The 136283-nt window shown below is 33.4% G+C and overlaps 23 protein-coding genes, 1 long non-coding RNA gene and 1 other non-coding gene across 48 annotated transcripts; 15 read left to right on the plus strand and 10 right to left on the minus strand.

The window, feature by feature from the left end:
- The first annotated feature begins 9028 nt into the window (after window positions 1-9028).
- LOC8260334 (class I heat shock protein) lies at window positions 9029-9706 on the plus strand. Its single transcript, XM_002526904.4, has one exon. The coding sequence runs from the start codon at window positions 9241-9243 to the stop codon at window positions 9643-9645; it is 405 nt and encodes a 134-aa protein (XP_002526950.1). The 5' UTR covers window positions 9029-9240; the 3' UTR covers window positions 9646-9706.
- Window positions 9707-12384: 2678 nt separating this feature from the next.
- LOC8260333 (BAG family molecular chaperone regulator 2) lies at window positions 12385-13758 on the minus strand. Its single transcript, XM_002526903.4, has 2 exons — window positions 13280-13758; window positions 12385-12906 (listed from the first exon to the last, which is right to left on the minus strand). The coding sequence occupies exons 1-2, from the start codon at window positions 13542-13544 to the stop codon at window positions 12680-12682; spliced, it is 492 nt and encodes a 163-aa protein (XP_002526949.1). The 5' UTR covers window positions 13545-13758; the 3' UTR covers window positions 12385-12679.
- Window positions 13759-19532: 5774 nt separating this feature from the next.
- LOC125370143 lies at window positions 19533-22934 on the plus strand. Its single transcript, XR_007216034.1, has 2 exons — window positions 19533-19861; window positions 22612-22934. It is a non-coding gene; the product is annotated as an uncharacterized LOC125370143 (long non-coding RNA).
- Window positions 19823-22526, plus strand: LOC8260332 (protein LOW PHOTOSYNTHETIC EFFICIENCY 1, chloroplastic). The gene has a single exon (XM_002526902.4). The coding sequence runs from the start codon at window positions 20055-20057 to the stop codon at window positions 22356-22358; it is 2304 nt and encodes a 767-aa protein (XP_002526948.3). The 5' UTR covers window positions 19823-20054; the 3' UTR covers window positions 22359-22526.
- A 1294-nt stretch (window positions 22935-24228) lies between the features above and the next one.
- On the plus strand, window positions 24229-30003 carry LOC8260331 (uncharacterized membrane protein At3g27390). Of its 5 annotated transcripts, none has more exons than XM_002526901.4 (12): window positions 24229-24557; window positions 24775-24833; window positions 24974-25135; window positions 25681-25789; window positions 25895-26087; window positions 26199-26335; window positions 27618-27906; window positions 28444-28550; window positions 28636-28762; window positions 28936-29131; window positions 29259-29502; window positions 29622-30003. In XM_002526901.4, the coding sequence occupies exons 3-12, from the start codon at window positions 25042-25044 to the stop codon at window positions 29872-29874; spliced, it is 1749 nt and encodes a 582-aa protein (XP_002526947.2). In that variant the 5' UTR covers window positions 24229-24557; window positions 24775-24833; window positions 24974-25041; the 3' UTR covers window positions 29875-30003. The 5 variants fall into 5 exon arrangements, with proteins under 5 accessions (XP_002526947.2, XP_015579530.2, XP_015579529.2 ...); XM_015724044.3 differs by having other exon boundaries at window positions 24780-24833; XM_015724043.3 differs by lacking the exon at window positions 24229-24557 and adding an exon at window positions 24567-24667.
- A 98-nt stretch (window positions 30004-30101) lies between these two features.
- Window positions 30102-31313, plus strand: LOC8260330 (early nodulin-like protein 1). Its single transcript, XM_002526900.4, has 2 exons — window positions 30102-30723; window positions 30815-31313. The coding sequence occupies exons 1-2, from the start codon at window positions 30540-30542 to the stop codon at window positions 31159-31161; spliced, it is 531 nt and encodes a 176-aa protein (XP_002526946.2). The 5' UTR covers window positions 30102-30539; the 3' UTR covers window positions 31162-31313.
- Window positions 31314-31629: 316 nt separating this feature from the next.
- LOC8260329 (protein NOI4) lies at window positions 31630-33062 on the minus strand. Of its 2 annotated transcripts, none has more exons than XM_025158728.2 (3): window positions 32780-33062; window positions 32200-32391; window positions 31630-32013 (listed from the first exon to the last, which is right to left on the minus strand). In XM_025158728.2, the coding sequence occupies exons 1-3, from the start codon at window positions 32786-32788 to the stop codon at window positions 31990-31992; spliced, it is 225 nt and encodes a 74-aa protein (XP_025014496.1). In that variant the 5' UTR covers window positions 32789-33062; the 3' UTR covers window positions 31630-31989. The 2 variants fall into 2 exon arrangements, with proteins under 2 accessions (XP_025014496.1, XP_002526945.1); XM_002526899.4 differs by having other exon boundaries at window positions 32200-32394; window positions 32780-33049.
- Window positions 33063-33841: 779 nt separating this feature from the next.
- Window positions 33842-36528, plus strand: LOC8260328 (succinate dehydrogenase [ubiquinone] iron-sulfur subunit 2, mitochondrial). Its single transcript, XM_002526898.4, has 2 exons — window positions 33842-34698; window positions 35995-36528. Exons 1-2 carry the CDS (start codon window positions 34022-34024, stop codon window positions 36170-36172), a joined length of 855 nt encoding a protein of 284 aa, XP_002526944.1. The 5' UTR covers window positions 33842-34021; the 3' UTR covers window positions 36173-36528.
- A 1915-nt stretch (window positions 36529-38443) lies between these two features.
- On the minus strand, window positions 38444-44038 carry LOC8260326 (ATP synthase mitochondrial F1 complex assembly factor 2). 2 transcript variants are annotated; one of them, XM_025158726.2, is made up of 5 exons: window positions 43842-44038; window positions 40509-41833; window positions 40054-40228; window positions 38928-39205; window positions 38444-38758 (listed from the first exon to the last, which is right to left on the minus strand). In XM_025158726.2, the coding sequence occupies exons 2-5, from the start codon at window positions 40944-40946 to the stop codon at window positions 38654-38656; spliced, it is 996 nt and encodes a 331-aa protein (XP_025014494.2). In that variant the 5' UTR covers window positions 40947-41833; window positions 43842-44038; the 3' UTR covers window positions 38444-38653. The 2 variants fall into 2 exon arrangements, with proteins under 2 accessions (XP_025014494.2, XP_048229744.1); XM_048373787.1 differs by lacking the exon at window positions 43842-44038 and adding an exon at window positions 42301-42568 and having other exon boundaries at window positions 40509-42136.
- Window positions 41877-43844, minus strand: LOC8260324. Its single transcript, XR_007215761.1, has one exon. It is a non-coding gene; the product is annotated as an uncharacterized LOC8260324 (transcript).
- A 633-nt stretch (window positions 44039-44671) lies between the features above and the next one.
- On the plus strand, window positions 44672-46927 carry LOC8260323 (cystinosin homolog). Of its 2 annotated transcripts, none has more exons than XM_048373788.1 (8): window positions 44672-45325; window positions 45504-45549; window positions 45712-45801; window positions 45903-46027; window positions 46113-46155; window positions 46255-46372; window positions 46466-46515; window positions 46590-46927. In XM_048373788.1, exons 1-8 carry the CDS (start codon window positions 45204-45206, stop codon window positions 46728-46730), a joined length of 735 nt encoding a protein of 244 aa, XP_048229745.1. In that variant the 5' UTR covers window positions 44672-45203; the 3' UTR covers window positions 46731-46927. The 2 variants fall into 2 exon arrangements, with proteins under 2 accessions (XP_048229745.1, XP_015579519.2); XM_015724033.3 differs by having other exon boundaries at window positions 44679-45325; window positions 45417-45549.
- Window positions 46928-47959: 1032 nt separating this feature from the next.
- LOC107261864 (cystinosin homolog) lies at window positions 47960-52508 on the plus strand. The gene is made up of 8 exons (XM_015724015.3): window positions 47960-48385; window positions 48487-48619; window positions 49476-49565; window positions 49656-49780; window positions 51106-51148; window positions 51673-51790; window positions 51879-51928; window positions 52163-52508. Exons 1-8 carry the CDS (start codon window positions 48123-48125, stop codon window positions 52307-52309), a joined length of 969 nt encoding a protein of 322 aa, XP_015579501.2. The 5' UTR covers window positions 47960-48122; the 3' UTR covers window positions 52310-52508.
- Window positions 52509-52956: 448 nt separating this feature from the next.
- On the plus strand, window positions 52957-53796 carry LOC8260322. The gene has a single exon (XM_002526892.4). It carries the CDS (start codon window positions 53052-53054, stop codon window positions 53592-53594), a length of 543 nt encoding a protein of 180 aa, XP_002526938.1. The 5' UTR covers window positions 52957-53051; the 3' UTR covers window positions 53595-53796.
- Window positions 53797-54177: 381 nt separating this feature from the next.
- On the plus strand, window positions 54178-57206 carry LOC8260321 (protein FAR1-RELATED SEQUENCE 7). 2 transcript variants are annotated; one of them, XM_048374208.1, is made up of 2 exons: window positions 54178-54539; window positions 54719-57206. In XM_048374208.1, exon 2 carries the CDS (start codon window positions 54723-54725, stop codon window positions 55824-55826), a length of 1104 nt encoding a protein of 367 aa, XP_048230165.1. In that variant the 5' UTR covers window positions 54178-54539; window positions 54719-54722; the 3' UTR covers window positions 55827-57206. The 2 variants fall into 2 exon arrangements, with proteins under 2 accessions (XP_048230165.1, XP_015579506.2); XM_015724020.3 differs by having other exon boundaries at window positions 54179-54599.
- Window positions 57207-57526: 320 nt separating this feature from the next.
- Window positions 57527-61214, minus strand: LOC8260320 (protein WVD2-like 7). Of its 2 annotated transcripts, none has more exons than XM_025158727.2 (9): window positions 60886-61214; window positions 60022-60564; window positions 59581-59940; window positions 59424-59482; window positions 59261-59335; window positions 58626-58701; window positions 58452-58514; window positions 58087-58197; window positions 57527-57993 (listed from the first exon to the last, which is right to left on the minus strand). In XM_025158727.2, exons 1-9 carry the CDS (start codon window positions 60958-60960, stop codon window positions 57793-57795), a joined length of 1563 nt encoding a protein of 520 aa, XP_025014495.1. In that variant the 5' UTR covers window positions 60961-61214; the 3' UTR covers window positions 57527-57792. The 2 variants fall into 2 exon arrangements, with proteins under 2 accessions (XP_025014495.1, XP_015579522.1); XM_015724036.3 differs by having other exon boundaries at window positions 57529-57993; window positions 58626-58728; window positions 60886-61211.
- A 2225-nt stretch (window positions 61215-63439) lies between these two features.
- On the plus strand, window positions 63440-68088 carry LOC8260319 (DEAD-box ATP-dependent RNA helicase 17). Of its 2 annotated transcripts, XM_002526889.3 has the most exons (10): window positions 63440-63716; window positions 63808-63880; window positions 64120-64229; window positions 64385-64528; window positions 65103-65211; window positions 65306-65664; window positions 65738-65811; window positions 66388-66692; window positions 66836-67082; window positions 67511-68088. In XM_002526889.3, the coding sequence occupies exons 1-10, from the start codon at window positions 63575-63577 to the stop codon at window positions 67757-67759; spliced, it is 1812 nt and encodes a 603-aa protein (XP_002526935.1). In that variant the 5' UTR covers window positions 63440-63574; the 3' UTR covers window positions 67760-68088. The 2 variants fall into 2 exon arrangements, with proteins under 2 accessions (XP_002526935.1, XP_015579521.1); XM_015724035.1 differs by lacking the exon at window positions 63440-63716 and having other exon boundaries at window positions 64423-64528.
- A 164-nt stretch (window positions 68089-68252) lies between these two features.
- On the minus strand, window positions 68253-74852 carry LOC8260318 (peptidyl serine alpha-galactosyltransferase). The gene is made up of 8 exons (XM_002526888.4): window positions 74266-74852; window positions 73019-73189; window positions 72374-72617; window positions 72070-72270; window positions 71286-71758; window positions 70580-70744; window positions 70134-70377; window positions 68253-69375 (listed from the first exon to the last, which is right to left on the minus strand). The coding sequence occupies exons 1-8, from the start codon at window positions 74547-74549 to the stop codon at window positions 68704-68706; spliced, it is 2454 nt and encodes an 817-aa protein (XP_002526934.1). The 5' UTR covers window positions 74550-74852; the 3' UTR covers window positions 68253-68703.
- Window positions 74853-79106: 4254 nt separating this feature from the next.
- Window positions 79107-82451, plus strand: LOC8260317. Of its 4 annotated transcripts, none has more exons than XR_001535777.3 (9): window positions 79107-79332; window positions 79472-79497; window positions 79687-79771; window positions 79859-80068; window positions 81018-81140; window positions 81242-81274; window positions 81398-81471; window positions 81915-82003; window positions 82084-82451. XR_001535777.3 is itself a non-coding variant. In XM_015724013.3 (9 exons), exons 1-9 carry the CDS (start codon window positions 79237-79239, stop codon window positions 82151-82153), a joined length of 831 nt encoding a protein of 276 aa, XP_015579499.1. In that variant the 5' UTR covers window positions 79110-79236; the 3' UTR covers window positions 82154-82451. The 4 variants fall into 4 exon arrangements, 2 of the variants coding, with proteins under 2 accessions (XP_048230367.1, XP_015579499.1); XR_007215956.1 differs by having other exon boundaries at window positions 79108-79332; window positions 81217-81274; window positions 81398-81532; window positions 82084-82213; XM_015724013.3 differs by having other exon boundaries at window positions 79110-79332; window positions 81217-81274.
- Window positions 82452-84129: 1678 nt separating this feature from the next.
- Window positions 84130-86065, minus strand: LOC8270507. Of its 2 annotated transcripts, none has more exons than XM_015724018.3 (4): window positions 85877-86065; window positions 85089-85196; window positions 84701-84765; window positions 84130-84597 (listed from the first exon to the last, which is right to left on the minus strand). In XM_015724018.3, exons 1-4 carry the CDS (start codon window positions 85967-85969, stop codon window positions 84450-84452), a joined length of 414 nt encoding a protein of 137 aa, XP_015579504.1. In that variant the 5' UTR covers window positions 85970-86065; the 3' UTR covers window positions 84130-84449. The 2 variants fall into 2 exon arrangements, with proteins under 2 accessions (XP_015579504.1, XP_048230368.1); XM_048374411.1 differs by lacking the exon at window positions 85877-86065 and adding an exon at window positions 85721-85865.
- Window positions 86066-89335: 3270 nt separating this feature from the next.
- On the minus strand, window positions 89336-91237 carry LOC8270506 (myb-related protein 315). The gene is made up of 3 exons (XM_015724022.3): window positions 90553-91237; window positions 90278-90407; window positions 89336-90194 (listed from the first exon to the last, which is right to left on the minus strand). The coding sequence occupies exons 1-3, from the start codon at window positions 90683-90685 to the stop codon at window positions 89648-89650; spliced, it is 810 nt and encodes a 269-aa protein (XP_015579508.1). The 5' UTR covers window positions 90686-91237; the 3' UTR covers window positions 89336-89647.
- A 9560-nt stretch (window positions 91238-100797) lies between these two features.
- Window positions 100798-101706, plus strand: LOC125370007 (uncharacterized mitochondrial protein AtMg00810-like). The gene is made up of 2 exons (XM_048373567.1): window positions 100798-101197; window positions 101555-101706. Exons 1-2 carry the CDS (start codon window positions 100798-100800, stop codon window positions 101704-101706), a joined length of 552 nt encoding a protein of 183 aa, XP_048229524.1.
- A 4192-nt stretch (window positions 101707-105898) lies between these two features.
- On the plus strand, window positions 105899-108304 carry LOC125370074 (glycosyltransferase family 92 protein RCOM_0530710). Its single transcript, XM_048373759.1, has 2 exons — window positions 105899-106356; window positions 106454-108304. Exons 1-2 carry the CDS (start codon window positions 106251-106253, stop codon window positions 108004-108006), a joined length of 1659 nt encoding a protein of 552 aa, XP_048229716.1. The 5' UTR covers window positions 105899-106250; the 3' UTR covers window positions 108007-108304.
- A 3091-nt stretch (window positions 108305-111395) lies between these two features.
- On the plus strand, window positions 111396-113542 carry LOC8270504 (putative E3 ubiquitin-protein ligase RING1a). The gene is made up of 6 exons (XM_015724047.3): window positions 111396-111747; window positions 111924-112009; window positions 112105-112241; window positions 112352-112401; window positions 112521-112595; window positions 112696-113542. The coding sequence occupies exons 1-6, from the start codon at window positions 111500-111502 to the stop codon at window positions 113309-113311; spliced, it is 1212 nt and encodes a 403-aa protein (XP_015579533.2). The 5' UTR covers window positions 111396-111499; the 3' UTR covers window positions 113312-113542.
- Window positions 113543-115221: 1679 nt separating this feature from the next.
- LOC8270501 lies at window positions 115222-128273 on the minus strand. Of its 10 annotated transcripts, none has more exons than XM_015724040.3 (19): window positions 128097-128273; window positions 127432-127789; window positions 126064-126312; window positions 125198-125388; window positions 124943-125114; window positions 124606-124743; window positions 124340-124529; window positions 122911-123056; window positions 122302-122478; window positions 121927-122037; window positions 121200-121319; window positions 120535-120691; window positions 119850-120013; window positions 119660-119746; window positions 118420-118748; window positions 117207-117288; window positions 116798-116937; window positions 116422-116668; window positions 115222-115875 (listed from the first exon to the last, which is right to left on the minus strand). In XM_015724040.3, exons 2-19 carry the CDS (start codon window positions 127714-127716, stop codon window positions 115552-115554), a joined length of 3309 nt encoding a protein of 1102 aa, XP_015579526.2. In that variant the 5' UTR covers window positions 127717-127789; window positions 128097-128273; the 3' UTR covers window positions 115222-115551. The 10 variants fall into 10 exon arrangements, with proteins under 10 accessions (XP_015579526.2, XP_015579523.2, XP_048229713.1 ...); XM_015724037.3 differs by having other exon boundaries at window positions 116422-116692; XM_048373756.1 differs by having other exon boundaries at window positions 116798-116940.
- A 1934-nt stretch (window positions 128274-130207) lies between these two features.
- LOC8270499 (probable carboxylesterase 11) lies at window positions 130208-134802 on the minus strand. Its single transcript, XM_002526879.4, has 2 exons — window positions 133592-134802; window positions 130208-131108 (listed from the first exon to the last, which is right to left on the minus strand). Exons 1-2 carry the CDS (start codon window positions 134470-134472, stop codon window positions 130571-130573), a joined length of 1419 nt encoding a protein of 472 aa, XP_002526925.2. The 5' UTR covers window positions 134473-134802; the 3' UTR covers window positions 130208-130570.
- Between the last annotated feature and the right edge of the window lie 1481 nt (window positions 134803-136283).

A 136283-nucleotide genomic window follows, 5' to 3' on the forward strand; every position in this document is an offset into this window, starting at 1 on the left:
ATTTTTTTTAAAATACCGAGTCGGGGTGTTCTCCTACCCGTATCGAATAGAACATGGTGAGCCAAATCTTCTTCATATAAAACCTGCTTTATTTAGATCGGGAAAATCATACGCTTTTATGAAACCAATATATAGAATATCTATCTTGATATTAGGGCTGCTACCTCACTAATGGAAATGAAGCTTTAGGCGGCGTACTTTTTCGTCTCAGAAGATCAACGAATCGTTGCTAATAGTTAAAGGGGACGAAAAAATATTAACCTCTGCTACAGTCTTCGCAATTAGAGCTATGAAAGCAATAGAAACATTCGGTAACCTTATTAGCAACATATTTTAATAGCCACGAAAAGATTTATAAAAACACTCCAAAATTACAAAATATCGATCATAATTAAAACTATTATATCATTATAAAATAATCATGACAGAAAGAAAAACATCATCACTTATATCCTTTGGAGATTGATCGGAGAATCACTTTTAATTTTTTATTTAGAATATTTGTTAGCGTTATCTGAAATCTGTCTGAAATCAATTAACATTATCTATATAATAGTTTTTTTAGCGAAAAATATAATAGTAAATTCATTTTAAAATTATCATAATAATTAAATTTTAAAAACTAAATACAATTTTGGCTAAATTAGAAGTTTTTGGTCAAAATATAGTGCTATTAAAAGGCTATTAACCTGACTTTTCTACCAGATGATAAATTAACCTTATCTTTTTAAAAAAAAAAAAATTAATTCATTTTTCTCTCTTCAATTATTTCCTATCAACATTCAATTTCTATCTCTCTCTCCTTCTTTGTTTCTTCTTCTTAGTCTTTTTATTGCAAACAACTTGTTACTTTTGGTTTGAACAAAAGTCTCAATCTTTATAGAGACTTTGGTGTTTTCTACTTGTGGTTATGATCAATAGAGTTTTAATTTATGTGTTGGAATAAGGATAATGGATATGTGGATTCCCTTTAAATTTTGATGAGAGTTTATTTGAATTTTAATAAGAGGAAGAAGAGAAAAAAATTTAACTTTCTCTGTGTGAATGACAATTTTTATATTAATTTAATTATATATCAAAGATAAAAGATATTATTCTAAAGCTAAAATGAGCTCCATAGTTTTAAAGTAAATGTCTTATCAATGTAATTTTACTTAATATTGACCAAATTTGAATTTGGATAAAATTATATTTAATTTTTAAAATTTAATTTATTCTGACAATTTTAAAGAGATTTATTAAAGTCGTGCCAATATCCAAAAGTTTATAGCCTTTTTAACCATTGGATCTTAAAAATTATATAACTAGTTAACCAATTTTAACTATTTTTTTTTATATTTCGTTTGCATATTTAGAGACTTTTTATTTATTTAATTATCTATTTTATTTTGTTTTTTAATTTCATACATACCAAACTAAGATTAACTTTACTGTATGAGACAGAAAAACTAATAATTTAGAAAATACTCAAATATATGTAAAAAAAATCTGTACAAATAAACCATTACTGGAAGCATATCATATATTTTTAAAATGACTGGAAGCACAAGTCATTGATATGTAAAAAGTGTTAAAATCTAACTACAAAAAGTCTAAAAGGTATTCGAATAATTAGATACAAATACATAAAGCTCGTACCATTGTTGATCTTCTAAACATTGAACTTGTCGAAAAGTTTCACTTCCTACATTAATGTTTCCGGTGATCTCTCTGAGCTATTGTCTTTAATTATTAGAATTTCATGTGTTTTGCCAACATGGGATCTACTCTTATTGCCTTCTTGTTCTCATTAGCTTCGACAATGTTGCTCCTTCAGCTGAGCATTTTCCCCTTAAAGCTAATATATTGAAGCAACGGGCTAGTATCTGTATATGCAGTTAGCATTTTGAGAATTACCCTCTTTAATGCACTTGGCCAACATCTCCTGCACTGCATTCTAAAATTAAATTTCCAATAGATACAAGTACCACTAATAATAAATCCATAGACAAAGAGCTTATATTACTCGTGTAGGATATTACTATTTTTCTAAAAATTAAAAATCATTAAATATTATATAATTAAAACATTAATTTACTAGTTAAACTAATTTTATCAATTAATATAATATTAAGAACATAATACAATGCTATTTTTTTAATTTAAAAAAGTTACAGATTAATTCTCTCGGTTTGCCATCATATTTACAAGATTTATTAATTGAACTCGTGTTTTTACTTTTACTAATCTTTCTAGTTATTACTTAGGTTGCTTTAACTTTATTTAATTGGTGGTGGGTTAATTTAGTCAAATACTCAACTATCTATTAAAAAAAGTGAGTTAATTTATTGAATATTTTGAGTTTATTACCTAATTAATTAAATATTTTTGGGCTAAATATTAAAAAAATAACTTGTTTTATGTATTAAAATTGGACAATCAATTTAATAAGTTGACAATATCATCTAATGGTGAGGATTAAAAATAAGCAATCATAAACCTCTAAATTTATCTATAAATCAGATTCGTGATGAAAGGATTTTAAAATCTTATATCCCTCAATTCTTTTAATCCCAGACGTGAGAAATCTTTAGAGCTTTTCAACATCATCCTTTTTCCCCTTGTTTGTGTTTTCTTTCTCCATTCTCTAATAATTTGTGCATATCCACATTGAAACATCTCCTAATAAAAGAAAAACACATGTCTCAATTCATGGAAGAATTTCTTTAACACACGGCTTTCAATTCTCATGTATGGGCACCGGCTTATTAAGTTAGGCCTTTGCAAAATATGCACCCAAGTAAGCTGGATGGTGGGCTCAATAACATTTTCTTTTTAAACTTTTTCACAATATCTTAAAATCAATAAAAAAAAAATAAATTATTATATGATATTTTTTAAAAGTGATATTTTCTTAAAATTATGGTGTAATTATTTTTAGTTATTTTTTAATTTTAATTATTTTTTCTTGTTTTATAAAAAAAAACTAAAAAAAAAACAAATGCCTTATTTTTCTAAAAAAGTTAAAGAACTGTGTTTTTAATATTTTTTCACAATAGAAATAAAAAAAAATTCATGCCGTATTTTCTATAAAAGATAAGAAACAAGGGTATTTTTGTTTTTGAAATTCCTTCGCAAATATTCTAAAAAAGTTAAATATATTATTTTTTACTGTTAAATTTTTTTCTTTTAAAAATATTAAATCCACTTTTTTAATAAAATAATATATGCTATTAGCAATTTGGTATATATTTTTAGAATTTTTATAGTGTTTATTTTTTTTATGTATATTTAATATATATTTAATATTCATTTGATAATATTAATTTGATATGTTTAGTATCCATCTTATATAATTAATATATATTTGTATATATATATAGATATATATTTCGTATATAAATAATATATGAAACTATTTTTGGTATACATTTCAAATATTTGAATATATATTTAGTTTATATTAAATTGCATTATGTATATAACTAGTATCTGAAATTAATTTTATAAAATAATATTTAATTTCTATTTTAATTTTAATATCAATCTCACATATATTAATGTTTATTTAATATATATTTAACAGTATATAATTAATATATGAAACTAATAATATATTTATATGTGTTCAAATTAATTAATTTTATTTGTTTGTGTGTTATTATATTCTTATAAACCTAAATAATTATGTTTATTTTATATTATCTTAATATAATTCAGTAAGTTATTTTATTTTCATGACAACATAATGGAGAAATATGAATATTCCAAATTATATATTGTAAGAACATGCACTTGCAATCAAAAGCAATATCTATATATTTTTTCAATAAAGTGGACCTCATTCCAAGAAAATAAAATCACAATGTGGACCAGCATAGTAGATTGGATGCAATCAGGACCATTCGATAGCCAAGATAAGTTTTGAAAATAGAGTGTCCAAAGTTAGGTAGGGTGGGCAACTAAATTACTCGCTTTAGAAGAAAAATTAAGTCTTAATGTGGTTTATAAGTAGTTTATGTATAGTAATTTAATATATATCAACTGTATTATAATGTGTTTGAAGCACCAAAATCAGATAATAGCTGCAAAGCTCAATAGGCAAAGACTGGCAGTAAGAACCAATAGTCTTTGACTGCTCAGATAATCAGAACATCACAGGCCTAATTAGGAAAAAGGAGCAACACCTCTTCCCTAAAGGAAAAGGCTGCTTCTACCTCTCCCTAAACAGAAATTTAACGTTGGAATATAACATCATCAGCAATAGGACCGTTATACTCAAATTGTATATAACAAAATGCTTATCACTCTTGTAATCTCAGAATTGCAAAAATACAATATACACTCATCATTGATCAATAAAGTCTCAATCTTTCCACATTCAATTTTTCTACATGGTATCAGAGCAGGATTAATCCTGTCATCACCTACCCAGTAAGATCAGAAAATTCTTTCTTCAACATGTCTCACAGTGACCTCACTAAACTCACAAACATTGTATTAAGGGGCAATCAGAACTACTTTGAATGGTCAAGGGCCGTCTACATCGGCTTCAGTGTTGGAAGAAGCTAGGGTTCATAACAGGAACCCTGAACAGGCCAGAATTAAAGAACCCTAACCAACCAACGAAGGAAGAGCTCGAGGCCATCGAAGAATGGCAGGCTATTGACCATTTAGTCATGTCCTTGCTAACCAACACGATGGAGCCTCATATTGCCAGATTGTGTATGCTTCTGGCATCATCACAAGCAATATGGAAAAAAATGAGAAATCTATATGGTCAGGAATAAAATTTCGCCCACATTTTTAATCTGAAACAAGAATTAGCCTATATCAAACAAGGAACCAGGTCTAGCACAAGCTACGCGACCGAGGTGCTGACTCGGTGGGAGGAACTCCAAAGTTACCTCCCACTTACAGTCGACCTAGAAGAAGCAGGGAAGAGGGCAGAGCAAGACTTAGTGTACACATACCTGTGTGGTCTCAACTCCACCTACGAAGCTCTTCGGTCCCAAATCTTACTGTCACATGACCTTCCCCGGCTCGACGCTGTCATCGCCCTCATATAACAAGAGGAGACGAGACGCATCACCATGGGAACAACTCAGAACCAGGACACAGAAGGGAAAGCCTTCGTCTCGCACTCGCGCGAAATGGCTCGAGGAAGGGGGATGCCTACCAGAGTCGAGCGGTGTGACCACTGCAAAAAGCAGGGTCACGCGCACGAACACTGCTGGCATCTCTATCCTCACCTCAGGCCGACGCACAACAGAGGCGAGCGAGAGAGAAATGGAAGCTAGCGCGAAAGAGAGGAGAGAAGAGGAGAAATTCAGTTTGGCGGCATAGGAGTAAACATGTCAAACCCTAAAAATGTCGACATGTTTACGATTCTTTTAGTTCAACTAAGGGCCAACCCTGCTAACTCCTGGGCCAACCCGGATCCGACCCGGCCTAATTTGCCAATTTGACCTAAAATCAGTCAAACAGAAAACTCCTAAATTTTGCAAATAATTTCACGATCTTTTGGCGATTCCGGTCTGGTATCTCAACACGCCACAGATTCTTTAAATAAATACTCTACCTGGATTATTGATTATGGTGCAACAGATCACATGACTTGGGATGCAACAAAATTACACAATTTTGTCCCGCAAATTCCCAACATGTGATCGTTGCTAATGGGAATCGAGCTGAAATCTCTGGTTTTGGCTCATCTAATTTGCTTAATAAAACAATACCAAATATTCTTCTATTGCCTACTTTTAAATCTAACTTACTATCCGTTGGTAAAATAACCAAGACTTTAAATTGTAATGTTATTTTCTCACCATCTACTGTGATTTTTCAGGATCGAATCACTGGAAAGACGATTGGTGAAGGATACCCTCAAAATGGCCTATACTGCCTCACCACTCCTAGTCAGTGTCTAACCACGACCCACTCCCCCAAGGCCTGTTGATGCATAGACAGTTTGGGCATCCGTCTGACAGAATTTTGAATCAACTTTTTTGTCTTAAAATAGACTCAAGTTGTTGTGATGTTTGCAAATTTTTAAAGCATAGATTGCCTTTTCCATCGTCTACTAAATCAGAAAAATTATTTGATTTAATCCACTTTGATGTTTGGGGACCTGCCCCGTCACCTCATACAATCACTTCCGCTATTTTGTCACCTTTATCGACGATTACTCACGAGTTACTTGAGTTTATTTGCTAAAAGGAAAAAAATGATGTTTTTACCTATTTTCACAACTTTTTTCACTTTATTCAAAATCAGTATAACGCCAAAATTAAAATCTTCCGTTCAGATAATGGTACTGAATATGTCAATAAAAACTTTTTTGAATTATTTTTCCAAGAAGGTATTTTGCACCAAACTACCTGCATTTATACCCCTGAACAGAATGGAGTTTCATAAAGAAAAAATAGGCATCTTCTTGAGGTTACCCGTACTCTCCTTTTTCAAAACAATGTTCCTCACATTTTTTGGTTGGATGCCCTCCTAACTGCAGCCTATCTCATCAATCGGCTCCCCAGTTCCGTTCTTAACAATCTCAACCCTCTGGAACTTCTCAAATAAAGAAAAATTGAATTAGGTCATATTCGAGTATTTGGTTGCATAGCCTTTGTCCACATCAAACGTCATCATAAGCTGGACAAAAGTTGTGTCAAAATCATCTTCCTTGGGTACTCATCTGAAAAAAAGGGCTACAAGTGTTATGACCCTACCACTTATAAATCCTATATTTCCCGAGATGTGACCTTTGACGAAACTACCCCTTACTTTCCTAATGATCCCATTCTTCCCTCAGCACCCTCAGCAGACTTATTTCCCACTAACTCTTTCTTTTTTGACAGCATTCTTCCAGATTCTCTCTCTGCACAAGAGCGACTCCCCGTGCCTATCTCTGGCTCTAGCCCTTCAGGGGGAAAGACTTCAATCCCTGCGGCAACTTCTTCAAGGGGAGATCATGAGTCACCAACAGAAGAAATTGCCTTGCGGAGATCTACTAGACCAACCAGACCTCCTGCTCGGTTAAAGGACTATGTGTCCAACTCGGTATCGTATCCCATTCATCACTTTATCAGTTATAGTTCCGTATCATCTTCATACAGGGCTTATTTAAACACTCTCACATCTCACACTGTGAAAGAAGAGCTCCAGGCTCTGGAGAAAAATGAAACATGGGATCTTGTTACCTTGCCACCAAATAAAAAACCGGTTGGCTGTAAATGGGTGTATAAAGTCAAATACAAACATGATGGTACCATTGAAAGATACAAAGCCAGGTTGGTAGCAAAGGGCTTAACCCAAACTTATGGTGTAGATTACTAGGAAACCTTTGCTCCGGTGGCTAAAATGAGCACAGTCCGTATTTTATTGTCTGTTGCTACTAACTCAGGGTGGAGCTTATTTCAGATGGATGTTAAGAATGCATTTCTTCAAGGATCCCTAGCAGAAGAGGTGTACATGACTCTCCCTCCAGGTCACAAATCATCCTCTGATCCTTCCCTAGTATGTAAGTTAAAAAAGGTAATCTATGGATTGAAACAGTCTCCAAGAGCATGGTATGCCAAGCTTAGTCAGTTTCCCTTAAAAATTAATTTCAGCAAATGTACTTCTGACTCCTCTATATTCGTTAAGCACACTCACATCCACACAATAATTATTCTAGTATATGTGGATGATATTATTATAACATGAAACAATAATGAGAAAATTGAGAAAGTAAAACCAACTCTAAAGAAGGAATTTGACATTAAGGACCTCGGTCAGTTAACTTATTTTCTCGGGATAGAAATAGCCAAATCTCATAAAGGGCTATTCCTATCTCAAAGAAAGTATGTTCTTGATCTCCTACAAAAAATAGGAAAAATAGGAGCCAAACCCATAGATACTCCAATGGAAACAAAAACTCGACTCAACCTAGAGGATAGGGATCCCTTAAGTGACATAGGCCACTACCAGCGCTTGGTAGAAAAATTCATCTACTCAACCGTCACTAGGCCTGATATTAGTTATGCCGTGAGTATGATTAGCCAATTTATGCATGCTCCTCGTACTCCTCACTTGGATGCGGTTGACAGGATCCTAAGATATCTTAAGGGTACTCCAGGTCAAGGTATTTGGATGAAGAATAATAATGCTAACACTGTTGTTGGTTTTTCCGATGTAGATTAGGCAGGCAACTGTGACAGAAAGTCAACCTCTGGGTTCTGCGTGTTTGTAGGAGGAAATCTGGTAACGTGGAAAAGCAAAAAACAATTAGTAACTGCAAGATCCAGTACAACCGAGCTCATTTGAATTAAGCAAGTGCTCACTGACATGGGAATAAAATACAAAGGTCCGATAAAGATGCACGAATCTTTCATGAAAGGACTAGACATATTGAAGTTGACTGTCACTTCATAAGAAAAAAAGTCCAATCAGGAGAAATTGCGACTCCATTTGTTAGAAGCCACAATCAGCTGGCAGACGTCTTCACAAAGGCCCTACACAAAGCAAGCCACCAAAGGCTCCTGAGCAAGATGGGTTCTGTCAATTTATTCGAACCCACCTTGAGGGGGAGTGTTGAAGCACCAAAATCAGATAATAGCTGCAAAGCTCAACAGGCAAAGACTGATAGTAAGGACCAACACCTCTCCCCTAAGGGAAAAGGCTGCTTCTACCTCTCCCTAAACAGGAATTTAACGTTGGAATATAACATCATCAGCAATAGGACCGTTGCACTCAAATTATATATAACTTATCCCTCTTGTAATCTCAGAATTGCAAAAAATACAATATACACTCATCAATGATCAATAAAGTCTCAATCTTTCCACATTCAATCTTTCTACAAAATGTAATGTAACTAAAAAAAGCATAATACATACGTATTCTAGACTGTACACGTGTTACAACTTTAGCAAAAAGTCAAATTTTAAAATTAATGGAGAAAAGAACTAATATACACCCATTAATAGTAAATAAACAAAAAGGTAACTCCGCCATAAAAGTAGTGGAAGAATGTGGAAGCCCCATATCTGAAGAAGGTCGTAGAATGATCAATGATCATTACATCAATTCTTTAATTAGTCCATAATATCTTAATCACGAATAATGCAGTAGAAAACAAGAACATCAAAGAAACTTCAAGACCATTTACATCCACCCTCTTCTTATAAATACATTCCATCCCTCCCATCATCTTCATCAAAAACTATTACCCACCAATACTTACTATTCAAGAACTAAAAACCAACAGCTGTCGCTTCCAAAATGTTTAACGATGAGATTATTTACCCTTTCCTTTCAATGCTAAACAAATGTCCAGTGCTTAACACTCCAACAGATTGGAAAGAAACTCCTGAGTCGCATGTATTCGTATCTGATCTTCCTGGTTTGAAGAATGAAGAAGTTAAAGTGGAAATAGTTGATGAAGGAAAAGGGAAGGTTCTTCAAATAAGTGGAGAAAGGGATGCTGAGAAAGATAATGAGATTAGTGAGAAGTGGCATCGTGCTGAACGTTGTCGTGGTAAGTTTCTAAGAAGGTTTAGGTTACCTGAAAATGCCAAGAGTGATGGAGTGAAAGCTTCAATGGAGAATGGGGTTCTTGTTGTTACTGTTCCTAAGCAGGAGATCAAGAAACCTGAAAAGAGAGTGATTGAAGTTGAGGGAAATTAACCAATTCAAAGGCATTAGTTTTAAGTTGATGCAAATAAATGATATGCTGTGTTTAACTGTTTCTGTGTTCTTTTTCTTGTGTGTCTTTGTTTTAATTTTCTCTAATTTAATTATCACTTCTAAATTGTCATATGCTTATGCAAATTTTATAATGTACAAGAAAAGGTTCAAATAAATACAAAATTAGCATAATATGACAAAATATAAGAAAAGCTGAAAAAAGAAGCATGAAAATTTGATTTCATAAAAAGGAAAAGAAATTAAACCTTTATCTCCATTTTAAGAAGTCATATAATGGTTCTCTCTAACCGAGCCTTACTACATAATCCACATATGTCCTTATAATTGAATTTTTCCAATTGGTTTACTCATTACTTTATAACCAAATACTCAGTTGCCTTAGAATCTAATAATGTTTCATTCAATAGGGTCCAAAATAACGATACAAACACGATTCTGCCCAATTGGATTCATTTATCTAATTGAACTTTTCTGAATAACTAAATCTAGCAACATAAAGCTTTACTCCATTCTGATCTCTACCTCAAGTCTAACCCTTAAGTTTCTTGCAAGACATTTATGGGTAAAAGGGTAAGTATAATTACAGTAAAAAGGTAAACAAATAACAAGAGTAAATAGATAAATAGTTAAATATATTACTATAATTATAGATGTAAATATTTAATCAAATAAGTTTAGCTAAATAAATAAACAAATAACTGAATTATCTTAAACTGTCTAAAGCTGTGTACCCATTTACTCATAAAAATTGTATAATTAGAAGTTGCTTATTTTGTTAAAATAGAGTTATGGAATTTATCAAGCATGAACTGAGTTTAGATGTATATATAGATCTTAATATTTTTGTTTTTCTTGGTTTTCTATTGTAAATGAATTTTATGAGTAATAGCATATACCTTGAGATATTCAAGAATTGAATATTTAGTTATTTATTTTAGTATTAATAAAATTTATATTTATTCACCTAAATTTGTTTGATTAAATATTTATTTTTATAATTATAGTAATAAATTTAGCCTATATAATCTATTTACTTTTGTTATTTATTCATTCTCTTATTGAATCTATATTCATTTCTCTATTCGCCGGTGTTTTAAAAATACTCAAGTTGCATTTGGCATTCAAGATACTTTCAATCTCAATTTTTATTTTATATTATGTTTTAAGTTTCAAAACTAGTTTTGCAAAAAGTAGATGATTTGATAATTTTTTAGAAATAGATTTAAAAAATAATTTACAAAAAATTAGTATATTATATTAAAAACATCAAATCTGGTTTTCTTTTTTAATATCCGATAGTAATTCTAAACACACCCATAATAAGTGAATTTGAGATTAATATCAAAATCAGCTAAAGCTTTATTATGTCACTGGACTCTGTCATTCTGTGATTTAGAAAGTGAAAGTAAATTATATGAATAGGACCTGTTGAGTAGGGCTGTTACATGTCAGTTGCAACTTCACAAAGGGTAGAAATAATTTCAAAATGGGATGTAAGATTCAGATCCACACAGGCCAAAATTAACAATGAATCAACTTTATAAAAAAAAAAATAGCATGTTTCTTAAGCAATTGTTCTGGTGAAGAATTAATGTAGGGGATGAGTATCGCCGTCGGCTAAGAGCCGACACTGCCTCTTTGAAGCACACAAGAAAGGTTGATCTTCTTTCACCCATAAATAAAAGGAGGCAAATAATCACAGATATAAACTCAAAGACCAAGATCTAAGAGTAGAGATTAAAATAAAATTATATAAAGATCCTTCATAATGAAGGAATCAAGCCTGAAAAAAGATAAAAAGAAAAATAAAGTAAGCAAGCCAAATTCAAAGCTAACCTAAAGGAAATGACAAAGGGTTAAGCAGTCTTAGAACAAGGTTATCTATATATATTTATCTCGTTTTCTAATCTTTAAGAGAGTATAGAAATTTATGTTATACATGCTTAAAATATAAATGGAAGCCTACCTAACTCCATGTTGGGTTTTCTTTTTTACTATTAAACGAGGATTTAGGAGCTCTGATTAGGCAGGAACCACCATGGAAACAGGAAATTGTCTGAGAGCGAAACTGAAAGATGATATTTCCTACATTTGCGGGTCCGATGAATACAAAGTGTTGCCTTTAATAATTCAAATGAATAAAAATATAATAACCTGGTGCTGGCCACTACAGAGCCAGAAATACACATCGAAGTTGCTTCCGTTTTCATACAGACATACATGCCATGGGATATGGGGACCTTGTCGCCTGCTAAAGCCACTCAGAAACTCAATTCTTGCATTTAACTTGGCATGTTAAATGATCATGGGTATTGAATCATGCTCATTTTTGTAAGAAACTAAAACATTGTATTGTGTTGTGTTGGCACATCATAAAAATCTCTCCCTTCGGGCCTAAGCATTCCAAATTGAAGGAAGCTTGAAAGCAATGGCTTTTGGGACCAGAATATATAAATCATATATGATTCTGAACTTTTCTTTTGCTTCTATGAATTGATGAGTAGAATATTCTTGTCCTGTACTATAGTCAATTTAATTAGCTTAATTAAAGATTTCTTTATGCTGTGTTAAACAATCAATTTAAGTTAGAAGATGTACTAAAAATTACAAATGCCAGCTCTTTGTGACATGTATATTCCTCACTTTTTCTGTATTTACTTTTGCTTTGGCTTATTGACTGCCATCAGAAGTCGGTGTGCACGCATGGATGGATACATATGATGAAAAGAAGTATAAAAAGACACACGGCTCTTTATAATATTACACAGGAATCAACATTTTCTTATAAACATAGTAAACCAAGAAAAATGACTAGGACATGCATCAGCAGACCATCAGCTTATAACACACATTCAATTGGTCAAAACTGCTGCCACAATTATGCAACTTTTAAGTCATTAATCTAACCAAGCTAATTAATTAGGAGAAGAAACCCATCACCATTTCTAGGGTTTTTTTTTGGTGGTTAGTAGTAAAAGGAAAGTGATAAGTTCTTTTAAAGTACTAACTATTATCATACGCTTATAGTACGACAAGGAGTTCCAATGGGTTGGCCACCTGCCATGCTATGAAGTTTCCTCTCTTTGATGGCTGGATCTTCCAGTAAGAACACTTTGTCCTTGTCCCTAACCCCTAGCATATGCAAATACTCACCATCTTCTCTTTCTTTTCCCTTGAACAACAGCCTTTGTTCTCTTGGCTCCAATCCAGTTACCAATGACAATACCATCTTTAGTTCTCCTGAAAATGTCAACAATCATATGCATGTTTAGGTCAACCTCTAGAAGATCAAGTAAATTGGTCATGCAATTTTTTATTGATATCTTTCAATTAGTTACCAAATGAACATTTTGATGATTATTGCTATTAGTGACTAAGTCTCAATACAAAATGCAAACTGGCATAATTATGCAAATGTAAGGAAAATTGCATTGTTTCATTCAGTATGCAACACTTTGATCGAAAAAGTTACATGCACTGAATTTTACCAAAAAAAAGTTCATCATTAGTCGACTATGATATTGCGAGAATGTACATTTCTGACTGGTTTCACTTAATAAAGTTGTTACATAGTTTAGAAGTAAAAGAAATTGATATAGTAAAAAGGGGTTACCAAAGGTTGAAGTAGCTTCAATAGAAATATCATGCCATTGAGAAAGAGTTGAGACTTTGACAGTAATCAACTCTCCAACACTGTCTCCACATTCTCTCTTCTGAACAAGCATGCCACCAGGCCTAAGCTCCCATTTGATTTCACTGTTGTTAATACTTCCACATGACCCTTTCTCACTTCCTTTAACGCTATTATTACTGTTGTTGTTAATCCCACCCAGCTTAAAGCTGCCTCTGCAAAACCTCTTAGACCGCAACTTGATCATGTTTTATAATTTCTGTTATTAACTCTCCTAAAAAAGACAGCTCTCTCTTACTCTTCTTTAAGACCAAGAAAGAACTCAAAAGTGAAGGGGAAGAAAAGATGCTCGAGCATAGCCTAGTTATATAATGACACAGCAGAGAATAAGACAAAAGGAAGGTAATAAAGGCGCCCTTGGTGTTGTGGAAAAAAGAATGAAAAATGCAAGAACTTAATAAATAGGTGAGAATATATGAGATGATGACACATGGGGTAGAGTTTGGGCATATATATAGTTTCTTGTGCTAATCTTATGGAGAGGGGCCAGGGAGAGCACATGGGAGTGGGTGCTATTCTTAACACGCTTGCTTGATTAACGGGCCAGACATAATCAAATCACATGGTCGGTTGGTCTTGTTTATTTTTTTGGTGACTTTCTTTAATTTAGAACTTGCTTTTTTTCTTGATGAGTATATGTGCAAGTCCACAATTGGGTTTGGAAGTAACTGTCAGATTTAGGTTTTGTTTTGAATACTCCAAATGACAGGAACAAGGGTACCTAAAAAGAAGTTGGCAATGAGCCAATGACCGTTCCTTCTGTTTCTTTATTTGCTCGTTATAGTTATTAACTTCTTCTTGTTTTGCTGTAATTGGTCTTTGTTTTTCCTTTTGTGTATACAATATGGTAGGTTTGTGGAGGCATCTTCCTTTTCCATTGGAGTGCTTATGTTATATATAATAGCTAGACATCCTCTCTCTACTAGATAATAAGTGGACTATTCGTGCAAATGCAGCTTTCACTTTTATTTTTATCAGAAAATAGAAAAAGAATAAGCGCACTATATATTTTGCTAAAGATTTAATATATATTTCTATTTATATCCTGAATGGATATATAATTATTAATTTTAAATAATAGAATATGTATCGATCATTTAATATCAAAATATTAAACATTTATAGTATATGTCAATTTCCTATTTATTGTAGTGTATGCACCAAGACTACATAAAAACTTTTCAACAAATAGGTATTCTCTTACTTCTTACTTATTTCGTATATGAAAAATTGTTACAAATTAATTTCTATTCTTTTTGGGATTTTTCATATTATCTTAACAAGTCCTTCACATTATATTAAATCTTTTTTTATAAGATTATATTAATCCTTGTATTATTTTTTGGTTAATTTGCTGTTAAGCTTGAATTGTAATCGCACATATGCCTTCTTTATTAATTATCCCTTATTTTTTCTATTATTTACAAATTATTGTTATAGTCTTCATTTCTGTCTTCACCGCTATCATCCTCATGGTCGAGCAAACAGACCCCAAACCTTATCACTTTTATCCTTGTCATCAATGCCTTCTTCGTCTTACTGTACTATCAACATTATTTTTGTCTCTCTTTTACTCTTAATAAATGTTTTTATTATAAGATAATTTACATCTGAGTATCACTATCTTTAAATATGAAGCTTTCCTTCTTCAAAAAAAATAAAATATATGAAGCTTTCCATATAACACATTCATAAACATATAAATATAAATATAATAAGAGGGAGACAGAGGATAGTAAACTGTATTAACATATGATTTTACAGAGCAACTTACAGTAATGCCATATTTCAATAGAATGGTTAATTGGTAATTCTTTTAAACCTACTCTCTACTTCCTTTATTACCCATCTTCTCTTCTATGCAAAATTAACAGAAAAAGTAACAGAAAAGGATTTGATATAAATTTTTTTTTTAAAAAATAAATGACTTAATATAATTTTAAGAAGTGACAAACTGATTCATATAATATGAAAATCTTAAGAGGGTAAGTGGTAATTGCTCCAATTGTTAAATATTAGAAATATATTTGACCCATTCGCGCTTTCTTAGAGAAATCTTTTATCTAAATTTAATATATATATCATAATTAATAGGACAATGAGATGTATTTTGATATTGAATAAATAATACATTAAAATTTATTCAAAATTAATAAATATATATTAATTATTTATCAGTTTTGTGTATATGACTTCAAAAGCAAACTTCAATATAATTCCAATGAAAGGCCCCCCAAGTATCACTTTCTCCGGCCGAAATAAAAGGGCCTAGATCTTAAATAATGGTTTGGAATATATGTTCCATTATTAGTAAACAGAAGAGTGAAGATTTTTGTCTTCACTTGCTAACATTTGTTATTTAAATGGTTTGGATAATATACATAAGTATAGTATATAGTCTTAGTTAGGTACCTTGTTCGGCTTTTATTTTTCTATTAGTTAGTGGTCTATAAGGTATCAACCCATGTGGGAAAATTAGAAAATAAATCTCCACCTCCTTTCTCATCCACAGCCCTCAACTTTTCAATTCAATTTCTAACCCAAACTTTCTAAACCAAAGTAAGCCTTTTAATGAAATCAAGGGATAAGTAACCCATTTTAGCCACAAGGTTTCATCAACTTTTGATCACTTGTTTCCTCTGTGTGGATTGTGTGTATTAAACTAAGCCTTTTTAAATTGGATGATAAAGAAAAGCTAAAATACGATATTATATTAAAAACCATTTATATATTTATAACTACCATGGTTTTATGTGTTAACTTTTATAATTAGAAAATATAAATATTACAGATTATTTTATGAACACAAAATTAGAACCAGAATTAGTTCGAAATTAATCTATAGAATCAGTTTTGAACCAGAATCTATCTAAAAACAAAATCGAAATCAGTTGAATATTGCCAGGACAGGAAAATTGCATAAAAAAAATTAGCTACTTTATAAACAATGGAATATTCCTTATTTCTTTTTCCAAAAGATATAAAGCCACTTTAGTGCTTAAAGTAAATTGTAAAAGAATTTATAAAGAATGAAGAAAAAAAATAAAAGAAAGAAGTGCAAAAGGTTTGATGACAGCCCCACATGTTGCTAACAAAGTTAGTGGTTAGACATGAGGAAATGTTGATCATGTTATGGAATGGAATGAATGGAGGCTAAAGTTTATGTAGAATGGGCCCTAATTTTGGCACAACAGAACAGATATTTCAGCATGAGTGTCATCCAAGTGTGGGCAAAAAGGTGCATGGTTTCTGTTGAGAGAATTTTTTTTAGTTAGATTTTGAGGACATTGAATCAAGTTTAGTGGCTAAATAATTATTTCATAATGTAGGGCAATAATTTAGGCATTCACATTCTTGTCTTCTCCCTAACTCTAATAATAATAATAATAGTAATGATCAACATTTGCTATATACTTGATAATTTAGGCATTCATATTCTTATAAATACGCGTGGTATTTTTTTTTAACAAATTAGTATATATACTCAATAAATGACTAATCATAGATTAAATCATTACTAGTTTTTAAAAGTATTGTGTGTTTCTTCAGGTCATAGTTTTATAATTTTGTCCTTTATAAGAAAATAACCTTTAAATAGGAAAGATGGTATTGAATATGATAAGACTCAAGTCCTCTTGACTCTTAATCAATATGAGATGTAATGTCGTTGTATCTCCCCCCACTCAAGAAGACTTGACTCAATGCGAGCATTTTCACATAAGATGCCAATGATGATGGACCAATTTATAAATTAAGCTGTGATTTGCTCTTGAGATATTATTTATTTCTTTAATTTATATTGTTACAATTTATTATATATATATATATATATATATATATATATAGAAGCCATCAAATAAGAGAGATGATATTGAAACCTATAAGGCTCAAGCCTTCTAACTCTTAGACGACGGTGCGACGGATGCTTGTGATACTTGGATAGCAAAATTAATTACATTATTTTGACATTGTTAATTTATTACTGCGATGTTTGTATTGCAAACATCAACGCTACATCAGTAAAAAGTATGTTATGGCAATAAATAAATGTTTTACATTAATAAAATATTTATCACGTTATAGTTAAAATTGATGATGTTACGGTAATGTATTTAATTTCTTTTTAATAGAATAAACCACATTAACCGATATCCTAAGAGAAATATTAGATTCTTAAAGTTAAATTATTTCCTTTAATATTCTTTTAAAGTTTAAGTGTAAAATAAACGTATAAAATATTAATTAGAAAATAGAAAATTAGTTTTTTTTCCTAGTGGACAGTTTTGATAATTATTTATATTATATTTATTATTTTATTTTCTCTTTACATTTTTTTTTAAAATTTTAAATTGGCTAGTTACTCCAAATAAGATGCTGATATGAAAAGCTCAATTTAGGGTATAATTTGTCATAAAAGAAAGTTGAATTTTATAAAGGAGCAGATCTAAAAATGGATCTTGAAACCCATAATAATGAAGGGATACCCTATTAAATGTAAAATGTAATCTGATGAAGATTCATGGTTTGGTTAATTAACCCAATGAAAATAGATGTTCACGTGGAGATATATTAAGAAGTGAAGTGGACGAGGGAGCAGCATAAGATGGATAGTATCACATCTCCAAGAAGATTTGCTTCTTCGTTGGCATTGGCTCGAAGATATGCCCTCTGATTTTATGCTTTTCTCAAGTAATTTTCTTTCATTATTTTTCGCATGCATATGCCCTATCATTAATTATTCCCCTCTGCTACTATTTATATTATAGCAATACAATGCTTAATATGTATTTATGTTCATGAGATCTTCTCTTTTTATTTGCATCTTCTGATATATTTCTAGTATGTAGTTTATAGATGGATGTTTATGTAATCTGTCCCTCATTATCATTTTGTCCCTTTCCTAATGATTTCTTTTATTCTTTTTTCTTTTTATATATTTTAATTTCTGATGAAATCTTTGCTAAATCTTGATCATCTATTTTACCATTTATATAATATTATGTTAATAATGAGTGTTAGCTTGTAAACAATTTAAAATGTGTGGTTCGGAGAAGAACTACTATAACGCCACTTTTATTATTCATTCATGAGGATTATTCCTCTTTTTAAATGTATCAAAAAAGCACATTAACTAATAAATATTTTTATCTTTTCTAATTAAAAAATATAAATAATATATACATTAATTATTTATATGTTCGAATCAGTTTAAGAACATATTTCATTCTCTATTTTATATAATTACAATAATATTAAACATATTTCACTCTCGTTTCTATCTAACATTAAAGGAGACACTCGTTGGCATCTCTTTTAGATATTTCTTTTTTTGAATCTAGATTTCTTTTTTTAAAGGATGGCAACCTGGGTTGTTTTTCTGCTTGAATAATATACTCATTTACTTGTTAGTAATGGCAAAATGTTATATTGAGATGATCCTTTTGAAATTAAACATGATATATACTTTTAATATATCATGACCCTCTAAAAGATTGGGGTTGAATTTGAATTTTTTTTTTTTTTTGGATTAGTGATTCTCCTTAGTTTTCTTTGTTGAGGCTGTGCCTCCTTTTTTCTAGTATGGTTCTTAATGACTCTTAGACGGTTTCTTCTTCTTAATATTAGTTTTACTTTTTTTCTCTAAAAACAGATTGTTTCAATTGGATAATAATTTTTTTGTTTATTAAATCTGATCTTCCCATACATTATACACACGCATTATTTATTTTTTATTTATATAAAAAAAGGAATTTCATTAAACTGAAGAAACATCCAAAAAAAAGATTGGCATATCAAAACTCCTGGCCAGACTAAACTATAAGCTAAACCATCACCCACACAGTTCGCTGACCTATCAACAAACTCAAAGTAGCTGACACCAATGACCAAACCACCTTTTATTTTTCTATAGATATTAGGAGTACAACATGGCCCATTAAAGAGCCCATTGGATTCATCACAATCTAAGCCGAACTAGAAAATTTTCTGAATTTTTTTTTTAAAATTTCTTAAAAATAATCAATTTAAAGAAAATACTTTTTTTTTTTCTAAATTTAAGGTGTGATTATGTTTTAGTTATTTTTTTGTTGAATTGTCTTTTAGTATTTTTCGATTGATGTGCCAAAAATAACTAAAGGAAAATAAAGAGCAATCAAAATCATAATTTAAAAAAATTAAAATTTATTTTTTTAATATCTTAATACAGTAACAATAAAAAAATAAAAATTGTTGTAAATAAAAATTACTGTAAAATAAAATAAAAAGATATGTATATTTTTGTTATTTTTCCAAATCTTAACCCACTAGCAATGGCCACAACTGAAAACGACGTAGTTTAATTGCTGATTCTTTCATCTTATATCTCATTCGTGGCTCATTCATGTATGGTCAAGTGTATGGCTATGAGGATATCCAATGATTGACAAAAAAAATAAAAAATCTGAGAAACCGAATTTGCCGAAACCCACCTCATCATTTCACTCAAAATTTGTACAAGCAACTCAGGTATGAACTAATATTTGTTCTTGTGTTGGTAAAGTTTGTGAGAATGCTGAACCAAAGCCACTAGTTGCGCTTTTCTTCCTGTTTTCTTTGTATGCAATTCCAGAAACTACTGTGTTAGAAAAACATGTTCTCTTGTTCTTCAACTGGATTTCTCATTCTAGGTTCTTATTTTTTATTCTGAATTATATAGAAAATGCAAGTTTTAAGTATCTGGCCATCGAAAAGTGGCTTAGGCATAGTGCCCCAGTTGGATGTTGAACTGGGTTCAACTTGCTTTCCTAGCATAAGAAGGAAGAAGAAAAAAAGGTGCAATCTTTTTGATACTGTCGTTCATGGTATAAGTTCCGGTGTTTTAACGGTTTCTAGTAATTCTAGGTGCTGTAGAATTGGAAGTTACATAAACTCACAATTTGATGTGAAAAGTGGGTTTCTTTCTAAGCATTCTATAAAACTGAAATATGTGCTCTTTTGTGAACCAAAGATGGATTCTTTTCGGTCATCTATTGCTTTTGCTTGGGCATTGCAGAAGCAAGATATCAGTAGTGAATTTCATGGAGTGGAACCTAGTTTAGATGACGGTTTGTTGGGGAAGAGTGAGAAGGAAGATGTTAATCCTCATAATTTAGGTAGATTAGAAGATAGTGATGATGATAACAATAACCAAGAAGACAATATAGAGTTAGATTTAAGAAGTAAGGAAGGAGTTGGGGAAGAAAAATGTAGAAGTATTGATGTTCGTTCCCTAGCTCGTAGTTTGCATTCTGCTCAAACAGCAGATGATGTAGAAGAGGTTCTCAAGGATAAGGGTGAATTACCTCTGCAAGTTTACTCATCCATGATTAAGGCTTTTGGCTGGGACAACAAAATGGAGTCTGCATTGGCTCTTGTTGAGTGGCTCAAGAGAAGAAAAGAAATAGGCAGTCCTATTGGTCCAAACCTATTCATTTATAACAGTTTATTGAGTGCAGTGAAAAAGTCCAAACTGTTTGAAGAGGCGGAGAAAATCTTGAATGATATGACTCAGGAGGGAATTGCTCCTAATGTGGTAACTTATAACACTTTGATGGGTATTTATGTAGAGAAAGGACAAGCCACTAAGGCCCTCAATATTCTTGAGCAGATGCATGAAAAGGGTTTTATCCCAACTGCTGCATCCTATTCCACTGCTTTGCTGGCTTATCGCGGAATGGAAGATGGTCATGGAGCTCTTGCATTCTTTGTAGATATAAAAGATAAGTATCTCAAAGGCAAGATTGGAAAGAACTCTGATGAAAATTGGGAAAACGAGTTTGTTAAGCTTGAAACCTTCATAATTCGTATTTGCTACCAAGTAATGCGGAGGTGGCTTGTCAGGCATGATAACTTTAGCACCGATGTGTTGAAACTTCTAACAGATATGGATAAGGCTGGACTTCAGCCTAGTCAAGCAGAGTATGAGCGCCTAGTGTGGGCTTGTACCCGTGAAGATCATTATGCTGTTGGAAAAGAATTGTATATTAGGATCAGAGAAAGACATTCTAAAATAAGCTTGTCAGTCTGCAACCATCTGATTTGGTTGATGGGGAAGGCTAAGAAGTGGTGGGCAGCTTTGGAAATTTATGAGGACTTGTTGGACAAGGGACCAAATCCAAATAACATGTCGTACGAGCTGATTGTTTCTCATTTTAACATCTTACTTACTGCAGCTAGGAAAAGAGGAATTTGGAGATGGGGTGTTAGGTTGTTAAACAAGATGGAAGATAAAGGCCTCAAGCCTGGAAGCAGAGAATGGAATGCAGTTCTTGTTGCATGTTCTAAGGCTTCAGAAACTACCGCCGCTGTGCAGATATTTAGGAGAATGATTGAACAAGGTGAAAAGCCTACAATTGTTTCCTATGGTGCATTGCTTAGCGCCCTCGAAAAAGGCAAACTATATGATGAGGCAGTCCGTGTGTGGGAGCATATGCTTAAGGTTGATGTGAAGCCTAACTTGTATGCTTACACTATTATGGCTTCAGTTTTTGCTGGACAAGGAAAGTTCACATATGTTGACGCCATTATTCAGAAGATGGTTTCATCTGGCATTGAACCTACAATTATTACGTATAATGCAATAATCAGCGGATGTACACATAACAATTTGAGCAGTGCAGCATATGAGTGGTTTCACCGTATGAAAGTCCAGAATATGCCACCAAATAAGATTACATACGAAATGCTGATTGAGGCACTTGCAAAGGATGGTAAACCCAGGCTTGCATATGAATTATATTTGAGGGCTAAATATGAGGGCCTTGACCTGTCTGCAAAGGTTTATGATGCAGTCCTTCGTTCTTCTCAGGTTTATGGAGCTACTATTGACATAAATGTTTTAGGGCCTCGGCCACCGGACAAAAAGAAGAGAGTGAAAATCAGGAAAACTTTAACTGAGTTCTGTGATTTAGCTGATGTTCCTAGGAGAAGCAAACCATTTGAAAGACATGAAATTTATCCCTCGCAAGTAGAAGGAAACAAATAATTAGTTTTGAGTATGAGCTCTGCGTCGTACTATATTCTTTTTATATCTTTGTACAGCAACTACAATGCAGCGCCAGTTCCAGTCCTCGAAACAAAAGAGGCAATTTTTCTCAGATGTAAAATTGTACGAACTTGATTACGGGCTAACATGTTGCTTGGATTTGCACTAGCCAGGATTCTTGACTCTCCAGTTCAATAGTCTTACTTCTCTTTCTATGCTGCATGAGAACTTGATTATGGCTATAATGTTGCAGGGATGTTTGTGCATGGTAAAATGGCGTGCGAAAATATAAATGCAAATGGATTTTGTAATTATAATTATATTGATGATCATGGAGCACATAGTTGGAGAAAAGCCATGGCCCCCCAAAGGGTATCAAATGCTGCAACTTGTCTAAAAGTGGAAGCCGATGAAGAATCTAATTTCATTATTTGAAATACCTAGCCTCCTTCTTGATAGATTCAATTCTTTCAGGTTGTAATTGATCGAGATTGAGTTAAGATATTGTTAGATTCGAATTCATTTTAAATTCTACTCAGTTTCAATCGAGAAATTCTCAAATTTAATTTGATTTAACTTTATTAATAGATTCTCAAATAATCAAACTAATATATGCATTTGCCACCAAACTAAGTTTATTTTGCAAATCTGTCGAATCAAGTTCTATTAACTTTGTTGAAAAAAGTTGTATTAACATTAAATTGGTAAACTTTATCTGAAAGTAGAAGGGGGCCACTAATTCATATGATCACATCTTAGAATTGCACGATTTTGTAGGTTGCAATTGTCATCAAATGAAGAACGAATTAAGAAAAAAGCTATGTTTCTAAACTTTAGTATAACTTCAAATATTGTAAGCTGTATGAAATAATTGAACTTGTACTAACTCTTGCTGTCAGGATAAGAGATTAAAGTTTTAAAGTAAAAATAATCTAGGATCATGGAAGTGACTGGGACAACAGGTGGTGGCTCTTTATCACTTCAACAACTATCATAATTTTCCAATTGAAATCTTAAGTTTCAATTGTCCATCACAAACAATTCATAAAATTTCTCTTTCCTAAATACTTTTAACTTATGAGATTTTCAGACAAAATTAAAAATTAATGACAATAGATTTTTTTTAATTATATTTTCTTTAACGAAAACATCCCTTGAATTATCTTTTCTTTTTTAATAAAAAACACGTAGAGAAATGACTTTTCTTTTAATTTATAAAAGCTTAATGGGCCGTGAATTATATGATGTAATAAACTGAAACTGATAATTATCACAAATAAGAATATCAATTAAATAAATCTCTAATTGTCTTTTACGTATTATTGACATTAAGCTAATTAAAGTTGATTAAATTAGCTACCAAATTAAATTACTTATCGGGGGTTTGCTTGATAATAAAGATAGTATTGCTGCTGCAACTAACATTATGGCAGTTGGGAATTATAGTTGCAACTGTTTGTAATAATTTGTATAAAATAGGCGGAAGATAGTTTGGAGCTTTCATTCTAAAATAATAAGTTGCAGAAAGGATGTCCCTATAAATTATTCCTACATTTAAACATAATATTATCAGTGAAATATGTTTGGTATATACAAACACACATATATAATTTATATATAATTATTAGTTTTAATTTATAAAAAAATGTGTTAATTATTAATAACTAAAATGTAAAATATTTATAAGTAAAAGTTATCAATTGAGTCAATTAAATTGCAAAATATTTTAACATATAGAAATTTGGTTTAATTTAATGTAGCATTAAATTATGTTTTTCTTTATAAAAATAATAATAATGCTAAAATAATCAGGTTAAAAAAAGAAAAGAAAAGAAAAGAAAGAAATTCAATGTCCAAATCAGCTCTTATGAAAAAATGAAACATTGATATTACTTCTGAACTGGATTCTGGCGAACTTTTTAGCTGAAAAGGGACCATGGAATTGTCCAAGTGTTAGAAAAGAAAAAGGAAAAGGAAAATAAGCCACCCAGTAAGGTTGCAGGCCCTTCTCTGCTGTTGCAGAGCCGAACTGTCTAAACCACAGCCAATGTTTTGTCGTTTTAACAATCCCTACCGACACGCGTCTCTAGTGGATTGTGAGTATCAAGAATTTTAACATGTTGCAGTAGTAGTGCTCACTTTGCTTTTCTTTTAGTTTAAGCACAAACAAAGCATACAGGAAAGAAGCTGGATAAACAAGTAAGGATTCTTCTTCTCCTTCTTCTCTCTCTTCTTATCTTGTTTCCAGTCTCTCGATTGCAACTGTTTTGTCAGTGCATAATCTCAACTGTTGTGGCCTGTAATTAACGGTTATTCTCAACCGCTAGCAGTTTAATCTTCTATTCTCATGTGCTATATATTAAAAAAAGTATTTTATTTTTTTACTAATTTAAATTCCAATCTCCCATGTCCATAGGATAGAGTGCAGTCATTTTGATTTTCGGAGAAGGAGATGAGCAAACTCAAGTCTTTTGGGTGAGTTTTGGAAGTGGGTTTTCATTTTTAAGACTTCTGGGATTTTGCTTTCCATTTCTTTTCCTTTTTGTTGACTAGATAAAAGTATTTGCTTTACTACAACTTATGGTGGCTGAAAAATGAAGACTTTGGGTTTGCAGGTGTAGTTAGGCAATAACTAAGATGGATTTGCAGTGAATTTGTGGAGATCTGGATCGTAAAAAGAGATATGGAGCCTCCAAGGGGTTTTTTGGTTACTTTGTGGAATTTTATATGCTTTCTTCCTTTCTTTGCTGGGCTTCTGCTTCTTGGTACTATTAAAGGTTAGTGTTTATTCATTTTGATTCCTTATTTTGGGTTGTTTTCTTCTTTCTTCTCACGGGTAATTGTTCTCTCACTTAATTTGGCTAACATGCTGTTTAAATAGGTATCTTTATTCGAATGCAATTAGTACTTTATTGTATTGCGATGATGCTTTACTTTTAACATGAATGTGAATTTTCTGCGAGGGAGCATTTGTCATTTAATGGTGATATGTATTAGGTTCATGCTTACAAGTTATAATGCGCTTCTTCAGTTGGCTTATTGACTGCTGACTTTTAAGTTCTAACCAACATAGACTTGGGGTTCTTAACTTCCATTTCCTTGTTATTCCATTGCTGTTCTCTTTTTCTTTTAGATCCTTTATGGTTGAACTTCTTCTGAGGATGCATTTCATATTTTTCCATGCTTGATATGTCAAACAATATCAATGCTTTGAAGGGCTTGTATTTTGAGAAAATAGGAAAGCTTAGCTGTTTGGAAATTCAAATCAGCAAAATGCCCATGACTGAATGTGAACTTATTGAGCGCTAAACCTTTTGTGCAGGTATCATTTTCTGCCCATTGGTATGCCTTATCATAGCAGTTGGAAACTCCGCTATAACATTGGGTCTTTGGCCATTACATGTTTTCTGGACATATTATTCGATTATGAGGTGCTTTTATTGACCTTAAATTACCCTTTTATGCTTGACACCCTCTACCCCCAATTATTTGTAATTGTAGTGTTCCCTCATTCTCCTACTTTCTCTAATGGGCAGAGCTAAACAATTAGGGCCAGTTCTGAAGATTGTTCTCTGCATATTGCTAGCAGCCCCTTTGATTCTTTGGCTGGCAGTTGGCATTGTTGGAAGTATCATAGGCGGGATACTATATGGCTTTCTTTCACCAGTGTTTGCCACTTTTGATGCTGTTGGAGAAGGGAAGAGTAATGTGCTTTACCACTGTTTTTACGTATGTAACTATGTACTAATGCCATGCCTAATTTCGTGTTTTTACCTGCCGCTTGCCTCCTTTTCTTTTTCCTCAGATATTATCTCTTTTGCTGGTTCTTTATTTTCACAGGATGGAACTTGGGACACTATTCAAAAGAGTTGCACTATTGTCCGTGATTTTGCAGATTTTTGTTATCATTCTTATTTCTCATATATGGATGACCTACAACAGCAACAGCCTCCAGATAGAAAATATTATGAGATCAGGTTTGCTATTTTTTCTTTAAAAGACCTGTTCTTGGTCAGTTTTTATTGAGTTTATATGTTCCTGTTAGCCAATGAAGCCACTCCCTTACCACAATGTAGTAGTTACGACCACAGTCCTCAAAAGATTTTTCTTAACTGGGAATTTATTCCACTTATTTGATGGTCAAAGTAATCTTACATTGGAAGTTTCAGATCATATCAGATTCTAGTAAGTTCATGTTTTCATTTTAAAACTTCTTAATTTCTTCACTATTTGAGTAATTGGTTACAGTTGCATATTGAAGTCTAGTATTCCTTTTTGTTCTCTTATTATTTGAATTCAATCATTTTTAGAAGTCATATAGAGGTCCAAAATTTTGATGCTCACAGAGAAGATGGAATGGGCTCATGTCCGAAATGTCAATTGACTGCCACATCTGAATGGTCTGAAGACCTTTTAATTATGAAAGCTGGAGAAGACAACAGTCTTCTATGTCCTGTATAATTTTGTTGCATTGGGTATTTGATCACAATGATTGGGTACTGTTTTCAAAGTGTCAATGTAACAAGGTCAGAATTATTGTGAAAGCAATGTTCCTGATGACTGGATGTTCAGAGGGTTCTTTCAGTGAATAGAATGAGATGTCAACTGACATGAGAGCATCATCTAGTTTCCAGAGTGTCTTAAGTAAAATGCACCTTAATAAAGTGTTCTGCACCAACAGCCAAATCTTTAGAATAACATATTGGCATGCCATTACCTTCTTTTAAGTTGCAGTTGTAAATAGCTTCCCAAGCAAGAATAAATTAACCCGAAAGAGGAAAGTATTTCAAATTCCTTTCATCTGCAATTCACCTTTATTCACTAAGGTCATCTTGGCAAGAGCACAATTTTATGACCTGAATGATAAGAAATTACATATCTGTTAACATAGCACTGGATATCTTCTTTTTACAAATATACAACCACACCATTTAAGAAACCATAAGAACTGAGGGAAGTCATCTGCAATTTCCAGTCTTGGGCACTCACAAAATAGTAATCAATATATGACATTGTTAGAGAATGGCACTTGATTGCTTTATAAGTGTTATTATCTTGAGGCAGCAAAGTATATCTGAAGATGTGGATATTGGGATTTATAGCTGGACTATGAAAGCTGAAAAATGGAAAATCAATGTTTAGAGAAGAAAACTTTTCCCCAAAAGATAAGCTCTTGCAGTACATAGTTAAGTATGGTTTTGTTATTTCTGTTGGTGGTGAACAATGGCTTACCTGCAATCTTTAATCAATATTTTTCAGGTTGCTTTATCTTCCTGGTGCTCTTATTGCTGGTTTACTTGGTTTCATTCTCGACTTTCCACTGATCTCATTTATTGCCATCTGCAAAAGCCCATACATGCTCTTTAAGGGATGGCATCGTTTGTTTCATGACCTTATAGGAAGGGAAGGCCCTTTCTTGGAGACAATATGTGTACCATTTGCAGGTCTAGCTATTCTTCTCTGGCCATTGGCTGTTGTTGGAGCAGTTTTGGGCTCTATGATATCAAGCATCTTCCTTGGGGCTTATGCAGGAGTGATTGTTTATCAGGTCAAAATCTTATATTCATAGTGGCTTTAGTGCTTTTGCTGCAATTTGTTTCTATATAGTCTCTAGACATGAGCAAACATGTGGAAACATCCTACATATTGAATTTTCAAATTGTCATTATGTTTATACTTTTCTCAATAAAATGATACATTACTATATATTGTTGTTTTCCTTTACATATTCTGAAAACAGCTTCTTCATTTCTTTCAGAGTAATTTTAGAAATGAGGTTTTATTGTGAATTTGAATTAAAAATAACACATTGAATAATTTCTTTGTCGATTTTAACATCCCTAGAGCAAATGTTGTAATGTGATATTTAAGTGCTTAATTTGTTTACCAGTGTATTAACTTTTTGGCTTGAACATGTGTTTGCCTTGTGAGAACACAAATCTGCAGATGAAGTTAGTTGTATTTGATATCTTTAACCAAGACATCTTTAAAAAAATCAGCTAAGATACAGGGGGATTGCTGTCAAATTCCATTATACACGTATTGCTGGAAACATAACTGTTAATCCTGTGTCTCTTGATTGCAGGAGTCCTCATTTTGGTATGGGCTTTGCTATATTGTTGCATCATGGGCCCTTTACGATGAATACAGCAATGATACTTTGGACATGCCAGAAGGATCTTGTTTTCCGAGGTTTTGTCTAGTTCACGAATATTTTATGGTTGCGATATGGGGCTTATAACCTCTGATGAAATTATGTAAATTTCTGATTCAATAGGCCAAAGTACCGAAAGAATGCTGAATTGTCAAAGAGTACATCTCGTGCGTCCTCTTTTTCGAGGCCTAGTTCGTTTAAATATCGATTAGATCCGCTTCCTCCAATGGTTGATCTGAAACCATTTGAGGTATCAATACTACATTATTCCATTGGCCTATGTTGGATGAGATTCTGCATTTTATTTGTTCATTTATTCTTTTATGATACATCAAATTCAGCCATACAGGTCTGATTTCTGAATGCATGCACATATAGCTAATAATAGTTTAGCTACTGAATAAAAATGTCTTCACCGTTCAGCTGCTTAATGGGTTATTTAAGGAATGTCAGAAGCATGGAGAGAATTTTCTTTCTGAAGGACTAATAACAGCCCAAGATATTGAAGATGCTAAGTCTAATAAAGGTGGTACGGTGGTTAACATTGGCTTACCAGCTTATTGTCTTCTTCAGACACTTCTACGCTCCGCAAAAGCCAATTCTGAGGGCATCTTGTTGAGTAAGTGAATGCTTTTCTCCACAGTGGAGTGTTACCCCTATCCCCGCCATTCGCCCCAAAAGAAATTTGGTTATTGTTATTTCATTCAGCAGTTTTCAAGTTTCTCAAATATGCTTCATTGGTGCAGGTGATAATCATACTGAGATAACAAGCTACAACAGACCGAAAGATGCCTTTTTTGATTGGTTTTTTAACCCGTTCCTTGTCATGAAAGATCAGATTAAAGCGCAAAACCTGTCCGAGGAAGAAGAGAAGTATCTTTGCAAACTAGTACTGTTAAATGATGATTTCATTAAGTTGAAAAGTGCTAGTATTGGTCCAGCACCCGACTCTGAGCGTAAACGAGCTGAACTTGATGCATTAGCTCGAAGGTAAAATGCGAAACACATCAGCATCCTTGAGTTCTACTAGTTTAATTTTTTCTGAATTCTTTATTCTGACATGCTGCTTCATTTCTCTCGCATGGCCTTTTATTTATTTGACAATTCAGGCTTCGAGGACTTACCAAATCGGTATCAAGGTATCCAACATCAAGAAGGCATTTTCAGAATCTTGTCAAGACCCTGTCAGAAGATCTGGCCAAGAAGAATGGAGACAGCAGATCAAACAATGGACGGCCTCGAGCAATTGCGAGATCAAAAAGTGCCTTTGCCCGTTATTTATCTTTTAACAAAAGCAGATCAAGCCACAATGGTTCTGATCAAGCGACTCAACCAGTTGCAAGAGATGTTGAAATTGTATAATGATGGATGTTAGTAGTGGAAATAGCAATCTTATTATTATTATTTTTTTCCTGCATCATTTATCTTCTTTGTTGCTGACACCTTGGGAGAAACATGCGAGTCAATATATGAAGTCAAATTATGCAATGATATTGCTTGCCTCAATAACTATAACAACATATGTGATACTGATGTGATGATAATTTGGCCTGACTGCCTCGTAACTATAATAATTAACCCCCATCTAAGTCTCCTAGTGTCCGCCTCATCCGGTGTTTTATTTATTTATTTATTTTTAACCTAAAGTGTGGATTAATGTTCTTGGAAATGGTTAGGAATCAGGACTTAGCTACAGGGTGAACAGATTTTAATTGGTTCCAACAAGTTTCAATTTTGACCAAAGAATTAGAATAACAGGGCCCCTGAAATACAATTCGAAATTCATAATTTAGTTTTCAACAAGCTGACTAAGTCAAATAATACCTCATATCAAACTGTAAACCTGCCCCAATTCCCCACTATCTCCATTTCCTCTCTTCACTCCAAGTAACTACCTCTTCCCCATTAACCTGCTCGACTAATAAAGCCGCAACTCCCGACTCCGAAACCCCACTTCATAACTTAGCATAGCTTTCTCTTTTTCTCTACTTTCAGAACAAGATCGAAGCTTCTCATATACATGCATAATGGCTACCTTCAAGCTACTACTGCTCCTCTTCACCATCTTCTCTTCTCTTCATTACTTTTCTGTTTCTTCCTTCGAATACCAAGTTGGTGGCAACAAAGGTTGGGTTGTTCCTCCTGCTAATGACACCAGAATCTACAATGACTGGGCTTCTGAGAACCGCTTCCAAGTTGGCGATAGTATCAGTAAGTTCACTTCCAAACAGACATATAAACCCTCTAAAGAATAAGAAAATGTAACTCTTTCCATTGTTTTAATTACTTGTATTATGAGCAGGGTTTAGGTATAAGAAGGATTCTGTAATGGAGGTAACGGAAGAAGAGTACAAGAAGTGCAATTCTAGTCACCCTACTTTCTTCTCCAACACAGGCAATACTGTGTACAAGCTTGACCATTCGGGACCTTTGTACTTCATTAGTGGAGTTTCTGGGCATTGCCAAAAGGGACAGAAGATGGTTGTCAAGGTTATGGCTGCTGAAGAGGATTATTCTTCTCATGGTGGTGGTGGTAATGGCGAAAAATCAGGTGCTTCTCCTTCTGCAATGATGCTTCCTTTTGGAGTGTCCAAAGTTGCCTGTCTCCAACTGGTTCTTGCTTATGTTGCTTCTTGCATCTTCTACTAGTTTATATTTTTCATTTATAATTTCAGTTGTGGTTTCTGTTACAGGCTTTCTTTGCAGAATTATTGCTACGTACTGTAATGTGTTTGTTCAGTTATTTTATAAATCCTTTTCATTATTGACTACCCATATGCTTACATCAATTATTTAAACATTTCATGCTCACTTCAATTACAGTTTAATTACTTTCTGGTATTGAGAGTTATCTTTACATGGTATTTGATGTTTACTTATAAGCAAAATTGCACCTGAAAAATGATCAACACTAAGAGTGGGCTTAATTAATTGCATAGCAATCTTCATTCAGATCCACATGGAAAGAAACACTATCTTTATCAATATTTTTGAACTTGGTTTTTCTTATATAACATTTAGTGCTCAAGTTTCTTTTCATGCTTAAATGGGTATAAAAGCAAAGTAGAAATGCTAATTACCAAGAAGCATAATGTATAGAAAATCTAGCATCATAAATTAGTGAATTAACTCATCTTTCAGAATAAAGTTAGCTGATCAGGTCAAACACAGTTTTTTTTCTCTATAGAATAACATGAACATTAGAAAAGGGGCAATGACAGTTAAGTTTACCAGCAATTTCTTCTTCTTTTTTTCTTAAAGTTATTTTTTTTCTTTTTCCTAGATTACATATATAAGAAAATACTGAGGGGAAAATGAAACATATCATTTTAAACAAGATTGAATGGAGAAATTGGGGAAAGCAAGGATGTAACCGCATTCGTTCCCCGCTGTTAATCTGAAACGAAAGCTTCATACTTTCATTAGCACAATTGTCAAATCACAGTCTTCTTTATAATCTCCAATGCTACCCAAGTTTCAGAAACAGCAGAACCACTTCTTCTGCAACAAAAGAATAAAAAAAAAAAAGAATGTCATGAATTTTGACTCTAGAGTCGTCTCGAAGACTATAATTTCTAAATCTCAAGTTTTTAATCGAAAAGGAAAAAGAAAAGAAAAAAAAAAAGGTAAGAAGCATCAGGGATTTGTATAAAAAAGAGAGGAGGAATAGAATTAATATGAGCATACTGCTGTTGGATCCTGGTAATTGTCATCTGGTTTATGCAGATTATTATTCCTCTGTGAGGCAGCCCCTGCTCCTCCTGCTGCATTGGATTTTTTCTCATCTCTGGCTTTGCTAAATATTACAGTAAATCCTTCAGCAGATGCAGGATTGTTGACATCCCATTCTCCGAATTTCGGCAAAGGCCGACCCTTATCCTGCTGCATCCACAAAAACCGCTACCAACTATCATCACAAATTTCAACTAAATCATTTGAACCCCGTAAGCAATCAATACGAACCCTATGAGAACGCCTTTTATTTATTTTAACATATTAAATGTGCACAAGATCTGTTACCACCGTTATTACAAAACATATACATGCTTTTAGAATATTAATTTTTTTCGTTTAATATAGAAACAACATGATGAATGTTAAAGTTCTCCTTAATTAGAAATAACTACGGAAAGAAACAACAGTTGACAAAAGGAATTATATGGGCAATTATGAAATGAGTTTTACATAACAGAAACACAATACATGTCGATAGAAAAAAAAAAAAAAGGAGAAGGAAAAGAAGAGAAAAGAGAAAGGAGGATGTTACCGTCGACATGAAAGATTTATTGCGGGGGACTCCTGGTGGAATAAAAAATGTGGATGAAGAAAAGGAAAAAAGATAGAGAGGAAGGAGGGAAGAAAGAAAAGAAAGGCAATGCCAAAAAGAATGGAGAGAGCGAGTATTAAGGACAATTCTGATAGATTGACGTTAGGACACTAGCGGATGTTAATAATCTATTACCTTTCTTTCTGTTTTGTTTTTGTTTTAACACCCCAACTATCTATAATAATATAACCTCAATTCCCTCATTTATTTTTTCTATTCTACTCCTCCTTTCTAATTTCATGCATTTAAAACAATTAACTGTTCAGTTTAGACACTCAGTTTTAAAAATTACTTAACCAGATATCCTTTCATTTAGGGCTGTATAAAGAGGACATGCAGCATTGTCAGTCCTCCTAGCTAATTTTGATCATGCATGCACGTTCTATTATTATTTGTTTTTGTATGTAGTTTTATTGGTGCCCTTTGAAGCATAGGGGTGAGACTACCCCATGCATAGAAAGACACGTGTCTATGAATAGTTCTCTTCCACCAAATTCCTTTCGGGCAAGTCTAGAATTGTTCAAATGCTCAAGGGTCAGTGTAACCTATTTCACAAAATGGTCTGAAAGTGAAGTTTGTTCTCAAAGCTCTATCTGCAGAAGGACGGCATTTTGTATTATTACTAAAGCTTTTAGATTGGATGTGGACTCGCATAGGAATTGAGCTTAAGTTCTTTCAATTTTTAATGGGCTGGCCGCTAGGCCTTTCACTCACTGATTAAACAGCACAGGCCACACCAAAATTTGGTTTGGGGCCTTTCCAGTCTCTATTTGCCCACGCCAATACACCAAAAAAGGAAAAAACTATGGTGGCCACACGCCTTAAAATAAATCTAGAAAAAATCATTAAACAACGGAAATGACTGCTGTAGGACCAACCAAAAGCGTCTCAGCGAACGACTCATGACTTGCCACGTCATTCGTAACTTTACAAAACCCCAATTGATCCACGGCGCCTATTAAAACCCATAAACGTAGACAAGGTTTTAGCCCCACAACACAAATACAGTTCCCCCAACCGCCAATTCCCCAAATTACCCTTCTATTTGTCAATTTCGTGACCCAGAAAACCTCGTTCATCTATATTCATCATCAATCAACCAAAAAACAATCATTTATTTCTCTCTCTTAAAAGGAACAAACTTTTTGGGTTCTTGTTTCTCTCTCTACGAACAAACAGACGATGGCAACTGGGCTGCTCAGGAAAGGACTCTCAATCGCTAGGGTTTCCAAAACGGCACCTTTTACCTCAAGACTGATCCCTACAAGGTTTCACGCATCAGAAGCAGAAGCACAAAAGGTTGAACCAAAAGCAAGCTCAACCGCAAGCCTTAAGACTTTCCAAATATACAGATGGAACCCCGATAACCCATCGAAACCCACACTTCAAGATTACAAGATCGACCTAAAAGAATGTGGCCCGATGGTTCTTGATGCTCTAATCAAGATCAAGAACGAGATTGATCCTACCCTAACATTTCGCAGATCTTGCAGAGAAGGAATTTGTGGTTCTTGTGCTATGAATATTGATGGGTGTAATGGATTAGCATGTTTAACAAAAATCTCATCTGGGTCTACTTCGTCAACAATAACTCCTTTGCCGCATATGTTTGTGATTAAAGATTTGGTCGTCGATATGACTAATTTTTATAATCAGTATAAGAGTATTGAGCCTTGGCTTAAAAGAAAGAACCCACCTCCTGTTGATGGGAAAGAGATTCCTCAGAGTAAGAAAGACAGGGCTAAACTAGATGGCATGTATGAGTGTATTCTGTGTGCTTGTTGCAGTACTTCTTGCCCTAGTTATTGGTGGAATCCTGAATCTTACTTGGGTCCTGCTGCTTTGCTCCATGCAAATAGGTAAATTTGTTGCTCTTTTTCTTCCAATTTTCTTTTTCCTGTTTTGGGTTAATTCTTGTTGCAGGTTTGTATTAGGATTAGGATTTGGAGTTTTGGGGGATTAGGGTTCGTGTTGTATTAGAATATTAGGAAATGGAAAAATTCTATAAGCGATAAATGAAACAAGTTTTGGATATCTTGAGGTTTGTTTATGGCCAAAAATGGGTTAGGGGTTTAAATAACGACAAAGAATTTGGAGTGAAATATGAAGACTCTTTGGTACGACACATTATTAATTTGATTGTAGTAGTTGATATTGATACCATAACAATTTTGTAATTTGTGTTAGGTGATTAATGGCCAGTGGTGGTGTTAGGATGCATTCCCTTCCTAACATTAATACATTTAACACTTTGGTAGGGGTAATTGGCAATGAGCTTCCTGTAGTAGTTTTAGCAATGATTGCATAGTAGTGTAGGTGAAATAAAGTTTGCAACCAACAAAACAACTGCTTCCTATGCTAGGTTTATAGAGTTTTATGTATGGAAACTTGAAGCTTTAATTTTGATTCTTTTTTTTTTTTTTTCCATTTGCTGGATATGGTCCCTTGTTTTTGCTTGAAATTCTTAACCTCCAAGAAAATAGTTTCTTTATACCTATGCGAAGCATTCGCGGAAAGTTCTTTGTTTGATCATTCTTTTGATAAGATGATCATTGAAAGCCATTTCATGACTGTGGCCTGCCTGCAATTATTTTTATTTCTATTAAAATTTGATTTGGACAATTGCTAATTGAGAAACTCCAATGGATTGGAAACTCAAATTGAAATTCTAATTTGTAATTATGAATTTAATTCTGGGTCCACACGAAAGATATTCTGTGCATTTTCACCTAGGATCAATGTCAGTGGCAAACTTGAAGTTCGATTTACAAGTCTATACTTGCTGTGATGTTGAGTGGCTTGCTTTTAAGTTAACTTAGGATTATGGTATTATGCCGGGTGAATGTGGACTTGGACTAACTGATAGTTTAGATGATGGAGGAACCAACCAACTATAACCAAGTGGGAATGTGCCCTTGAATGTCCCTGCAAGTTGGTGTTCCTTGTTTTCGTTGTCTAACAGTTTTTAAAATGGGAATGCCTTGAATCAGCTTTCCAGCAGTGCTGGCTCAGCTACCAGGAAGTCTGTTTTATCTACTTTGGAGATATTCTTATTGCTTGTGCAAAATAAGTTGTAAGCTCACTGGGAACACTATTTTAGTTGTTTCCAGACAGTGGGAGGGAACTGACTCTTGTAATTTTGCTGGTGCATGCAGGTGGATCAGCGATAGCCGTGATGAATATACCAATGAGCGGCTGGATGCAATAAACGATGAGTTCAAGCTCTACCGCTGCCATACCATATTGAATTGTGCCCGTGCCTGCCCCAAAGGGTTGAACCCTGGAAAGCAGATCATGCATATCAAGCAGCTCCAGATGGTAGGTGGTGCATAAGTTTTTCAATTGGAGAAGCATGAGGGTGTGCAACTGACAAATTGTTCTGGGGATTTTTGGAGGGCCCTGCAAAGTTTCAATTTATAATAATATGTGCACCAAAGTTTATTGTACATCCCCTTTGTATTCAGGATTAGGATTGAAGTGTGATGCCCTTCTTTCCCAATAAATATTTATAAAAGTTGATTGGGCTAGTGATTTTGAATTCCATTTGCAGTAAGCTCCATCTGGTGGTAGGGTTTTATGGGACGCAAAGAATTGAATTATTTGCAGTATTAACTTGTTGGAGAATTTCTATGTTGTGTATTTTTGGTTGACTGCTATGCAAATAACAGATAGTAACGAAGTTATAGATATTGACTGTCCAAAAAGATTTTCTTGATTGAATGATATTCACTGCTTTACGGTTGCAGTTTTATCAGATTCATTTATATTAGTTCTGCATCCTAGTGTTCCAATTCATCTTTACGGGATGTTTAGCATTTTCGTAGCGTCCCCAAGGCAATATCTCAAAGATGAAAATGCATGAAATCTTTATTAAGGAGATTTATTGAGTTTGAATATTGATGCAGTGGAGAGGAGAAGTTGGAAAAGGAAGTTTTGTAGCTCATCCAATGGATTCAACAAATAATGTCTTCTATCTGTAACTTAATTAGGCGCCTTCTGAGTCTAGTGATTACCATTTGAGGTCCCAACATTTCTGTGAAGTATCGTCCACATTGCGTTGATATGACGATGCCTATGTTAGGTGATAAAAGACTTTTATGTTTATTTATTTAGGTGAAATTCATTTTGGGTTCCTCAATTCTTATCATTGTAATGATTTGTTAATATTACATATATGCCGCATCCTTGCTTCATATGATTGTCGTGATTCATTTTCTACGCTGGGAAAAGGAATAACAATATAACCCACCGTAGAACAAATCTTAGTGCTCAACACAGATTTCGAGTGATCTGTACATAAAGAAATGTTCGATAGGTTTTGAAATATATCATATAATATAATAATGGATTAGGTCTATCATCACCCTGCACTAGAACTTCAACAGGGCTTATATAAACGTTGTTAATGAGAGACAACTTCATCCATCAAGCAGCTACTCTTTTATGATCATATTGATCATCATTACTGTTGCAATGCAATGAAGTTGTCAGGGATTGCTTGGATAACAATTGTTATGATCTTTCTTGGAACAAACACCATTGAAGCAAGCACGCGTAATTCATTTCTCCTAAAACCTCATGAGCTTGAACAGCCACCCCAGTTCCTAACTATAACAGGTAATGCAACTCCAACTACCTACATGTCATCTAGAACTACATGGGATCATGCATCAGACACAGATATCCGATATGGCAATGCTAATGATGAACATATTTTCTGCAGGGTGCAACAATGACTGTGATACAGCTTGCTGTAACTGTGACATTCAGAAACAGCCACCCCTATGTGTGCAATGCTGCAAAGAAGACCCTTGAGTTGCTCGACTTCCCCATCATAAGACATCAAGTATCACCAATAACCTTGCCAATGTTAAAAATACCAAGGAAAGACTGCAACTTTTAGTTCGCACCTATGCACTTTGTGCGATAAACATTTTCATCTTAACGTCTCGTACCAAAACGAAAAAAGGAAAATTCTTGATGATTGTGATTATAAATGAATAGAAACTCTATCTGGAGTTGCTCTATCGTTAATCTTTGAAAAGATTTTGAAGTTATGCAATAATACCAGTATTATCATCCGGACAGAAGGAATAAAAACAGAATTCGAAAAAACAAAAAAAAAAAAAAAAAAAGAAAAGAAAAGAAAAAGAACAAGCTACAATAATGATACCATCACCCAGCTCCTGATCATTTATTCTATTGACTCGTACAAAACTAAGCAATTTTGCTGGTACAGGTAGGTAAGGATTGGCAATATAGAAATCAATAACCTAGCCTTCACAAATGTGCCTCATTTTTTTAACTTCCTAAGTAATAGAAGTTGCTATAGACTATCTGTCCAGGCGAATTGCAATTCCTAATTCTCTATTACATTTAATGTTCTATATAGTGGCAACTTAAATGCAGAGACGCTCGTCTCATTTCCTTCTGCATACAACTATGAAGGCGCTTCAGAGTCTTCCATATCAAATTATACCTCAAACATGAAAAATCATAGCTGCTGCATGGAATTAACACACATTCAAAGATTAAGATTTTAAAGCTAAAGAGCAGTGACTGCCACAGGCCATAGTATTATTCTTCAATCGCCATGGGAAATGCTTTCACTATGAATTCTGTTGATTGTATAAGCAAAAATGCATTTCAAGTTTTGAATTCAATTATTATGACAGTTTTATCTTAGCAATGAACTGACTATTCTCATAAAAACTCAAACATTAGATATATTCTGTGATCTACAATTAAAAATACAAACACTCATAAAAGCAGGATGTTGGGATGAAATCTATGACCATCAATGGTAGACAAAGTTCAAGTCCTTGAAAGACCGAGGAACACAGCAGCAGATGATATTTGTACCCTCAGATCAGCAATATCTATATCATGACCACCTTCAACTAAGCCCCACCTGTCAACCTGCAGAGAAATTAACAAGGGCTTATACATCAGTGTATCAAATAAAAGCCACATAAGATAATACAGAAGGTGCTCAAGTCTGGCTGGAGGTACTGAGGTCACTCACATGCATGCAAGTGTGTGCACACAAGCATGCACATGTGTGTGTGAGAGAGAGAGAAACAAGAACCTGCAAATCTTCTTCAAGTCTAATCAACTGAATGGCTTCCTCAATATCTAATTTTCCACGAACGATTCCAATAGCAATTACTAAAGAATGGGCAGATGCTGCAATTGCATCAATTGCTGCCAATTCACAGTTGTCAGTTTTCTTTAGAAGGTCCTCTATTGCCTTCACCAAACCTTCCTCTTGCTTGCCACCAAAAAAACTTGAGTACACAACTGGCTTAAAGCCAAACTCTGATTTCACCCAATCAAGCAAGGGATCAATTTTCTCCACCTGCCGTTCTGGAAGAAAGAAAAAAAAATACAAGTCAACTCAGAGAATCATGTATAAAGCCACTAACTGTGAGTTGCATCAATGTCAAGCACGCATTAGTCATTATAAGAATGGGATGAGTTAGTGGAGCACCAATTTACAGCTCACGAATGTTTTATAATCACAGATAATAGAGCACCATGCCCAAGAAAACATTGAAAGATATAAAGTACATTTATGAAGAACATATTTAAAGCAATTTTCAAATGTAATTTATCTTCTTACAAGAAGATTCAGAAATCCATATCTTAGTGGCAATAAGAATCTGTTATTGTCTTCATAAACTTTCACGTAGACCCCGCCTATATGCACAGGTAACATAGAAAGGGACTCAGCAAGGAGGCACAGCTTCCAGAAGAGCATGATAGTTAGATTAACTAGTCACGCAAAGAGAGAGTCTAGCCACATATTTACTTAATCATCTCATTGAACAATAAGAGGAAACCAAAAATAACTCTACCAAGTAATATATGTAAGTAAACAAAAGGAACCAAGTTTTGGCTACTCCAAGTATAAATGTGAACTAACTTTCAAATAGACCTAGAACGGTACGTAACACAGGAATTTGTTGAAATCGACTGGAAAGATAAACCAAAGTTTGGGCAACAAAATGTATAATGCAAACCAATTAACAGTACTAACCTCCATGGGATGTCTTCTACCACAATGAAACTATTAGTTTTGTTAGTTACAATTTCAAATTCATAAAAGTGAATATTCAACAAAAGAAATGAAAATAGAATAAAATAAATGAAAAAGTTTGCATGTTGATTAGTAATAGGGAGTACAGATTTACACAAATTATTGATTAGCATACCATAGACACCACTGGTGAGATCATTATCCTCTGGAGCACGACAGAAAACTAAATCTTGATTGAATTTCTTCATCAAGTTTTCAATAATCTTTAGCCGCGTAAGTGGAACTCTCTCCAATGCAGTACAAGCAAGTTTCATAAGAGGCATTGTAAAAGGCCTAATTCCATCTGTTTGCTACAATAAATACAATTTCATTAAATTTTTCCAATAAATCGTAACACGTAAAAACTAAGACTAAATCAAAAGATAGATAATGAACAAAACAAAGCCCAACTGAGAATACAAATAAAAAAGAATCATACTGCAGAAAGATACCCTAAATCAAGCAAATGAAAAGAACCCAATTCAGAAAATAAAAATGGAAGACCAATTAGAAAAGAGTCAATTTATAAATAAAAAAAATGAATCGATAATTGAACAGAAAAGCTAAGAGAAAAGCTAATATAAAACACACCTGACAATCCCATTCAGCAGCAATAGCTTTAGCAAGAGATAAAGTAGGCAACTTTAGAGGCTTTTTAGAAGGTGTTTTAAGTGTCCTATAATCAAGCATCACTGTGTATCCAATCCCATCATCAGCTTCTCTTGTAGTTACTTTCTTATAAAATCTTTTGCCCACAATTGACCCTGTCATAAACGACATTGGCATTGTAACTGATGAAGATGAAAAAGACGTTGCTTCACCTCTCGCATCAGGATTTGGGGTTTTCATGTGTATGCTATTATTGGTGGAAGTGGCGGTGTCGGTGAAGGTGAAGGGGGAAGATGGACCGTCAGATTGGGCGGCGGTGGCAGCGGTGGTGAAGTGGTGGGTGACGGACGATGAGAGTGGAGATAGGAGTCTGGGGTTCTTTATTGAATTTAGGGTTTTGGTAATTAGTGAAGTTGCCATTAAAAGAAGAAGAAGAAGAAGAAGAAGAAGAAGAAATAAGTGGAATTGAAAATGGGGAGTTTAATATTTGATCGACTTGGTTGGGGTTTAGAGAGGGTAGAGAGGAAGGAAGGAGTAAGTGGAGAAGAAGGAGAGAGGCTGAGAATTTGGGCTTCCATGGCCCATTGGGTATTTTCCTGTGCTGTATGTTGTAGCTTTACAGAACACGAGCAATTCCCAGACATGGTGTGCTTTCTTTAGTAACTTGAAGAGGAATGTGTCTTTTGATGGCCACTAATGTGATCCTGGAAAAGGATACCAAGTGCTCATTCAAGGTGCCTGCCTAGCTCAACAAGTAGAGCACCATCATGTCTCCATGCTTCCTTTTCCATTAGTGCAAAACTGAAGCAAGGGCATCTTATCTTAATTTTTCATCTACAACATCTGAGCAACTTGCTGCATACTTATTTTTTTTTTTACAATACTACCATATCTTTTTCTGACCTTGTAAAAACAGGATAATTATTTTTGTTCTAATATTGTTTCCAAATAATAGTAATTAAGATATGATTATGCTGTCAACGAATTTGTCATATATTAGTCTGTAAGAAAATCCTGGAAACGGAAGAGTATTCACAAAAAAGAAGCAGAGACAACGCCTTTGAGGCCAAATGTTTACCACCCATAAAACAGTCGCACTGAATTGAGTCTGGGAGAAATGGAGGAGTTATCAAGTAAAGCGCGCAACAGACCCTGTGCATCGGTTAGGATCACTTGTGATAAAGAAAAGGTAAACTCATGCAAGTAACAACAAATTTGCAACCATTGTTTTATGGTAACTGGCTAAAGAACGCTCAACAAAAACCGTATCTATCCATTGCACTACAGTCTGGTGATCTGACAAAGTCCTACAATCAAGGGAACTTCAGCAATAAGATAGAGATCTTACAATGAAGAAAACGACATAAAATAAAGGAAGCAAATTTCTGTCCACCAATATTCACACCCTCTTTAAGTCCTCCTGTAACATTTACAAGCAAAAAGGGAAAATGTAATTGCTATTCAGCAGAACATTGTTGGTAACATGCGGGTAAAAGCACCACAGTACTATAACCATGCTTTTCTTCCCTGTCTATTGAGATAATCCAGCATCACATCATATCGTAGAACAGCAAGTCGTTGTTATACACACCAAAATACAAAAACTTCAACTATAGAGAAGTCAGGAAAATTTGATCAGGCATATAGAACATAGATGGGAGCTCAATGTAGAAAATGCTTAATATAAACATAAAAAAAGAAGAAGAAGAAGAAGAAGAAGAAGAAGAAATTAAAGCACCATAAAAGTTTGTTCAAAAATATGTTTATGCCTGACCTGACCATCAAGAGAAAAAAAGCTGGCCTAAGCTTTCTGCATATTGTATCAGCAACGACCACTCTGTTTGCTACAGGGGAAGAGAAGGGAGCAAGCTTGACATGGTCAACCAATGTTATCTCAGTAATTAATTAGGTCCTAGACATGAGAATGCAGAGATGCATCGCTGCTCCAACCATTACCTATTACCGAACTGCTATATTGCAAATCTATCTCATTTGATTATGAATTTCTTGTGTTCAATACTTCCTTCATAACTTTACCTAATATTTTTGGTACCAAATCTCGAATTATGGCCTTAACCCAAGTATGCCTTGATCAATTCAGGAGAATCCTGCTCGAAGCAAGTGATAAACCTTTTTCCAAAGTCCTTCTTGCTCATATTTAATACTGAGACAAAGTTTACATTCTTATCAATTGAGCCCTTTGACATTAGGAGTTTCAAAGCAGAGCATCTTGGTATAACTCTTCTCTCCAAACTGACCAGAAAAAGATTGGGGCATTTAACTATATCTGAAGGTTGCAAGCCCAGTTTAGTCAAAAAGAATTCCATTAAGACCTTCATTTTCTTCTCCGAAGTAAGCATGAAAAATAGTTGTAGTCTAAATGCCAAAAGAAACTCGCTTTCTGACCAACCAAAGCTCATCAAGAGTTCCTTTTTCCTTTCCCAGTGAAATCTGCTTATAACTGCCATTAATTGAAGAACATAAATGAAGGATTTGCTCTTGTTTATTGGTTCAAACCCCATTTTTTTAACTTCTTGAACCACTTGTTAAAACAAATCAACTCTAAGCATTAGTGATAGAGGCTCCAGTACCATTAGACTCCTTATATCGGGTTCTAATACACTGAGCACGCAAAATGCCTACATTAGACACCATTGCATCAGTACCATACTTAAGGGTGCGCTGGCATCGCATTAAGGCATATATCATTTTCTCATCAGTCTCAAGTATTCCCCTAAGATAATCAATAGTGGGTAAAATCCTATTCTTTAAACTACTGACTAAGATTCGTGCACTTGCACATAAAATCTTTGGAATATCAAGTTTTGCAGCACCAAATGACTCAAAAAAATCAATCTTGGGCTTAAGGGTTTTCTCTGATCATAATGATCAAATTATATCTGGCCTTGTTTCCACTTTTCCAGTCAAGCAGGTTCTAGGATAGGAAGTTCGTTTATCAGCTACAATAATAGGTGGATGCTGTGAGATTAAGCTAGTAATCTGAGGTTTAGTAAACCCATGAGCTCTTAATAATTGCAGAACCAAGTCCGGTTTTTCTGTTTTCTAAATATTAACATACTTAGTAGCTGAAATAGCCTTTTGTAAAGAGAGCCCACATGAATTGGTGAGATAAGAGACTGTTAGAGATCGTTGGTCTTCAGAGATTGAAACTGAATTTAAAAATGGTAGTGTTTGAACACCACGGATATAACACGGTTTCAAGTCTATGATTCTATAATTTACCAGCAATTTAGAGGCGAAACCAAGCATTTCTTTGAAAAAAGAGAATCATGGGTTTTGGACATATGGACTTACCGGATCCGAGAAGCTGATAAATTCAACTACGAGCAGAAAGAAAACCCTACTGGAAAATTCCTTTGCTGTGCTTTGGGAGAATGAAAGAAACAGTGACAGTCAGTCGGTTTAATTGTGGTAATAACTTGTTTTAAGAGGGATTAAGGGAGAAAAGTTGAAAAATGATAGTTTACAGCCACTCGCAACACTCAACTTTTCCATTATTTTTCTTTGTTTGGTATTTAATAAATCGTGTGATTATATATAGAGTCATTTATATTGGTTATCAATCAATTTCTTGATTTAAATTTAGCTTTGAATATCAGACCATTACATTAAAAAGAAATGCAAGGGCTTATTTAGCCATTTTAATAACAAGGTATCTCCTACTGACAATTTGATGTCTTTCCTGCTCAACTTCAATATCAACCAGTCTGCAGTTTTTATTTTTAATTTTAAATTGAATAGCTTAAACTCAATAATTTAGGAGTCAATGTTCAAAAATGCTGTGTCTTATAATGTTTTGTATAGAGGTCATTCTTTGTGGGTTCTGTAAGAAGTTTAAAGGGTCGAACTCCAGTATCTAATTTTATATCTATGTACTCTAACCATGTTTACTAGAGATGGAGGATGGAAAAGTGAAATAATTTTGAATTTTGAGCAAAATACAGTCCAGTTACATTTTTCTCCTATTTTGTATCTAGACCATATTAGCTTTAAAATTCAAATCACTCCATTTTTCCATCCTTTTATACAAATATAGCATAATGTGTTGTTGACTTAGTATTTTGGGTAAATCAGAATTACCTATTCTATCTCCTAATCTTTGTCATAGTTAACTTATAATTAACATTATTGTTTTGTTTTTTTGTCCTATAATTTTTTGTTTCTTTCTTTCGCTACTCTTAGTCGCTTCCTAGATTTACTAGAGGGTCCATTGAATTCTGAGAAATTACAAAGTAAAAGAATACTGCTGCATGTTCTTTGATTTAACGTGGAGTTTCAGTATCTATCACTGAAATTTTTTGAAATCTCAAACCCATTTAGTCTTAGAAGAAAAGAAAGATTATCTTAGGGTGAGTTTGTCAGGGGGGGAGAAGAAAAAGAAAGAAAAAGACTTGCTAAAAACAAGAAATCTGTAGCAGCATTAAATAGCAACCGAAATAATACATGAGCATTGACAATGAATAGAATCCTGATCATTTAAGAAACCCAAACGCAATGCCCCGCCAACCTCTCCTACTGAACCAAGAAGCTGCCTCTCCCAAACTTGAATTGCTTTACGCCAACTCTCTCTTCACTGACTCATATCATATATGCATATATATATATACATATTAATACAACATAGAGTATATTACTGAAAGAAAGAAAGAGAAAGATATGGGTGCTTCATGGAATTCAATTGCTCTCAAAATAACATACCAAATCCTTGGTTGGGTGGCCTTTGTTTCTTGGTCCATTAGTTTCTATCCACAAGTCATCTTGAATTTCCGGAGGAAAAGGTTATTATTCAGTACAATGCATTTCTTTAATTTGTTATTTGTTATTTATCATATAAAGTTTTAGGTTTTCTTGTTTTTGTGTTGTTGACAGCGTGGTGGGGTTAAACTTCGATTTTTTAGTGTTGAATCTGACCAAGCATTCCTCTTATTTGATATATAATGCTGCTCTTTACTTTAGCTCTGCTATTCAGAAACAGTATTTGGACAAGTATGGCCATAAACAGGTTTGCAATTTCTTCTTGTATTGAGTATGTAGTAGTTTTCAATTTTTGTTTTTGTTTTTCGTGAATTTAGAAAAATTGGGTTTGGATCAAAGTCCAAATTTGTGTATGTAAAAGTGGCAATAGCTAGTCCAAAATGTCCTTTTTCCTTTTTGGTTGTTGCAGATGATACCTGTAGCTGTAAATGATGTTGCCTTCTCAATACATGCTGTTCTGTTGACGGCAATTACACTCTTCCAAATTGCAATATATGAAGTAGGTGCTTTATTCCATAATTCTTAATATCATTATCTCGTTCTTTGTTCATGAAGAATGGCAGAGTAATGCCCCTGATTTCCATAATTACTTTTGAACAGCGAGGACGTCAAAAGGTCTCTAAAATTGCTATTGCAATCGTGTGTATTGTTTGGGTAGCTGCTGCAGCTTGCCTTTTTGTAGCTCTGCATCATCACTCGTGGCTATGGCTCATCTCTGTCTTCAGGTACGTGAGTTTCTCTTTTGCTTTCTCTAGATTCTAGCATCCAGTGTTTCTTTTGAGTAAGGCAAATTCTGCATATTAATGGCAGCTCAATTCAAGTTTGCATGACGGGCATCAAGTACATACCCCAGGTCAGAGTTGTTTGATTCAAGACAGAGGTGTATTAATATACTAACAAGAAATGTGGTAATTTCTTATGAAATTATAATTGTAATGGGTGTGAGATGCAGGCAATAATGAACTTCATGAGAAAAAGCACAGATGGATTTAGCATTGGCAACATTTTACTCGATTTTCTTGGAGGAGTGACAAATTATGCCCAGATGGCTGCACAATCTATAGATCAACGTATGTGATATTCTCTCCAACCAAACCGTATCTGGAACAAATATATGTTTCATACATGATGTTAATGTTAAATGGTCTTCTCCTTTTCCCCAGATTCTTGGGTGAATTTCTACGGCAACATAGGGAAGACACTGCTGTCTTTGGTATGTAGAATAACATTAAAACCAAATAATTTTGCCCGACGAGTCAAGGGTCTTCACATGATGCAATTTTGCAGGTGTCGATATTCTTTGACCTTCTTTTCATGTTTCAACATTATATCTTGTACCCTGCCAAGAAGAAGAAGGAGAATGCCTCCCCTGAAACGGAAAGAGACTCTGCAGCAGAGCCACCATCTTCCCAATTACAAAACGTGTGACACTTAACTGGCTTGGGTTGGGAGACACCATCATCAAGCATTTACAGATTTGTATAAATACAACTGTACATGCTCTGATGTGATCCTGTAATTAGAGGCTTTACATTTTACTTGAACACATAAATATGAAAATTCTTTTCCTTTCTCTGCGAGTATACATATACATATATATATATATATTTCCATTCTTTTCGTCATTTTAATGCTTAAATACAGAACCAAAACTAGTTTTAAAGATATCAGCTCTAAATTTTATTCTTACGGGAAGGCCCAAAACAGGAAAAGAGTCAAAAGGGGAAAGCCTCGCTCAAGAGTTTGATTCAATTTTTGTTGAGGATAATTTTTAAAGCATTAATACGTTGCTCTTTCCATCAAACTAACTACTCCAGTTTTACAAAGTATTATACTTTTTTTCTTAAAATATAAAATGGGGATTTTCCCATAAGTAAAGGAACATACATCATGGCCATGTTGCTGTCCCTCAAACTGTGTGATTGGGCAAAGATGAGAACTGTTTTATTCAATAAAATCATACCTTGAAAAACTGGACAAAAGATAGGATAGGTTTGTAAATGAATATTATACCTGGCCCCAATCCAAGGGGCACCACTGAACCTGCCCATGTCTCCGTCCTTATTCATCCCTGTAAATGGCGACAAATGCTGCCATTCCCCCTTGCTTTCAAGTTTGACTCCCTCCTCGCAATCACACCCAACCCAATCGTTTTACTGTTTTTAACTTTTTCTTTTCTTTTTTTTTATTAACATTAAAGCCACATAGACATTTTCCTTGATCCTATAATGTCAAAATACATATTTTAACCATTTAAATATTCTTAATTTTTAATTTTATATTTTATATTCTTTTAAGTATTTTCAACTTTTTTATTTAAATTAATATATTTAATATATAACTATTTATAAATAGGGCATATAAAATTAAATAAAAATATTAAATATTAAATAAAATATTCATTTAAGATAATTAAATGAACAAAATCTATAATACGTAAATAATTATTTTGACTTTTTATAGTCAATTATTAACTTTAATTTAGTACATGCATATTATAAAAGAAATTTAACTTTCTCATAAAAATATTTAATTGTGATTAGAAGAGAATAAATAAAATTGAATTCCTCATAATGTTATGTTCAATTATTAATTTCTTTTAGAAAAAACAGAAAATAGATGAATTATGATTAATAATAAGAAATTATAATTTCTGAATAACAAATCATGTAGTTTTTATTTTATAGATTAAAACAAATATCCGATCCGCTCAAGAAAAAAGAAAAAAAGAAAACCTGATAGGTGAACAGAGAACACGTGCAATATATCTAAAAGATGACCAACTAAACTTAACGGGTCCCACTCTGAGATTAACGGTAGATGAAATCACGAACTTGCGACGGGTTTTGGGAATCGAGAGTGGCACTGGGTACAAAATTAGAGAAGCTGTGTTCCTCCAGCGAAGTTGGAACAGAGAGAGAGAGACAGAGAGAGAGAGAGAGAGAGAGAGAGGGAGGGAAAGAGATGGCAAACTGGAATTCTGTTCCTCTGGAAATCACTTATGAAACCTTTGGATGGATCGCCTTCTTTTCATGGTCGATTAGTTTCTACCCTCAAGTCATCTTAAATTTTCGTCGCAGAAGGTCTTTTCTTTCCTTTCCAATTTTATTCTTTTCCCATTTCAATAATAATTCTTCAATTTCCTTGACACTGTTTCTTTTTGTGTTTTGGGTGATGTTCACAGTGTGGTAGGATTGAACTTTGACTTTGTGGTGTTGAATTTGACGAAGCACTCCTCTTATCTGATTTACAATGCTTCTCTTTACTTTAGCTCTGCTATACAGAAACAGTATTTTCAAAAATATGGCTATGGAGAGGTTAGTTTTTTATTTTTCATTTACCTTATGTAGTACATGGGTACTTTTTTTTTTTTTTTGGATATTTCCTGATAAAAATTATTGTATTTGGATTTGGTTTATTTTTACATTCAAAAGGGTGAAACTCTTTTTAGCTTTTGTTCATTTGGGTAGTGTTTTTTGAGCCTTTCACTTAGTTTGCTCTTACTTGGGTCCTATTAGTATTAGTTAATGGTTTTCTTGCTCACGTATTTATAGACGTTGAGAAGATATATAATTACCAACTTCTTTATTTAAAGAGCCTGTTTAGTTTTTTAATAAACTCTGAAATGGGTTTATCTTCGTTGTTTTGAATCGTTTTCAACTTATCAGGATCCCTAAATGCCGAATTTTATGGTTTTTTTTCATTTGTTTACTGTTTCTTTTAAGAAAACATTATTTGCGGAGTGCAGCGTATGTGAAACTTATTATAAATGCTTACATAAAGCACATTATACATTTTTATTGTTCTTCTGTATCAATACTTTCGTCATGCAGATTGCTATCTACCAAATTTGTTGATATCCAAATCCTGAAATTCAAGCCCTTTGAATGAACAAGGTTATTTTGAATTTGATTTCCTTAAAATGCACCGTCGTAATTTAAGGCCAATGCTTAGCAAAGTTGTGCTGGGGAATCACGTAGCAAATCTAGTATGGTTATGAATGAAAGGCGTAAATTTGAACTACTTTAATGAGTTTTATAAGAATGCTCATGTCTGGTGTTCATGAATACTCTACACTTAGAAAAAAGACAGTATTCTTTTTTTATTATATTCTTACTATTATTATCATTTGCTCCTGTTTGTTTCTTAACTTTTTTCCCCGTCTTATTACAGATGATACCTGTAGCTGCAAATGATGTTGCTTTTTCGACACATGCTGTCCTGTTGACAGCAATTACATTATTCCAAATTGCAATATATGATGTGAGTTGTTTTCTCATCCTTATTGGTTTATCGTTCTCCCTTATATCTTGTATACTGAAGCCTGATGCAATGACTTTTCATTTTTAACAGCGGGGAAATCAGAAGGTCTCTAAGCTTTCTATAGCAATTGTCTGTGCTGTGTGGTTAGTAGCAGCTATCTGCTTTTTTATAGCACTGCCTAGCCACTCCTGGTTGTGGCTGATCTCCATCTTCAAGTAAGCTGCTCTTTTGATTTCCAATTCAATGTGAAAGAGAAAATGTAATTGGGCATCTTCATAAAAAGGTTATAAATATGTGGGAGTTTGTAATCAATTATCAAATTTCATTTCCAGTCTCTAATAACCTGAATTCTGTTAATCCAAATATACTTTTACTTAAAAGGTAGACATAACTTTTGGCAATTAGATCATGTTTGAGAACACTATACTGTAGAGAGTGCTTTTGTGCATAATTCATGGTGAAGAAAGCTTCTTATTTCTCCCTAATGCTTCAAGAGATGCATCTTAAACTTGACAGTGGTTTCCTTTCTTTTTGCGTCTGTAACTATATTCCTTTACTGCACCTGTGAGACATGAATTTCCCTAAAATTTCTTCCTAATAAGAAGCTGTAGTACCTCAAGTTTATGACCTATTTAACGTTCTTATCTTCATCAATTTCTCATTTTGATTTTATCTTTTCTGTTACTGCCATTACTTCAGAGTTTATTTTTATACCTGCAAACAATTTGTTTAGGACCATACCTATTTTGTATTCCTTTTTACTCGTCTAACTATAAGCCAATGGATAGGAATTTAGAAAATGTCTAACTTCTCCATATATTTGTTGGCATCTTCCTCTTGCCACCAAAATAATTGAAATATATGGTGACTAGTATGGAATTCCTGATCTTGCCATTATACCCATAACAGGGTTGGTACTTTTGTTGGTTTTCCCCCAAATCGTTTTAAAATTCCAACTTCTTACCCATACCTTTTTGAGAAGTTTATTAAGACATGCATTTGCCCCCCTCTAAAATTTCTTCTTTTTATTTTTTGCATACATATTGCATACATCTCTCTTGGAAGTGTGTCCTAAACTTTTTATTTTATTAGTATTTATATATATTGATGCACAGATGCTGCAGAAGGACTGAAGTTTGGAGAGGCCTATTTTTACCTTACTTGGGGAGTAATTTATGATGGTCTAGCTAGTATGCTTAAGTTTAAATTAGTTTAATATTTTCTCGAACCTTCATTTGGCCACTTCAGCCATATGCCTTTAGATGCTTGTCCTTTAGGAACTAAATGAATGTTTATCTTTCTAGGCTCTATCCTAAAGGAAGTTAGCAAAGTGAAACTGAAATTTGGGCAAAATTGCTTCTTGTAGAGGAAGGTTTCCTGAATGTGATGGTGTAAAAGTTAAAAATTACTTCTCCTTGTTTGTAGAATTTCAACTCTCTTCAATTACTTCACTTTCATTATTTGCTTATTTAGTTTGTATTAAATACATGATGGGTCACTGGTGGAAATTTCTTTCTGATGTTGTATTATTGTTGTGCAGTTCAATACAAGTTTTCATGACAGTCATCAAGTATATTCCACAGGTCAGAAGAATTGCTGCCTTGCTGCTTCTTGCATTTCCTTAAAAAGTCCATTAGGGCCTAGGTTAAATTCTATCCATGTTGGTGCTGGTGGTGGTAATGAGAACCCATTGGACCTATTTGCAAGGGATGGGTTCAAACCAGTCTGCATACTTATCACCAAAATCTAACAGCACATGGCACAGGCTGAATGAACCAGCTATCTGTTTGAATCAGATGAAGGTCATGGTAGACTAGTTCCTTCTAATTGTAGCATAGTCAGGAGTTCTCTGTTTTATAGGACCCTTGCATGCATAAAATCATTGTCACTTATTTGCCTGTAAATTGTTCTGCTAATTGGTTTGCTAAAAGTGAAAATAATTTATTGTCGCTGAAGGACTTATCCTGTTTTAGTAATCAGAGAGAAGAAGTCAGTGTTTTCTGTGAACCTTTTGATCTAGGATACAGTATCATGAGGCTGGTTAACTAACTTCATTATAGTATGATGTAGCAGCTGAAAACTTGTTTATGATTGCTCTGAGATACAGGCGATATTTAACTTTATGAGAAAGAGCACTATTGGATTTAGCATTGAGAACATTTTGCTTGATTTTCTTGGAGGAGTGACAAATTATGCCCAGATGGCTGTGCAGTCTATAGACCAAAGTTTGTAATCTCTTACTGAATTAAATATTTTTGCAATTTGAAATGATGCTTCATGCATAATGTTAACTTAATCTCATTGTATTCACAGATTCTTGGGTGAACTTTTATGGCAACATAGGGAAGACATTGCTGTCTCTGGTACGCGACATATCTGTTGTTCTTCATAAATCATTTAATAATGATACTTAATAATCTGTGAAATTTTTGAATTGATACTCATAAATCTTATATCACTGTATTTTAATACTCTGGCCATAGTATATTTTGTTTGATTTATCTTTGTTGCTACATTTTTTTTCTAAAATATTGACAATCATTTTAACTCGCAGTATTCTTCTTTTCTACATTGGCTTGACCTTATAAATTTTGCAGGTCTCTGTATTCTTTGACCTTCTTTTCATGTGTCAACATTATATCTTATACCCTGAAAGGAAAGCGCATGCCTCTTCCAAGATCAGTAAAGAGGGCGCAGAGCCATTTATTAAGTCATCCGATGACTCGTCATCAGAAAATGTATAAGGCACAGCATGCATCATTATGTTAAGAAACATATAATTTGTATAAAGATAGTCAATCTAGATGCTGTTTTTATTTTCGGTTGTATTTGCTTATTGTATAATAACAATGCATCCTGAAGCATATCCTATTGTAAGTAATCACTGTAGAACTGTAAGAGCTACTTCTTCAAAAGCAATTGAAAGTGATTGTTTTACTTTAATATGATAAGTAGAGATGACGCCCGATATACAAATCCACAGTGCTCCACATTGCCCCGTGTTCACTGTTTGCTTTTGTTTTTTAAGCACAGTACTATAGCTTCTGCTGAAAAGATCCAACCGTCAGGACTCCACACGAGTCTAATCAGTAGAAAATGGTAAAGACAAACACAAATAATTACCTTTGAGAAAATAATACCTTAACCATGAAGGTCTCTAACATGTTCCAATATTGTTCCACCCAGTTGGATGGAGCTAAGTTAGCACAAAATAATACAAGAGAAAGAAGGAAAAGCCAATTTGCTTGTATTGCATGCTGCTATTGCCTAAATAATAAAATAATGAAGCTATGAGATATTTATTGTTATGTGTGAGTTGTCGATGCCTGTTAACTTGGTCAGCAAGTACTTGTCTATGTCCATCCAAAACATCTTGCTTAACAAGACTTCTCCAACCCAATCAAACTCTATATAAAGAAACCCAAAACAAACACCTTCCTCACCGCTTAAACCATTTTTTCTAGCCTACAGAAAAAGTTATCCACAATGAAGAGAGAAGGACGCCAACATGGTATGGTAAGAACCTGTAGAATCTTGCCATCTCCATGGAATCCAAGGCCTGATTCAAGATTCATCAACCGCTTTGACTCTCCACCCACCGCCGGATTATTCACCAAGGTCCTCCCGAGACCCACCAACCACTCCAAGTTCACAGGGAAGTGCGGCAAGCCAAGGTGTAACGGGTGTCATATGCACCCATCCTGCAAGTCTAAAGACAAAACTAAAGGTACCCAGAAGTTAAAGTCACACGATGTTTTGTCTAATTATAGGTTGATGTCTTGGCGGGTTGTTGATGGCAAACCTGGTTTGAACTTTTCTGGGTTTTCTGCCTCTCGTATTTTGGATCATATGGATGATGATGAGCGGTATGTTGATGACGATGATTATGAAGAAACTATTGCTGCTAATGTTGATGACGGCGATGATGATGATATTGATGATGGTGATGATACGAGTTACTGTGATGTGGGTTTCCTGTTGGATCAAGTTGAAGGAGATGAAGATTGGTGTTTGGTGGCAGAATTGTGAATCCGCTAATTGCTAATCTTAATCACCACTGCAACTATTGTTTTAATTATTATCTTAAATTAATCTACTTAATTACTGTCAAATGACTTCTATAATTTGTAATGTTGGTGATCCTTTGGAGGTTGAATTTTTCAATTGCTTCCTCACGACTCACATGTGTGTTAATTAATTCAATAAAGTATGTATGTGAATTTCAGCTCTACTTTGAATTAACTTATTTTATGCACTTTATTACATGGTTGCCCTTGTTTTTCTATTTTGTATGTGTTTTCGCATATTACATTTCATTTTCTCATCTCACGGTATTTATGAATAAAAAATTAACAAATTAGGAATGAAAAGACTAGTAATCAGTAATAATAATATCTTGCAATCCTTTCTTCATCAATAGCGAAAAAATAAAATTAAATAACGTTCATTCTGAATTTATATATAAATAGTAATATATAACACAAAGAAATTTAAATTAAATTAAATTATAAAACCTTATAATTGCACAATATCATTACTTAACTTGAAGGCGTTTATTTATTTATTCCATGCAAATATTTAAAGGCTTCAAAAGAAATATTTCAGCACCTCTAAAATTAAAATATGAAAAAGGCCAAGTAAACAAAAAAGATCACATGAAATGCACGCGAGTCTTAGCTACAGGAAAACGCCGTTCAGTCTGGTCCACTAGACGTACGATTGTCCAGTTTCCTTTACCCGTAATCCCTTTTTTCTGTAACCGAACACCCGATAACAAACCCTACAATTCTTCCGATTACTTCCTGTTATCGCATATAAAGTTTTACCCGCCATTTCTCCACTCTCACAAAATCAAATCTTGTCCGTTAATTACCCGCCAAATCATCACAAATTTTGTATCCCTGCACCACCAGACCTTTCTTCATCTTCTGATGAGTTTACATTGATAAAGATTGAATCTTTTGTTCTATGAGTGTATGATTTTGGCACTTTTTCTAATCATCTTTATGTTGAATTTAATGTCTGCTGAATTGGGTATGCTTAAAATTTTATGTACTCTGATTTGATTTAAAAGCTTATATCTTTTGGTAGTCTTAACTTGTTAGATTTGGGCATTATTCTTATGTTTTGTGTTTTCTTTAAAATTGTAATAGATCAATGGGTAGTTGTGAACTTGGTAATACATCAAGTTATGTACAGAAAGAGGTTCTAGAGGATAAACTCCAAGCCTCACCTGCGGTGGAAACTACCGTGGAGCAAGATCATCAGGTTGTCGAGAGTGACCTTGATTTCCAGAGCTCTGAAGATGGTTCTTGTAATGATGGGAGCGGAGTGGAAGTTGATGGTGGCAGCTCTGACAGTCCGAAATACTCATCTGTTAACATCTGTGGTCAGAGCCTACCAGAGGCTGATGTTGAGTTAAAAAATGAGGAAGAAGAGACATATGTTGCGCCTAAAGTTGGTATGGAGTTCGAAACAGAAGATCATGCATATAAGTGTTACAGTAGGTATGCTGTCCTCCAAGGTTTTAGTATTAGGAAAGATTTTGTAAATAAAAGTAGGCTAAATGGCGATGTAGTGTCCAGAAGATACACTTGTTACAAGCAAGGTTATCGTCCCGCCAATCATATCGCGAAGGTGAGGAAACCCCGCCAGGAAACAAGAACTGGTTGTTTGGCTCAAATGACCATTGCACGGCAACCCAATGGGAAGTTCCGCGTTACCCGTTTTGTAACACAACACAATCATGAGTTTCTGGCTCCATCTACAGCTCACATGTTACCATCACAAAAGAGGTTGACTTTTGCTCAAGCAGTTGAAGCTGACTTGGCTAAAGGCTTTGTGATGGATGGGGTACCAAAACTTGGGATGGGTTTTGAGTCTGAAGATCATGCATATGAATTTTACAATGCATATGCTGGGCAAGTAGGCTTTAGTGTTCGAAAAGATTATGTGAATAGGAGTAAGATAGATGGTGCTGTGGCATCTAGGAGGTTTACTTGTTTTAGAGAAGGTTTTCGGCAGAAAGACAAGCGGGATTTGAATGTGAAGAGACCTCGTAAGGAAACAAGAATCGGATGTACAGCTCAACTTGTCATTTCTCGTCAACCAGATAGTAAATATCGGGTCACACATTTTGAAAAAAAGCACAATCATGAGCTTGTTGCGGTATGCAAGGTCCGCACTTTACGTTCACAGAAGAGATTAGCCACAGCTCAAGTTGAAGGAAATGAAGTAGATGTACACAGCAGGAGCTTATGATGTCTATGGAAATCAACCAGTCAATTGCAACAGTAAACTAATTTTCAGACGTATGAGAGATATTAAAGAGGGAGAAGCAGAAAGGATGCGGCAATATCTTTATAATAAGCAACTGAAAATCCCATCTTTCTTCTTTTTATGCAACTTCATGTGGAAAATCGGATAACCAACATATTTTGGGCTGAACGCAAAAATGTTGGACTATAATGACTTCGGATATGTGGTCTGCTTTGATACAACTTACAGAATGTACAAAGATTGCACGCCATTCTTAGCATAGCATTCATAGGGGTGAATCATCATACGCAAATGGTGGCCTTCAGTGCTGTCTTTTTATATGATGAAACTGTTGAATCTTACAAGTGGCTCTTTCGAACTTTCATAGAGGCAATGTCTGGACATAGGCCCAGGACAATCCTCACAGATCAATATTCTGTAATTGCTGAAGCAATTGCTTCAGTGTTATCTGAGATACAGCACCGATTATGTGTATGGCATATATACCAACATGCACTTAAACAGCTGAACCACATGTTTGTGAGCCCTGATTCATTTGTAACTGATTTAAGCAGTTGACTTTTTGAGTATGAACCTTTCATTGATGCATGGAAGGGGGTGTTGGATGCATATGGTCTCTGGGAAAATGAATGGTTGAATTTGAAGTTTAAAGAAAGAGAGAAATGGGCTGTAGCATATGGAAGGCACGTTTTTTCAGCAGACATTAGAAGTGTGCAACTTCCTGAAGGTTTTACTGCAAGCTTGAGGAGATATCTGAATTTTGATATGGATGTGCTTTCATTTTTCAAGCATCTTGGGAAGATGTTGAATGATTGGCACTACAAAGAGTTGGAAGCTAATTATGATATGAGTCAGCAATTGCCAAGGCTAACAGCAGATGTGATTCTCTTGAAGCAAGCAAGTAATGCATACACTCCGAAGATAGTTGAACTGTTCCAGCAAGAATATGAAACCTCTTTGAATATTCTCATTAACCAGTATTCTAAGAGTGGATCATTGTAAACATATATGGTCAGCCGCAAGAGTATAAAGTAACTTTCAGCTCATCCGAAGAGACAGTTGCCTGTAACTGTATGAAATTTGAGTTTATGGGAGTTTTATGCAGTCATGCCTTGAAAGTTCTCGACTATAGGAACATCCATCTTGAAGAGGTGGACCAGGGATATAAGGGTTTGAGATTTATTTTTTTTTTATGTAAACCCACCATAATTGCTTGACACTGGCCAACAATAAGATCTCTGACCCGATCCTCTTAGCTACTTGCTTATGGCTACTAATATCAAGAAAACTGCTGTAGATAGAAAGCAGCCTGATTGATATGATATTAATACCGTACACCATCCAGAATAATTATTATTTGTATTATGAAGCATGAGAGAATAAAAAATTCATCAATTTTGATGAATTTCCATCCCTTACCCGTTTCACTTTGTGTAAATAGGTCATTGGTTGTTGCCGACTGATGCATTTCCCCTCAATATCTACTGAGTGTAAGGCCAGAATAATCAATTGCTAAAATGAGCGCTTATAGATTGGAAAGCTTTTCGGTTCAGGTACTTTATGTTTTGGTCTTCAAAGTTGCTGCATTGCTTCCTGCAACCTCTTAGCTGATTCCCTAGTTTTTTCCTCACAAGTCTGCATGTCTTTATATAATAGTTGATAGCAATATGCAGATGCCAATTTCTAGCGTGTATTCTTTCTACAAACTCAAATGGTACATTTATCCAATCAATGTCTAGGATACAAATTAGCTTTACACTATCCTAGGCCTTTTAAATAATGGTTAGAAAAGAGCACATCTGCAAACATGTCTAGATTTGCATGATTGGTTGTCAGCAGTCTCTTTCGCTTGCAAATCAATTTTGCCATGCAGCCCTAATGGTTAACTTGCGAAGGTCACTCACTCTTGAGAATCTCATAATCAAGACTTTTAAGACCAAAAATTCACTCATTCTTGTTGAATATTTGGAGAAGTATTTTCATGAGTAATCGATTTGAGTCGTGAAGCTAGAGAACGAGGGTTGTCAATTTTCTTTCCTATGATTTGCTTGGTGCCATTGTTCTTGTGAGAAGGTTGAGCAGTGGTCTGTACCATGCTACGGATGGGTGTGCTTCCTTTGTTTGGTGACTCGGGTTGTGTCAATGGAACCTATGAGCAAAGCCAGGGGAAACAGAAGAAATGAAAATTGAATCTTACTAAGAAAAATGAAAATATGTGTGCATATAGATGTCCAGAAGATACCTTCTCTATGTGATGCTTTGTTGTTGTCCTATCTTTATAAAATTTAGGCAGCGGCCTGGCCTTGAAGCAAAGGGTTTGGCGCAGTTTTTTAATTTCTGTTTCTGCCTTCTCCTGCTCAAAATAATAATGATGTTATAAGAAAATGAGTCATGAATTAGTTAGGACTAAGTATTGGTGTCATAGCTCTGTGTTTGCTGATGAGCTAAAATGTTATCTGGTCAAGTAATGATGTCAAGCAACATCACTCTAATCTGACAGCATCTCTGATCTTGACTAAAATAGATTAATAATTCTGAACATAACTAGGATATTTAAAAATTGCTAGTAACAAGCTCAAAATGCATGCTTGACAATGCTATATTTACCTTTAGTGTTGCTTGCAGCTGAACCTTTTCTTTCTGATTGGCATTAAATTTCTCTTCAAGCCTCTGAAGGTAGAAGAAGAAAATGTTAAAACATGAGAAATACAAGAATCATATAACGAAATATATCATAGGCTATGAAACGCATTAAGAAAACAATATTAATGTGCTTCGTGCCTCCTTTCTTCGTGCAGCTCTTTCTTCAGTCCTGAGGTTGAATGGCGTTGATAAATTTGGAGACTGAGATTTGTTTCTGCAGGCACTTACAAACTTTGAGCAACTGTCGTGAAAAAACAATTATCAGAAAAAACTCAAAATCCTTTCCAATAAATTTTCTTGTGCAATATGATTTGTGAATACCGCTGACTTAACTTCGGAAATCTCAAAACAGCTAAGAACTAAGAATTAGGCATGGTCAAAGGGTCAGTTCAAACCGCGAATTAGATCCAAACTCGGAACTGGCCCATGAACCGGTCCGGAACTTTAAGGGGAAAAGACCGTTTAAGGTTCAGCTTCCTGTTGAACCTTAATCAGCCTTAAACCTGAACCGATGCTCCAGAACATCCCAACCCATATGAATTTAAATTTATGGATAAATTTGATCCACTTATATAAAAAAATAATGATTGCATGCAAAAGTATTAATTTCTAATTGGGTTTTTTATTTTATTTTTTGAAAAGGAGTTGATTTCAATCTTAATATATCATACAAAATTAAATTTTAATTATGGTTCCATAAAAAAATTAAATTAAAAATCATAATTCTTAACTTTCATAAAACATATAATTATTATATATGTCTAAAATCTTACTCCGTCGGCAGGAAATGCCATTTTGAGCGAACTGTTTTGTTTGCAGATGCTGAGGGGTGAAGAGGTGTTGTTGCCCTGCAATTTATACATGACAGATAGTTGGTTAGAAAAAAATTAGAAAATTGGAAGCTTTCTTCTTATCAAACTTGACAAGACTGCATACCTTCTGTTTTCTGACTGAGGAGTGGCTAGAGGATGTTTAGATTCTTTAAGCATAGATGCCTGCAGTTCAAAGATTAATCACTTTTTAATTCGCATAATTATTAGCTGTTCAGTTGGAATTGTAAAATAAAAAATCGTCAGGGAAGGGAAATAGGCACCGTGGTGGGAGTCCTTAGAGGTGTTGAGCAATCTTTTGATACTTTATAACTAGAACTAACTCTAGAATTATCAATCTTCCTGATAATTCTTGATGTTATTTTATTAATTTCCCTGACAGGAGTGAAATTCATTGACTTGTGAGTAGATCTTGGAGTTGCTTTCTTTCTATCCTTGGATTCTATAGGATACTTTTTGCTGATTGGCGTTGCATTGTTTTCTTTTCTGGCATGAAATGGAGATGCTGCAGGTTTGGCTGGTGAACATGGCAGCTTTGATGCTCGACCAGAAATCAATGAGGAAGAAACTGCAGCTTTCTTCTTGCTCATTGGCACCGGATTGTCTTCCTTAGAGATGAAATCCTGCGAAAGTGGCAATGTTAGCGGCGGAATGTCATTTGAATTCTATTTTTCCACGAAGAATCATTATCATATTGCTAGTACCTTTAATAAGGGTTTCTCCATTAGTTTTGTTCCACTAAGCTCAGTTTCTTTAACCTCCTCCTCTTTGTCAGCAACACCAATCTGGGTTAAAAGTTCAACCTTTAAACAATCTTCCACAGCAGCTTGTTTTTCTGTCGATGGATCAACTTCTTCAACCTTACGACTTTGAGAAATTTCAATTTCGGCATGCAGGTTAGGTCCATTGTCATTAGCAACAAGCCCTGCCTCAGGTTTATCAAGATCCAATTTTGCATCTTGGGTTACACTATCTTGAACTTCACTTTTTTGTTCAGGCTGAGGCACTTGGTTATTAGCAGTAACATTTGCTTGCTCAAGCAAAGCTGCAGCCTTTCTTGCAGCAAGATTCTTGTAATGTGCTTCAAAGAAAGCTTTCTTCTGAGCAACCGATCCAGGACGAGAGAATCTCTCAGCCTCTTCCACATATCGGTTGTGAGAGAAGGATGACCATTTCTCCCAAGCTAAAGATTCTGACATGAACCTTCCAAAGGAGATGGACTGTCCAAGAGTATGAATAGGGTTGTCCTGTAACATGAAGTTTCAATTTATTCATTTACTAAGTCAAATAGATACACTAATAAAGTCCTAATTATCTAAAGATTGACATTAATTCATCTCCGAACTAGTTGGAGCTAAAATGTGAGTTATTATGATGTAAAACACTTTACACATAACACATTTTGCAGTAGCGAAAGGAAAGAGATTGGCAACTCTAGACAATCAAAAGTGCAGAAGCCAAAGAACCCATTACGAATAATAGGGAATTAATAGGTCCCAAGTGATATGATAGTTAGAAAGACAAAAGAAAGAAGTGGAAAAATGAAAAGAATCAAGAACTGAACTGACCTCATTGGACTGATTAGGAATGCCAGCAGCATAAGAGAAAGGTTGTTGTTGCATGAGACAAGTTGGTTCCCCCATGAGTTTTTGGTAAACTCTTCCAAAACTTTTGAGCTCCTTCTTTGGCCTTGTTCTATATTCTTGTATATAGGGCTATTATTGTGCAAATGATGATAACATTGTTGTCTTGTGTTGTGTTGTGGTCGGAATTTGAATTTAAATTTCGAACGGTAAGAAAGGCATTGGTCATTGGGTCCATGCCGTGGAAAGGCAGGCAATATAAATTATATATGATGAGAGATAAGAAGGAAAAAAAGAAAAAAGAAAAAAGAAAAAAAGCTGAAGGTGACCTTTTCCTATGTCTGAATGTGGGGTCTTGAAGCATTCTTCTTTAATGGAGTAAAGCTGCAATCTTTTTAACCTTTTAGTGGGGACCCACATTGTTGAAATCCCTTTTTCAATTTGAATTTGAAAGAAGAACAAATAGGCTCAAGGATCTAGGCTCCGTGTGCAATATATATGCAAGGAACAGAGAAACAATTTTGCTGTTCTCAGACACAATTTTCTGTAAATCTGGAAAATATATACTGCAGCTGAATAATGTTTTTTTTTGTAAATGATGTCAAGCTGCAAGCATGCAAGTGTTTGTCTATTACGCCTAATACTGGATTTTGCTTAGACTTTTCCCTTTCTTTTAAAATAAAAAATTGTATACATTATTCTTTGTTAGACTTATTAATGCTAACAAGAAAAAAATAAAGTCAAATCCTAAAAAATTAAAATTATTGATTTTAATAAAATAGACGAAAAATATAAAAATGCTTTTGGACTTATTATAAAAATACAAATCATTTTTCTTCGTTTTGCCAATAAAATAATACTCCCAAATCATTTTAAAGAGAAAAATTCACAGCATCTAAATATGCTAAAGTTGGAGAATTTTTAGAGAAATAATAACTGGTTTTATTTCTTGATTAAATGGAAGAAAGAGCCCTTCAAATCTGGAATTCTTTTATGGAGATGAACTATAAAGTTATCTCTTCTTTAAAGATATTATAGATACCATATCTTAGAAGCTCAAAGAAAAGAAAAAAAAAAAAAAGTGGTCACTTTTTTATTGCTAGTGCCTTGGCATGCCGTAAGGCATATTGCTGACAGGTTTCTTGAGCCAAGGTGGTTGTATTTCAAGGTATTATTTGTATTGCTTCAGAAATAGACTTAATACTTGTGATAGATTGAAAATGTTGCAAAGCCTACTCTCCGATCGCCAATAGAGATAATTGGCATTCCAGGGACACCAGCAGAAGTATTATTTGTCAAAGCAGGAGGACTGCATTTCTGGACTCCATCTGCTTCATCTTGGCAGGAAAGACATGGTGCCATTTTCCAGCAACTTTGTTTAAGTGTAGTTTGATTTTTTCTTTTTCTTTTTCTCTCTAGCATTAAAATTATAAATTTGACTTTATTTTTGTAAAACAACAGATCTAGTTCAGGGTCTAGTAACAGGGTTTTGTTCAATTCTTAGAGCTGTTCAAGTTAAGAAATTTGCACGACTGCTCAGTAGTCCATTTTCTCCTTTTTGCTTGCTGACCAAAAAAAAAAAAAAGTGACAACATTTTACTGTTCCTTGGAGACACTCCTTTTTAACATGTATTTGATTTAAGTGTTCATATGAACTTCTTTACGTCACTGGCATTATTTATTGTTCATTTTTCTCTGATTAGACACTTTATTACATAAAATATGTGTTCATGCACTTAAATAACAAAATTCATGTACTAAAAATGTGGTTATCCCTATTTGATTTTTATATTTCATTTTATGTAATCTAAGGATACATATTAGTTTATTTTACCTTTTCACTTTTCACATTAAAATTTCATAAATTACCTTACAAACAAAATTAAATATTAAACAAATTCAATCATGAAGTTTATTTAGCTAGGCTTGATTACGACGAGTTCAAAATCGAAATTAAATTAAAATTGGACCAATCGATCCAAATCAAAACTAATTAAATTTAAAATTCAACTAGAAATAAAACCATATAATTGATTCAAGGCTGACGGTTCCGATTCTAACCTATGAAAAAATAATTCTTTATAAATTTTCATTATATACATAACAATTTATTTATCATCTCTCTTTAGACTTACTCTCTATAATTATTTATTATTTATAATTTTTTTTATTTATCTAGTAAATCTTTCTACTTTATTTATTATATCTCTCTAAAAATTATTATATCTTTTTTGAACTATTTTTAATTTTTTTCATACAGATTTTTTAACAACTTGTTTAATTAATATTTTTCATATATTTTAGCTTTTATATTATTACATAAATTTTTCTTAATACTGTTAAAAATGGCCGGAATCAAAACTATAAATCGAAATAAACCGGTTCCAAACTGGCCAAAAACTGTCTAAAGGATAGTTTCGAGACAAGTTTAGGTGAGAAATACATAGCGGATGACTATTTTGTAGCTGTGGCCCACGAGGCCTCCAAAGAAAAAAGAAATCTTAGTGTGTCTATACGTCAGGTCGTTTATATATGCAAAAAGTCGTTATAATTGCGGGGAACATGTTGTCTCCAATCGGATAAACCCTACTACTAACAAAAATTGGAACCAAAACCCTAAAAAAGATCAGAATATTAATTGCGAAGGACTTGTACAAAGAAGAAGAAGCTAGTCATGGACACAAAGAAGAAAAAGATGAAAAGGGAACGCGAAGAAGAAGAAGCAAAAGAAACAAAAAACAACAATCCAGAAATGTTCGCATCATGCTCTTTCCTCAATCTTGGCCTCCATCCTACCCTCTGTGACCAGCTTCGAGGTCTTTCTATATCTAATCTATCAACTTTACCTATTTGTAATTTGAATTATTCATTTTGTTCGAAATGGTAATTCATTTTATGTGTATACAGAGAGAATGGGTTTTGAAGCTCCGACAACAGTTCAAGCTCAAGCTATTCCTGTTGTTCTCTCTGGCCGTCATGTGTATCCTTAACTTTTTATGATTAGTTTTTCTTTTTTCTTGTTATGGCTTCTGGGTGTTTACTCTTGTTGTTGTTTGTAGGTGAGTTTTCTAGTTTTTAGCTTCTGGTTGCACAAAAATAATGCTTCCTTTGTTTCTTTTATTTCACTAGTATTTTTTTTCTGTAACTGTTTTATTATTGTCGTTTTTGTTGCTTAAAACTGATTCCTGTTGTTTCTTCTTTAATGTGAAAATTACATAGACTTGTTAATGCTGCTACTGGCACAGGAAAAACTGTGGCCTATTTAGCCCCAATTATCCATCACTTGCAGAGTTACAGTCCGAGAATCGAGCGCGCTCATGGAACTTTTGGTATGTCGCCAATCTTCTGAGTTTGCATTAATGGCACTAAATTTGAATGTGAAAGGGATTAATTTTGAACTGGATATTTATTATAATTTGTGTTAATTCCAGGTTATATGTTAGTGATCATCTCGATTTACATGTAATTAATTACTTGGTGACAGCGTTGGTCCTTGTACCAACGCGTGAGCTGTGCTTACAGGTTTATGAGATTCTGCAAGGACTGTTACATCGTTTTCATTGGATTGTTCCGGGTTATATCATGGGTGGGGAGAGCAGGTCAAAGGAGAAAGCTAGACTGCGCAAAGGTAGGAAAATTTTAATTTCTTATGTCAACATCTCTTTGGCTCTGAGTTGTATTTTTTGCAAGTTAGCAAAGGTAGGAATCTTGTAATTTCTTATGACATCATCTCTTTGGATCTGAGAACTTTTGCAAGTTTGGTATTTCTTGAATGTTGATAGACCTGAATACTTGGGTTGTTGGTTCAAACTCACAAGCTATGTAATACCTTTTTCTGTAAAGTTGATTACTTTTACCTTGTCCACAAAAATTATAGTATGATTATGTGCACAAGACACAGTTCATTTTTCCTTTGTGCTGTGGATAATGCTTTAAAGATAATGATGGCCCATTAATTTAAATTGGTTTTTGATTTATACTGTTTTTCCCTTTTGAATGAATCAGAGTGTAGTAGTTGTCAGTCCCAATTATTCTCATTTTCGGAGCACTTTGTATCTTAAAAATGATTTTACTTAATTACACCCATTGACATTAAATTAAAAGCTTGATGCAAAACCTTCCTGCACATTAACCTCAACATTGGCACCTTTTTCTTTTTTTATGTTGAGCAAGTAATGAGCGTTGTATTTCTCTCATTGCAGGTATATCTATTCTTGTTGCAACTCCTGGGCGCCTTTTAGATCACTTAAAAAACACATCATCATTCTCGCACACAAATTTACGGTGGATAATCTTTGATGAAGCAGATAGGTAGGAATCACAATATGAAATCACATCACCATCTTTTGCACAAGATATATAGTACTATACTATTGTTAAACCTAAGAGATAATTTCTTTTTCAGAATTTTGGAGCTAGGATTTGGAAAGGAAATAGAGGATATACTGGATCTTTTGGGCTCTAGGCTAACTAGGTCTGTTGGCAAGGGAAATCGAGATTCAAGCATCTCCAATTATCAGAGGCAAAATCTGCTACTATCTGCTACACTAAATGAAAAAGTAAACCATCTTGCTAACATTAGTCTAGAAAATCCAGTAATGATTGGTCTTGATGACGAGAAGATGCAACCAGAACCATTACTTGAACATACTAAATCTTTAAAATCTGATGCTGATGATGAACTAGAACATCCCAGCAAAGTACTAAAACCTTCAACTGGAGATTTTAAAGTTCCAGTACAGTTGGTTCAGAAATATGTGAAAGGTATGTAGAGCTCGTCTTTGAGTTCATGTCACAATGATGGAATTGGAGAATCCCTGATTGAGTTTTTGTGCAGTTCCCTGTGGTTCACGGCTTGCAACACTTCTTTCCATTCTAAAACACCTTTTCGAGAAACGAGCTTCCCAAAAGGTAAGGTCATATTTCAAATTTTTAACCGTGCACTTATTATATATGTTGTCTTTGCTTTATTTTTGGCATACCATCACAGCTTTGAGTTTGTGTATATTGGCATATCTTAAAGCTGCAGTCTTTTTCACCATCAATTTTATCCCTCTAAATATTGTATTAGGGCCTGTTGGCATGGATTAATATTAACTCCTTAGAATACTTGATCTTAATTTAAATAAGGCAAAGTTCTTACAAGTATAACCTAATGCAAACAATCTAGCTGATAAGGTCACACACTGAATGTCAGTGTGACCTTCGCTATAGCTGTTGGAATTCTATAGGCAGTGAATTCTCTTGGAACTTTAATCACCCTTTTTGTCTCAAGTGTCAGCTTTATTTTTTTTTTCTAAGCTTTGACTTCTGTGTTTGTTTTCTAGAATAATTCCTGTGTCTTATACTCTCAAAATGCACAATTCTTCCCCTGAATAGCCTGTGCTTGGAGTTGTGGTATTTTTATCTATTACCTAATGCACTGTTTATATTTAATTCTCTAAACCGGCCTTTGTTGTCAAGTTCACTCACTCGCTCAATTTACAGATTGTGGTGTTCTTTTCAACATGTGATGCAGTAGATTTTCACTATTCTTTGTTAAGTGAGTTCCGCTTCTCATGCACTTCACAATCAGAAGCAGAAGCTGCAGAGATGTTCTTGAGATGCAAAACTTTTCGATTGCATGGAAATATGAAGCAGGAAGATCGGAGAGACACATTCCAAGCCTTCAAAAGTGATAAATTGGCTCTTCTTCTGTCCACAGATGTTGCTGCTAGAGGCTTGGATCTTCCAAAAGTTACATGGATTATACAGTATGATACTCCAGGAGAAGCTACTGAATATGTTCACAGGTTTCGAGGACTCTTTCTGCTGTATTCTGTTTTGCATATTTTTCTCTTATTCACATTGTTGTATGTGTAATCAGATGTGTAGGGACACAACATAATCTTGTTAAGATTGCAGGCTCAGTTAACCTATGATCATGATGTTGCAGGGTTGGTAGGACTGCACGGATGGGTGAGAAGGGAGATTCTTTGCTATTTCTACAACCAGTTGAGGTGGATTATCTTCAAGAGCTGCAGAAACACGGTGTGTCACTGACAGAGTATCCCATCCTCAAAATGTTGGATAGTTTTTCCTTTTATGAGCAAATGCACCGTAACAAGAAGTTTGTTTCTTTGGAATCGCATCCTTGGCTGTTATCTCTGCAGAAGGCTCTTGAATCATTTATTGCAGCACAGGTTTGAATTTCCCATATTATTTTCTATTCTTTTTTTTGTTGTGTGTGTTGGGGGGGGGGGGGTGGGTGGGGTTGGTTGGTGGTGGGGGCTATTTGGGGGTAATTTTGGTACTTATTTCCTGCATGTTATATCAGGGAACTTTTGGCCTTCATATATTCTTTCTAGTTGGATGTGCTGAAGTTTACACTCCTTTGATCCGTGTATTTTACCCCCACTATTATTGCACAGTTTATATGTTTTCCCAAAAGTTGTCTTTACAAATAATTCTTTTCATTTGGAAGTTCATTAAATAGCCAGTATCAACCTATGTAGTTTGACCAAGTTAAATTAGATACTGTCCAGATTGAAACCTATTTGCTTCAACATCAATTTTATTTTCTTCTTCACATGCTTCACATTGATATGCTACTTTTCTTATCTTTCCACAGCCTAAGATGAATAAACTGGCCCAGAATGCATTTCTCTCTTGGGTCCGTGCATACACCGCCCACCGGGGAGAGCTGAAAAGAATTTTTATGGTGCAGAAACTTCACTTGGGGCATGTTGCCAAAAGCTTTGCCTTGAAGCAGCAACCATCTGTAGTTGGTAAAGCATTCCAGAAACAATCGAAGAAGAGGAAGAGGGAACAGAAGCCAAAGGGCCTGTCGAAAAGGAGGAAGATCACCAATAAAAGATGAATGCAAAATGTGAAGAAACTAATGTTTGGATGTGGCAGTTCGATAGTCAGATGCTGATTTTGGTGCAAACTAGATGAAACAATGGAAGAGGACAATTGTACAGCATCCTTTTTGGTTCCTTTGCAGCGGACCACTTTTAAATCTTATGGATAGAGGCCATTGTTGATCATTTTTTACTCCACACATATAAGACAAATAATTAGTTGTTAATTGAGATCATGTATTTAAGTAATTATAGTTTAATACATACAGATTACTATTGTATTCTTCTAATTTCAAACAGCTACAATGATATCAATTTTGTCTGAGCAAACACAAGATTTCTCGAAGTTCTTGGGTTCTCTAAAGGTGGTTTGGGTTCTCTAAGCCATTGGTAGAGTGGAATCTTCTTCTGATATCGTTACAGAGTCACCTTGAGATCGTAAAAAGCATCAGCTAGTTCATTTCTAGTCATTGCAAGTCCCTATAATACCTGGAGTACATCCCTTTCAACTAGACCAAACAGGGTCTTCATTAAGGAAATAATAGTTTTTTGTTAAAAACAAACAATGAGATCTTGTAGTAGAGCTATGTTGAAAAATAGAGCAAAATGTCTAGTAAAACATGATTATCCAGGAAAAGACATCCAATCACCGGCCAACCTTGGGATAGCTACAGCAAAATCAAAGTTACAAGTTGCAATATTTGGGGCTCAGGGAGAATAAAATGCTTTTGATCTTTCATTACTTTTTCTGTTACATTGAGAGAGGCAGGAACAGGTCAAAGTTACAGCAATATAGAGCAACCAAAACTATTCTGTGGTGGTGTCATCTCTTCTGCAAAAATGTTCTAAACTGTTTTGCCGTATCGGTATATTCTGAAATTTGCCTTTGAGACTTCCTGGGACTCTCTGAATGTCTGATCCTCTAAAAATCAATGTGTTTATTTCTTCTACATTGTCAAGGTCACAAAGATGATTCAGCACCGCGGAGAAATCTTTCACGGCCGTTCGTATCCAAGAATCCTGAATATGATGATCTTCTCTTGTTTCTATAACCTTTTCCTTTAGCTCCCTTACTTCTATGACCTAAAAATACCATTAACATAACTGCTATAAAACCGACACCAGATACTGCCCATAGAACAATAACCCAGATCCTCAAAGAACCAAAGAGCCCATCTTTCATAGCAGGCAGAGATGTTTCCTGAGAATGTCTGATTGGAATGTTGCTTCTAGCAACATTACCTTCATCAATCTTGCCAAATTTCCTTGAACTTATAGCTTCCTTTGCTGTATCAGAATTTGAGTTGGACAAGGAGCTAGCATCAGGGCATTTTCTCTTCTTATGATGCAAGAATAATGCTTCATTCAGTTTTCTGGCACATTCTATGCTAAGTCGGTCCCTCTGTAAGATGTCATTATCAGTCCGATCAAGTGTGGAAGGATCAGGTGGGTCTGGAAACTTAGCCCAGCATTTATTGACCATATCAGTATCTCTCCAGTTTGCCTTATCAAAGCTCCAATTCCCAACTTTAAATTCTAACCCATAGTGGAAAACTCTGTACTTAACACCAGGCTCAGGGATATATCCCGGGTATATCAATATATCCCTGCTTATAATATGCTGTAGTTGCAGCTGCATGTAAGAAGAATAACATCAATAGTACGCAACAGAATTTATGATTCCTAAAGGTGCATCAGATTTCAATAAAACCATCAGAAATATAAGAGATGAATTCATTTATGTTCATATAATCTAAAGGCCAAAAAAAATTAAAAACAAGTCACTGACATATATTACGCATGCACCCCTGTCATGAAATGAAATATTTTCTCCTAAAAAATTAGATATGCAAATTCCTTCGAGGACATGGGAACGTTTCTCTGCTGGAACCTGTGAAATTTTCCTTGGAACCATGAAGCTCAAGATTGCAAGTACTGCTGGCTCAATGGAACAGTGCTGTAATTGCATTTTGATTGTCAAGATTTGAATTTTAATATTGATGTATACTTTCTCTTAGATTTTTAGTCAAAACAATCAAAAAGCTACATTTGTTCCATAATTAAGGATTGTGTTCCTTTTCATAGTAGATCAAAGAATATGTATTAGGGAGTCTGTAATGATCATGAAATACAAGTATATATATGAAAATCAGACAGAAGTTCTACACTAAGAATTCCCATTTGCAATCTCTTTGTTATTGTCCCTCAAATTCTCCATTTTCTTTGTGATACTAACAAGCATTTACTGGTTTAAATAGTCATTGCATTTCCACTTTCATTTATGAGGATCCTAAACAACCATTTACATTCTCTACCATCTCATTGGCAGGTATGCCTGTAAAATCAAGTTATAATCTAGGTACAGAAGCAATTCATTGGAAAATGACATACCTCTGCTGCACCAAAAGAGTAGCCATACATCTCACTTATCCAGCCAGAATTATATATATCTCCAGTGAAATTTGTCGCATAATGAGCTTTGTCTGCCCGAACCTCCTCAGTTTTATGCAACCATAGCATGGCAAATTTTCGAAGATCTTCTATATGCATGATGATGATGCCCCCAACCTTGTCGCAAGCATCAGGATAGCGTGTATGGAGTTTTGCAAGCTCATTGTCACAACCAATAAGGTAGCTGACATGCATAGATTATAAGACTGTCAGTCCCAAATATCACTTCTTATCTGACAAAGAAAGAATGCGTATACTAAATGAATCTAGAAATAAGTGAGTCTGTGTGTGTGAGAGAGAGAGAGAGACAGAGAGAGGAAGATGCAGCTACAACCATAATCATGATAAAAGATATGCAAAATTCAAACTGAAGAGCATTATCTTACTCATAGGGAGTTGAAACTGGACGGCCACGTGCTGCTTTATACTCCCATGGTGTAATTGGACCTCTCAAAATCATGTCAGCATCAAGAATAACTATAAATTCAGCATCAATATCTGCATGATTAAGCCAGTGGAGAACAGCAGCCGGTTTATTAATAGCTGGATACCTGACAGAGAATAAAAGCAAGTTTGTAATTGTACTTCATAAAATATCTTTTTATCATTTGGATGTACCAGTACCACACAAGTTATGTTAAGGAGTGCTGATGCATTGGCTGGTGCGACAGCAAAATGTCAGGCAGACATGTATAAAAGGATTGGCTCGACATTTCAGGACAGCCACTTCATGGAGAAAGGCTAAACATAAGACTGACTCTAGAGTTTCCCCACCTAAAACTGTGTTGGGATGAACTAACCTCTTCAGGTTAGAAAACTGAATGAGGGTATTTGTGCAATCAACTCCATATTAAAAGTCATAATTTAACTAAAAGTGTTTTACAAGTTTATGTTTCCATCATAGACCATACAATGTCAACATTTTGTTTATGCAGCTATTAAAATTACCAATCAAATTAAGGATGGGAACATACTGGGATAACATTATCACAAGAACCATAATAATGACATGTAAATTATGAAATTAACTTCAAATGACCAGCAATGATGACAATAGAAGGCCAGAGAATTAAATCTCAAGATAATAATTACCAATCCCCTGTTAGTGGGTGCCGGCTCATAGAAGGGACATAATGGGTGGGGGCCAGATCATGGCCTGCATAATGTTTTAGGTCTTCTTCTGTACAGCTGAGAAGCCTTGTGATATTTCCAGGTTGGCCACTTAAGTGAAAACTATGTACCAGACCTACAGTCTGCCAATCAAAATATGGGGTACATTCTGTGGAAAATATGGTGTGGATTTTTGGATGTGGTTTCTCAGGGTCATCAATGACCTGCTGCTCGTTTTCAGCCTCAGTTTTTATACTCTCAGAAGTCAGAAGTTTTGGCCGAGTTAATTCGGCAAAAGTTTTGCTCTTTAAGAAACTCAAGTATTTTGACCATTTTGGCTTAGCACATCCATTTGCAGCATGTTGTAATAAGAGACCTTCATTCAAAGTGTTTATACATTCTATACTTAAAAATAGTCCCCGCCTTTTGTTTGGATCAGATTCCATCAATTTTACCTGCAAAATGGAACTTCTTATTTTAAACAATACTGAATCCAGTATTAGGCACATTATTAAAACATTAGCAATCAAACTTAATAATTTGGCTTAGTATAACATAGATTACTTGATGATGGATCAAACATTCGCACATGGTACACTATTAAGTTAAGACCTTTTGAGAAGGTGGATATAACAGACTGATGATAGTAATACTGAAAACAATGAAAGGGAGAGGAAAGCATATGCTATGGAAACACACAGATCCAGCTCAAAATAGTTACATTTGTTAATAACATCAATAATAAAATGCATCTTAAATCACATACCTCTCTAGGGTAAGGAGGCTCAGGAAAGAGCCGATCGCAATCATAAACAATATCATCTTCATGGTGATTCAATTTAGTGAAAGACCAATTTCCGACACTAAATGGCAAACCATAGTGAAGTAGAATAGGTTGAACACCTGGTCGTGGTGTATAGCCTGGGTAGATCATTAAGTCGTCATTAATCTTGTGCTGAAGTCCAACCTGGACATGCAAACATAAGTCAAAAATAAATAACAAAACAAACTCAAAGAGTAGGTACAAAAGAGAACAGAAATTTATTCTGGGTCCAAAGAAAGAAACTTACTTCTGCTGCACCAAATGAGTAACCATACATCTCACTTATCCATCCCTGGCCATAGATGTCGCCAGTTATATTAGTGGCCCAATGAGCTCTATCTTCTCGTACTTCTTCTGTCTTTGAAAGCCACATAGGTGCTAGAGCTCGAAGATCATCCATGTGCATGGCTAAAAGCCCACCGACCTTGTCACAAAGTTCAGGGTGCTTTGTGTGCAACTGAGCCAAAATATTGTCACATCCAACCAAGTACCTGGACAAAAATTAGTTACATGACTGAAACTGCGACGAGAGACATCCGTTATAAGCATTCTGAAGATTATACGAATCACATACTTATCACTGACAATAAGATAAGGAGATTGATCTGTAAAATTATGAAAAAGATAATTTCAAGTACATCCTCCATGAGCCAGATTAAGATAACACTCCAATCCTGAACTAATTCGTGCTCCTCTGCAAGGGGAAGTGAAATAGTGTAGACAAACTATATAAGAAGCATCCATAATTCTACTTGTAGATCAGTCACTTATAGTAGTCAATTTTCTATACCAGGTAACTTCCTTTCTACTGATTGCTATGCAAACTATGAAGGAGAAAGGCTGATTTTCAGTACAAAATTGGACCTACTAATTGACAGATAACAGTCAGTACCCATAATATGCTGCTACGGGCCTGCCTTTTTCTGCACCAAGTTCCCAAGGTATAATTGGACCTCGAATGATCATGTCTGCATCTAGAATCACAACCCAATCGACATTCTCTGCATCTTTACTATGTTTCAGCCAGTGGACAATTCCAGCAGGTTTGTTGATTGCAGGGTACCTACAGAAAATCAAAAATAGCATCACTTTATTTTCATTTTCTCCAATGTGAGGAAACTCCAAAAGAATCTTAAATTTCTCCTAAAATACTACTGAACAGAAGAGTCTCAAATACAAGCAAGTAGAAAGAAAGAAATCACAGTGGAACTGATGATACACTAATGAAGTAGTGATACAGCAGTACAAAAATCAATTTTCAATGTTAGATTCTTTAGAAAGAATAATACAAGAATGCCACTGAGAACGATCTAAAGTGACACCAGAGAATAGAAGGATCAGGAAATAAAAGCACAAATATTATGAAAAAGCTCAACTCTTCACGATTAATGATAAGAAATTAGAATTCTGAACTTTCATCTGACAGTCTGACTTATCATCCATCACAAGATAAGCTAATTCTCAATTCTCATGTTTGAGACAGCAACAGAATGCGAAGATCTGGGGCATCCACTCTAATTTTATGCACATTTATGAAAAATGAAGAATATTATACTAAAACAAAAACAATTCACAAACCTTTGAAGGAATAAGAAGCACTTATTCATTCTCATTTTATGTAGTTGCATTGAAAGAGTCCATGTTGTCTACTGTATTAGCTACTGCAATGCATAGATTAAATTAAATGAACTCCATGGCATGAGACTTTCATGATTTCATTAACCAAGATCAACGAAACAAAAATATCTTCTAAACCTTCTGTCCACCCATTCATCAGACAAAATACTGGCGTCTCGGGCAATAAAAGTAAAATCGAGCTGTTACCTATTTGTTCCAGATTATCAAATTAGCTTCAAGATTAGCATTTCATGGGAGAAAATACAACTAGCTAAACCAACTCCTACAGCCAACAATAAGTACGCAGTCAACCTTTAATGCAGCAAATATGTGTTAGTCTTTAAAGAACCTTTAACTCAACCACAAATTTCAAAGCAGAAAACCATCAACATATAAAAAGAATTCATAAAAGACAACAGAAAAATAATAATGACTCAACTTTTAGCTTCACTAGCTCAAAATAACCAACAACCAAAACTAAGAAAAATAAACGGAACAATACAAACACACAGACAAGCTCACCAATCTCCAGTCTTTGGATGTCTACTCATAGAAGGAACTTCCATAGTTGGAGCCAAATGCATCCCCTTATAATTCTTCTTCTCTTCATCCGTACAACTCAACAGTCTGGTAATGGGTCCTGGCTGTTTTGCCTTCTTGAAGCTATGCATAAGCCCAACCGTTTGCCAATCAAAGTAATTCTGACATTCAACTGAAAACAAAGTATGAATCCTGTATGGCGAGTCCTGACCCGACCCACCATCAATCCATAACAAGAAGAAGACCAAGATCATAACTTTAGCCATGAAGGCTTCAATTCAAGACCTGATTCGAACTGGGTACCTTTCAAAGATCCAAAATTTCATTGATTACCAGGAGAAATTCCACAAAGTCAAAGACTTGGAATACATTTTGTATTGTATAATGATGAGTAGTAGGTAAGTGATGATGGTGACCAGGAAATGATGAACTCTGTGTATAGTAATGATGGAGAAATGTATTAAACAATGATTGTTGATACTTTTGTATTATAATTTAATAATAACTATCATATAGAAGTGGTCAGCTATTTAATTTCTTCATCTTGATCTATTAGTGTCTATCCCCATTCAATATTGGGACATGAATCTGGAGTTGATGGGCTCTTTTCTTCTCCCGCAGCCATTGGTGACCCACAAGTGATAATTGATACGACACCGTCCCGATTTACTTCTTTTTTTCTTAACCGGGCCCCACTTATTACATTTCTTCAGCTGTGTTGCCTAATACAACATGACTAAGCACTCCGACATGTGTGGTTCTAATTGAATATTGCAACTTGATTATTTATAATTGTGATGGAAAAAGAAATTGCTTTTGAACCAAATGTTTATGTGGAAGGTAGCTTATGTAATGATGTTTATTTCTTTTCAGTTATATTTAAGGCATTATATTGGAGCATTTTCTCACTGTTCGTTCCAAATTATTATATAGTTGAGAAGGTAATCTTTCACTCTCAATAATAATATTCTTACCACTTAAATTATATTTTAAATATTGAAAAATATTAATTATGAATATTTGATTCAGTAATAAAGTTATGATAGTAATTATATGTTTGATTCACTAGTTCTATCTTATCTTTATCACTCGGCAAAAGTTTTCAATAAATAAATAAAAAAATTAAAAGCAATATTTGAGGAATTCAACCAAATAGTTATGAGAATAACAAAAAATGAGCCTAGAAACCAAAGTTTAATATTATTTTCTAGAAATTCCCCACTCTCCATAACACACTTGTTATCCATTTTCTAGATTTGGGCCCAAGAAATGAACCCCATAGCCTCTTTTATTTTGCTTGATGTTTTCTGTATTATGTGTTCAGGCTAGTTTGTTTTGCCCTTTTTGACACAAGTCCTTCAATGCGGATGCTAACTTATTTCACAAATTATAAGATGGACCCCAGCCAGGAGTCCATTCCACCCAGTTTCATTTATAAAAAGATTTGTATCAATATCTTTTAAAAAAACAATTATATTTATTAATCTATGTTCATTAAACATGTATTAAATATTTATTATTTAAATATAAAATGTTGATTGTTTGTTAACTTAATTTTATTAAAAAAAAATGTAGTACAATATAATGAATATTTGTAATATAACTTTAACTTGATTTTTTTTTTTGTTTACCTGTGTAAGGACATTTTATATTATATCTATATTATATATATTTATTTGAATGAATTAGTGGTATGATTTTTATTAATGATGAATATTTATTGACAAACTAATACATATTACGCCTATAAATGATGAATGTTTATATCGATCATAAAAAAATTTCAATATCCATCACAAAAATAATAAAAGCTTTTATAAATAATTAATATTTTTATTTAAAAATATTGATAAATATTATATATACAGATAATAAACATTGATGAATATTAAGTTCATCGATATTATAAAAGATTACATCTAATGGATATTATACATTTAGAAAATGTATCTTTTAGTACATGTAAATAAACAAAAAATATTATAACAGTTTTTTTCGGCATTTATCTGTCTTTTAAGTCATTGATCTTATATCTATAAGAAGGGGGTATGCGTTAACTATTAAGCCTACACCCGTCCATTCCTTTCAAGCTTGATCCCGCCCTTAGACTCGTTATGCTGTTCTACTGAACTCGTTGGCTCCGCGCTCTGTTTGAGCGAAACCCTGTTCGAGAACCTTCTCTCCTAGATTCTCTTCACCAAGTCATTGCCATCAATCAGCTCTTGTCTCTTGGTGTCAAAGGGCGAGTTCCTTTCTTGTCTTGCCCCAAAAACTATCTTTATTCTCATTGGAGAAAAACTCTCTCATGGCAAAGTTTTAAACTAAGGGTATATGTATTAACACTGATGGATAATACATTAAACGAAATGAATATCAAAATTAACCGTAATAAATATTAAATTTATAGATAATAATATTTAAATATAAAAAATTAATTATTATAAAATATTACATCTAATGGGTATTATAAATATAGAAAATAAATATTTTAGTACACGTAAATGAACAAAAAACTATTAATATGTATTTAGTCTAATAAAAACGTTTTGACATGTGTTACTATATTCTAATACATATGATTTTTAATTTTAACACATATACTTATTATTGACACGTAGAATTTAAGTTTATATATAATTTTGTAGTTTTTTATTAATTTATTAATAATTTTTATATTTTTATATTGATAAAATCTTAAAATATAAAAAACTAACAGAGGCATTAAAAATATTTAATTTATTATTATTTTAAATATTTTAATTAATTATAATATATTAAAAAATCTACTTAATTTTATATATAAATTTGATTGTATTTTTATTTATAATCAAAATAATTACGATAGTTGTAGAACATGTGAATAAACGACTAGCTTTCATAAATATAAAAAATATTTTTAATATTTTTTTAATATAATATTAATTTACATTTATTTTATTACAATTAAAAAAATATCATGTATCAAAAATAAATACACCTATTAAAATAAAAATCTTCAAATAGTAACAATAAAATAATTATAACAGTCGTATAACACATAAATAAATGACTAATTCTTATAAATAAATAAATTTATTTAATATATAATTTTTAATATAATATTAATTTTTATAAATTAATTTTATTATAATTTTAAAAAAATGTAAAATAATATGATTTAAAAAAATAAAAAAACAGGGACAAAATCTCCACATTATGCAATTTGAAAAGACACTGTCTTCTTCTTCGCATACATACACGTGCTACTTGTAAACTCCGATGCATGTAGAATCATATATCCCATTCTTAGAGGCATTAAAGTTAAGTGATCTTTCTTTTATCATTATTTTTTATCAGTAATAATTAAATTTGATAACATTTAAATATTTTTACTAAAAATATCTTTTAAGACGTTAATGATGAATACGAGAAGAGTTGTTGCATCAATGGAAGCCTCCACATAGAAGAAGATAGAATCTCATAGAATCCTTTTTCTTATTTGCAAAATTCATATTATTTTGGGCTTGATTCATTTTACTTTTAGCTATCGATTTACGTTAAATAATTCTTATATATTTATTTCCTTTTTAAACTGATCCTAAATTAATAGATCATTAACAACGTGTATTAACAATTGCTACTTAGGATGCTGACTTGGCCTGCCATGTTGCATGAGCAAAGCCATGTATTTTTCAATTAATAATAAATATATTATTTTAAAAGCAAAAATTACACCGTCTTTTTAATTGTAAAAAAAAAAAATTAATTTTAAAAAAAATTTAGAATACGCTAAATTATAAAGAATTACTAAAAATATTATTTTAATACTAATATAGCTAAATTTTATTGTCTTTTTTTATGAAATGGTTGAATATAAATAAGATTTATTAATTTTAATTTTAAAAAAATTTAATATGTTAAGATTACTCTGATAAGAATGGTAATAGTATTTTATCAATTATCTATATATTTAAAAAGAATTTATTTTTTTTATAAAAGTTAATACTTCAACTTATATTTTTATTTTTTTTTTATTTTTAATCTTAAATATAAATATAAACAATCAGTATAAGAAAGTACGTAGTATTTTTTTTAAAAAAAAATTAATTCAAAAAATTAATTTATAAATTATCATCATTAAACAATTTAAATTTAAATTTTTAATATAGTTAAGGTTTATTTTTTTTAGTCTAAAGCAAATTATTAATACAAACAATTATTTCATAAATTAAAATTATTTAAAATTTTTAATAAAATTAAAATTTATACAATTAATAATTAGGATATATGTATATATATTAAAAGAATAAGACTTTAATTTTTTGGAGCTTTCCATTTTTCTTGAGCTCTAGGTATAGGCTTTATTAGTCCCCTTGAGCCCATCTGCTAAAACACATATTAATCCTAAGAATTTGAAACAATTTTTCTTTGAGTTACTTTCTTCAACTTAATAATTTAGATTTAAATAATTTTACAGCTATTATTTTAATTTTATAAAATTTGTACTATTTTAACGTATTAGACTTCAAGTTTTATTGTTTTTATGCAATTTCATAAATAAAATTTTATTTTTTTTATGTATTATTATTACTGTCGACAGAAAATCTTTTACAAATTTGAATTTTGATATATGCTTAACCAATTAATGTGTTTATTTTGATCCCAAATTGATTTAGTAAAAATTCATACAAAATTATATCCATAACATTTTATCTGAAGCTCTTAAGAATCTACAAACCCTTTTTATTGGTTAAACCTCTTAAAATGCTAAACTTTTTATTTGACAAGACGGAAAAGTATTACAGAAAAGGCCCAAAAAGCAAGTCTTAAAAAGACCATGGTCTCTGGCGTGGCGGCATATTATTGGTTAGCACAGCGTGGAGACATGGCGGCCCGTTTCTCCTTCTCTTTCCTTGGCAAGCTCCAAACCGCGGCATGGCCAAGTAATAAGAGTAGTTCTTGCTCAGAGAAGGCATGGCGAAGTACACAAAACGGCTCGTCGTTTTTCTATTTCTATGCTTGACAAATTCTCTTCATTTGTTGACTCTTTCTTGTTCTACTTCGCTTCAGGTTACTTGTACTGCTTAGCCTAATCAGTTTCTAACTTTCTTTCTAATTCAACTAACAAGTGAAAATAAATAAAAAGAAACCCTGGTCTTTGTTATCTTCTTTTATGATTATTGATTTTTCTTTTCTTTGTTTATTTCAGGGTTCTAAAGACTATGCTGCTTCAAGGTAATTTTTTAATACCTCTTTTAACCACGTGGAATGGATTATTGAAATGGGTTTCTCTAGTTTCTTAAAAAGAATGGAGATGGACAAGAATGCTGTGGATCGTTGCCAAACATTATAATTCCTGTCATGTTTCCTTTACAATTACAAGCAGTGCACATATTATTGTAGTGACTGATGTGTGATGTTCAGAGCTTTGCAGCATGAGCAAGGGAATGCCCATGAAGTGCATTGTTCAAGAGAAAGGAGTAGGGCAGCGTGGAAAATAATTGAGGAGGTAAGGATTACACCTTTTACTTTTTAATAAAATGTCTCCTTTTGTATTTTGCTGAGTGAGTCTGTTCTCTTTTGATGTTTGGTGTAGTATTTGATGCCATTTGTTGAGAAGGAACATTATCAGGTTTCTACCGGGTGTAGGCTTCACCCTGATAATGACCTGTACAGGGATCAAGAGCAGCATAAGATCCATGAAGATGGAAATGAATGGCGATGTGGGTATTGTAGAAAGTCTTTCTACGAAGAGAGATATCTTAATAAGCATTTTGATAATAGACACTATAATCTGCTGAATGTGGTAAGTCCAATTGAAGTACCTTCTCTTCTGTTGTTGTCTACTACATTCACGTGCATTGCATTTTGGTGCTGGGTTTTAAGTGAATTTTGGTCTTCAGGGAATTTTATGTAAACAGCATGATGGTTATGCTATTTGTATCTAACTTGGTCTTCTTGCCTGATCCTTTGTTGATGTTTATGAATTGTTAAAATGACCAGTGATTTTTATATAGTAACTCAAAATAAAAGATCTTGTAACAGCTTGCTAAACATTGTAAAGCCACTCCTAAATTTCTTTCAAATGCAGAACAATGAAATGTTGACAAATTATAAGTTGGTTTTTGCTTTGTTGGATGATTCTCTTAATTGCTTCTAAAAGCAGGTGACCCCTTCCCATAACGAACGTGTACCCACACAAAGTTGCAACCTACTGATATTTTTGCTCTTTTAGGGTGAGGCTATAGGAAAGATGCGACTTTCCCTGGAAATGTAAACCAAGGAAATAGCAGAACATTAATTCTGCTCACTCTTTTATATATCTCCTGACCCTGGTGGAAGAGGGTGTGGTTAAAATAATTTCCATCTCAGTAAATAATAGAGATGCTGAAACTCATGCATGATTTGATCAGTAAACTATTCCATCTGCGTTCTTTATTCCTCCTCTAGAATCCTGTGGTAAGATAACATAAGTAAGAACTAAGATTTGGAGAAGAAGATGCAATTGCCATGAATTATGACTGGTCTGGTGGATTTTGGCCAACACAAATTCTCTTTTTCTTGATGGAGCTGCTGGACTTGTCTGCTCTTGTTTACCCGTGTTTATATCCACGCCTTTAGATTATGGCCATGGTTTTAATTTGCCTTCCTCCCAAGTTGTCTGCGGAAGCACATGTCTCCTGTTCATTGCCAACTGTGTCATTTCTAATGTTTTATGTAGTAACTGAAACCTGTGATGCTTCTACTGAACCCAGAGTCATAGTCGGTGCTTAGCAGACGTATGTGGTGCATTACATTGTGACTTTGTAATGGATTCTGCAACACGCAAGACTAAGTGCAATCCTGCAGCTGCTGCAAGGAATAAACATCTGTGTGAGGTGGCCTCTGCATGACACTTGAGTTTTTATAAAATCCTATTGTGCTTTATCTTATCAATATAATGATTCAATACAGAGTCTAGCTAATAGTTGTTTTCCAGTCAATGAAGGTCCTTCAGCTCATCGTCTTAATGGTAATTTGTTCATTTTCTTTATGTAATTGGAAATTTTTTTTTACGTATTTAATAACTTTTTTTACGTATTTGTTCATTTTCTCTATGTAGTTGTTGATTAATTTTTGTTGTTTGAATTGACAGAGCTCTTCTTGCATCAATTTTGTGATGCACACACTTGCACTGGGCGTCAGAAACCTTTTCCTAAGGGGGGCAAGGTAAATTTCAACTTTTCGGTGCTTAAACTTTAAAGAGAGATCAAGCAACAAAAATTTTCAGGTAATTGGTTCAAGAGATGTAAGGTGAGTAAGAAATAGGGTTGAGACAGATTGGTGAGGGTAAGTTCTGAGGCATAGCCAAAGAGGACAGGTGATGAAATGTGGAGACCAACTATTGGCTCAATTTTTCTTGGTATAGTCAGTTTAACTCATCAAATAACATATATCTAGGTCAGCTAGTGAAATAAGTTGGTAGGATTTTATCTGTATAGTTTTAGATTTTATTGTGGCACAAACCCCTCATTCACAATGTAACTAGAATTTGCATGCTTATTGGATGGGTATGTTATTTAGCATGTCAAAAACTTGATTTTTATGCTTAATTGCAGTTTGTTGCCTATTAACTTATTCTATTATTATGTCTTATTGTTTCATATGTGCAGAAGCGAACGAGTATACTGTACATCATAATATCTGTCATGATTTTGATGCTGCTGTCATTTTTCTATATTTTCATGTACTTGTACAGGAGGTATTCACTTTCTAAATTCTTGAGCTCTCTCATCTCTTGTTGCTTTCAGAGGACTTCAATTGTTTCTTTTTATGCTGTAGGGGAATAAAAAGGGGCAGCCAAGTACTGAAGCGGATACCAAAAAATAAACACATGAAGAAGTCTTCATAAATGATGATCTTTTACAGATCATTTTGGTCATGATGTTTGATTCAATTAAAGCTTTTACAGGAAAAAAAAAATACATTTGTTTATTTGGATACAAGTGATATCATCTTTCTTTTAGTATACTTTTCTGTACCCTGAGTTTTGGGGTAGAGAAGAACCAGATACGGAAACGACACAGTGGAAAGAGTAGACTAGGCTTCGATGTGATAAAGGATGATATTTCAAGCTTCATTTTAGAAGGCAAGTGAAAATAGAATTATTTTCTGAATATGAAACTCGGATAATACACCAATTACCGGTATGCTTCTATCGTATTCCAATACTTGACTTTCCTGGTTGTGCTTGCTTTAGGATCAGTCATGTATAATCTTTCACCTAAGCTTCAATTTTTTCTCGTACTCCATGTTCTCCAGCAATGCCATTCTGCAGCTGTAGAGGTTGTAGCTTTTGGTTGGCAATCCTTCATCCCCAGTATGTACATTACTATTTATATTACATCTTCCTCAAGTACTAGCATGTTCTCTTCAATCCACACCTTATCGCCGTTCTGGGTCATACCAGGCATTTCGAATTTTACATTTTAATCCTTTAATTGTTCTTTTATCGCCCAAGGCGACCCTTTACTATATGCATCTCTAATGCTTGAAGTTACTGATGGCCAATAAATATTATGAGCATAGGGGTCTTCCATCCTTCTCTCCATTGTGTACATCATACGTTGCATTGTCTTTGTAGTTGAAACCTATCCCAAAACCCTGTATACAAGTGTTTCTTCCAAGATAAAGAGAATTAATTCCTTTCTAAGCATGATTTACCTTACTTGGTGCAACTTGGGTTGCTCTCTTCGGCTGGAGCTGCTGAGTGTTGCCCTTAGCAAGTGATCAAGGTTCTCTTTTCTCAAGAATAGCCTTTACACTGTTATAAAAGGCTCTACCAATTGTCAATGAGGGCGGTAACTTGGGGCCCGAATATTCAGAACTTTTTACATATAAAAGAGGAGTATAAAGGTTAATGCTTGATGATATACTCTCAGCAAGGAAAATCTCGGGGCTCTTTACTGAAGCTGCAGAAATTTATAGGGTGGCCTGGGAATTTCGGGACTTGGATATGACTATTTGGATTCTTGTGGTTTTGTATCATCTCCAGGTTACTACTTTTTAAGAGTGTTCTGAGCAGATGATTAGCCTGGATAGAGTATAGCTATCAAGACAAACTTAACTCACAATGTTCAAATAATCCAGAACCGTGTTAATAAACCAATATCTTGTGCTCTAATCAATGAAATAAAGCCTCTACTAACCTATCAAGTTGGAGTTCGGCTGTAGTATCACAACTCTGTATCAAACAAATGGCAACAGTGATTTTGTAGATGTTATGGGATTTATCTTGTTATGGTTGGCATTCGACTGATTGCTAATATGGTTACATTGTTAAGAGCTATAAAGGCCACAGGAGTACATTTGACAGACCTCCTGGAGTCCCTTGATCAAGACTCTTTTGGTCTTTTCTGAACGACTCAGAATTGCTTCCTTTTTCTTTTTCTTTTTTCTGAATTAGAATTACTGGAAATGGATTAAAGAGCTTGCAATCCTAACAATTAATGGCGAATAAGTGAGATATAATGCACAAGCATAACAACCCAAGGGATGGATCAAGTTGAAGCTTGACTTTAGACTGTATGATCACCTCTCAGGAACCGTGGTGCTTCCTATACAAGGGCAGGCCAAAATTTGCTGCTAACCCAAAATTAGCAATTTTCTTGTAGGGGTGGTACCATGGGCAATCCAGCTAATTTGCCCATGGTATAACTGATGGTTAAATGCTGATAAAATTGGTGTTTTGTGGCCGAATGATCTAAATTCTTGGTGACTTTAAATTTCTTAAAAACTATGGTTGCAAATTCTAGCTTCAACTGTACAATGAAGATCGGAATCAGATTGTAAAGTACGCTTTAAACAAAGATGCATGCACGTTTCTGCTCAACTCGAACATACCTTGGCGCTTCATTTCTTTCTGATTGACATTGTTTTTCAATTCAAAGCCAGAAAGTAAAATTTTCAATCAGACAACTAATAAGTTTACATTTCACCAGGTAAAGTGGCTCTACGTTCAGCAGGTATAAACTGAGCACAACAGTAGTATTTTTGCTGGTGTTTCATGACAATGCTTCCATTTTGTTGAGTTGCGCCAAAATTCTGGTTAACATTTTCAACTTTTCAGCATCCAAAATGTAAAGAAAATCTTATACCAACCATGAGGCGGCTTTGTGCTCATTGTTCAATGTTGAACTCGGATCCCATCATTTTCTTTTAGGTGGATCCCGGCTGAGTCCATGCTTCCGTAGTGTTTTGATATAATTTCTCATCAGGGTAAACTTATTGCTACCAAGATGATAGAAATAATCCCATGTAAAGATCCCAGTTTTGTGCAAATCATCAAATATCATCCTGCACCATCCAGTAAAAAGCAAACCATCACCCTATATAGTCGCTACAAGCAATTTTACATAAGAAATATAGATAAGAATACAATGAGTTAAGCCTCAAGTACCTTACCCCATAGTTTCCTACAGGCTCCGCAGACATGATACCAACATGACGCCGCCCAAATATCACCTACTTCAAGAATGATAACCATTGAAACAGGTTATCCACACACCACTTGCTTAAATAATGAACTTCACAATTTCCATGATCTCAGACTATTCAACTACAGAATCAACTAAACCAATTTATTTCTAACTATAGCTACAAGCCATCCAAATGATTAAGGGAAAGAAAACACATGTAAAACAATAACTAAATTAGATGAAGGCATATACACAACACAGGAATAAAGGAGGGCAAAAGATGAAGAAACAGGAAAAACCAAATTGCAAAATAGGCAAAGAAGAAACGTTCTAACAAATATAACAAAGAAGAAAGGTTCTGAGAAGTACCTTCTCACCTCCAATTGACCTAACTTTCCCATCAACAGCTGGACTATGTATTCTCAAAAATTCAGCTGATAGATTGAACTTGCTGCCATTAGCATATTCCACCTCTACCTATAGCAAGAAATTCAAAAAGGGCATGCACACTTGAAGAACATGGAAGCTAAAAATTCTAAAAACCAACATCACTGTAGCTCATAAGCAATCTTAAAGATAGAGAAAGCATACACTAAACAATATCTGATAATATGACGAGAAAAGAACATAGAACTAAGGGTTCTTCAGTTACTCTCCAATTTACTCTTATATTAGAGGTCCATAAAACCCTGCCAACAACTATGAAAAGTGTAAGGCAATATAGATAGAGTTGAGCTCAAGATGAAGACTGCACAGACACTAAGTAAAAGCAACAACCATCCAGAAGATACCCAAAGCCCGCATCTTCAAATGCATTAATTCCAAAAACTGAACATTGCAAATAAAAAACATACATCAAATCATAAGCTAATAAGAATCACAATATCACTTTTTGCTTTACTGTCAGCATGGTTATAGAAATGAAGTATAACATCCAAAGCCATAACTGGCTACAAATAATCAAAAGGCTTCCAAGAAAAGAAAAGGAAAGAGAAGCTAACCCAGCAAAGAATTATCAACACAAGTACAACCATTTTCACATAAACAAGTGTACACGCTTAAAACACTATAAAATCACAAAATCGATTAAAGGGTAATTTAGAACTTCAATGAAACACCATAAAAAGGAAAAAGAAAACAGAAGAGAAGAGCTTTACACTTTTGGGTGGTTGCAGAGTGAATCTGGTGAGACAGGGCGCATCCACAGTTGTATGGATCCATCTGATGGCTGTTCTCCGTATCCCTAACATTTCTTCCTCAAAACATCTTCTACATTCCACCCCTGTAAAAGTTACTTATTACCCGGAAAGCCGATTATTGTGGGTCCTTTCCAAGTTGCGTGTCATGGACATTCCTCTTTTATGTTTAAGCCATTTAAATGGGACTTCTCATTCTAAAATTTGAAAGAAAAAATAAATTTTATTTTATTTTTTAATTAAAAATACGATATAATTTTTTTTATTATTTTTACTGTATAAAAATATTAAATATAATTTTTATTTTCTAAAAAACTATAATTTTAGTTATTTTTTAATTTATTTTAAACTTTTTTAGTAAAATAATTAAGAAATAATATACCATATTTTAAAAATTTAATCAAATATGTCTTTTTTAAATTTATACAATAAAAATAATATTTATTATTAATTCTAAGATATTTCTAAAAAGTTCCATAAAATCTACGAGCCCAAAAAAATTGGTTTAAACCTCTTTTATAGCATAGAAAAGAAAAGAAGAAAAATATGTTTAGTTTTAAGGTTTTAATATTTGGATTTCCAGAAATTCACAAATTTCAATTTACATATGAGCGAATTTTGTTTTTATTGATGATGTAATATTTTGTTTATGTTAATTAGAAGAGAAATGATTGATAATCAAGGTTGCTAATCCTTCTATTTCTTTATCTGAATTGTAATGCTTTCTTTCATAAAATTAAGGTCACTAATAAGAAAGAGTCTTTCAATTATTATTTTCATTTTTGCATAAGTATAGGGCCTATGGATAGCTCCTTTTAGATATGTATAATTGAGCAACTTGGCTTTAATATGTACAGTAAACACAGCGGATTAAGCCTAACTTTGTATTTTGTTATTAAACCCATCATTATATCTTCTTCTAACTTTTATCATGAATTGAAAGTACTAAAATCGTTAAAAATAAAAAAGAAAGAAAAGAAGGTACACCTGTGCCATCATTTTTATAGCAATAAATTAACAGAAAGAAAAGAAAAAACACAGAGCATTTTTGTAATATAATGGCTACTTGCTCATAAAACAAATAAATGTCATTATCTTGTTAATTTTGTATGTTTAAAAATCTATGGTGTGAATCGGTGATTGTGGTGACGACAATAAGGGGTTGAATAATGACAGCGGCCAAGCCAATTTCCCAACACCAATCAATCTTTCAAATATTAATTAAGAAGTAATTAATATTATGTACTCTCCAGCGATTGTGGATTCTTAACAAATCATATAAATACCCTTGATCATGGGTTGGATGCGATTTGATTATTATTTTTTATAAAAGACTGTGAAACAGTAACATTTTATATATATATAATTTTTATATAAATATAAAAAATATTACGGCTCTAATTTTAGCCCAATATCAATAAAAATAAACTTTATTTTATGTAATTATAAAATTTTAAATTCTGTATAAAAAATGTTCATTTATATAATATGTTTTATTTTATTATATTACTATTTTATCCCATCAATTCTATTTGTATAAAATAATGAAATATTAATATATTTTATTTTTTATTATTATTATTTTATTAAATTAAAAAATCAGTAATTAAATTATAATCTCCTCGTAATTATAAATTTTATTTAGTCCAAATATATCACCATAAAAAAGTTTTACTGTATTTTTCTTTAAAGAGATATATATTAATTAAAGTAAAAGAGGAATACAAGATAAACCCTGAGAAAGTTGCTTTATTAAAAAAAAAAAAAAAGGAAAAACATCAAATAGAAAAAGAAATAAATGCAACAAAACACAAATTAGGTACAACCTTCCAAAATTACAAAGAAAAAGGCATGCAGTAGCTTCAGCCTCAAGCGACAGCATTGGACTGAGATACAAGTGACTCCGAACCTGAACCATATTTGCTAAGAGCCGAATATCCGACACCCACCAGATCAACTCTTAAAAGTTGAGAGTTTGAAAAGATGTATGCGATATATGGAAAACATATTTATAATAATAAACTCCAAATTCCTAAATGTACAGGACACTATAATTTATGTGTTTTCTTCTGTTGAATGGGCTATGCTTTCTGTCCCTCTGATTAATGCTGCTGATTTTAAATGTATGACCATTATTGATAAGATTGTTTATGTCATTCCTTAATTAAATCAATGACCAACATATACATTTATTACTATTCTCAACTATACCAAGTGGGCATATTTCAAATTATGTCTAACCCAATTCCAGTTTGTTCCCAAATAAATAAAATTAATTTTCAATACATACTCTGGGTTTCTTCACTAATTTATACAATAAACCCAATTGGATAGCATTGTTGGCTTGGCTGGCGAGCATGCTTCCTTTATTTAATACTTGATTAGGGTTTTACTTTTGTAAATTCAACCTCTAAATTCATTACTAATTAAAAGCAAAAACAACAATAACACGTACTTGATAATGGACCATCATTCTTTAGATTAATTTTTGGGAGCTGGAGTACTTTGTGAACTCCAACCTCACAATTTCAAACAACACCCAGCAAAGTTCATATAGTTTTTGATAATTAATACATGGACATGATTAATGATACATAATTATTCTAGTTTCAATTTTAATTTATAACTAATATATTAAATAATAATCTTAATCTGAAAACATAATATTCTAATTACATTTTGATTATTAATTTATAAATATAATTAATATAAAAATATAAATCATAAAAAGAAAATTAGAATATTTTATTATAATAGAATTTTAAAGTTGAGTTTAGCTTTTTATCTCTCAATTTCGAAGTAAAATACTTGAATGGTGTCATGTTTATACTGTGAGTATTAGATAAACTGAGTATAGCCTAACAATACATTGGCCTCAACTCTTATCAACCTATCAAAACATACCTATTAATTGCAATGAGAAGACGTGTTTACAAATTAAAGTCCCCTCTCTGTCTTTCTCTCTATAGCTCTCAAAACTCTATGCCCTTCTGCTTTTATTAAGCATGTTAGAATATTCACTGCAGATCATTATAAACCAACTTTTGAAGCACATTATATGTTTAAGAATCTCGATTATATATAGAGAGAGAGAGAGACAGGTGTTGTTTTAGGTTAATTAGAGTTAAAGAGGAAGTTGTATTGTGTATAATTTATATCAAACTGTTTTGGCTTGATTCAATATAATGTTGTAGATGCATGCACACTTGATTAAATAATAGCAGTGAATGAGGATCCACTTCACATTCAGTGCGTAGCACGACCTACCCCAGTTCGATAATTAAGCAAAAGCATATTTGTTCTTTTATTAAAGATAATGACCCAATCCAAAGTTAATAGCAATCATAATATTATTATTTTATATTTGATTCCTTTCTGGCTACTTAATTTAATTCCATATTTTCTGCCTAAGTAATCAAGTTAAGAGAAAGAGACCACACTACATTATGAAATATGATATAATTGATACAGAGAAATATATAGCTAAAAAGGTCAAGCTTCAACAGCTTTTTTGTCCCACTACTTTATGTCATTTTTCTTACAATCTCAATCCTTATGACAGTGAAAGAACAAGAACTTACATTGAAACAAAAACAAATTTTAATCAGACTAACAAAGAAAGAGCAGAAAAAAAAGTGCTAGCACTCGTCAGTCACAGTACTCATGAGTTGATGTTTTTTTTTTTTCTTCTTCTTTTAAAGAAAACATGTTTGTTACTTGATGATGAAATAATTAAGAATACTTAGGGAAAGAATTTGGTTTGTTACATTGGGAATTATTCCCCGGAAAGAAAATATCATCACCTAGGTGGGCGAAGCTATCCCATGGAAGAATAGAATCAACACTATCAAGCCACTGTTGCAAGGAGCAATCATCTTGAACTGAAGGAGATTCACCAATGGAAGGATTGTTAGATTCTTCGACAGACAATGAAGAACTAGAAGAAACATGTTTTTCTATTTCATCAACCCATGAACCAAAATCCATGCTTCCGCTACTCAACGCTTGATTGTTATCCAATGCTGACTCTTGTGTCTCTCTTTTGTCTTCTGTTCTTACCATCAACTCATTTTTGGCTTTATCAACTTGTCCAACACTCGACGAGTTAGACTCTTCAGGAATTGGCTCATCAGTAAGAACCTTTTCTATTTTCCCAATAGGTTTGTGAGTAAGAGGGTCTAAACCAAGTTGCTTTAGCCTCTTCTTGATTCGGGTGTTCCAGTGGTTCTTGATTTCATTGTCGGTACGGCCAGGAAAATGAGAGGCAATCTTAGACCACCTGAACAAAACATTCATATGTTACAGTTGCTGCCCAAAATTAAATTTTATTATATAAACTTGAGTAGGATTAATTTCTTGTACCTATTGCCAAGTCGCGAATGAAGCTGAATAATCTGATTCTCTTCCATTTCTGTGAAACCACCTCTCTTAAGATCAGGCCTCAGATAATTAATCCATCGCAGTCTACAGCTCTTTCCACATCGTAGCAGACCTTTTAATAACAACAGAGAATGCCACCATTTTTTAGCTCAGAGAATATAACACTATGCATTTTATATATATATATATATATATATATATATATATATATATAATTCGTGTAGAAAGAACAATCAAGAAAATACGAAAATTGAAACCTGCAAGCTTAGGAACCATTCGCCAGCAATGAATACCATTATTAAGGATAAAGTTCATGAGCTTGTGATCTTCTTCAATAGTCCATGGACCTCTCTTGAGACCAATCTTATCACAGCAAGGTTGCCTTCCCATTCTTTCAGGAAACTATAGTGATTAAATCTTGGAGGAATTATTCAAGAGCAAAAAGTAAAAGAAGAGCGGTGCATGCTTTTATAGGAACTTATAATCCAAGCAAAGATGCTGCCAGTTCATTTCAGTGCATAAAATAAAGGAAGGATGTTGTTTAAGAGGGGAGATAAATGATTGAAGGGAAAAGCACATATTAGAGACTTATAAAGCTAAGAGCGAAGAAAGAAAAGAAAGAAAGTAGCAACAATAATAAAATTTGGAAACCACCCTTATTGGAGACAATGGAGAAATGGTCCTGTAATGTAATAAGCAAGAAAATTTATTTTGTGCAGAGGAAAGAAGAACCAGACGTGGGTCGTCTTCGTTGACAAGAAATAATAAAAAAGAATTATCGCATAATTATATATAAAGTCTTCTCCTAGTGGGGGGTTTGAGTTTTATATATGAAGGCTAAAGAAACAAAAAAAAAAAAAAAAAATTAGTAAGATTGGTAGGATTCTTTTGGCCCCCTTAAAAGCTGGCCAGTTTTGTCGTTGGAGGCAACTCTTATCATCATCATCATCATCTTTAGGAATGAGTGAAAGATGCCTTTGTCTGTTTAATGTGAAAGTGTCCGAATTCACTTTACTTGAGTTGGAACTTTGACAAGTCTTCAAATAAATTGTTCTTTTTTCTTGTTTTTGATTCAACAGCAGGAACATTGTTAACTTGGCAGCAGTCATTGTATACTAATAAGGAAAAAAATTTATAACCTTATTACTAAAATTATAAGCCAATATTCAACAGTTATTATTTATTTAATATTCAGAGTTAATCTAATTACTGTAGAGCGTGTAGAAAAAATCTTTACGGATGATAAAAGATATCTCAGGAATTTAACATAATAATATACTCAAAATATGAAGTCGAGATTTCAGTAATACTAAAAGAAACACTTGCCATTTTTCTACACAGTCTTGAATTGTACATACTACAATTCAGGTACTTGGAATTATACAATCACGATATATAACAATGGATGAGACCTAAATTTTTATCTTATTATTGGTGCCTAAAAAGGATATGTGTGTGGAAAAAGTTTCTTTCACATAATTATTATTTTCTGTCAACCCTTTCATAATGTATTTTATATATGGAAGCTTGCCTTACACTTAAAATAGGAAAATCTAATAATATACTCGAACTAAATTATCATGATATTAAATTTAGATTTCTGACTGCTTAAAACTATTTGTAATTATTAAAATAACTTACTTTAATGAGTTAAACATTGGGAAAATGATTACATTTGTTTTCCATTACTAAATAAGAATTAAGGTTGAATTTAGCCTTCAAACTTTATATTTAAATTTAATTTAGTCCTTTCTTACTTTTATGCTTGATTTAACTTTTAAATCTCGTAATAGATTTAAGTTAGTCATTTTCTTAACGAGTTAGTTCGGCGTGCAATAACAAAGCATGAAAGAAAGATTAAACTGAACTTGAACGGTAAGTTAGGGGCCAAATTAATCCAAAAAGTAAATTTGGAGATCAAATTAAACTTTATTTAATTTAAAGTTAAAAACTAAAGATAAAAAAAGTATAAATTTTTAAATTACCACAAAATTATTAAAACTATCAGAACCTAACAGTGTCCTAGTACTTTTCTACCAATACCACCAACATCTTTTTAAATAAAAATTCATCTATTATCTCTAAAAAAATTAAAATGTAAATAAAAATTTACACTATTAGTTTCACCTATCAATTAAAAATAACATACTCATAATTATAATAGTACTCACAGACACATCAATTCATCACTACAATAAAATGAACAAATGATTCAAGAAATTAAAGTCATTATCAGCAACACCAAAACAATACCACACCAACTTCTTTATTTTCTCAATCAACTAATTAAAAATCTAAAATATATAAAAAAGACTTAATATATAAATCTATTAGATACTTAAGTCAATTATTATTAAATTATATTTTTTAAGAAGGAATATATATTGAATTCGTGCAAAAAATTGAGTAACCGAATTGAGCCACCATAAACCATTGGATGATCAAACCAAAAAAAAAAAAAAACTAATCTGTACCTATTGAAAAAGTCTTAGAGGTTAAACTGATTGTAAAAGTAAACAAAGGCCAATTGTTTTGAGAGCCACGTTTTTAAAACTTATTCCTATAATTCACTTGACTTTAATTCGCACACTTGATTGAATTTAAGTTTTTAAATTTGGAAATCAACTTTAAATCTTTGAAAATATATATATATATATATATATGACACTCATAATAACATCTACTTTAATGGGAAATTAGCAATAAAAAAAGGGTACATATGAAGAGACAGAAGAGGGGTCGCATATGATTTTGAGGGCCTGAACTCAAAGGCAAAATTGCAAGGGACACCACACCACTTCTCCATAGTCTTAATTTAGACAAATGAAAGACAGCTCTAACAAAAATGAATATATAACTAAACAATTGGCTCATTTTCATTTTAATGTTTCACCTCTTTTAACTGTCCTTAAATATTCCTTGACCAAACTAATAATAGCTTTTCCAATTTCCCTTATATAAAAAAATTATTATTTCTTAATGTTTGAATTCTTCCTCTCCCTCTCTACAGTTTATAATAAGAGTTCAAAAGAAGAAGACAATTGGCATATACAAACTGCAGAGTTTAAAAGTCTTAATATAAATCTCATAATCAATACTTCTTTTTTAGTTTCAATGTGAATGGGATGCCTTAAACAAAAATCATAAATATAAATTCAATAAGGTGTTTGAAAGTTGGCAAAATGATGATGCTTAGTTTCAAAATTGAAAAGAACTAAAAAAAAAAAAAAAGTTAGATTAATTAAAAAACAGTGCCTCGACAAGAAAACCTTTAAATTTGTCAATAATTAACAGAATTTAAGTCTTTTTTTGTCTTTTTATTATTTAAAAATAAAGAAAAATTATAAAGAAAGTGCATTGTGATTACACTCTTTTTTACTTAAGGTCAGTATGCTTTTCACTTCAATACACTCTTGACTAATATAACTAAAATTTTATGTTTTTTTTTTTAATAATATGAAATTTAAATAATTTATTATATAACTAATTGTAATGAACCCATGAATAATAATATTAATTTATATTTTTTAATTGTTTAAGGAATAAGATGATATCATTTCTAAAATAAATTTATATTATTTCATAAGTATTTTATTAGTCATCCTGATAGTAAATCGCTTAAAAAATTATGGTTTTAAAAGTTAATATTTATTAATATTATAATATAATAAAAATAGCGATATCAATTGAAAAGATACTAAAACTAAAAAAAAGAAAGAAATATAAGCATAAATTCAGAAATAATAGGAACAAAATTATATATTTTTAAATTAAAATTTATATAAACCACGCAGTATCTTTTTTAAAAAAATATTTTTCCTAAAAATAAAGTCCATGTACAATGTCAGCAATGGAAATCATGCATTTGAATATTTCTTATAGAATATAATGAAAGAAAATGTCAACAATATGTAAAATCTATTTAAGTCGTCGTACCATAATTCCCCTTTTATATGCTAATTATAGAAGTGTGGTACTTTTTATTTGATTCAATTAATGTGTGTCAATTGAACGATTTCATATTGCTATAACATTTATTAAACTTAATTAACATTTTTAACTTATTAATGATATTCAATTATTGGTAACATTGTACGTGGACCCTCCCTAACTTAGCACTACTCAATTATTGCTGACATTGTATATGAGCCCTCCTCTTTTTTTCTTTTTCTTTTCTGATTAAAAGCAGCATATTAGCAGATGGACAGTTTTACTTCATTGTTTTATAAATAACTATAATTAGATTATAAAATATAATTCTATAGAACATTAATAATGAGATTCTGAATAAAGAAATAAAAACTATACTTTTTGGTTCATGTATATAAAATTCAAGAATATTCCCAATTTGCAATCTTTTCAAGATTTACACTTCCATACTTTAGAGCCATTATCAGATCATAGAAAATGAAATAAACACACTTACTTTGGTTGACTTCATTGTAAAGATTAATCAATTCTTCGGAATAACAAGGTTTCAACTTGTTTAAAACTGATTATTATATTTTATTAAACTAAATAATTTTTTTAACACTGTACATTTTAGTTTTTTCAATAACTCTAGAGAAGTGTACTAAGGTTTTCGAATTAAGTACAACTAGTAAGCTTAGCGAGGATATAAGTAAGGATAATGTTGGAGTGAGTTTGGAAATGCAGTGGGCAATGCCCAAAAGGACCTACTTCAAATACCTTGGTTAGGAGATTAAGATTGCAAAGAGAATGTTAGTTATAGCGGGGTGGAAGAAATAGAAAAGTTATTTGAGATTTTGACGAGTATTTAATGTATGCTAGATTCGTTCGAAATTTTGAAGTCAAACGTGCTTAGATAAAAATAGTATTAAACTGAGTTAAAAAGTCTTCAGTGTTCTGCATCTCATTTTTAATTAATTCAAACCTAGTCGAAGGTAAATATCTCGAGTTTGAGATCTCTCTAACTAGACAAATAAGTGTGGGATTTATAACTTTTCACCTAAAAATTCTTCATCCCTCTAATACTGCAACTAATATATGCTAATCGTACGGATTGATACGAATAAAGGAAAGATTATTGAATTATGGCACTGCAATATGGATTTGATATGATGTAGAACAGCAAATGTTGGGCAGTAAATACAAAATATGTTTCCAAGCTGGCCGAGATGAGAATATTAAAGGGCGGTACTAGAATGGGTTTCGTTATGAGTGTATAGGGAAAGAAGTTGGAGTTGTTTCTACAAAGGACATGCCGAGAGTGAGATGGCATGATCATAAGAGTTGGAAGCCCCGGAGGAAGAATGGGAAAGGTATACCTAAGTTCACACGACGAAAGGCAGTTCAAAATAGTCTATTGGCCTGCATCTCTTTTAAATGTGGTCCAGCCCACACTGATTTCAACTCAGTTAACTTGTAGTAATGGTTAGTTTGAGTATATTTTTGTTTTTAACTGCAGATTAACTTCCTTAAGCAAAGGCTAATTTGGGCTCTCCTCTTTTGTTTGATTTGTTCTCTTTTCAGTCATATGATAATAATATTTCATGTTTTTCAACGATATATATAGATATAATGCTGACATTTATTTATTTAAACTATCATTATATTAATAAACCGTCCCTATATATAACACAAGTTCGCTGTTATTATTCAAATTAGCTTTGAATTTGACCACCAACTTGGATTAGATTTAGGTTTCAACTTTCAACACCATTCTATAAATACAGTCTAATAATTTTATTTGATAGGAAAATTATCAAGAGAAAATATTATTTCTTGTATTACTGTTAAAAAATATATCTCAATGATATTAAGCCTGGAAACCATAAAATGAGTGATTGAAGAGAGACTTCAGAGCAAATCCAGTAAGCCAGTTTGCATAATAATATGAGTCGGCAACTCTTATAATATTTCTTTTGGACAAAGAAGAATTTGAAGGTGGAATAAGTTTAATTTCAATTACTTTTAAATTTATAATTTTTATTTGAAGGCTCAATATATCCAAATTTAAACTAAAATTAATAAAAAATTGATGGTAACAATACTAACGATGATTTAGTAGAGTCAATTATGATAGTGAAATAGAGAAAATAATTATTAATTTTTATATTCTCAATATAATATATAAAATTTTAAAAAAATAAATTTGAATTATTTTTTGAATACTAAAAGTTAATATTTTTTAAAATTTTATTTTGTTTAACTAATTTAAATAATGAGTATGATAGATATATTCATAATTTTTTCAAGATCTGAATCTATTTGGTCCTTAAATAGAAATTATGGGTCTATTTATTTAAATAGTTAAAATTAAATTTATTTGACCTTGAGCTACTAGAAGTTCAAGGAGGTATTTGACCATTTATTCATATTTCTTGAATAAATATAAGAATAATTTTTATCTAGACTTGCTTAATTAATAAAATAGTGATACATATTATGAATATTTTATATTTTGATATTAAATAATTGATACATACTTGTTCATTTAAAATCAATAAGTACATATCAATCATTTATCAATTTAGTATATAAATATACACCAAATCTAGATAAAAAATTTCTAAAGATAAACAGCTTCAATTGTGAAGGCTATAAGTTCTTTAAAGAACCAATGACCCCATGTACCCGAAATCTTGATATGTTTTCTTTTGCAAATATATCTTCCTTAAATTGTAACAATTATGCCTTTAGATTTGGTGGGTTGTTTTGTTTCAAATATATATTCATTCATTTAAGCCTGTGCCTATTCCTACATGGCAAGTCTACGTGGCCGACCACTACTTATGTGAATGGTACATCAAAATTTGCTGTTTTTAGCCTCTAACAAACCATAAATTATTCCTCCTAACAAACGGTATTGTTTCTTCTCTTTATTAACTTAAGAAAAAGAGAAACAAACATCAATATATACCGGTACAGATTTGTTAATACCACTGAAAGAATAAATAAACGGTGAGTTTTAATTCTTTTTTAAGTTAATAAGTAATTAAACAACCCCATTTTCAAGAGACTAAAATCGATGCATTTCATTGCGTTTTACACATAAACAATGGATTCACGCGGGCTTCTGTTGAAGACCAAAAGAAAAACACAGGATCCACAGTCCACTGAGTCAGTTATCGATGGCCGACAAGTCAAGCCCTCAGGCTCGATTTACGCCAGGCCGAGGGTGAAGAAGCAATCAAGAGCAATCTTTCTTTCCTATGGAAGAAAAGTCACTTCTACCAACCACAGAATAGGAATGGAATGTTGACATAGAGCTCAGGGTCTAGTAGCATAGCAATAAGACCGTTTGAACTCAATATGTATAAATCAAGATCATGCTTCAAATTGTAATCTCGAATTTGTATTAACAATTCATCATCACAGTTAACACACTTCAATATTTCAACATGGTATCGAGGCGGAGTGATCCCGCTCACAACACCCACAAAAACAATCAAAAATCCAACCAAACAAATTTCTCATCATGTCTCAAAACGATCATCTAGCTCAAGCTCACCAACATATAACTTTAAAGTGTAACACGGTAAAATTATTTCCAATGGTGGTGCAGTGATACATGCCCCTGCCAAAAGAAAAGTGAGGGTTTATCATGCAGGGACTCAAAGAGGCCACAACCAATCAACCCAGATCAACCAACAAGAAAGGAAGAGAATGAGGCCATCGAAGAGGGTGGTGTGCACGAGCGGTGACCACATGGTCATGTGTCACTGAACCGATTGCTCGGACTATATCGCTGTCATCTCACAATCGCATCACGCAATGCATAGGAGCACTAAAATGTAAAATCGGACGGCTAAGAATATCAAAACTATGCGCGCATATATTCCATTAGAACAAGGGTGCCCAAATAAATAAAAGGGAACTCGATCCGGTAGCGAGTTACGCAACCGAGATATTAACTTCCGGTGGTGGTGACTAAAAGCTACCTCCCCAATCACTGCGATCCGGAAATAGCAGCGGAGGGAGCAAGACAGTTTACTTACCTGGGCGGGCTCGAGTCGAGCTACGAGGCGGTTCGATCACAGATTTTACTATCCAGCAAACTCCCCAGACTTGACTCGGTCATCGCTCTTGTGCAACAAGAGGAAACCAGGCGTGCCACTATGGGAGCCATGATAAACCAGAATGACACAGAGAATAGAGCCTTTGTCTCTCACTCACGAGAGTCGGCTCTGGTGCAAGGGACGCCAAACAACGTCACGAGATGTGACCACTGCAAGAAGCAGGGTCACTCTCACGAGCGGTGTTGGCATCTCCACCCGCACCTTCGCTTGACACTCAATCGAGGAGAGCGCGGAAGAATTGGAGAAAGAAGGGACAGGGATGAGCGAAGAAGAGAAGAGAAGTTTGGCGGCGTGAGTATACTGAACGCATCTAACCCTGAGGGTTATGATGCGTTCAACGGGTCCGTATCAGCCCGACCCGCTTCCGCTCGACCCGACTCCACTGCTTGTGTCGCCTAGCCTAATTGTACATAGGCCAATTCAGGCCCAAGGCTCAACCCACCAGCCACAGCCTAGCCAACCAGCAATTCATGGGCCAGTCCATCCTCCGAGCCCAGCCCATCAAACCGACCTGAGTCCTATTTATTCGAAATTACCAAATTTCAAATCTCTCCACTTATTCTGCGTCTCTAAGGCGGGGGTTTAGTATCTCAAAATTATAAATCTACAAAATGGATTATTGATTAAGTCCGATGCAACGACACATGACTTGACCGACTCCACTCGACACAATTACACAATTTTATCCCTATAGAATCCAACAACGTGATAGTTATGATTCGAGTCGAGCGAAAGGAAATCTTTGGTTTTGGCTCATCAAATTTGTTCCCTAATACTAATTCTATTCAGGATATTCTTTTATTACCTAACTTTACGTCAAATTTGTTATCTGTTGGAAAAATAACTCGTACTTTAAATTGTAATGTCATTTTCTCACCATCTACAGAATCTTCAGATCGCACTCGCACCGTGGACAGAAGAGATTCGGTGAAGGATACCTTCACAATGGATTATACTATCTCACCAATCCTACCAATCAGTGTCTTACCTCCATTAAACCTCTTAATCACAGCATTCTCCTACATAGGCGGTTTGGGCATCCGGTTGATACAGTCTTAAATAAGTTATTTTGTCTTAAAATATATTATGGTTGTTGTGACACTTGTCAATTTTTAAAACATACTAGATTACCTTTTCCTGTGTCCTCTACCATTTCAACAAAAATATTTGATTTAATTCATTCTGATGTTTGGGGACCTGCTCCCTGTACCTCTTACAATCATTTTCGTTACTTCGACACATTCATTGATGATTTCTCTCATATCACTTGGGTCTACATGTTAAAAGGCAAGAATGAAGTCTTTGAATGTTTTCAAAATTTTTTCAATTTTATTCAAACCCAGTATAATGCCAACATTAGAATCTTTAGATTTGATAATGGCAATCAATATAAAAAAATTTCACTTCTTTTCCACTAAAGGCATCTTGCATCAAACTACCTACAACTTACACACTCCCAGCAAATGGTAGTTTTAAAGAAAGAAAAACCGCCATCTTCTTAACGTCACCGGATCCCTACTTTTCAAAATAATGTTCCTCACCTCTTCCGGTTTGATTGATGCTCCTAAATGCATCAGCCTTTATCTCATTAACCCTCCCCTTAGTCCAAAACTTAAAAATTTTTGTCCTTTGGAAATTTTAAGGGTAGGAAAAATTGAACTAGGACACACATTAGAGTTTTCTCGTGTACACCTTGTCATATTAAATGCTCTCCACGAACTCTCACAGATTCTTAGTGGTATTCTTCAATAAAGAAGGGCTATAAGTCTGCAGTGACTCTACATCTCCAGGGATGTGTTTTTTGATGAAGGCACACCTTATTTCACCAATCCTCATCCCTCTCATGGGCCTTCCTTGTTCTTTCCAGGATAATAACTCTTCATTTTTTTGTATTCCCACCTCCCTCCCCAACAAGAATCAGACTAACCCTTCTCGGGGCCAATATCATTCCCGGCACTACCAAGGGGAGAAGGATCACGAAGAAGATGGATCACCACTTGAAGAAGTCGCCCCACGCAGATCATCTGAACTCCATTACGCATCATTTCTACTGGACTATGTGTCACAAGGGTGTCCTATTCAAAACTTTATTAGCTACCATAGTATATCCAGTTCATATAAGACCTACCTAAATAAACTCACATCCTATACCGAGCCATCCTCCTTCTAGCGAGGCTAACACCGATCCTAATGGTGTCGGGTCAAGAAGAAGCTTCGAGCACTTGAAAAATGACACCGGAAATTAGTCACTCTACCACAAGGTAAAAAACCCACATTGGGTGCAAATGGGTATATAAAATTAGTATAAACATGATGGAGCATGTTGACTAGGCTAATTGGTAGCAGGGTTCACTCAAGCAAGCATGGGTAGATTATCAAAATTCTTACTAGACTAGAAAAATGAGCACGGTTCGCATTTTATTGTCTTTTGCTACCAAATCAGGATGGAGCTTATATCAAATGGATGTAAAAAACGGGTTCCTCCAAGGGACTCTCGAAGAAGAGGTTTACATGACTCTGCCTCCAGGTTATGGGACTACCACCAACCAATCCATGGTATGTAAACTAGAAAAGGCCATCTACGGTTTGAAACAATCTCTAAGAGCATGGTATGCCAAGCTAATCCTTTTTCTCTTAAAACTCAATTTCGTTAAGTGTGCATCTGATTCTTCTATGTTTGTCAGACATACTCATTCTTGCACTATCATTGTTCTCATTTATGTTAATGACATTATCATAACAGGCAACAATAATGAAGAAATTCAGGAAGTAAAACAAAAATTAAAAGAGGAATTTGACATCAAAGATCTCGGACAACTGTCCTACTTTCTTGGAATAGAAATAGCCAGATCCCATAAAGGTCTATTTCTGTCCCAAAGAAAGTACGTTCTTGATCTATTAAAAGAAACAGGAAAACTATGAGTAAAACCAGTAGATTCACCAATGGAGACTAAAACTAAACTTAATCTTGAATATGGCAATCCTTTAGACAATATAGGGCACTATCAACGACTAGTAGGGAAACTAATCTACCTCACCGTAACCAAACCTAACATCACATATGCTGTAAGTGTGGTAAGTCAATTCATGCATGCATCTCGTACTAGTCATTTAGATGCCATCAATAGGATTCTTAGGTATCTCAAGGGAACTCCTGGCCAAGGGATTTGGATGAAAAATAATAATTCATATGACATTATTGGTTTTTTCGATGCAGATTGGGCCAGAAGCTGTGACAGAAAATCAACCTCCGGTTTTTGTACATTTGTGGGTGGCAATCTAGTAACTTGGAAAAGCAAGAAACAAACCGTAACTGCTAGATCCAGTGCAGAGGCAGAATACAGAGCAATGGCATCAACAGCCAGCTAATTAATATGGATAAAGCAAGTCCTTACAGATTTAGGAATTAAGATCAAAGAACCAATAAAAATGTACTGTGACAACCAAGCAGCAAGACATATTGTTTCAAACCCCGTCTTCCACGAGCGCACCAAACACATCGAAGTAGATTGTCACTTTATAAGGGAAAAAGTTCAATATGGAGAAATTGAAACTCCATTTGTCAGAAATAATGAACAATTGGCAGATATCCTCACAAAATCACTAAACAAATCCGATCTTAACAACCTTCTCAGCAAGATGGGATCGATCAACCTATTCGAGCCCACCTTGAGGGGGAGTGTTGAAGACCAAAAGAAAAACACACAGGATAAGATCCAACGGGTTACAAACAAACAGTCAAGGACCACTGGTCAAGGCCTCAGCTTCTGTCATCACAGGCGAGAAAGTTGAAGTCAGGAGCAACCTTTCTTCCCTATGGAAGAAAGGTCACTTCTACCAACCACAAAATAGGAATGAAACGTTGACATAGAGCTCAGGGTCTAGTAGCATAGCAATAAGACCGTTTGAACTCAATATGTATAAATCAAGATCATGCTTCAAATTGTAATCTCAGAATTTGTATTAACAATTCATCACAGATTAATACACTTCAATATTTCAACAACTTCTTATGTAGGAATTTGACAGGGTTTCAAAATCTCAATGTATTCTTTTTCTTGCTTTTAATGGCTAAATTCCATTTTCAGGGATTCCCTTCTTTTATTTATAAGAGAAAAGAATTCTAAGATTTAATTGATAATTATTAAATGAAATTTACAAATAATTAAAACTCAATATAAAGCAAAATGAAAAAACACTGCAAGAGAGGAAGATTCTCTCATTTAACTATCAAACTTGTAATGATTTTCGAATTGTATCAAATTGTGATGGAAATTCTGTCAAAGATTTATCAAATCTCTATATATCCTCACTTGTGAATACAAATCGCCTCCCCCAGTTGACTGCTTCTTTAATTTGCCAAAACGGATGCTCCATTTTACAAATGCCCCAATAAACAACTGTTAATGTCATAATCAGATATGATGTTATCTCATCCAAAAATTATATTAAAACTCAATTGCAATTCTATTTAATATTCTCTTTATTTTATATAAACTGTTATTTTTTAATAATTTATTTAAATTAAAAAATATTTAATAGGCTTAATTATAAAAATATTAGTTGAATTATACTAGATTACTCTTTCATAAATATTGTAAAATTTATTATATTTACTCTACAGTAAAAATAAAATAGAAAAAGTATTATTTGATAAAAAAACAATTAATATAGACTGAGAGGAGTAATGAATTATTAGAATGTCATTCGATTATGAATTTCTTTCAACTTAAAAATCAATCAAAACTTCTTCTTTTTTTTCCTTTATCCCCTTTATAACTATTACTTTAATTTCACAATTTTTTTCCTTCTTTTCGCTGTCAATATTAACTTCACCATTATTTCAAATAAAATCTCAACTTTCACCCAAATTCCTTTTATTTTACTGTTAAATCAAAGGAAATATTTTAAAAGTTGTTGCATTGACATGCAATTTGAGGTTTATTATAGTTGGTTTTTGAGGGATAAGGTTGTATGAAGATTAATTAGACTGGCCAATTAAAAATTAAACTAAATTATGAAATGAGGAAAAAACGAAATACTTGTCAAGAAAAGAAACGCAATTTTAAAGTTAGGATTAGAGATAAACATTAAGTGGGAGATTATTAGAATTAGTGAGATTTAAGATTTAAAATGAGTTAAATATTAAGTGGTTGTCATATAGCTTTTTGATTATTGCATAAATAATAAATTATCTAAATTCACCTCTCAATGATACTATAGTCTAAATTTGGATATCAAAATTAAAATTTAGTACTTAAAATAAAATAAAGTTTGATATCATCTAAACAATTGACCTGAATTGAATTGAAGTAGCTGGTGATGATTTGCGAAGAGAAATAATACAATTATAGTGAATGTGGAATTGAAGGGAAAAGAAAATGACGACCAACCCAATTGAAAATTTAATAAAAATTAAAGATTGTTGAATGATTTCAGGGTTTTATAACTCTTTTATTTTTAATATAATTTTTATTGATTTTTAAATAAAAAAAATTATTATCTGTCCTCTTAATCTGTTTTTTTCTAACAAGAACTCCCCCTCTAACAAACAGTTGTTCCCTCGTTAATTCTGAAAAAAAGAAGATGAATTAAAGAAAGAAAGAAGGTTTAATGACTTAAATGGAATAAAATAAAAAGTATAGAGACCAAACCGAATAAATAAACTGATAAAGTTCAGAAGCTGGCTAATGCCTTTTGCCTTTTGTCGTTGGTTCCCGTTGGATTGATTAGATATAGCCGTCTAAGATGACGTGGCGAGTCGAGAATTGTGTGCTTCTTGCGGGACCTACGTATTAGGAAAGCAAGTCCAATCAGTGGCTTTGGTGGCATTTTTTAATCATACCTTTTTCCCAGTAGATAGCACTAATTAACACGAAAGGTATTGGATTTTTCCTGCGACAGGGACCACAATAACAACAGGCTTTCTTCTTTAATTAGTTATTTTAATTATTTATAAATTTTCTATTATTTGCTACTATTCGTTATTATTTAATAATTCTTTACGGTCTATGATACATCAATCATACAATTAATAATTAAAATGCTTTTCTACATTAAACTTAATTAGAATATTCTAATTAAATTATATTTTTCTACGATAATACTACATTATGATACCATAAATTATTATATAAATTTATCTTATTACTTAGCTAGAGTTTTTAAAAAATTATTCTTTCATAGAATTCTTTTTTTTTTTAATTATTTTTTTAAATTTTTATTTATTTAATATTGTTTTGTTTATTTATTTTCTTACTATTATTGCTCTCATGTCATTTTATTGATAAGGACTATCTTATTTTGTACGTCCTTCTCAATGTAATAATCCTTTACTATAATCTTAAAAATTATTTAAATTTGAAATCCTTAATTTTGTCTTGAAGATTCTAAATTTGGATTAACATGAATCAAGTTAAAGTATAACATTTGATTTTGAAATTCTCGAAATTTAACATTTAAAGATTAAGGATTGAATGTATTAAACCTAATTAAATATACAAATTAAGGATTTGATCCGATGGATCAAACACTACATATGCCCTACGCCAACATTAGAAATGTAGTTAATTGTTTTTAGCTAACAAGCAAAATGTAGTATTAATCCAGTTCTTAAAAAAAACAAAAATTAAAAATATCTAAACTCTATTTTTATGCGTCCAACTTATGAAATTATTATTTATTTTATGAATGAAACTATTCATTTTAAATTACTTTTTCTTTAAAGGCTCATTTTAAATTAGTTATATAACGACTAATGGAAAATTTTGGTAACATTAAAATATATATTTTCTTTCTAATACTCGTCTTACCTTCGTAGGGTGAATAAAACAAATATTCCCTTTTGCAAGTGTTTAAATAGGATGATTTTACTTTTTAAAAAAGATAATCTTATTAAAATTTATTTTTAATAAAGTTACTTACAGTTAAATGTTAATAAATTTCGATTAAGAATATCTCAAATATTATTTAAGAATAGATTTTACAGCCAGCTACTATTTACGGTCACTCTAAAAAGATAAATTTGTAACAAAAATAAGAATAATTATATTGATTTGTTGATGAAATATTAGATTTTTTTAATTATTTCAAATAAATAAGAGATATAATTCTAATTATCATAAAAATAATATTTTAATTATTACTAAATAATAAGTGAATATCTTTTTAGATAAAATATCTTATCCTTTATCAACTAAAGTAGAAAAAGATTCAAAAATATGTCATTTAAAAATAGAAATTAATTTTATGAAATAAGAATGTAAAAAAAGTAAATTAAAAACTTCCGAACGGTATTCGAAGTATAGATTAGTTAAATAAATTGAAATTAAATAAATTACTTTAAAAAATAATATACTATTCTTTCAATAAAAATTACTATGGAATTATAAAGTAGTAATAGAAAGAAAAAATTAAGAAAAAGAAAAAGAAAAAGAGAAAAGGGTGCATTGCAGAACAATTGTGGCAAAAGTTAAACGAGAAGCAGCAGATTGGAACTTGCAACCGTATTGAAAACTTAACGACCGCATAAAAACCGATATGAACGGTCGAAACACCATTTTAAGATCAGATACCTAAGCCGTCTCTTTCTCTTTCTTTCTCTTTCCCTTTCCCTTTCTCTTTCTCATCTCGATTTCTCTCTCCCAACACAATTGAAATAAAATAAAATAAAAACTTTCTTTAGACGTTTCAAGTGCTAACTAGAATAACGCCATTATACTCGCAGATTGTTTCTTCTTATTATTATAAAAACAAACCTACCTTTAAGCTTCCTTCTGCTTCTTCCTTCTTCCTTCTTCCTTCTTCTTCGTGTTCGAGGACACTAAACGACTGCGTTTTCTTCGGAAACGTATTCTGTTCTTTTTGTTGTTGTTGTTGTTGGGCCCAACAACATCAACAGCAGCCAGCCAGAGATGAAGGATCGTAGAAGACGCGAAACCGTTTCATGGAATAGATTCTTCTGGTGCACTCTTCTCCTCGTTTTATCTTGCGTCCTCTTTACTGCCTCCACTTTTCGAGGTAATTTAATCAAGCTTTTGATTTTTTTTCACTTTGTCGATTAATTCACTATTTTATTTGTTTATTTATTTATTATTTATATATTTGTTTACAACAGAGAAATTTCAACCAGAAATCGTCTCCGCATGGCGGCAGCCGGCGATGGAAGCCACTACCACTATTATGTCTACTAACTCTCCAGCGAAACCCTCGATTTCGATTCGAGAAACCGTTATGTTACCGGACCAGGTTCTTATATTCGTAAATTACCCTCAGTCATCTCGCCTATTTACAAAAGAGGACTTTAGTTGCGTTTATTTCTCGCGCAACTCAACATCATTATCGGAGACACAGCTTAAGAAGCCGCCTAATCAAATAGACGGTACCGATGTTAACAATCAGATCGTACGGTGTCCATTGAATCCGCGTGGCTTTTCGGTTTCACTTGAGTTAAAATCAGGTGGTGGTTATATCAACCCAGGGCCCACTCACAGATGGGACTCTCTTGTTTATGAAGCTATGATTGACCGGGACAATACGACCGTCGTTTTTGTCAAGGGGTTTAATCTACGGGCAGATAGGATTTATAACGCTTCAAAATTCGAGTGCGTGTACGGCTGGGATTTTAGGAAAACAAAGTTTGTATTAAGATCAAATGTTATATCCATAGCACAAGAGATCGTACGGTGCCAAACCCCTTTGAGCATATTGAACAACCAACTAAAGGTGAATAATGCGATCAAGGTGTCTATTAGACTAAAAGGCAAAGGAACTTTACACTCTATAGCCCGGCCCGGGGTCCAATTATTAACGGATCCTGAACCTGGACTGCGAGGCGAAAAGCCTCACGAAATGTGCATATGCACTATGTTGCGCAATCAAGGTAGGTTTCTGAAAGAATGGGTCATGTATCACTCCCAAATTGGAGTCGAACGGTGGTTTATTTATGATAATAACAGTGAGGACGATATTGATAGTGTTATTGAGTCTCTAATTGATGCCAAATTTAACATTTCAAGACATGTGTGGCCGTGGGTCAAGGCCCAAGAGGCTGGGTTTGCTCACTGCGCATTAAGGGCTCGTGGTTTATGTGAATGGGTTGGGTTTATAGATGTAGATGAATTCTTTCACTTGCCAACTGGGTTGAATTTGCAAGACGCAGTCAAGAATCAATCCAACTCTGGCAACAATGTAGCAGAGTTACGGGTATCTTGCCATAGTTTTGGACCATCCGGTTTGAAACACGTGCCAGCACAAGGGGTTACTGTAGGATACACGTGTCGAATGATGTTGCCGGAGAGACACAAGAGTATTGTAAAACCTGAAGCATTGAATTCAACATTGATCAATGTGGTGCACCATTTTCATTTAAGGGATGGTTTTAGATACGTGAATGCAGATAAAGGGATTTTAGTTATAAATCACTATAAGTATCAAGTTTGGGAAGTGTTCAAGGAGAAGTTTTATAGGAGGGTAGCAACGTACGTGGTTGATTGGCAGAATGAGCAAAATGTTGGGTCCAAGGATCGAGCCCCGGGCTTGGGCACTAGAGCGGTGGAGCCACCAGATTGGTCTAGTAGGTTTTGTGAAGTAAGTGACACTGGGCTGAGAGACCGGATTTTGCAAAATTTCCTGGACCCATTAACCGATCTCTTACCGTGGCAAATTTGAGGTTTTCTTTTTTGGGTTTAATTATGGTGATGTAAGTAGATGCACATATGCTCAATAATACAGAGAAAAGATAATTAGGGGTGAGAGGGGCGTTGTATATCATTACCATAGTACAGTTCACAAATTATGGTCGCAGAGTCCCAGTCAATGTGTTTGTTGGGATCAGTAAGGCGTAAATTCTTAAACATTTAGTTAGTAAAAAATTGTTGGTAGGAATCTGTGAGTGCAACAGTTTGAAGTTGAATTTTTCAATATTAATTTCAAAAGATATAGGACTCTGAAAGTCCATTATTTTTAATATGCTTTTAATGATTATTTAAACATATGCAACCAACTTTATATTTATCAAATTTTAACTATCATCAATAATTACAGGCTAATCAATGAATTTATTTCCCTTGTATTAGGAAAAAAAAACAAAAAGAAAAAAGCAATGAATTTTAACGAAAGCAAAGTAATTTTTCTATGACATAATTGATTTTATTCAAGGTAATAACACATTAATCTCAAATAGAAAAAAAAAAGTGAATGTTACTTTTCTTTTTTCTGAAAATAAATAAACCTCGTTAAAAATCAAATCAATGGCCAGGGTGGAGCACTCCAGTTCCCATGACCAGACATAGAGCCAGCACCCCCAATAAGGGTATGGTTCCCTTGGCTAGGCTAGGCTAGGACTCCACAAACCGAAGTAGGAAGAATTTTAATTGATAACTGGGATTTCGTTAATTTTTACATAATTTTAATCAGCGTGGAATTGATTTTAGTTAAGGAATTGGGATTGGGTTTTATGTCAATGTTGAATAGATTGTGACAAAGCTATGAAATAATTCGTTCAATAATCTTAATAGCATGATTCTCAATGCAAAAATTTCAAACTTGCTTTGTTAATATCTATATCTTAAGTTAGCACTTACAAATGTACGAACTGTTTCTATAGTAAAGGTAAGTTTACCACGAAATCGATTTCTTAAGGAACTATAAGACTACTTATTATAAAGACTAATTATCAACATAAAATAGTAAAAATAAATCTAAATAATCTAAATTAGCATTTGAAGAGAGTAATATTCATAAAATCAAATTAAATAAACAATAAATAAATATGCAATACAAATGCAAATGCTTATTATCTAAAATTATATGCTAAAAATAGTATTTAATCTAGCCATTTACTTATTTTACTTTAAGCCTATATCTAATGAATGAGATGGTGATGTATCTTTTTTCTTAAGTCACTCAAGCTAATTATGCAACGTAGGTTTCTTATACCAATTTAGATTAAAGTAAAGATAATGTTTCTAATACTTTTAACTTAAAGATTTTCATAACAATTACTATTGCTAAATTAATATAATAGTTAACTAACAATAACAACTTAAACTAAAAAAAATATGAAGGTAAAAAAATTATTCATTAAATAAATAAATAATAAGAGTTCAAATAAAAGTAAAAAGGCTAAACTAAACACTTATAAAAACTAGCCTAGTATATTTAACCCAATGATCATTGTATTAAATAGAAAGACATAAAATAATAAAATAAAAACTCCATCTAGTTCAAGAATTTTTCAAGTACGAAGAAGATTGGTCTTCAATCCTAAAAAGAGTAATAAAAATTAAAACTAAATGTTTATGAAGAACTGTAGAAAATTACGGAGAGAATAATAGTGGGCAAGTATAGAGAGTAGGTAGGAAAATACTCTCCTCCATAGAATTAAGTTTTGCGGAGATATATATAGAGAATAATCCTCCTCTATATAAATCTCTCTAGAGATAAATATACTAATATAAGTCTATATAATAGATAAGACTTTAAATATCTTTATCTCCATCAAATATTATCTTATAGATAACTTTTAATATAAATCCTAATAATGATTAAAATGTCTCTTGAGCCTTGTAATTAGCAGTCCATGCGTCTTAATCTTGAGTCTTGACACGAACATATCAAATTGAGCTTCTTTTAGCTCCATATTTTTTTCTTTTTGTTAGTATTTATGAAAATAGACAATTAAGTTTAAGTGGAGTAAACACACATATTTTTACTATTTTATATATAAAAATATATCATTAAAACTTTAAAATATCATTAAATATCTATACATAATTTGGACCAATCACTAAATAATTTCTATGAGGGGAAAATGTTAAAGAGTAAATATAAAAAAAGTAATACTAGAAGGATAATACTATTTTTAGAGAGGCATGCTAATTATTGCAAATAATTTATAAAGTTTGCAGAGTTAATATTTTCTTTTCTTAATAATCTGGAAACATTTGATGGTGGAGTTTGATGTTGGCATTAACATAATCTTATGTTTATTTTGAATAAGATCTATCATATTTGAAATTTTTATTTTTATTTTAAATTTAATATAGTCAAAATATAATTAAACATTTGAATTTAAATTTTTTAAAATATTTAATTATCTTTTAAATAACAAATCTCAACCATTAATTATAAATTCAATAGTTAATATTATATAAACATGACTTATTATATCAACAATAATATGAGAGGATTTCAATAGTTAATGCTATAATGATGGAGAAAATGCAACCGTAAAAGAATCAGGAAATATTTAATGTTTTCTAGTTGTTTTCTTAGAATATTTCTTTCTAAATTTGATTTTAGACAAAAATATAATATGAAAAAAAGAAGAGATAAGATATAAGAAAAAAAATAAAAAAAGGTACGAATGAAAGAAATTAAGAAATATAAAAAAATATGAAGAGAAAAAATAAGAAATAAATTTTATAAATAATGATATTTATCGATCCATAGTAAAATGTGTGGGTGGCTGCTCAAAAAATTTATTATTTTTCATCTATCTAACACTAATAACTAACATATACTAATAACTACTGGTTAGATTGTCCTAAAAAAATTATTATTTTTTAAATAATCAGATATATGTTTTTTTAGTTTAAAAATTAACCAAAACAATAAAATAATAATAACATAAATTGAAATTAATAAAAAATCAAGCATATTTTAAATTTATGACAAATTTTATTATCATTTTGTACATATTTTAGAACAATCTAACCAGTAGTTATTTTGATATATTATTATAAAATAAAAAGATTAAAAAAATATAATATTTAAATATCAATAAATAAATAATATGATATGGTAAATAATAAGAGTACATAATTGTTCTTTTTTATTTAAGTATTTAGTGTTTATTTAATTAAGATAAGCACTCAATTGCCTACTGATGTTTTAAATGATATTTTTCCTTTTGAAACCCTTTTCTGATCTTATTCCCGTCGGCTGTCTCGCCGGCCTTCCCAAATACCTGAAATTTAGCCGTTTCAGAGGATAGAATATAAAAATGTAAAAGCAATTTTCTTTTAATTAAAAAAATAAAATCTTATTCAAAAATACATTCGACCGTTGAAAACAAAACGCATTGGCCTTTACTCTTTCACTAGACTGGAGAGAGAGAGTTTTCTTTCACTTTCCCCTTCTCCGAACAGGAAAACCCAAGATGGTGAGCCAAGAACAAGAACCAAAACAAAAAATTCTTCTTGACCCCAAAAACACAGTTGAAAATGGCCAAAACATGGACAATATGTTCAGTCCAAGATTTAAATCCTTAGCTGCTATGGCTGGTTGGGACGAAGAGTCCATCCTTACAGCCAGCCTTATCGTTGAAGACACACCCGATCGTCTATTTAAGCACAAGAAACGCTCTGATTTGCACTTCCAGACACCACCTTCCAACAGTTCAAGAAGGTATTGCTCATACCCATCAACCCAATGTTCTTGACGTGTATTTGCGTTTAAATAATTGCAATGATTATGTTTCTTGGACACTGATGTTTTCAATTATTTTCAAGAAACATGTTTTCTTGGAAATTGAAGGGATAATTAGAACTTATCTTTTAATAACGGTTTTCTTGTTATGTCAGAAAACGTAGGGCTCAAAGGAAGAGTCCTGTTTCGGTATCTGTACCTGTTATTAATCTTGATGAAGAAGAAGAACCTAGAAAACAAGGTATTTGATTCCACCTTTGCCTTTTAAGAACTGGGATATTAAAAGAAAATCTAAAGGAGAATTGATTTCTTTGTGAGAATGTTCTTGATGGGCAGAGACTCAGAAAGTGAAGATAGAACCAGAAATTATTGACACAGAAGAAGATGAATTGAAGAAAGAGAGTTCTGGTGTTTCTTGCTCGAACTCGGGTCTTCCTTGCATGGATAAACTCAGAGAAGAGCTCTCTTGTGCAGTAAGAGTCTATTTAATATTTTGTGTTGTTATCTTGTTCAGATTTTCATCCTGGGAAAATGTGATTTCATTGGTTTGTAATGGATTTTTAGCGTTGTTGATAATTGCCAGATTTGTTTGGAGATTTGCTATGAACCGAGCACCACTTCCTGCGGGCACAGGTAATCGAAAATTCCAGACTTTCTAGCTATGAAAGGTCAACTTTAAACAATGCTTCCAACCTCTATTATTTGGGCATGTTGCTGATCTTGAGATGGTTCTCTGTATTCGATGTTTGTAGTTTCTGTAAGAAATGCCTAAGATCTGCGGCTGATAAATGTGGAAAGAAATGTCCAAAGTGCAGACAGCTTATAAGGTATGAATATCATCATAATCTTGAAGCTTTTTATTCTGAAGTTATTGTGATTATCATATACTTTTGGAGATTGACAATGTTTGTCTTGTGAAATTTTTAGCAATGGAAGATCTTGCACTGTGAACACAGTTCTTTGGAACACAATACAGCTTCTGTTTCCACAAGAAGTTGAAGCAAGGAAGGCCGCTGGGGCCTCTAATAGCCGAGAAGCAGAGAGCCAAACTCCACCTACAAGAAGTAGTACTGACATGAGAAACCAAATTGTTCGCCCCTATATGGTTTCAGCCTCAAGCAGAGATGTCACTGCTAGGAGAAGAGGAGGACAAAGCCAAGATGAGGATTCCCTATCAGCTCTAAGGACGCAGAGAGACGATGTTTCGCGGTTATTGAGTAGTTATACAAGTGGAATGAGCAGAAGAGCAGCATCAAGCCAAGATGGCGGTGCTTATTTTCCCAGGAATTTGCAAAGAGAAAATCTAAATCTTTCACGGCTATTAAGCAGAGACGCAAATGGAAGGAGAAGAAGAGAGACCCCAAGCCAAGATGAGGATGCCGCATTAGCTCTAAGGCTGCAGAGGGAGGAGTTCATGGAGGCTTTCAGGGGAACAAATGAACAATCGGAAAGCTCTATCTCCTCAGCTAGAGGAAATTTCAGGGCAATGGCAGCCAGAGCCGTTAGCCTACGAATGAGAACCCTGAGAAATCGTGCCACATAGTCTTATTGCAATCTTATATGCTCTTCATGGCCAAAAATAATCCATCACAAACCAAGCCTTTCGTTTGTATTGATACTTCTTATCTAACATATGTTTGTACCAATCTTTAGTATCTTATTTAGGTTTGCTATTGAGGTGCAGAAGGGATTGAGTTGGGAGAATTGACAATTGTTCCATATTACAAAAGTACTTTTGGCAAGATAAATTACAAAGTCTTCTTTTGGGTCAAAACCGAAATCTTTGTTGGTTACTATTTCATTATAGCAGGTACAGATTGAGTTTTTAATTTCTATTCTTTTGGAACTGATCAAAGGTTAAGAAAAGAACTGGTTTCTTGTAATGGTTAAGATATGATTAGTTCATGATCTTAAAAAGGTTGGTTAAATCTTATATCAGCTAGACCTAACTATGTGCAAGCAAAACTTTTACCTAGGTTGGGTGCAGAATAAACTTCCCTAGTTATAACCATTATTACTCTTCACATATCATTATCGTTACACTCGGTCTCGTCTTCTATAAAGCTATCAATTTCTGGGTATTCATTGAGGTGGCCTCAATTTGCATTATTGTTGTATTCCTAGGTATCTCTGAAGGGTCGGGCTCCTTCTCCTCACCAGGTGCACTCGCATGCACCAACTCCATCTCAGACTGCTGGTGGAAGTAATGCTGCTCGTCACTACTCCTCAGCATTGGCTTGCTATGATATTATTCCTTCTTCTTACCATTCTATCTTTTAGTCTTTCACTAGTTCTGAAAAAGAAAATTGATTTAAGATCTTTTCACTTTTATATTATGTTGCTTTTGTGCATGTGAAAAACAAAGGGAATATGATAGCTCCTTGTGCTTTACATTTACAGTTCCTCCATTGCTTCAGCCTCGCTATTTATTTCCTTGGTGATTGGGAGTGTTTGTTGTCTTACGGAATTCTTCAATATCCTCAGCTGAAAGATACAACGGACATTTACATTTACAGCTCTGGAGACGTCATTCCGGGGGAGGAATTTTACTCCGGAAGCTTTGAGAAAACTGAACTACTTCCGATGAGGCCCCTACTCTTTCCTTCATCACATTACTTATCCCGAACTCATGAATCCCTGTTTCCGCATTTAGGGAGACCGAAGGAAGAGGCCATGACTGCCCCCGGTCGTTTTAGATGCCCTGTACACCGGGCCAAGGACTAAACAATGTTTATGCATACACTCAATTGACACGCACATATATATGTAAAAGTTTCAATGGCCATATCAAACGAGAACACGCATGTAAAAGTAGTCGATTCCAAAATCTGAACCCATGCGATCATTCTTCTGATCATAAATAAATACCTTTCCCTAAGTTCCAAGGATCCAATTTTTTGTTAAAGGGTAAGACAAATGGAAGCAGAAGATTGACCGTCAATATCATAATACCGTAGCCTGTAGGATGGTTGCCAAGCGTTGAAGAGGCAGTCCAGAAGAGTGCAGTATGCACCAGCAGCAATCATATGCGAAGCCACAGCACAAATGGACGTCCCTACGAAGGTTTCAGTAGTAAGAGTGCTGCCATTATTCTGAAACAGCAAGAATGCTAGTTAAAGAATTTCCATTTTATAGAAGACGTAAATGGCGGCAACTAAGCCAAGCCTAACTTATAATACGTGCTCATTTGATCACATCAAGTTTGGTTATTTAGCCTTCCTCATTTCCATCGAAGAATGCACCTGGAATGTGTGGAAAGTGGAGATCAAATCAATCAAGATCATTCAGGTATGGCCACTTTTGATTCCTTAATGGTCATGGTTCTCGAACCATATGAATTGACTGTATCTAATTGCAAAAGAGATAAGAGGAACATCACACTACAATTTTTCCAGCCAAAAGAGAAAAAAGAAAAATCTGGAGCAAGTTCAGATACTTTGTGCACATTCCAGCTCTGCAATCTGCAACTAAATAACATTGTTTTCTCCGAGCACAATGTTACAAAACCAATTTCTCATTTGAATTGCAGATCAAGTTCCCTCCAATCTGAGAAACAAAATGCTCATATACAAAAATGCATTGCTGCAAAAGAATTGCCTAGCTAATTAACATCACAACAACAACAACAAATCTCCCTCTTTTTTTCTCCCATTTTCTTTTAACTGTACTAAAAAATTCAAAGGTCATATTTGCTTGCCTGCAAGTAAAGAGGATTTCATATCTCCAATAACTGTCAAAATACCATCACAGCGTATAAATGTATCACCCTGAGAAGAAACTAACTCAATGTTTATGAGAATGCTTTCTTCTCCCAAATCGTTGCTCTCCCTTCTCTTTGCTCCATAATATCCTTAAAGCTAAGGATATGAAGCCTACAGCAGCCATGGCATAAAAAACTCTATATGGCTCCAAACCCAATCCATAAAGATAGGAATAATAGCCAGCAAGAAGGTAGACAAAATCCAATCTCAATTCCCTCCCCTGTATTACTGACAAGGAAAACTGAGAATTGCACTCTGGTTTCGTGTTTAAGATACCATGAAGAATGACACCGATGCAAAGAGCTGAATCCAGGAACCATGGGAAGCTATGTCCCAATCCTATTCTCTGCAATCAAACAGAATATTCAATTTAAAGGCATCCAAACTGGATGAGTGAAGAACCAAAATTCTATATAAAACCTTAGGATTTGGTGCATTTTGTGAAAGTAATATAAAGTTTAATCACACATATTCGATATTGTGCTAGTAGGCTGGTAGGAAAATACACCTACTAGCAATAGCAAACACTTGGGCATAGATCATTTTGTATAGGAAACTAAAACAGATGAAATGAATGGATAAGAGCAGAACAAGGATAATTCCCATTCAAAACGCCTTAATACCATATGAAAGAACTGTTGATTACCCGGAGAGAAAAGGAGAAAGCAGATGGTAGTTGTATTTGAGATAGATTAATTATTACATGTTTTTATTTGATAAAATCAATGCAGATTACAGCAGAAATACCATAATGTCCTGTGCCAATTTACTAGGTTTAGGAATGAATTGCAGTCCAACAACAAAAATTGGATGATCAACTAAGATACTTCAAGATCTTAAGAAGTGATATTAAAGTCCAATATGAGTTTTAAAAAAAATGTATCATTCATACCTGCAGCCAAGCCACAAGGGAAGGGACAAACATCAGTGCCGCAAGAAGATGCAGGATCAACAAGCCATGTCGGTGATGAAAGATCTCCAACTGTGTGTCACCAAAACTCTTTGAAGAGTTTGGACTATTGGAGCTATTTTCTTCCAATGGGGAATTATGGTTGCACACTCCATTGCTCGATGCAAACTCTTGAGATCTTTTATTTTCTTCATCTTTGCAATCAAAGAGTTCCTTTCTCCGTGCATGGCTGCGAAAGGAAGCCGTCAAAAAACTGTTACAAAAACATGGAACAGTTCTTAGGATTTGTATCTACCAAAAGCACTAAACAAAGCAAATGCAAAACAATAGCACATAGAAGTTTAATCCTCCAAAGTACCCGCACAGTGCATTATGACAGCACAAAGCATGAGACAAGAGAAGAATGAATAAACCCAATGCTGGATGGACGAAGCAACCCAAGGTGATAGCAGTCAGAGCTGTTACAAGTGATGGATTGACTCTTAGAACCCTTACAACCTGCTTTACAAATAAATTAGATTAAGTGAACAAGTCAAAGCATCAACCAAGGCTTATTAATTAGAATAAACAAAGATAATTATGATAGAGGTTCAAAGTCTCAGGAAGGAGACAAAGAAATATCAATCAAACTGGACTATGCGAGGAGTCAAATTTGTATTGACCTTTGTATAAAGTAGAGACTCTCTCGCCTTAAGGGAGTGAAGCCTCAATTCTGGTTACATGCCTACTACCATTCTGGTTATAGCATGCCAGAGCTAAGAGCTTACCTTTAATTGGAAAAAACTGGAAGAAAGATTAAGAAACCAATGAAGAAATCCTAAGCGAAAGTTCCCTTCCTGTCCTTGCCACCTACAAAGTATCAACTTCTGTTCAACAAATAGTACTTCAAGATGCAAGAAAAATTACTAACTTTCAACATATATAACACGTGTAAGCAGGTCCTATAGCAAACACCTCATAAGACAGTTGATAGTAAGTGATTTGAAAATTTAATCAACTTAATTGTGAAGTATCTGTAGCTTCTCATCATTCCTTCCTTACAAAGTCAGCTTGTCTAAGAGAACCATAGAATTCTACATATCATTAGGATGACGCCTTAAATCTTTCAATGTGCACTCTAAATCAGTCCTTTGAATTATGATTTAGTCAAACTATAGTATACGTATCAAAAAGTGCCATCACTGAATAACTTAAAAGAACCACAGTGCAGAGTGAAAGACAAATGAATGACTAGACTGCATTCAGTTCAGACAACCTCTGGTTGATTAATAATCTCAAATATGTGGGATGTACTAGCTAGGTAGGATTCTGAAATATGGCAAGCACTTAACATATATAGTTAATTGAGAGAATCGTAAAATAAAGGCATTTTTCCCAAAACTAGACTGCATTACCTTAGAAATTATATTAATAGAAATAGGAAATAATGTTAATTCTTTTTAAGTGTACATGTGTATTGAAAGAAACCAGCATTGGATTGCATCCTTTATGCAGTCAATTTTTTTCTTTAGCTTCTATCACTTTATAGAATAGAAATCATCCCTCAGATGCATGTCAAATATAACTTCTGAATATGAGGTAGAACTAGACCACATGCCTGGATAGGTTTTATTCCAAATAGAAGATAGTGGGCTATGCATGCATGAAAATGGATATATTAGGGTTAGCTCCATTGATAAAAGGTCTAATATTTGGCATGGTAACTATGATGCACTGCATCAGTAAGACAAAACGAACTAACTTTTAATTCCAGAAGGTCTCTTAGCTAATTGAGCTAACCCCAGAATAGTGAAGTGTCACAACTAAGATTACACCTTTGATATGACCAAGCCAGTCTATAAATGTGTATTTCTCAACTATTCCTCCTCACCACTTTTTTTTCCTTTCTTTTTGTGAAAATATTACTCAATATATCTAAAAAGAATCATTCCACAAATCCATTATTACAGAGCATGCAACATAAGGAGGCTAGCTTCTAACCTTGTCTTGATGAAAACATGTATAATGGCAGCCGCATAGAAGACCAATTGGGAAACAAATATCAGAAGAATCATGGATCCATTTGCAAACAAGTAGCAAATCACTGAAACAATGATGAAGCTAGCAAATGGAGGGAGCGGTTGAGACAATAGAAAGGAAATGAACAAGGAAATCAAAATGGGTATAATGCCTAGAAGCAAGAACGGCAATGGCAATCTCAAATTGGATTCCACAGCTGACAGCACCGAAGGTACAGGCAAATCAGCATCCCACGCATGTGCTTGCCGCATTAGAGCAAAAAAGATAACAGCAATGGAGAAGCCAACAATCTGCATCAAAAAAGTCCCCAACATTATATAGCTTATGTTCACCAAGGAATTTCAGTACCACCAGCAAAAGGCATAATGTGACCATACATTTCTTTCAGGAAAGATGCAAGAAATCACCACAAGAACCAATGCTCTCTGCTCATGCCTCAATCTATTTTAGCAAATAGATCTTGATGGTTGAGTTTCTTCTCAAAATAATAGCAGGTTGGTCCAATCAAATGTATTACGTAGAGCAGCATGAAACTAGTTTCTCAATCCGACTTAAAAATTGAATGACTTCTAGTAGACACCCCAATAAAATAACAGTATCTGATTCTGAATTATAAAGTTAATGTGCACATTAATTGACACGATATTTTCCCAAGTTTCCTATTTTTCCTTTTGTTTTTTCTTTTCCTTCTCTAGACTACTAATCTTTTTAAGGCAAATTTTTTTTTTGGGGTAGAGGGTGTGGTAAATTCTAAGTTCATAATGTACTTTCCCAGTATGATTCATCTGAGAAAAGGTTCCTTGAAGTGAATCACAATTACTAGAGTTATCAAAGCTGGAGAATCTAATTATCCAATCTACCTATATTTGTTCCACCTAATCCCTCCAAGAATCACAGCCCTTAGGCTTCATTTTGTGATGTAGTGGAAAATTATATCACCAAGACAGCTAGTATTGCAACAGAATACCACAAATACCTTCTAGTTGAATTCTGCTAAAAGTTGAATCACATTAACATCCGACTGTAGGTGCATTTAAGATATTAATCAAACAAGACTTAGTTCAGAACATCAAAAAGTAAAAGGTAATATGATGAGAAGAAACATCAAAGAAACAGGAATTTCCGAAAAATGAACAGGAAAAGCACATAAAGAAGAAAATAAACTGCTAATAGATAACAGAATATGCATCAATGCAGTCACCTGTGAACTATACAACAGCAAAAACCTGCTGGCAGCTGCAGTTTCAGAAACAGCAACACTCATTTTATACGAACAATGAGGATCAACCTGCAGAGTCAAGCAGACATGAAAACCTTCAAGGTAAGTTTGTAATATTAAAATAGTTAAGCACGAAAATTAAATGATAAAAGGTTTTCTAAGAACTTCATACCAGTAACAGAACAGTGGTCCTTTCAGATCCCTTGGTAGCACTCCAAAGGGCTGGTGAGGAATCAACAATTATAGTTTCGCTGTATAAATTAGGAAATATGTGAAGGCCTGATGTAGGATCCCATGCAAGTGCCACAGGTGGGAAACAGCGCAGTTTACAAAGCCCTGAAATACCAAGACACGTAGCTTAGCAGAAAAAAGAAAAAACCTTGACGATTAAGGGAAGTCACAAGGGATATGACAACTGGAATACATTTGATTTCTAAATGTAATAATTTCAGTAAGTAAAATATTTATCATAAATGTCAACCTAGTGCATAGGAATTTTAAAAAGTACCAAATGAAAAGAAAAGGAAACATAACGCAATGAGTTTAAAACTTAAGCACAGTTTAGTCCACCAGGAAAACTAATTTGAAAGATTTAGGAAGCACAGAAATCTATGATTTTTAGGAGATTTAGCCACTGGGAAAAGTTAGAAGAATATCCATCCTGATTCATTTATGTAAAAGTAAATATTCAATAGAAAATATCTTTTGCGCAAAACAGGCCATATATTAGCTAAACAGATTTTACATGCATACACATAGTATATCATTGGCCACATCTATAGATTTGCAGCAACGCAAAGTTTACAAAGATGCATGGAAGATGGTCAGTATTGCACAGAGTAACCATAGATTCTTACTACTGCTTTCCATGTCTCCAGCCTCATCAGCAGGAAGCCCTGACCTTTTTATTCCACAGCCCATAGTTCTTAGAGATAAAGTAACAGGCAAAAGGCCTAAGCTAATAGAAAATGACAAGTTGAAAGCAAGGGGATGATCTTCTTTCAAAAATATTTCCTGCACAATATGAAAATCATGCACCTGTCAATAGTTAGTTGTTTGATGGGAAAAATTAATATATTTAAAATATATTTGCAAAGGTGGAGAAGATGGATCAGAAAAAGAAATCTAAAGAAGGAATAGTTTGAAAAGCTTCCTATTATCATTTGTTAGGGAGAGTGTGAAAGAGGGGGCAGGAAAACAAGGAGAAGATTCTTCCATGGGCCCAACAAAATCCTCACATGTTTGAGAGGTAAGTGGTGAAGACGAGAAAAAAAAAGGCTCAAGTGCCCATGATAACAACATCCGTCATTTAATCATTAACAAAATATAAATGTTTCACATTTCATTCCTCCCATTTTCCTCTACACTCCAAACAAGAGGGTTGAAGTAAATGTGACCTCCTCCATTTTCTTTATGCTTCCTTCCCTCCCTCCACTTCTCCCATCTTTTTGCATCTAAACATGGTGTCAAGAATCTAATCTAAACTCCTAGGAAGTACTTCAGCTATTCAGTAAAATGTTACCTTTTGAGAATAGGTAGATAGAAGCATTAACTGAGCAGATATATCTCTTTCCCCATCGTCTGGGTTAAAGAACTGACCAACTGCCATGGAAGTTGCTGGTGGAGGTCTGCCTGAAATAGTCTGAGCATCAGAAATTCACACACGTCAATAGTGGAATAATTTCAAAATATCAAGCTAAAGGGTTTAGCAGCGCCATATCCAGGAAAAAAAATAATTTTAAAAAAAGGTGCAAAACACTAATAAAGTCTTGCCTTAATTGATAGTGTAAGAAATGTGATGCAACCATTTTAGGGTCAATAATTTACCAGTATGGAACTAAAATAGCAAATTGCCAATGACATGCCATTGAATTACATATGGATAAAGAAGTTTAAAGTCGACAAACTAGCAGTCCAAGCTAATACATTATATATATATGCTTGATGGGTTTGATAGACTAGCCTAACAACAAGGTTTGACCAACTGTATTTACTTCAAAAGATTAAACAAGCCTGAGCTTTTGCAATTTATCTTTCTTCTTCCTATTTTTACATTTGCAGTCAGTGACAGTGAGCAATACATAGTTTCCAAAAAAATAAAGCTTAAAAAGGTAAGCCATGGGATAAGTACAAGATTAGGGCTCAGATTAAGATAATGAAACTGCATATTTAGAAATTATGGAATAAGTACAACATCAATATTTAGGGGGAAAAAAGAATAATCATAAAAGAACGAAGGGAAAGAATACCGGACGGGGAGCAACTGAGATAGTCAAGAATCTGAAACCATGCATATCCTCTGGGGTCAAACGAAGTACAGCAGATGGAGGTGCTTGCTCAGTCTGACTACCAGGTTCAATCTGATAAACAAGCAGCATATTCATGAAACACAGTGAATCTATCAACCCTCTGCAGGACCATTGTTCACTAAAACTTGACAGCATAACATATAATATTAGACCTCCACTTAGCAACATATTATAGGAAAAGAAAGACAGCATATAGAACAAAAGGTAAGATCATAACTAATGTAAATTTCCTATCAGAAATTTGCAAGGATGTAAGGATACAAATTCCTATTAGTAAACTGTATAGAAAATTTCCACGGAACTAGTAAAAAATACCTGTCTTGGTGCTGGCCGTGAAGGGATTTGCACCAACTTTGATGTCACCTCTACAACCTTTCTACTGGCAGCCAGATCTGTAGGCGATTGCCCCTTTTCAGGCCACAGATGAATTCTAACCCCAGAACAAGGAGCAAGATTTGTCACAAAGATAAAATGGCCTTTCCCATTTGAACCCTATGAAAAGAAGTTAAACTGTAAGCAACTTTACTGTATGGTAAATGCTAATCAGAAATTTAGAAATAAAGGCAACAAAATGAATTAAGTAATATTAAAAATTCACCAACTACGAATATTGATCTTATATGTGAAAAGATGAAGCCTAATTGGCTTGAACTACAGAACCTATGACTCGAATCAGTTTTGGCACGTTACTAATCAAATACAAGACCTAATATAAATATTAAACAGTTGAAATGCAAATTTCTATTCAGCAGTGAAAAGCCCTGACTGGCTGACTGGCAGCCGGATGCTGTAAATAAGATAACAAAATGTGAGAGTAAATTCTCTAGAATAAACACCCTAAACATATTAGTAGGACTAAAACAAGAAATAAAGAACATCACAAAATATTTGACAACTATAAATGAGAAATATGGTAAAGCTCACCAATTTCTGTATGTCCAACCACCGCCTCCTCCCATCCATGGCCAAAACAGTCATAGTGGTAGTCTGGATGTAAAGATCCCTCTCAAGGCTATCATCATTCCAGTGAACATTGCTGGGACAACCAGATAAAGTAGATACTTGAGAACCTGCAAGTATTATAAAGAATCCTGTTAAAAATATTAGCTTTCTACTACAATTATTTAGTTTATTTTCTTTCTTTTTTTCTTTTAAAGTAGGATAGTCTTTTACTTCTTTGTAAATCTATATAAGCCTTTCTTTTATGTTGTAATCTCTTTAAGCAACAATAAACCCTAGCCCCCTTTTGATTCCCTTTCTTGGTTATTAGTTTTATCATATCTGATGAATAACTGTTTTGCTTCAGAAGTTGAAGTTTGTCAAAGCCGAACATTAGTGAATAACGTGAACTTCAAAATAAAGTTCTGCAATAATTGAATAAAGGTTTCTTGTGCATCTTATGCAGACAGCAAATTATGCTAGGCATAATATTCAAATCTGGCACATTACACAAGGTCAGATGCAGGGATTCTTCTCTATGAGCTCCAGTGCAGATGAAAACGCTCAAACCAACAAAGGAGGGAATGGGAAATGACTGGTTGACCAATTGGCAGTCCGGGAATTTATGATTAAGATGTCTATGGTTCATCTCTTGCTTCCACAAAGTAGGTAATGTGCATTGGTGTGCACAATTTTGATAAACCTAATCTAGCCAGGAAAGCCAATTTAAAGAAATTTCATTTCTCTGGCCTTGTCACAACCGTCTAAAAATGAAGTTCTGGTGATTATAGCTAGGCTTGAAGTTCCCAGAAAGTAGCTTGGTTGCTAGTTACATTAAAAGGTTACAACGCTTTTTACAAGTACAACAACAGGATACAGATATACAGATATGAAGCAGAGGAACGAGTACAGTTAAAATGGCTTTGATTCACAGATGACAGCACAATGTGAAGGAGGTTTCACTCCCCTCGACTACATTACCAGTACCGAACATAGATCTAGCTCCTGATACCGAAACTCCCCTCTCTCTGCAGTGTAGCAGTCTCTTTAATTATTTTTTTTTTACTTTTCAACTAAACCTTGACTTGCCTTTATTAAAAATCTTGTGCTGGCCAAATTCATTTGTTTTAGTTCTTTCAGGAAAAATTAAATCTAATCCATTTAAATACACTAGCTTTTAACTTCTTTCACTATGCTAAACACTATTTTCTAAATTGTTTAGGAATTTCCTCAACCCCATTTTCGATTTTTCTAAGAAACATGTACATGACTCGTCTGTTTCAATAAGGTTAGAATGATATATAAGAACCCCATTCTAAATTTATTTTCAGTAATTTCACTTCTGCAGAAAACTATATACCAAAGTTTCAGAATACTTCATATTGAATGGTATTCAGCCAGAATAACCAATTACCAAGAGCATTTTTTATATGCTTGATAGGAGCATGAGTTGCCTGATAAGATGGAAGTGATTGCCTCATCCAATTGAAAGTCTGTGGTATCCCACTACGAAGCATTTGTGAAAATACTGCTAGTCTCTTTTGAGTGTCAGGAAATGGTTCACCTGTTCTGGAGTCTATCAGACTAAGGAGAGTATGTGATACCTAAAGACAGAATAAGCACATTCAGAATAGCTCTTCATGATCTTAAATTTGGGTCAAAAAGTGATAATCCACTCACTTGCACAACTAATTGATTACACCATAAGATAGCCTGATGTTCCATGGACAGCCACACATTTTTCATGCCGGTACTACTTATCATAAAGCCATGTGTGGAAGGCACAATATCATCTAGGCTTTCTAACTTCGATCTTACCTGGAAAAATACACCCAAAATAAAAGAAAGATTGTATAAGAATATTAAAGTATAAGTCCAGCATACTCATAAGGCATGACACAATAAGAAGTTCAGCAGATTCAATTAATAGTCTTAAGAGAATCCATCAATTACCTGGAAATTATAAAAAAGACGTACTACCACTAAATGTCGCACCAAAAATTATATTTAAACAAACCTGATAATCATTATAACCACCGGAGATGGAGACAACAACAACATGAGAGAACAGGGGGTCCGACATGAAACGTCCTGTTCGAGTGGTTTGAACCTCATATCTCTTTCTCCATTCCTCATTTACACGTGCAAAATAATGACCCAATGATGGCTGCAGTGCCACAGGAGGTGATCTGGAGAAAAGGCAAGACTCGTGAAAGACAGAACAATATTTGAAGTAAGAATCCAAAGGCATAAAAGAAACTACAGAACTCACTGGTGTGGGGTTGAAAGTGTAAGAATAGTCTCAACGGCTGATTTCCTCAAATGAGGATGGATAATTGCAGCTCTAGCAACAAAACCACCCATAGAATGTCCAACCAATATCACACTTTTTGGCAAATTACCAGAGGTTGCAGCTCCTTCTCTTTCTCGGGCATCATGAGATTCCTTGTATTGATCCAAAATCTGCAAGAATGACCATATAATAACCAATTGGTGAACTTATAATTTGTGAGAAAACAAATCCGGCTGTTGCAAATCCAAGTTATTCAATCTCAAATGAAGTCGGGAGAACTTAATTCACATCTGAGGGACAAAAATCAACAGTACTGTCGTGCAAAAATAAGATGCAATTTGATGGAAGTTAAATGAGTTATCACAAATAGAAACTTGGATGGTGAAGCTAATTTGACACTAAATTGGAAAAAAAAAGAAGAAGAAGAAGAAAATTGATAGTCAAGGATAGAGCATACTGCCTTAGCCCTTAATTGATCGTAAAAGACTTCATAAGCCAAACCTATGTATCAAGGATTGAGTAAAGATATAAAAGGCATATTAAATCTTCACATGCACTAAGCATAAACCAAAATTCAGATAAAAAATGTGCTTTAAGAAATTTCTTTTCTAATTTGATGAAAAACATATTCTACTTATTTGTGTTGCATCTTTTCCAATTTAAAGTCTTGAAAAATTTCTTAACATGCAGTATGAAAAGAAAATGTTTAATAAAAGCAAATTCTTAGCATAGAGAATGATGAAAAGTTTATGGAAAGTAAGGTTTATTCCATGCAGCATTATCATCTAACTTGTACTCATTATTTATTTATGCAAATATGACAAAAAATAAAATAAAAGCAGTACCTTGTGAATGGCATATACAACATATTCCGTGTGTTCTTCAAGTATCCGACCATCCATTGCTGAATGTTCACCTTCAAGATCTACAGCGAACCAGTCCAGCCTGGTAGCATATTGGTTAGGTAATTGAAAGCTAGTCATGCTCATTTTCACCCCTGTTTCCTCAGGATTTAAGTAAGCCTCTTGATAAAATGTCCGTTCAAGTGGACCTCCTTGATATGCCCTGTCAGACTCTGCAGCCAAGGACCTTACCTGTATGGAAGACAATAAAACCACTATGATAAACATAAACACAAGCTCATAAATACACAAGTACACAATGCATAGAACTTTTAAATGCATTGCAGACGCTATGTTTCAATATACAATAACTACATTGCGCTCTTGTTCCAATGCTTAAAAGTACGTACATATAATGCCAAAAAGAAAGGCAGGAGCTTCCACTTTCTTTCTTTTTCTTTCTCTTTCAAGATGATATGATCATGGCCTCATAAAGGGCCAATAGCCTGCCTTTTTTAAAAAAACTTCTAGAATATATGAATTTAACTAATTCAAGTTATTGACAACTTAGCAGCAGCAATAATGAAGAATAACTTGTAACATTTAGTTTGTGAATAACTCTGAAAAACAACATGCATGAATATATTCGTCAAACAACGGCCAGACACCAGATTTTATACTAGAAAATAAAAACTTATGCTGGAAGCCCACAATTATTAGGCAAAATAAGAAGAACCCTCAATAAAACAACATAAAACGAAAACATTAAGAATCTTTGCAAAATGTCAGTGATCAACGTGAAATCCACCAGCACTAGACCATCATAAATTTTAAGCATTAACAACTACTCCCAGTCACCTCCCCTGCTTCCATCAAGCATTTGAAACAAGCTGCTTGTTGAAGGTAAATATGAGAAACCAGGAGAATGATAGACACAGTAAGTTTCCGGCCAGTTAAATTATGATCGAACAATAAACACCTCAAAATCTTGATTAAAATTTTTATGTTGCTTCACAAAAAACACAAAAACATAAATGACTGTTGGGATATGTATTACGAATAATAAAACCAAGTAAGTCAGCATAACTCAAACAAGAACAACAACAAAAATTTAAAGAAAACAATTTTACTGAAGAAGATCGCATGTAGGTGATGCCAATTGTTAACTTGTGATTCTTTATGCTGTTATAATGGTTTTTACTTCCTCTGCAACCTACATTATCTTGCATACAACCAAAATCTTCACTGTTTAAAAGATATAGCAGCACTTAAACATTCATAACAATAACATCATTCAACAAATTCAACCACATCCAGTAAAAAAAGAAAATTCAAACTTTAAACTAAAATAAAGAACAAGGAAGACCTTGCCTGTTTGTAGCTACCACCATTGCCAGGAATAAAAAGAACAGGAACGCCATTGAGCTGCTTTAAATGCTCATTGTAATCAATTTTTTTCCATCCCTCATGATACAAGTACAATCCATACTTTGCACCATCTCCACTAGACGAAATCGGAATATAAGTAGGATACATATAAGTCATTATACAACCATTCGAAATCGGCTTTAGTAAGCCGTAGAGCGCATATAAACCGATCCATATGGTTATTATAACAAGAACGCCAACTCTAATCTTTGCTCTGAATCCTTGCATTTTCAAAGATCAAATCTTTAATCTTCTATACCACTACCAGCTCTAACAATTTATTTCGCACATCTTCCACAACCTTCAAAAGAAAAAAAAATGACTAAAAGTCAGGATTTGCACTAAAGAAAGTAAATGAAAGAAAAAAATCAACTTCAATAAAAGCTTAAGAACAGTTACATTAAAGTTCGGATACCAAAATTGAATTGTTTTTAATGTGAAAGGCGGAGTTATTGGAGATTAAATGATGGATCTTTACTTAACTGGATGTAATAATCCAATTTAGAAGCAAATTGCATGTGTAATTAACAAAATGATGCTAATCAATGATTATTTAAGAAACTAAAAGCTTAAAAAGGAAACTGGAGAATATGAATGTGAGGGTCCACCAATCGGAGAAACACCGGAGTGTTGCCTGAAATGGAAGTGAAGTAAAGTGAAGTGGAGATCGAAGTAGAGGAAATGGATTTGATTAGCTACAGTGAGACGTACTGAAAGGTTTAATGGTCCATATCCATAGCGCAGAGAAAATGGAAAGACCAGATTAAGAAATGGGAATAGGGTACAACTGACTTTCTATCCGGGTCGGACCATAATAGAACTTGAAATCGTTTGGCCCCACATTTATTTTATGATTGAAATTTATTAAGAAATTTAAAAGAATATATAAAATATAAAATAAAATAAATAAAATTATAAAATAAAAATAATAAAATTGAAGAAATATTTATTCCTATGAAATATATTGATTTATTAATACATAATTTATTTAAAAATTCTATCTATTTTATTAGAACTTAATTCCATACAAATTTAATTATTTTTTAAATTATTTTTACTTGATTTAAAACACATAAAATTTAAATTTATAATTCATAAATTTTATAAATTTAACTCAGCACAATATATAAAAATTAAATATGTCAAGATTAGTGCTAAATAATATATATATATAAGTTAAAACTAATAAATTAGATTATGAATATTTAAATTAAAATTCAGATATTTGTTGTTCTATTATATTGGTTGGAGTGAGCAATTTTGAACAAAAATTGAATCCTCAAAATTAAAATTGGTTTGATCATTTAAGAGGAGTTTTTATTATTTAGAACAATAAACAAAAGATGAAGAGGTTTTGACTGAACAATAAGAAAGAAAGTGAATATTAACTCTCCTGCGAAAGGTAGTTTAAGAATTCAGTATACTTGTGCTATATTAAAAAAAAAAAAAAAAAAAAGGGACTAAAACAGATATTAAAAGAAGTTGATTATCCTAACCGAATAATAATATGGTTATATTAAAATTGACCTGAAAATATAAATGAATGAATTATAACTCTCTACAAGGCCATACCCATAGCTTAAATCCGCTAGAAGGTACAAATCTTTATAAACACAAGCTAAGGTTAGGGCAGATAATTTGGATTATATTTTTCCTAAATGTCTCCTGTTAATATATGATTATAATTTAAAGAATAATGAATTCTTATTTATGATTCGTGTTAAGTAACTTGTGTATACTTATTGAATGTATAATCTATTATGACTTGTTTCTTAACTATTAAAATATATGAATTAAAATGACTCTTTGCATAATATAATATGTATATTTAATCTATAAAGTATATAAATAATATATGGAATAAGCAAAATCTAAAACAAATAATATATGTGTAATGATATGTAATTTTAATTTTGTATTACTGTAAATGTTTAAATATAATTATTTTTAAAAATAAAGTAATTACGGCTAATAGTTTCCAAATAGACTATGTATTATATATTCTCTTCAAAAAAAAGAAATAGATTATGTATCATATATTAACATAAAAATTAATTAAACGGATTACATAGCCCGTTTAATTTTTTAAATTTGAAATGTCATAAAATTTAATTTATTTATATTATGAGTCTTACGAAGCTATGTAATTATATATTGTATCTATCCCTTGAACGAATCTTGTCAAAATTTAATAATCCTAAAAAGAATTGAAAACTTGGAGGAAAGAGTCAGAGGCTACTAAAATTCAAACACGCCAAAAGTCATTGATGAAAGTAACCAATTGGATTTTATAAAATTGCTGCATGCATCGGCTGCGTCCTTTGCTTCTTACATTGAAAGAATGGATGGGTGTCTGATTACGTTTGTATACTTGGTACTTTCTTACAAGACACTGCATCCCTCAAAAGTACTTCCACTATTGAGGGAATATAGTACCCGAAAGAGATACGCAGGGAACCAAGAAATATAGCCTCTTGGAGCAACAGCTGGCTTCTGTATCATTGCTCTACGGCTTCTTGGTGGTTCCATACTCACATTAAGAACCAGGGCGAAGCATAGTTCATCAAATGAAGCGAGGCCCCACGGTTTCCTATGCTATGCAATTAGAGCTGTATTTATAAGCATAGGAAACATTTCTAGATATTACAAGTAGCTTTTAGATATAAGATTATCAAGTGGATAAGATTCCATAAGGGCTGAACCTCTCTACGACGGAAGGGATAAAAGAAAAATTCATTCATTGACTCTGTTCAGGAGCAATAGTACATTTTAATACACGGGGATAAAATTCTATCTGTCGACAAAGTCCTAATGTGGCACATCCTCGACAGGAGACTAAGCCTAAACTCGGAAGTTCTATATCTTACAAAATTGAACCCGACAGCTCAAGTTGTAAACAGGAAAAAGTGATGAACCCCCCCAGCAACTACATTACCCAGAAACAACCAATGAAAAAATTTTATAGAACCCCTTCTTTTCGCAATCCCGCGTGATAGTATAGCCAGTACTCTCTCACTAGGTAACATGACACAGATATATGATGCCCCTTGTGCAGTATCTTTTGCTTTGACTTGCTATCCCCTTAATATGAAAACTCATGGCCTCGAAATGAAATGTACTTCTTGACCCAAATAGCAATGTCCTCAGCACATGCCAGGGCCTGAGGGGTCTTCAGAAGCATGTCAAGGGTTGCAAATTCATGAACTGCATCCTTATACTCTAGAACAGGGGCATCTACATTCACCTTCCTCAGCTCCTCAGAGTAAGCAATGGCCCGGTCTCTCATCCAGTCATGTTCTGCTACCACTGTCAGTGTTGGGGGCATAAGCTTTAGAGGAGGTCCCCTGCCAGGGATCAAGGGGTTGGCAGCTGGGTGGTCAAGACTGAACTCTTCCTCTGGTAGAAAGAGTTTCCACGCAAGCATGCACATTGGCTTATCATAGAAGTAGGAATTTGCCAATTTTATCTCAGAATGTGTAGGGATGCTCCCAATGAAGAACGGATACATCAAGACCTGAGCTACAACATTAACAGGATCCAAAAGCTTGCCTGCCTCTACGGCTTTTCGAGCCACATAGTCTGCAATATTTGCACCACAACTAACTCCAAGTAGAACACATCTGTTTCACAAAATATAACAAATTATAAGCTTCACAACAGATGAATAAAATTATATAATGATAATTTTGCACAGAAGAGGGAAGTTAATTGTATGTGAAAGAATATATATGTATCTACCTACACTAACAAAAAAGAGCAGATACAGAGATAAGGAAACATGGCTATAGAAAAATTAGAAAACAGAACATATAGCCAAACTTATAAGCATAATCACCTGAACATATAAGCATAATCACCTGAATACATAAAATTGGCCACAAAACATTTTTTTTTTATAGTTTGAATAGTCAGCTCTAAGCAGGTGTCAAACTTCCAGATCATACTACTTATCATGAATATTGCCCTAATTCATATTTCATCTTATAGGCCAAGGAAATCAAAACTTCTCTCTGCCTCACATACAGAGGGGTAACTTGTTTTTTTTGCTGTGTGCATTTAAGAGAAAAAGGGAGACCACGCTAAGTTAAAGAAAAGAGAGCAAATGCACCAGAACTATTTTTGTTCTATTTTTGCATTGAAAAGAAAAATCACAAAATGCTTTGACATTTATAAGGGAGATCATGTAGCCATTTCAAAATATAAACTGACATCCAATCTTATCATCTTCATCATGTTAGGCAGTACTAAATCCAAAAGAAAACAATTGCTTCATATTTCTTGGAAACCTTGAGACTGCATTAATTGAATAAATGAAGCTCCCAACCAATTGGTTAGATGATCAAAACCAAAAAAACAAAAAAAGAAAAAGGAAAGGGATCAGGAAAAACTCTGGTCAAAGTAAAAAAACCGATAATATTAACAACCACTAGACTTTTAAAAGAAGCACTTTCAACTATCTCCAATAAAAATTTCCAAAATATGCCCTCTCAGCTAACCAGGTTGCTACATAAACTGCCCTGTAGAGGTCAACAGAGCTGCATAACCAAAGATAGATGGTGTCTCTCTATAGATATGAACAATACCTGCGCCTTTCTGCCCCCTCCCAGTTAACACATTATGTCTAATTGTTTGAACCTTAAAACACATTCCTTAGCTCATAAAGGCCACACAGATCAAAAGGAAGTTCCATTGCCTAAGTTGGCTAGTATATCCATCAACTCAAGAACCAAGAAACCAAAATCCATTAGATCAAGGTATTGGAAATATTAACATCTATTTGATTTGATAAAAGCCCAAATCAAAGTATACAGAACTTAGTTTGATGCCTGTGCTAGTTTGGCTCATAAATCCATCAACTCAAGAAGCAAAAAGCTAGAATCCAATCAATATGGCAAAGGCTCAGATCAATGTCCATATTTATGGGACAATCTTTTGATAAGAAATCAAGTTAAAGGCAAAAGTGCAAGAGAACAATCAAATTTCGGATTTCAAATATAACTTTAAAAAAAATGACAAAAGAAATAGATGACACATTTAAAGAATAGAAACCAAAATAATTATCTTTCTAACTTATAGTTGAAAGACCAAAATAATAACACAATAGAGATCTATGGTTGTCTTAGTCACCTACAAAAATGCCACCTAAAGAAAACCAAGTAAAACATGGTACAAAATTTTGCTAAACATAACCCGCCGTGTCCACCACTCTCCACAATAAAGACAAGAGTGCCAGGTAACTTCAGTTCATGAAAGGACTAGCTGAAGCTTGAATGATTTAGTCTTCAGATTTATTAATTGCAGTGACAGACACCAGATCTAGAGGAAACAGAAAAATTTATCCAGCTTGCAAATCGCAACGGATCTTCTGAAAGCCATGTGACTGAAATTAAATATGACATGGCAGAACCAAAAGGCATTTTGAACTTTGGCAAGTTCTGCATACTGATTTAGACCCTAAGATCAATTATGCAGAAACTTTAGCATGTCACTAGAATCTGTAATAAAAACTGACAGAGACATAGTTTTACTTGAACAATTAAGATTTAAGATTTAAGAAAAGGGATATAAGCAATAAGCTTAACAAACCCATGCACTTCAAGCCCTTCTAGCATTCCCCATCAGAAGTCAAAACAAATCAGAATAATATGACACCAACCAAGGAACACTAGCAAATCTTGCCAAAGCAAACCGCATTCCCCTTCAAAAACCAGTAAATAAAAGCAAAATAGTATGCTTGTCAAAACTAACCTGTATCTGAAACAAATCCATATATTTAAACTGAGAACATCGATCTTATCTAAAACTTCAATGCCGTCTTCCATTTGCCAATAACAGCTAGCAATACCTATTCCCCTGCATTTTCTACCGAACTAACCATAATAATTGCCTAAATTCATCCCATTTCATGAATTCAGTAGACAATGCCTTATACTATGCATGCAGATCAGGACTTCACTTCCAACCTTACTAAAATGCAAGCAATGCAATTAAAAGCATAACAACTTAAGCTTATTTTCAACCAAAAACAAAATCTGAAACAGTAAAAACGTCCAATCAATAAATTGTAAATGCCAACCAATAAAAAACAAGTTAAACTACTAACCTAGATGGATCACCATGAGCAGCGAGCCATGGCTCAACCATAGACGCACCAAAAGTATCAACAATATGTCTAGCAAGATCAGCCTTCTTAAACTCCGCGGCACCTTTAGCAGTCCCCATGGATTTACTACACTCAGACAAATTAGCTTGCTTTCCTAACCAATTCAAAACCTTTAACCCATCTTCAAAAGCAGCTGGATACTTATTCTCCGGGGCCAACCTATAGCCAACCGCAACGACAACCACATCACATAATTTAGCAATCCTTCTACAGAAGAAATCATTGGCAACTGAATCATTACTTCCGCTAACCCATCCACCACCATGAAATTGCAACATTATTGGCAATTTCTTTGTTTTATCAACATTTGGTGCGTATCCTCTGTAAACAACATTATTTAAAGACTCAACAACGACAACATCATTAGTACAACCATAGCTATTCCTTCTAGATTCAGGGGGCGACGGTGATCCAGTGTTACTAGCCGTAGAAGTGTGTCCAAGACTGTTTCTCCGTATAACGTGAAGGTGATTGTCGTTGTGAAGATGATCGAGATTAGAACTTTTATTAGGGTTTGGTTTTGCTTTAGGTTTAGATTGGTATTTTGAATCGGGTTCAGGTGGATTTAGAGCTGATTCGGGAAGAAAGATCCGAATTGTGAGAGAAGTGAAGGGGTCGATATGAATATCTTTGGTGGCAACACCGTCGGTGAAAGACGGATTAGGAGCGGAAACGGATTCTTCGGGTCGGGTTGTGACACCGAATGGGTTAGAAGAAGAAGAGGAAGAAGAATCGATAGGTGTTTGGATCCGACTTTGTAATCGGTGTTTTAAAAGGAACTTAAAGAAGACACTATACAACTTAACAGCTACACTTGGCATTTCTTCCCCCGATCAAAATCCCAAAATATCTTCTCTCTCTGAATCTTGAAATAGAAATGGAGAAAAAATTTCGATTTTTTTCTTAATTTTTGAGTGAAGAGATTACAAAGGGCAGGATAAACGCATGGTTTGTAGATTAAAGGATGAGTGTAATTGGAGAATTTACATAGATAGGAAATTAGGGCTTCATGAATCTGTAAGAATACCTTTGAGATGTCGAATCTAACTGTTTCAGTTTCAATGGCGATTTTGAGATAGAGAGAAGAGAAAGCCAAGCTGATCTACCTTCTTAGGTGGACGATGATGGGCTGTCCCTCTCTGTTTTTCCTGTATTTATTTATCTATTTTCTTTTTTTAACTAAAATAAATTTTGTTAATGTCAGGTGCGTGACGTGGCGGCTGTGAGATTGAGTGTTACGATAATTGATTGGCTTTTGGTGACATCGAGTTTATGGTTAATGTTGTAATAAGCTCTACATTTGAATATATCATTCTTCAGCTTTAGTCTGATACAATCAATCATATTAGTGATCCGAATCAGGTTGGACGAATTCGAACAAATTAAAGAGTTAGCAGAATTCAACAGTTTAAAATATTAATTTTTTTTATATAAACTAAAATAAATAAAAATAAAATACTGAAATTAATAAATAAAACCACCACAAAACGATGAAAATAAATTAATATTTTTCTGTATTCAAAATAAAGTACACAAAAAAAATTGGAACAGAAACCTTTAAAAAATATTATTATATTTCCAAATATGGAAGAAGAAAATAATTCCTGGACTACTTTACTACTAGAAATAACAACTTTGAAGAACATACTGCAAAGAAATGTGTGAAGGTTTAAATAAATTATAATGAAGCAGATCATGAATTATAAAAATAAAAATACATTTAAAGAAGATGTATCCTAATTGAATATAAAATCTACATTTTAATTTATAAAAAATTTATTAGATTTATTTTTATTATCAATAAATAAGATTAATTTTAAATATATTATATTTATAATAAGTCTATAAGTATATAATCATGTTGAATCCAGCTTAATTTTTTCAATTTTTATTCAATTCTTTTAATAAAATTAAACAGCTTAAATTTTTTATCAAATTCAAAAATAAAACTAAAATCGAGCCGTCATAATTTTTAAAAAATCTAAACAAACTAAAAAATTTCATGCATTCGAGTCAAATTCAAACAATTACCAAAGATACATCTCATTTAATTTGGCTTGGGGATATGATAAATATACCATAAGAATTTTTTATTTTTATTCACTTATGATATGATAATAAAGATGGTTTGGGCTTTGAGTAAGTTATTTTGGAAAAATAACAAAAATGCTCTTAAAAGTACATTTTTAAACTTTTTTTTTCAAAATTATAATTTTGGTTGTTTTTTTAGTTTTTTTTGTTGTTCTTTAGTAAAATAATAAAAAAAAATAACTAAAGAACAATAAAAATAACCACGAAGTATTTTTAGAAAAAAAAAGTTAAAAAATCTGTATTATTTAAAAAAATTATATAGTAAAAATGATTTTTTTTATTAATTTTAAGATATTTCTTAAAAGTTTCCTATTATAATTTGATTTCTTATTACTGTCTTCATCCACCAGGTTCTTTCATATGGTAAAAGCTATGAAATATAAAGTGATAACATGAAGCTATTTTTTCTGTGTGATTCATCTAGTAATCATATTTATTCAATTTTACTATTAATGAAATATGATTTTGTTTTTAGTAGTTGAGTGATATGTGGAACAAAATTTCATTTTCTGTTGTACTAAATTGACCTTTCATTTTTCTA

The sequence above is a fragment of the Ricinus communis genome, chromosome 5, assembly GCF_019578655.1.
Source record: "Ricinus communis isolate WT05 ecotype wild-type chromosome 5, ASM1957865v1, whole genome shotgun sequence".
NCBI lineage: Eukaryota > Viridiplantae > Streptophyta > Magnoliopsida > Malpighiales > Euphorbiaceae > Ricinus > Ricinus communis.

Bases quoted from the DNA above. Each gene is read 5' to 3' on its own strand.
- LOC8260318 (XM_002526888.4), bottom strand. From the start codon at position 74,549: ATGGCTAAAGTTATGATCTTGGTCTTCTTCTTGTTATGGATTGATGGT. The intron at 72,618-73,018 runs GTACTGACTGTT...ATTTTTGTCCAG, and splicing joins CCCGTAGCAGCATATTATGG to GTACTTGGTTGGATGTGACA. The intron at 72,271-72,373 runs GTAAGTTTCTTT...TTGCATGTCCAG, and splicing joins ACTCATTTGGTGCAGCAGAA to GTTGGACTTCAGCACAAGAT.
- LOC8260331 (XM_002526901.4), top strand. From the start codon at position 25,042: ATGGAGCCTCCAAGGGGTTTTTTGGTTACTTTGTGGAATTTTATATGC. The intron at 25,136-25,680 runs GTTAGTGTTTAT...CCTTTTGTGCAG, and splicing joins GCTTCTTGGTACTATTAAAG to GTATCATTTTCTGCCCATTG. The intron at 25,790-25,894 runs GTGCTTTTATTG...TCTAATGGGCAG, and splicing joins ACATATTATTCGATTATGAG to AGCTAAACAATTAGGGCCAG.
- LOC8260334 (XM_002526904.4), top strand. From the start codon at position 9,241: ATGTTTAACGATGAGATTATTTACCCTTTCCTTTCAATGCTAAACAAA.
- LOC8260323 (XM_015724033.3), top strand. From the start codon at position 45,204: ATGGGTGCTTCATGGAATTCAATTGCTCTCAAAATAACATACCAAATC. The intron at 45,326-45,416 runs GTTATTATTCAG...TGTTGTTGACAG, and splicing joins TTGAATTTCCGGAGGAAAAG to CGTGGTGGGGTTAAACTTCG. The intron at 45,802-45,902 runs GTAGGTGCTTTA...ACTTTTGAACAG, and splicing joins TCCAAATTGCAATATATGAA to CGAGGACGTCAAAAGGTCTC.
- LOC125370007 (XM_048373567.1), top strand. From the start codon at position 100,798: ATGGATGTAAAAAACGGGTTCCTCCAAGGGACTCTCGAAGAAGAGGTT. The intron at 101,198-101,554 runs GTCTATTTCTGT...TTTTCGATGCAG, and splicing joins AATAGCCAGATCCCATAAAG to ATTGGGCCAGAAGCTGTGAC.
- LOC8270506 (XM_015724022.3), bottom strand. From the start codon at position 90,685: ATGGGAAGGCAACCTTGCTGTGATAAGATTGGTCTCAAGAGAGGTCCA. The intron at 90,408-90,552 runs GTTTCAATTTTC...TGTTATTAAAAG, and splicing joins AATGGTTCCTAAGCTTGCAG to GTCTGCTACGATGTGGAAAG. The intron at 90,195-90,277 runs GTACAAGAAATT...TGTTTTGTTCAG, and splicing joins CATTCGCGACTTGGCAATAG to GTGGTCTAAGATTGCCTCTC.
- LOC8260330 (XM_002526900.4), top strand. From the start codon at position 30,540: ATGGCTACCTTCAAGCTACTACTGCTCCTCTTCACCATCTTCTCTTCT. The intron at 30,724-30,814 runs GTAAGTTCACTT...TATTATGAGCAG, and splicing joins CCAAGTTGGCGATAGTATCA to GGTTTAGGTATAAGAAGGAT.
- LOC8260322 (XM_002526892.4), top strand. From the start codon at position 53,052: ATGAAGAGAGAAGGACGCCAACATGGTATGGTAAGAACCTGTAGAATC.
- LOC8270501 (XM_048373751.1), bottom strand. From the start codon at position 127,716: ATGCAAGGATTCAGAGCAAAGATTAGAGTTGGCGTTCTTGTTATAATA. The intron at 125,115-125,197 runs GTGAGTTCTGTA...CCTTTTCTCCAG, and splicing joins ACACTTTCAACCCCACACCA to ATCACCTCCTGTGGCACTGC. The intron at 120,014-120,534 runs GTAAGAATCTAT...TTGGTATTTCAG, and splicing joins TGGAGACATGGAAAGCAGTA to GGCTTTGTAAACTGCGCTGT.
- LOC8260329 (XM_002526899.4), bottom strand. The intron at 32,014-32,199 runs GTATGCTCATAT...CTTTTGTTGCAG, and splicing joins ATTACCAGGATCCAACAGCA to AAGAAGTGGTTCTGCTGTTT.
- LOC8260333 (XM_002526903.4), bottom strand. From the start codon at position 13,544: ATGATCAAGTTGCGGTCTAAGAGGTTTTGCAGAGGCAGCTTTAAGCTG. The intron at 12,907-13,279 runs GTAACCCCTTTT...TGACATTTTCAG, and splicing joins TGAAGCTACTTCAACCTTTG to GAGAACTAAAGATGGTATTG.
- LOC8270499 (XM_002526879.4), bottom strand. From the start codon at position 134,472: ATGCCAAGTGTAGCTGTTAAGTTGTATAGTGTCTTCTTTAAGTTCCTT. The intron at 131,109-133,591 runs GTTAGTAGTTTA...TTTGTGAAACAG, and splicing joins GCTCATGGTGATCCATCTAG to ATGTGTTCTACTTGGAGTTA.
- LOC8270504 (XM_015724047.3), top strand. From the start codon at position 111,500: ATGGTGAGCCAAGAACAAGAACCAAAACAAAAAATTCTTCTTGACCCC. The intron at 112,242-112,351 runs GTAAGAGTCTAT...GATAATTGCCAG, and splicing joins GAGAAGAGCTCTCTTGTGCA to ATTTGTTTGGAGATTTGCTA. The intron at 112,596-112,695 runs GTATGAATATCA...TGAAATTTTTAG, and splicing joins AAGTGCAGACAGCTTATAAG to CAATGGAAGATCTTGCACTG.
- LOC107261864 (XM_015724015.3), top strand. From the start codon at position 48,123: ATGAAATCACGAACTTGCGACGGGTTTTGGGAATCGAGAGTGGCACTG. The intron at 49,566-49,655 runs GTGAGTTGTTTT...CATTTTTAACAG, and splicing joins TCCAAATTGCAATATATGAT to CGGGGAAATCAGAAGGTCTC. The intron at 51,791-51,878 runs GTTTGTAATCTC...TTGTATTCACAG, and splicing joins TGTGCAGTCTATAGACCAAA to ATTCTTGGGTGAACTTTTAT.
- LOC8260326 (XM_025158726.2), bottom strand. From the start codon at position 40,946: ATGGCAACTTCACTAATTACCAAAACCCTAAATTCAATAAAGAACCCC. The intron at 39,206-40,053 runs GTATGCTAATCA...TCTTTCTTCCAG, and splicing joins TCTCACCAGTGGTGTCTATG to AACGGCAGGTGGAGAAAATT. The intron at 38,759-38,927 runs GTTCTTGTTTCT...ATTTCTCTGCAG, and splicing joins GACTTGAAGAAGATTTGCAG to GTTGACAGGTGGGGCTTAGT.
- LOC8260319 (XM_002526889.3), top strand. From the start codon at position 63,575: ATGGACACAAAGAAGAAAAAGATGAAAAGGGAACGCGAAGAAGAAGAA. The intron at 64,529-65,102 runs GTAGGAAAATTT...CTCTCATTGCAG, and splicing joins GAAAGCTAGACTGCGCAAAG to GTATATCTATTCTTGTTGCA. The intron at 65,665-65,737 runs GTATGTAGAGCT...GTTTTTGTGCAG, and splicing joins GGTTCAGAAATATGTGAAAG to TTCCCTGTGGTTCACGGCTT.
- LOC8260320 (XM_015724036.3), bottom strand. From the start codon at position 60,960: ATGGGGGAACCAACTTGTCTCATGCAACAACAACCTTTCTCTTATGCT. The intron at 59,483-59,580 runs GTGCCTATTTCC...TTTGAACTGCAG, and splicing joins CTCTAAGGACTCCCACCACG to GCATCTATGCTTAAAGAATC. The intron at 58,515-58,625 runs GCACGAAGCACA...TTCTACCTTCAG, and splicing joins GAGCTGCACGAAGAAAGGAG to AGGCTTGAAGAGAAATTTAA.
- LOC8260317 (XM_015724013.3), top strand. From the start codon at position 79,237: ATGGCGAAGTACACAAAACGGCTCGTCGTTTTTCTATTTCTATGCTTG. The intron at 80,069-81,017 runs GTAAGTCCAATT...TACTGAACCCAG, and splicing joins ACTATAATCTGCTGAATGTG to AGTCATAGTCGGTGCTTAGC. The intron at 81,275-81,397 runs GTAATTTGTTCA...TTGAATTGACAG, and splicing joins TTCAGCTCATCGTCTTAATG to AGCTCTTCTTGCATCAATTT.
- LOC8260332 (XM_002526902.4), top strand. From the start codon at position 20,055: ATGCAAGTTTTAAGTATCTGGCCATCGAAAAGTGGCTTAGGCATAGTG.
- LOC125370074 (XM_048373759.1), top strand. From the start codon at position 106,251: ATGAAGGATCGTAGAAGACGCGAAACCGTTTCATGGAATAGATTCTTC. The intron at 106,357-106,453 runs GTAATTTAATCA...TGTTTACAACAG, and splicing joins TACTGCCTCCACTTTTCGAG to AGAAATTTCAACCAGAAATC.
- LOC8260328 (XM_002526898.4), top strand. From the start codon at position 34,022: ATGGCAACTGGGCTGCTCAGGAAAGGACTCTCAATCGCTAGGGTTTCC. The intron at 34,699-35,994 runs GTAAATTTGTTG...TGGTGCATGCAG, and splicing joins GCTTTGCTCCATGCAAATAG to GTGGATCAGCGATAGCCGTG.
- LOC8260321 (XM_048374208.1), top strand. From the start codon at position 54,723: ATGGGTAGTTGTGAACTTGGTAATACATCAAGTTATGTACAGAAAGAG.
- LOC8270507 (XM_015724018.3), bottom strand. From the start codon at position 85,969: ATGTTAGGGATACGGAGAACAGCCATCAGATGGATCCATACAACTGTG. The intron at 84,766-85,088 runs GTACTTCTCAGA...TTCTTGAAGTAG, and splicing joins GGTCAATTGGAGGTGAGAAG to GTGATATTTGGGCGGCGTCA. The intron at 84,598-84,700 runs GTACTTGAGGCT...TGGATGGTGCAG, and splicing joins GTAGGAAACTATGGGGTAAG to GATGATATTTGATGATTTGC.